Genomic DNA, 138321 nt, shown 5'->3' with positions numbered 1-138321 from the left:
GTCCACAAATCCATTAGATGTCCTTTTTGTCTTCCTTGTCGCCACAGGTGATAGTCCTGCCAAACTTGTCACCACTACATAATACAGGTCACCTCTTACAGCATCTACTAATAACTTCCTCATTGTCCTTCCTGCCTTCACTAATGGCCTCCTTGAGGACGTTTAGACTCTGCTTGATGCCTGGTCCCCAAATCAGTTGTAACCAAATCCAAGTTGTTTGCCCGACGTGCAGCAAAACTGATCATTTGAGACATCGAGTATGCAGCAAGGAAAAGGTTTATTCGAGAGGCAGCCAAATGAGGAGACAGGATGGTAAGTCTCCAATCCCCCCTTTCTAAGGGGAGAGAACAAGTTTGTTTACAATCACAGGAGTTGATATTATAAATATCTTCATGGAAAGGGCGGGGAAACTTACGAGCATTCAGGAAAACAGGTGACGTACGTGCACAGAGCAAACATATTCGTAACAAACATACTATGTTCACTTTGGGGCGGACACTTAATATCCAAAGAAGGCAAAATTCTGCCCCCCCATTAAGCGTTAAGCAGTTATCTTGGGACAAGGAGGAGGGTCTATGGGCTTGCCTTGCCAGCCGGCTCATACTGGATGGGCTCCTTGTCTTCTGCAAGGAAGGCAGGCCCCTGCTTTGTTTCTGGGCTGGAACCATATCTGTTGACCAGGTTTCTGTAAGGACAGCTAGTGGATTTGTCAGTAAGGTCTGTAAAGACACAGTAGCTGATTAGGGAGAGACTGTTCTCTGAAAAACAGGCTTTACATTTCTGGTGTGTTTCAATCTCGTGAACTCTGGGGGGCATGGTTTCACGATGTCACAGGTTTTAGGTTTGCTTACAGTAGCGGCTCTTTCTAGGTTCTGATTTCTACACTAGTTTGTTGCCATACAAACATTAGCCCAAAACTTAGCGGCTTCAAACAACACTATTTTTCTCGATCGTGTAGTTTGGAGGGATGGGTCTTCTGTTTCATGTTATTGGCTGTGACTCCCATAGGTCCACAAGGGCTTCGCTCTCCTGGGGGGCATTTGGTGTTGGCCGCTGGCTGAGAGCTCAGCTGGGGCTGAAGGCCAGGAGACTCTGTTCTCTCCAGGTGCTGCCAGTCCTCCTAAGCCCTGGCCCAGACCCAGGGGAAATGGGCTTCATCTCAGAGGTGAAGAGTGGCACGCACAGACAGGGATGGCTGGGGGCCGCATCTGAAGACAGCTACCACAGGAGCATCAAATGAGACCCTACAGATAAAAGTTTATAGTGTGGCACATAACTCATATTCAGAAGCTGCTATTATGATTGTTATTACTATGACTGTGGTGTCATAACCGCACAGCGTTCCAAGTGTCGAAATAGCTGGGAGTGGGTAGGGGGTGGTTAGAAGAAGGCTGGGTATTGAAAGTCTGGACTTTTGGGTTCTTGTCCTGGTTTGGTCACCAAAAGTGCGTGGTAAAGGCCCTGCAGCTCTGGGAACCCCAGTTTCTCCAAGTTTTGCGATGATAACTGAATCTGCTGTCAGGCAGTGCTGGGCAGACGGTGAGGGACTGTTACTCTGGAGATGGTCATGACCCATACCTACCTTGCCTCAGGCTTGTTGGCCCACGGGGATCTGACATCCAGATCACTCATGTTCCTCGCAATCAATGGGAACCTTCTAGAGAGGAGGCACATGGCTCTCCCTGGAGCCTGAAATTGGGCCAGACCGTCTACCTCTGTAGGATGCTGGGGAAAGTGCCTGGAAGGAAGCAGGAATGAGGACTGCCTGACCACGGGTGTGGAAAGCTTTTCTGGAGGTGGAGTTGGGGTTGGGGGTAGGAGAGTATAGTTAGGAAGGGCTCATCTTAAGCTTCTCGAGGGCACTGGAGAGCAGTCCCCCTCCTCCCCGCCAGCCTTAGGACTTAACAGAGTTCCTGGAGGTTTCCATGCTCCTGCTCCACCCCACCTCTTCATATGCTCTTCCCCTTGTCCAGAGTACATCTCTTCCTCCTTGTTAGCTCCTTAGTTATGTTATTTTTTTGCTATAAAATATAAACGTCCTGTAGGACAGGCATCTGTGATTATTTCCTTCACTTACATGAACTCAGGCTTATGTACCAGTACCTGGTACAGGTCAGAGGCTCAATAATTATTGTTGATTGAATAAATCAACTCCCGATCTTCCTTTAGGCCTCAGCTTCAGTATTAGTTCCTTCAGGAGGTAACCAGCTTGCCCTGGTTAAGAATTCTCCAACCACGCTTCTCCTTTACTCCTAGTACCGAGGCCCAGACCTCTTGGTGGCTGCACCTCTTGTTGATGGAGAGGCGGCTGTGGAGGCCGAGCAGGTGGGGCTCAGGGACTCAGAAACGAGGATCTAATAGTTGGAGAGTATGCAGCCTCAGTCCTGCCTGGTGCCTCAAGCTGGTAGGGTGGAAGGAAGGTGTACCATGTACAGAGGCATGGAATCTCCCTGGGGTTCCCTGGTGGCACCTGGATGACCTCCCAAGGCTGGCAGGGAGCATGGCGATTCCGGAGCCAAGCTCAGAGTCACTGCCCAAGAGGGTCAGGATGGAAAGGTGTGGAGCCCTTGGGCCAGCCCTCCTTGGACATGCATTCAGGGAGCCTTGAGACAGAGGTGGGAGGATGGTGGAGGGGGTGGGGAGTGGGGAGAGGCAGAGACCAACCAGAGCCAGATATATGGGACTGGGATGCTATATTCAAGAGTCCGGGCTTCATCCTGAGGGCAGTGGGGATCCGCTGAAAGGTCAGATTTGTGTCTTTTAAAGACCTCCACCTGCCATGTTGCATGGGTTGGAAAGGGAGAAGAATAGCTCTCCAGGCAAGATGGTGGTGGCCGGGATGTGGGTGTTGGTTGCAGAGAAAGAGGAAAGAGTCGGATTAGGGGGGTACTAAGGAGGTAGGAAAGGAAAGCATTAGTGTTGAGGGTGGGGGTGCAGGCATGGGGAGACCATGGACCTGGGTGATGATCTTGCCAGGGGACAAAGAGGAGGCTCCGGTAGAGAGAGCATGGGATGGTGAGTTCAACAGGACAGTCTGTTGGATTAGAAGCGTCTCCAGGACAGCCAAGTGGGGACGCTGTGTAGGAACTGGGGCAAGTGGGTCTGAAGCTGGGGGGTGAGGTCAAGCATCCCGACAGTCATCAGGACTCGAAAGTGTGGTTGGAGGGTTTTAACCAGGAAGGCCATTAACTGTGGTGGAAACCAAAGGCCAGAGACTGATGTTATTGCCTGGGCGGTGTGTGCAGAGAGGTGAGAGAAGGGTCCCAAGGCACTTGAACTTTCAAGGGCAAGGTTGCCTGGGTGAAGGAAATAAGCCAGGGAGCAGGATGGCCTGGGAGCAGCTGAGAACCCAGAACAAGGCCAAACAAAGCAGAACAAGGCTGTGGAAGGCCCAAGATTCAGGGCTCAGGAATGGGGAGGGACAGAGGGTCACAGGGAGCCGAGGGGGCTTGGGTGAGGGCAAGGAGCCGAGAGCTCCCTAGAGATTTTAGGAAGAAGTGAGGGAAGGTAGCAGATCCTCCTACGACGGCTTGGGGAGATGGGTGGGAAGGAGCAGGGCCTGGAGGATGGGGGGTCAGCATGGGGTTTGAGTAGGGCTGGGGCAGAGGGAGAGGAGAAGAGGGTCAGTGAGAAGGGAGTTAACTGCACGGGAGAGCTCAGGCCATGCAGGGGGCCAGGGAAGCCTTTTCAGCCCTGGGATTGAAGCTCTGCGGTGTCTGAGGATGAGGGCAGTGCGGTGGAAGACCTGAGAAAGTGAGTAGAGGGTATCCTTTTACCTGCTACGGGGCTTTCGAGTAGGCTATCCCAGGTGTGCCTTCCGGTGGGCGGAAGGATGGGCAAGAGGTGGGTGTCAGGGATCTCATCCCGCCTTGTTTGATGGGCAGCAGTGGGCAGGGGATGGGGTGGGGTCCAGACTGACACAGGATGCCCACCTGAGGGGGCTGTGGGCGCTTTTGGCAGTTGCTACTGTGGTCCATAAGTGGTGGTGGGGAGGGGACAGAGGGAAGGTGTGTCGAGAAAATGGGGTGTACGTGTGAGGGAAGGAGGCTAAAACCACACACACATGCACACATTGCCTTCCAGAAGACCCCGCGACCTCCTTTGGGTCCCTTCAGAACCAGTCAGAGGAGTAAGTCCCAGACGACCTCAGACTGGCAGGCATGACTCAGGTGCCAGGCACCATGAGCGTGGTCAGCACTGCTGGGCCAGGAGATGATGGCACTATGTGGGGATGGGCCCGGCAGGTGTCCGGGCTGAGACCAGCCAGAACCGTCCCAGTCCTCGGTTCATCTCGCTGGGCTGCTGGTGCTCAGCGGTCGGGGGACATGGGCTCATTCCGAGAAAGCAAGCATTACGGCACAGAAAGCGGGTCCCCCAGTTTATTGGGAAAACAGGAGACGAAAGACCAGAGAGGTGGGGGAGGCATCCAGCAGCGCCCCTTCCGGGGAAGGAGGGCCCTTCTCCGTGGGAGGGGCCAGAGGCCAACACAGAGGAAGGGGAGGGTCCAGTCCCAGGCAGCAGCCGCTTCCAGTAGGACAAGAGGAGCCGAGGAGGGGCTGATGGGAATGAGCCGGATATGGTGTATTCTCAGAACACGAGGGCAAGAGCTACCGAGGCACCGCTGTTCTCAGCTGGAGGTGGGGACGGTGGCGCGTCTGGCAGGCAGAAGGGGCTTCTCTGGCTCTCTCTCGGGGCTGCCTAACACCTCCCCAGGCCGCAGGAACCCCCTCCACAGGTGGTGTTGAGAGGGCCGCAAGGGGCGCACATGCCCGTGCTCACCGCCAGGTTCCCACTGCAGGGGGCGCTGCACACGCTGCCGGTCACAGGCCGGGAGCCCGACACGCAGAGGTCCCCGCAGACGACCCCGCCTCGGGAGCTGCTGACACCTGTAGAAACAAGGGCAGAGTCAGGAGGGCTGGCTGCTGGCCGCCGCATTCGAGCTCCTTCCTTTGGCCTCCCTGCTCCGCGTAAGCCTCCGGGAAAGGACACAAAGGGCCTTCAGCTGTAGTTCTGAAGGCATGAAGGAACCGTAGCCTGAGAGCCAGGAACCCTGGGTTCTGAGGCTAGACCTTGGGCAAGCCCCTTCCTCTCTCGTGGCCTCAGCTTGACAGCCCAGGGTCCTTCCTGGAGAGATCTGTTATTCTTTCTCCTCTTCTAACCCCCTTTATGCTGTCCAGTTGTTCCTGAGAGCTAAACTCAGTCTCTCCTGCTGCATGACCAACCTACTCCCATTTACTGGAGGAATTATTGCCCCCCCCCGCCCCCCGCTCCACACACACAGTGTTTCTATACACTCATAGCCAGAAAATTCTTGTTGCCCAACATAAAATTTTCCTTTTCAGGGCTCAAGATACTTACAGACATTCACAGCTCCAACACCTTCACACAGCCTGAGTGGGGAAAAAGGTAAGAAAGGGGAAGAGATAAGAAGTCAGAATGAGATTCTCAGATTTCCTCTATGCTGGAATGGATCATCTTAGGTGTATTTCTGGCCTATATTTATGCCTTTGCATAACTTTAAAAAGTACCTTTCTGGCAATTGCAGCAATGCCAGGCCACCCTATTTGGCAAGAAGAGTATGGGCTGTATTTCACCTCTTATTTGCTCCTCAGGTGGCTGCCTTTGTGCAGTGTCCAGCCTGAACAGCCATACGTGGCATACTTGGATAGGTTCAGCTTTAGGAAGGGGAAGGTTCTCTTGGGCAGTCACATGAGGCCAGGTCACAGTTTGGTCAGGAACTCTATCTTTGGGCAAGGTGACCTCCTAGAAACCAGGCAGGGAGTGTATCTTGCAAGACTTAGAGATGGAATGACTTGAGGATGTTCTAAACTGAGAGAATGGGTGTCCAGGTTCTATCCTAGCAAGGACCTGGGTTCTCTGCAACTCTAGACCTCACAGTGACACTGACCTTCATTTTTTTCCTCTGTATACTATGTCCAAGTTCCATTCTTTTGAGATCTGGGATTCCAAGACCCCAGAGTCTAGCTTGAGGTCAGTTCTGAGGACTGACTAAGATATGGAGGAATCAAAAGTGGGCAGATCTATGCAAGTATAATTCCTAGGGCAGCAGGGTTGGGCCCCCACCTCTGTTCTTCGCCTTCCAGCAGCCGCCTGTAGGTGGCGATCTCGATGTCCAGGCCCAGCTTGGAGTTCATCACCTCCTGGTACTCCTTGACCAGGCAGGCCATGTCCTGCTTGGCCTTCTGCAGGGCGGCCTCCAGCTCTGCCAGCTTGCAGCGGGCATCACTCAGAGCCGTCTCGCCTTGTTGCTCAGCCTGGGTCACTGCGGCCTCCAGCTTGGTGTTCTGGGGACCCAGAGGAGAACAAGGTGGGTTATGGCCCAGGTCTCTCTGTCCATTTCCTGTCTCAGCCCTCCCCCAGCTGGGAACACCCCAAGAGCAGGCCTCTCCCTTTCATCAGCTGAGTCTCCCCCAGGGACCACAACCAGGGACGTGGTCTCGCAGATGGGCTGGAGCATGAATAGTGAGATCCACTGGGGACACACATGGCCTGTATGACCTGGGGAGGCCCCAGGTGACTCTTACCTGGCACTTGGCATTCTCAACCTCAGCCGTCAGCCTCTGGATCATGCGGTTGAGCTCATTGATCTCCTCCTTGGTGCGGCGCAGGGTCTCCCCGTGCCGGATCACCGTGGCCTTCATCTCCTCACACTGGGGGGAAGCAGAGATGCTCCTGAGGCTCAGGACAAGTTACCCCACTGCTTCCCACAACTTGCACATCTGCCACCCTGTCCTGACAGCTGCCTGTCCTTCTCTTGTCCATCCCACTTAGACAAAGACCAGAGCCCTTTTAGCCTCCCTCCTGCTGGGATCCTGGGAAGAGGGAGCTGGGCCCCACACCTTGCTGCGGTACCAGGACTCTGCTTCAGCCCGACTGCGGCTGGCGATGTCGTCGTACTGAGCCTTGATCTCGGCCACAATGCAGTCCATGTTCAGGTCGCGGCTGTTGTCCATCTTGACGATGACTGAGGTGTCTGAGATGTGGGCATGGAGAACGCGGATCTCCTGTGAGAGTAGGGGAAGAAGAAACAGCACATTATCTGGGCTTTTCCTCACATTCCCATGCTGATGCCTATAATCTCTTTAGCCCATTTGGAGCCAAAGTCTCAGGTGTGGAGCAGATAATTCTCTGATGAAATTGTGTGACTTTATGTACAGATAAGAAATTCCTTCTAGAGGAAGACACAAATCACTTTTCAAATGTTTGCTTCTGGGATATTTAGGCCCAGGTGAGCCTAGGCTGTGCCCCTACCACCAGCTTGCTGTGGGTGCTTCCTGGGGACCCAGACCCTGCATCAGGTCTGTTTCACATTTTCCTGACCAGACCCCAGGAAGGAAGTCTGTTGGCTGCCAGAGAAAGCGGTTTGAGGCTATGTGATGCTTTGTGTGGGCTTCGCTCCCAAGCCACAGCTATCCTGGGGATTGCGCTCTCTTGGCTTTTTTCAGTTCTCCATTCCTCTGCCTCCCTTCTTCCCTCTCCTTGCTCTCCTGCAATCCTCCATCCTCGAGCCTGGGTCCCCATGTCAGCAGGCCTCTGGGGGCCTAGGCAGGGGGTTGGGGATGCCCACCAGAGTCGAGAGCCCCCTCACCTCCTCATACAGGCGCCGCAGGAAGTCAATTTCCTCAGTCAGGGCCTCCGCGTTGGCCTCCAGGTCTGACTTGCGGAGGTAGGCGCAGTCCACCTCCTGTGTGGGGTTCAAGGGGCTGTGAGGCTGGCTGTCCTCAGGACATTGTGAGAGCTTGGCTGGAGTGTGGGGGGCAGTGAGGACGGGGTGGCCAGGGACTCAGGGTGGGGCTGGGCCTCGGGCACTCACCTTCTTTAGAGCCACAAACTCGTTCTCTGCTGTGGCCCGAAGTGCGACCTCTTCTTCATACCTAAAGTAGGTGGGAAGGACAAGACCGTGCCTGAGCCTCTCTCAACTTGGCCGTGAAGCATTCATGCAAATGAGCTTGACCCTCTCCCTGCTTGTCCCCTTGCATCCAAAAGAAATGGGGCAGGACCAAATCAGGCTGCCTGTCCAGGCCTACTGAGATACTCCGGAGAGCTGAAGTACCCACTCTCACATCACCCCTGAGCTTCTCAGTGCCGATGGGAAGGCAGGATCTGGAAGTTCAGCGTGTGCATGTGTGTGTGTGTTTGCGCGTGTGCGTGTGTGTGCATAGGGTAGGGGAGTGGGAGGTGTTTGTTTTTGCACTCCGGTCTGCATTTTCCTTTCTTCTGCCCCTTGCCCCTTGCCCCCGGCTTTGCTATGTGTGGTGGGGTTCCCTCTCTGTCATTCCCTTCCTGGACTCAGCCAACAGGAGTTAAGTCTGCTACTTCCTCCTGCTTCGTGGGCAGACCAGCTCAGAGCCAGAGCCGGGAGTATGGCGGCCTGGGAAGTTCATGGCTGAGTGTTATTGAAGGAGGCTGGCTACCCCTTGACATCAGCTTCCTATAGGACCCTGGGGGCACCCTCCACAACGTGGGTCACACTTTAAAACTGATGGCCTGTGTCTGTGACTGGCCCATGCCTGCTTCGCAGTGGACTGGGAGCCCCCCAGGGACAAGCATGACATCTACACTTTGGTGCTGGATCACTAGCCCTTTTTGGTCCCTGGCTAGTGCCCAGTAGGGCACTTAGAAACTGTGAGTTGAGTAAAGAAGTAAACTTGAGAAGAATGTCCAGGACTTTGAAGGCTAGAGTCAAAGGGACCAGGAGTGGTAATTTTTCTGGGAGCCTAAGAGAAGGGTGTGGTGGATGGAGAGAACATCATTCCCTTCACCTGCTGATGGGAAGGCGAGGTGGACTCTATCCCCCAGGGGCCAGGACCCACCTACAGGTCCTTCCCCATCCCCAGGCAGAGTTCCAGACACAGACCCAGACACGCCCCTGTGCTGGGAGCTTCCTTCAAGCACTTTCCTGAGCCAGCACCTTCTGGCACTCACTTCTTCTTGTAGCCCTCCATCACCTCCTGCACGTGGTTGAGCTCCGATGCCAGCCTCCCGCTGTCGGCCTCCACGCACTCGGCCTCCCGCCTCAGCGTCTCGATGTAGCCCTCGAACAGGGGCTCCAGGTTGCTCTCGCAGCACTTGCGGTTCTGGTAGAACTGCCACTTGGTCTCCAGCAGCTTGTTCTGCTGCTCCAGGAAGCGCACCTACCGCATAGAGGCAGAGCCTTAGAATCTCTTCTTACAGGATCAGAGGCAAGAGGTGGGGGCCGGGGGTAGATAGGTGGTAGTGGTCCCAACACCAGGGCCTGCAGGTCTTCAACTCTCAGACCCAGAGTCCTCCCTGGTGGGTGTTATGTCAAAACCATACCAGGGCTTAATCGGGTCCCCTGGAAGTCCTTCCTGAGAGCTCACTATAGTCTTTTCTAGGCAATTACTTGGTGCCACAGAAAGGGCTAAACTATGCTGAATCCAGATTCTGCTGCTGCTTGTTAATAACATGTCCTTGGGCTCAGCGTGTCACTCCCTCGTGAAGTGGGAGGTTAATGCTCGCCTCACGAAGAGGGCTCAATGAGCCCTGGCACGAAAGGGCGCCCGCGTGCTAGATAGCTACTATACCAAGTCAGGTGTGATTGTCAGTGTGCAAATGAGCAAGCCGACCATTTTAGAAAGGCAGAGTGCAAAAGGTGAAAAATGAAGTCTGTGCCAATTATTAAAACCTTACAACAACAATGCAATTAGAATAATAGTCACCTGGGATATTAGCAGGCATGCTCTGTGCTCTAGCCCTTTCATTTTATAGATGTGGAATTGAAGGCCTAGGGTTGGTACCTGACTGCCTGAGAGCTCACAGTGGTAGAGCAAAGACTCAAACTCTGAGCCTCTGCCCCACGGGGGGCCTTGTCTCTCACTGTAATGATGAGAGACTATTGGGCCTCAGGAGAATTGCTCGTCCCTCTCCCTGCCACAAGGCTGGCCTGGCTGACCTGTGTCCTCATTCAGATCCCCTTGTCTAGAAACTTCACCACAACCCTGGTAAGTCTTTTCCTATGCTAGCCTTGGTGTTTCATGTTGTTAGGAGTTGCAGACTTTTTTTGGTCCTTCCTGGTGGGTATCTCTCTAGTGTGACTTCTTTCAAGGCTGGCTCTGGAGAGAGAGAGAGAGCCCTTGCCAGACCCAGAACCACTTCCTAGTTGAAGTCTTCTCACTTGTCCCCTCGTGCTCCTGCCACTGAATCCAATGGGGAAGAGGGCTGAAGACTTGAGCCAGAAACTGCCAAGTTCAGAGGGCTTATGCTGTGTCCAGACCTTGTCTCCTCACAAGGCCCAGAGAGTGGGGACTGTAGCTATTGTTCATCCCTGGATCCTGAAGCCCAGACTTGGACCAAGCACTCTGGCTGCTGCTCAGCAGCCAAGGAACCACCTGGCAGAGAAACAGCTCTGTGTGATCTGTGGCGTTGTTCCAATGTTACACTCATGGGCCTGCCCTTGACATAGGGAGCACCATCTTCCCATGTCAGTATCTATTTGACTTCAAAGGTATTGAATACCCACTTGGCAGCCCTGTGTTCATGAAGAGATGTTAGCTCTCAGCACTAAGGTTTCTGCCTCTACTTCCTGCTTCTAGGTTTTCCTTTTGTCTTCCCCATCAGATTGGCAGCTCCTTATGCTATCTTGTTTCTGTCTGTGTCCTAGAGGTATGGCTGCTTCTCCTTTTGGAATGGACTAGGGGCTTCTGTGGGCAAATCAATGCCGGCCTCCGACTTCCTCCTCAGTGCCCAGCCTGAGTCCTGAACATGGAAGGAATTCAGGAAAGGTGTGATCAAGGTCACCCACCTTGTCGATGAAGGCAGCGAACCTGCTGTTGAGGCACTTGATCTGCTCCTTCTCCTCATGCTTCACGCACTGAGCATTGGGGTCGATCTCCAGGTTGAGGGGCGTGAGGAGGCTCTCGTTGACAGACACTGTGGTGATGCAGGGTGGGCTGGGTCCACACACGCCTCCGGAACGGTAGCCGAAGCTGCGGCCACAGGAGCCAGCGCGGAAGCCCCCGCAGACACTGCGGCTGCCGAAGCCCCCGGTGAGGCCGCGGTAGCAGGAGACTCCGCGGTAGGGGGCGGCTGTGATGCAGCAGCGGCCGGGCCGGGGTCCGCAGGCTGAGGCGCAGCTGAAGTTCCTGGGGCCGAATCCGCAGCTCACGGTGCTGAAGCCACAGGTCATTTTGGAGATAGGAAGGTGTCTGGACAGTGGAGAAGCTGGCCGAGGACGGAGTCGGAAGCTTGTGCTCCCTGGGCTGTGGCAGGCCCTTTTATGCACCACGGGCAGCTGGCATTAAAAGGCGCAGCAGAGTGACAATAGCTGCATTTTATTGGCTTGGCATCATCCCGGCCTCTTAAGAGCCAACCCAGCTTGCCTCTTCAGGGTAGCTGTGTCAACAATCTGCAGCCACAGGCCTGTTTCATCTTCAAAGCTATTAACAAGCTTCCTCATTGCCTCTCCCCTTCCCATTGCTGCTGGAAGCGGAGAAAGGGAAGGGGTCCTGGAAGCATCAGTTGGGCTCTGCGCACTCACTACTGGGAATGGGGTGCAGCGACCTGGGGTGGAGCCTACTCTCGGAATCCTTTTCTGGAAGGGGCATCCCCGGGTTATGGGTCCCAGACCCATGACCTGGCCTCAGGTGGATGACTTGCTGGTTCCAACCAGTGAGCTGTGTTCCAAACAATCTGTTATTCTAGGAGGCTTCTTTGCCTTCCCCTGTCTCTCTAAAGCATATCCCTTTCTCATTGTCAGTGTCAGCCTTTCCTGGCCTGTTCCTACCCAGAGCCTAGTCAGGGATGGTAGTGGGGGTAAGGAATTGGGAGGGAGCATCGTCTCTGCACTTTGGGTATTCCTAGGAAGACAAGCTATGGGACACTAGATGGGATATGGGAGAAACTAAGTCAGAGAGTTCATGAGAGAACCGGGGCTATTCTCCAGAGTTCTGGGCCTCGTTGCTGGGAGACTTTGGGGGAAGGATCAGGAGTGTGGAATAACCTAGAGCTACAGAGATGAATCAGGGAAGACTGTTTGGAGGTGGGTTGAAGCTGGACTGGGGTAGGTTGCGGATAGGGTTGGGAGGAGATGAGAAAGGAGTCTGCTCTGATTTGGAGACTAGTTTATGTAATCATGCGTTTTCTCATTCATTCAGAAAATTCTTACCACTTCCCAACTGTGCATTGCTGGGTTCTGCGAATCCAGCAGAGACCTGAGGTGTTTAGAGGTTAGGAGAGGGTGGTGTGCACAAAGGGGTGCCAAAATTTGGCCAGTGGGCAAGGGGGAGAAGCCACAGGTGGAGAAAAGGTCCCAAGATGCCTAGGCTGAGTCAGGATCTGATATGGGGATGTGCCATCCTTTAGTGTCCCAGCGGGGAAGCTGAATGATGAATATTGGTGTGTGCCCACCCACCAGGAAGGATGAGAGGTGCTGGAGATGAGGGGAGGGAGGTCACCAGTTTTTGAAATGACATTGCTTCCTCCACTCTGAGGATCCACGCTGTGAGAGGAGATGGGGAGCTCATATGGTCATTCCCACAGTCAAGCTGTTGTGATTTTCCCCCTCCTCTTTTTGGGCTAGGACCAGGGATAACTGTGGGAGGTAGACAGTGGGACCTAGTTAGGAGGTGCCTCGAACCTGTGGAGCTGAGCCTGTAAACCCTTCCTTCCAAGAACAAGTCTCTTGACTGCCTTTGTACTTAAGGATGACTCCTTCGATGGCCCTGTTTACTAACCAGCCACAAGCAGATGCTGACCCAATCTGGGCTAAAAATAGCCCTCCATGCACCCTCCCTGGGCCTCACCTTTTGCCCTCTTTACTTCTCTCAGGGTGAGTGAGCCACTTACATCCCAGGGTGAGAGAGGGCCCGTCCTTTCTGGGAGGGCAGGGGACATTTCCGGCCCCTCCACTTGGGCCCTGTGAATAAATTTTCACAGACTCTTATGTGTGGAGTGGGAGCTCTGTGGGTATGGGCTGTGGGATAGGGACCTCTGGGGTGAGCAACACCCAAGAACGCAAAGTCGGCAGGCGAGGGAGGGGCTGATTCCTGCTGAGCGGCTGGTGGGATTTTGGAGTGTTTCTGTGGGAGGCATGGCTGAGTGTTTCCTGGGTCATATATCTGCCAGCCAGCTAAGAAAGAACCAACTCTTTCTCTCCTCTTGTCTCAGCTGGGACTGGTGAGCACCTGGAAGGTTCTCAGTGGGTTGTCCAAAGATCACATGGGATTTATTTCTTGGTAAAATGCTGAGGGATGAAAGGTGGTGAATCTTCAGGAAGCATTTCTTTGTTACCCTGCTGGTCATTGCCCTCTGCCCTCTGTCCTTGCTCACCTGTCACAACCCAATGGGCACAGTGTCAAATTGCATGCTTCACTGAGGGTCTCTGTGTAGATATGGCCACTTCCTTGGGTCAGGGATGCTGTGAGCATGCCCAGGGCCCTGTCCTGATGGGAGATGATGCTAGTGGAGACTCTGGAGATAAAAAGGTGTGGTTTGAAGCCCGGCTCTGCCACTGACCAGCTTTGTGACCTTGGGCAAGTCTTGTTTCCTCAGTTTCCCTACCTGTACTCTATGCATGGCAAATCATGCCTTGCTGAGCTGTTGGGAGGATTCAGTGGGTGGGTGCCTGGAGGGGGAGATGCCCCCCCTTCACCCCATACTAACCAGGTGACTGGTCTTGGATCCTCAGAGCCTTGCAGAGGGACAGTGTGCACAGGCTGGGCAGTACCATTCTTAGTAAGCAGAAAACAGCCCAACAGCTTTACAAGGCAATCACGGCCACATCAGAAAGCCTTAATTAGAGCACCTATTTGTAAGTGGCTGAGAACAAAGAGAATGGCAAACTGGGTGAGCCCTTGAAAACACACTTAGACAGGAAGCTGACAAAGGGTTTAGCAGCCCAATAGGCTGCTTCCTTCCACCTGGGCTCCAGGCTGGATTGGCTCCCACCCCAACCGTGGGCTATAAAGGCTCTGGTTGAGCCCCAAGTTGGGTCCGTTGCCAAGGCCTGCACCCTGAGCCTGCCCTTCATGCGGCTGGCCTAGGTCGGCCTGGGGGCTGCCTTATCCTTGCTGCCTGGAGGGACTGATTGCCCTGTTGTTCTGGTCCTTAGTTTCCTGCCTGCCTTGCTGGGACTGCGAGAGTCCCTTGGCCTTATTCATCATGGTGGTTTCCTGGTGGGCGCTGGCCGTATGCTTGGATGCTGACCCGCTGATTCTCTTGTCCTGACTTTTTGCCTTCATATGGAAGGGCCTTTTAATTTTGGTCCCTTCTTTTTTTTTTTTTAAAGATTTTATTTATTTATTTGACACAGAGAGATCACAAGTAGGCAGAGAGGCAGGCAGAGAGAGAGAGGGAAGCAGACTCCCTGCTGAGCAGAGAGCCCGATGCGGGGCTCGATCCCAGGACCCTGAGATCATGACCTGAGCCGAAGGCAGCGGCTTAACCCACTGAGCCACCCAGGTGCCCCCTAATTTTGGTCCCTTCTTAATGGATTTTTTTTCCTATTTATTTATTTAACAGACAGAGATCTATCACAGTAGGCAGAGAGAGAGAGGGGAAGAGAAGGAAGGAAGGAAGGGAGGAAGGAAGGAAGAGAGGAAGAGAAGCAGGCTTCCCGCTGAGCGGAGAGCCTGATGCGGGGCTCCATCCCAGTACTCTGGGATCATGACCTGAGCTGAAGGCAGAGGCTTTAACCCACTGAGCCACCCAGGTGCCACTTCTTAATGGATTTTTATTAAAAATATCTATCTATTTATTTATTTTATATATATATATATATATATATATATATATATATATATATATATAGAAAGAGAGAGAGAGAGAGGGAAAGAGCACGTGCAAGCACAAGTGGAAGGAGAGGGAGAGAGAGAAACCTCAGGCAGACTTCCTGCTGAGGCTGGAGTCCAACATGGGATTCGATCCTGGGACCCTGTGATCCTGACCTGAGCCAAAACTGAGTGTCAAGAGTCAGATGTTCAATGGACTGCTCAACGGACTGAGCCACTTGGGTGCCCCTGTCCTTTCTTAATGGAGTTTGGATATATGACTTCGTGATGAACGTTTATAAGATACATCTCAACGCCCATCTCCACTAATTTCTTTAACATAAATTCCTGGAGGTGAGATTCGTGGATCCAGGGAGACTGTCCTGGCCTGGGTTGTGCCTGGCTTGTTGCTTGTCTGGCTGTGGACGTAGTATTTCTGTGGGGAGGCTGCTTCTGGAAGTAGTAGGACTTGGAAGCCGGGAAATGTGGGTGCCAATGACATCCACTAGCTGTGTGACAAGTTAGCTCATCTCTGTGTCCTGTGTCTCGTCATCGGCAAAGCACGTTTGGAATATTGGCTACCTGGGCCCCATGAAGACGAAGTAAGGGGGCGCACCTGAAGGCACACAGGAGGCGGAGGCTGAGAGCGTACCCACCTCCTAGCCGGGGTGGGGCACCTCCCGTGCCTTTGCTTGCCCTTGTCCTCCAACCTTCCTGCCTCCAGCTGTGCCTTCTGGCCTTGAACTCACAGCACACAGGTCTGTGAGCAGGAGCCGATGAAATGTGGCTGCTTCATGGGCTCTAGAACCGTTTATTAGACAAGTGCTCTGTGCTTTTGGGTATAAAGAAGAATTTAATATACACCCCTGTCCTCGAGTAGCTGACTGCTTAGTCAGGTAGATCTGTAAATAGGCACAAGTTCAATAGGTAGTAGATACAGTTTCCAGGGCAGTTCATGAAGGACTGTCAACGGACATAGTGGGTCTTATCTCGTGCGCCCAGGGAGGAGCTCTCTGTGAGCTGGTGCAACCGGGAAGACCATGGAAAAGGTCAGCCTTGAGCCGGACTTTGAAAGATGGGAAGGGCTTAGGAAAGTCAGGAAGGTGGAGGCGGTGCCAGGCAGAGGATAGCAGAAGAGTCCAGGAATATTCAAGGGCCAGTGGGTGAGCACTGGGGGAATTTGTGGGCGGGGGGGTGGGGAGGTGTCGCACCTAGAGGATGAGTGTTGGACACACGCTCAGAAAGCCGGGAACAAGACAAGGATGCCTGCTGTCCATGCCATGCCTCACATACTGGAATTCCCGGCTCAGGACATAAATATGCGTAAGCATGAGACGAGAATTGGGATTGTTTGCACAGCTACATAGAAGACCAAACAAAATCAACTGATAAACTATCCCAATAATAAGATGGGATGAGCAGCCAATTAATTTCAAGGTCAACTTACAGTGATCCCAAGTGTTTTTCTGGATCGGTGCTAATCAGTTAGAAAAAACCAGAAAAAGTGGAGATATGCCATTTCCAAGAGTGCTAAAAACAGTGAAGGATTTACGATAGAACAACAAAATATTCACAAGATCATCGTGGAGAGCAGTGTAAGTAAGACTCTATTATGAGAAAAACATACGAGATCATCTGATTAAGTGGAATTATATCATACTCAGGAATAACTGGACCTGAGTCCAAAGATACAAATTCCCTCTAAGTTTATTTATAAGTACAAGACAAACCCAATAAAAACTCAAGCTGGATTTCGTTTGAAGGGCTTGATAAAACCAATCTCAAATTTATACGAAGGAATAAAATCCACTGATCGTAAAGTCTGTTGTGAGAGAGGAAAGCAAAGATGTCTGAGGATCAGAGAGCCACAGTAATAAAAACGTGTAATACTTACACAGGAATGGGTAAAGGAGCCCCTGGAACAGAACAGAGAGCGCAAAACAGCCCCTTTAATAAAAGGTAAACTTGGTATTTGTTTTTTATTTTTGTTTTTATTTTTCAAAAAAAAGATTATTTATTTATTTATTTATTTATTTATTTGACAGACAGAGATTACAAGTAGGCAGAGAGGCAGGCGGGTGGGGGGTGGGGAGCAGGCTCCCTGCTGAGCAGAGAGCCCCATGTGGGGCTCAATTCCAGGACCCCAGGATCATGACCTGAGCCGAAGGCAGAGGCTTAACCCACTGAGCCACCCAGGCGCCCCCAAACTTGGTATTTGCTAAAGGTCATGGCAACAAGCAAAGGGCCATTTCTTTAGTTGGTGAGACTCACTGCATGGAAAGTGGACAGCTGGAGTGGGACACCCCTAGCAATTGGAAGGCCTGGACAGGAACCACACAGAAGAACGTATGAGAGAACTTCCTTGTAACTAAGAGCCGGAGAAAGAATTCTCAAGCAAATGCTAAAAGCTGAAACCACAAGGTTAAAAAAAAAAAAAAAAAAGGATTGACATGAACACATCAAAATGAAGAATTCCAGTTCACTGCAGGAGGAAACAGGAACAGACGACCGACAGCCTGGGAAAAGCACATCATCTACCCTATGGGACAGCAGGGGACTTGCAGGAGGCCCAGCAGGGAGCCAGCTTGAGCCTGAGCAGCCTGCCAAGGGAAAGACCAAGCGGCCAATGAGCACGGGAGCCGGGGATGAGCCCTGCCCGTTCTTAGAAGGTTGCAGAAGAAAATGAAAACCTTGAGCCGTGAGGTGCCTCTCTATCATCGGGATGGTGAAGATCAGACCGTGGGTGTTACTGACTGTGGGTGGGCAGCTGGGGGGACAGGGACCTCTTCCACAGGGAGGTGGGAGAGTGGGGTCCCATGCACGTGGGGGTGGGAGGGTGGGGTCCTGTGCATAGGGGATGGGAAAGTGGGGTCCCATGCACCGGGTTTGAGGGGAGGGGGTGGGGTGGGAGGGTGGTGTCCCGTGCACAGAGGATGGAAAGATGTTCTGGAATGTAGCAAAGCATTACACAGTGAATTTAGGTGGGTGGAAACCCTGTGAGCCCCCAGTCCTCCTCCTGAAAGCCATTCTCCTGCAAGGACAAGACAGTTCATGGTGGCCTTGTGTGCTGCAGGAGGAAGCTGGGGCAAGCCAGGTGACAGACTGGACAGAGACAGGGAGAAGAGGATGAAAGCAGATTAAGGCACTTGGAAGCCACACAGTCGGTGTCATACTTATAGATGACATAGTGTTGAGTTAGAACCTGTCAAAACCATACCGTGTCAGTAGATAAAACAGACACACTCCCCAAACACTGCTGCTTCCAGGCGTGAGTGCCCGTGTGCGGATTTTCACATGTGTTGGCTGAGCTGAGAAGAGGGACAGGAGGAGTACAAAATGAAGGGAACAGAGGAGCAAAACAGAGAGTGGCTTCTGTGGGCTCATGGGGACACTGTGCCAAGAACTGGAGCATGTGACAGACTCACCTCTCTGCCCAAGAGGTTGGAAAGAAAAACAGAAGATACAATAAAGAGAGTAGGGAGGGCCTAGGAGATGGGCTAGATGGGCTTCGCGGGGCCTGCTGGAGGCTGGGCTGAGGAGCCTTCTGATGCCTTCCTCTCAGCTTTTGGTGACCTGGCAGATGTGTCTTGGAAGCAGATTTTTAGGGAGCAAAGACCATCAAGGCATACAATAAATTGCAGGAGGGAAGCCTGGTACATAGATCTGTGAGGAAGTGAGCACACGGTGGGGTGGTAGCTGCCGGCCACCCAGGGAGGGTACAGCGTGGTGTGCCTAGCGCTCGCAGGGAAGCTGCTGGGAGAGTGGAAAATCCAGGCAGGGAAGAGCCAAGGAAACCACACTTTTGTGTTGATCAACCTAGGAAGGCTTCCTGGAGGAATGAGGCTTTCCACGTGCCAGGCTGAGGTGCTTTCTGTGGCCAGGCTAGGGTGCCCTCCAGTGGAACAGCGTGGCAGTTCAAGCAGTCCGGGAGCATCTTTTCTGAGGTGCCTCTGAGGCAGAGGGGTGACTCACACAGCCTGACAGGCTCCTCTGAGCCTCAGCGCTCAGGGCTTTGGTTTGTGAAATGGGTTGCACGTTGTGCAGGTGTGATGCCGTTGGATGAGCTCCTGGAAGAACACAGGAAAGGGGTAATTATAGGTGTCTGTGGGCCAAGTTTTCTTCCTGTTTGTTTCCTGAAAGTCCTTCTCTGGCAAGGCTTCTGAGCTGTTGGAGTTCGTGGACTCTGGAGGGCACTGTGTCCCACCACGCCCTCCAGGCAGGTAGCTACCTCCCTGTTCCGTGGACGGTATTAGGAAGCTCTGGGAATGGCCCTTAAATAGAGCCCAAAGCTGAGTCCCCGTCACGGCAGCCCTCTGATGGTCCTCTCTGAGCATCCTGTGACGTTAGCCCTGCCTCCTGGCAGCCTTACTCGGTGTCTGTGGGTACAGCTGCCTCACACGTGCCCGCCACTCTTCCCGCCACCCCGACAGACACCTCCACTTCTTCAAGACTCACACAGGGCTGGGTCTCTGGGCCCTGGGTGCCTGAACACCCCCAGGTGTGTCTTGGTCAGCACTTCAAGGGGGCTCGGACTGCTTACTCTCCCGCTTACATGGTCTGCACTGCAGACGGCGGGAGCGCCCCCTGCCCGGGCTCCGTGTGTCCATAGGTGATGCCTGATAGGGCAGGAGCTCCTTGGGACAGAAGAATGAGCTGTCCCTCTGGATTGCAGATCCAATCTGTCCCTGCCCAGATTGCAGATTCTTGAGTAAAATGAATGTTGCTTTTCTTTTTTTTAATCTACTTGACAGATAGAGATCACAAGCAGGCAGAGAGGCAGGCAGAGAGAGGGGAAAGCAGGCTCCCTGCTGAGCAGAGAGCCCGACGTGGGGCTCGATCCCAGGACCCCGAGACCACAACCTGAGCCAAAGGCAGAGGCTCAACCCACTGAGCCACTCAGGCGCCCCTGAATGTTGCTTTTTAAAGCTGCTAAGTTGCAGGGTGGTTTATGACACAGCTGCAGTTACGGGGACAGACATCTTGGCTAGATGTCATAGTTTATGACCACTTGCTCATTAGAATCATCTTATTCCAGAATTGAAGATGTCCTGCATTCATGATACAAGTTCAGCTTTTTTTAACCTTTAAAAAAATCTTATCTATCTATTTGTCAAAGAGAGGGATTGCACAAGCAGGGAGAGCGGCAGGCAGAGGGAGAAGCAGGCTTCCCCCTAAGCAGGGAGCCCAATGTGGGGCTTGATCCCAGGACCCCAGGATCATGACCTGAGCCAAAGGTAGATGCTTAACCGACTGAGCCACCCAGGAGCCCCGATACAATTTTAGTCTTAAAGTCTGCTCAAGCCTCTTCTCTCTCTCTGCCCCTAAGCCTGGGTTTAGCTCGTGTGTTTATGTCTTGGTTCGTCTTTTCATTACCTCCTTCTTTTTGAAGATTTCCAACATATGTCAGAGGGGTCACCATCAAGCAGGGCTCTGTCTAGGTGACAGCTGATGGAGGCGGGGGGCACTCCATGGCCACCATAGGGGTGGTGGCTTCATGTGCCTATTTGTTCAAGGGTTGGTTCCTGTGAGGTCCCCACACACGGTGCTGCCTTGTGATGCTTGGCCACACGTTGGCTTGCCCGCTACCGGACACTGGCAAGGCCGAACCTTCCATCTCAGCTCTCCTCCCACCAAAGCTGGTCACCATGATAGGTGGTGGCCATTTACGGTGTATACGTTCTTAGAACTTGGGGGACTGATGCCCTTTTGTGCTCAGTTTTGGGACTTGGCTGTCATTCTGGGACCACAGGAAAAATCTGCCAGATTTCCATTCACCACAGTGAATATCTTAGTTTATTGTACATCAGTCTCATGGTTTTTAGTGGCTACTTCACCCCAGAAATCACAAGAGCCTGAGTTTCCCTCCCCTGTCAGATGCAGGAGACCCAAAGCTGTTCTCTCCAAATTCCCCTACATCTCCCTTGATGATGCATATGCTCTCCTGATGACCCCACGCCCCAGAAATCCTGCTTCTGCCTCCCCTGTGCCTAGCTACAACCGCATCCCTGCCCTTCTTGTCCTCTTGTCCTGCTCCAGGTTCTTATTCTGCGCTGGGCTGTCTGTCCTCTTCCCTCACTTAGCCTGAGAGCATCTTAGAAGCAGGGATCTAATCCTGGGGCCGGAACCTTCTACTACTCTGGAATCATGAGGGAAAGAAGTGTCAGTCTCAGTAAAATTTTTAATACTTGGAGTTTGACCCCAGACTTCCACACGTACAGAAATATTTCTAGAGTCTGTCCCTGACATTCCTGCTGCAGCAAAGTGCATCAGACATGATGTGAAGCTGACTTAGGGGCTCAGGGTTATAGGAACAGCCCCTCCTGTCCTCATGCCCCATGGCCAGCTCAAGGCTGAGATGGAAGGGGAAGCCCCCCTCCTGGCCGTGAGGCTGGCCCTCTGCCCTTGGCATGTCCTTGCCTCATGCTTGCAGCCGAATAGCAACTGTGCTCCTTGAGGCAGGGCTCCACGGGGCACGTTGTGGATTTACACTGTATTTAATGTGACCTGCACAACAACCCCAAGTTTGACACATGGACACCGTGTGAAGTGCACAGCCGTCTGTCCCCGCACTGACGGGCCCCACGGGCTGTGCTATTTTCTAGTACACACTGGCTCGGGATCCCAAGAGGGGATGAAAAGCCAGAGTGACCATGGCTGAGTGTCGAGAGTGAGCCACTGGCTGTGCTAAGTGCTCTTGGAGACTGTCTCTGTTAATTTTCTCCACACACTCAGGCAGGTCTGGGCTCATGTGCATCTTGATGCCCGGCTGAGGGGGGCGGTAGGGCTCCTTGCTCTTGGCCATCCTGACTTTTATTTTGCTTATACCACATCCAACCAGTTACCAAGACCTTCTGACTCTTCGTGGTCCTTCAGTTTCTTCTCCATCCCCTCCAATGCGGTTTGAGCTCAGGCTGTGTTATTTCTCGTTTTGTTTCACGCCATAGCTTGCTAGCTGGATTTGCTGCCTTTTATCATGTTCTCACAATCTGTTCTTCGCCCTGCTTCTCCATTGATCCCAATGTACATCCAGCCACCTTCCTCCCACCCACCCACTCACTCCATCCATCACCACGCAGCCCCACCCACCTGCCTCTCTAAGCCAGAGGAAACTCTGCTGCTGACAGGATGGGGGAAACTCCTGGACCCTCCTTCCTCCTCCTCCTGCTTCCTCATCACCCCGCAGGGGAGGCCCTGCCCTCTAGCCACACTCAGCCGGGTGGGTGTCCCTCCATACCTTCACACACACTGTCCCCTGGCTTTGAGCATCTCCACACTTGGTTCAGGGACCATTTCCTTTAAAAGGAGTGTGGCATCTTTGCACATGTCTGTTACCATTCTGTGCTGTAGAAGCCAGGCTTCCCACTGTGACTGGTAGGCTGTGAGCCTCTGGAGGGAACGGCCAGGCTTTTGCCCAGCTTGGTGTCACCAGCACCTAGCACAATGCATGACCCTCAGGTGCTTGATAAGCAATTGCTGAACAAGTGGATGAGTGGGTGTGCTGGGCCAGGGACCCACAGACTGGCGGGGGGGAATGGGTGTTCAATGGCCACCCTGCACCTCCACCCCCTGGTCCCCAGAGCATCAGCTAGCATGGTCATGATGCCTTCACCAGATGCATGTAGGTGCTCAGGAAAGTCTTGTGGCCAAAGACAGATGCAGGCAGGGCAGCCTGGGCTGGCTGTGAGCAGGGCTCCCTCCACAGCCCTATTCTCTGTTTTCAGGGGTCTCCCCCACACTCCCGGCCCTGGTGGTTTTCCAGCTGAAGATTCTGGCCAGGAATTGCCAATTCTCCTTCAGGAGCTGGGCATAGCAGAAGACTCAAGCTGAGATCCTCCTTTCTGGATTTTTTTTGGACAACTTCATAATGTTGGTGGTATCGGTAAGAAAAACAATCGTCCTTGAGCTGGAAGCAAAATAGAAAAACCATTTAGTACATCTCCTACTCTCCAGAGCTCAGAACAGGAGATCCCCAGTTTTCCTTTGGTGATTCATCTAGCATCCTAGAGGCTAGCTCTATGTATACCAAGCAGGATGGGGGATCACAGCAGTTATCAGAACCTTGGTCCCTGGGTAACTGCGCAGAGGAAAGCTGTCCTACGCACTGATTTACCCCTTCCGCAGTGTTCCATGAGCAGGAAATAACCTTTGGCTGTATTTGAGCCATTCAGTGATGTATGGGAAAGGGTCGGGGGGCAGTGGGACTGGTCTGCCCTGGGCAGGGGCCCTAGGGATGCATTTTTTGGTAGAGAATTTAAAAACAATAAAGCAGACTAGAAATCAGTTTGTTTTTATGGTCACCTAGCAGGAGCGATTCTTTTTTTTTTTTTTTTTAAGATTTTATTTATTTATTTGACAGAGAGAGATCACAAGTAGACGGAGAGGAAGGCAGAGAGAGAGAGAGAGAGAGGGAAGCAGGCTTCTTGCTGAGCAGAGAGCCCGACATGGGACTCGATCCCAGGACCCTGAGATCATGACCTGAGCCTAAGGCAGCGGCTTAACCCACTGAGCCACCCAGGCGCCCCCAGCAGGAGCGATTCTAAACAATGTCAGTGATAAAGTCCTCTTCCCCATCAGCTCCCCCAGCCTGCTCGGTGCCCCCACCTCACTAGAGCCATTACACTGTTTTCTTTTGAAACCTTTAGCATACTTTATGATACTGGAATACAAGAACACATTTAGTAAGCCTGGAAGTTCTGCCCATCCAGAACGTTGGCCCCTCTGGGGAAGGAGGTCCCTGGAGCTTGCCTTTGTGCCCTGTACCCTGGCCCCAAGATTAGCGAGATTAGGCCAGACATTCATATTTGGGCCAAAGGTACCCAAAGCCAGCCTGGATATTGGGGAGTGAGCCAGGCTTGTTGAGGGACTGCCCAACAGGTGTGCTCCAAATGGGGTGCTGATGAACGAGCCCACCCCAGTTCTCTATCTTGGGGAATATCTGTGGGAAGTCCCCTCAGAGAAGGCAGCAGGAACCACTCCTGAGGTGATACCACGCCTTGGTCACCAGAGAGGCTGCCGGTCCTGGGCAGTGGGAAGGCTTCTGCCGTGAGTTCCCGGACGTTCTGGAATGACCCCATGTGAAGGTGGGCTGCGTAACAATTCCGAAGGCACCAAAGTAGGTTTGCTTTTTATTTTCCCCACACAATGCTTGGGACCGGAAGTAGCTCAGGCGCACCCAGGTAAGCAATAGGACACAGTGAGGAATAGGCTTCATCCCACAGGGCCCAACGGTGCTCTCCCCTCCCTCTCTGTATCCCCCAAACTCACTGTACTCGAGACTCCCTCTCATTGTCTCTGCTCAAACCCCACAGGGCCTCCCTACTCAGACTGGGCCTGTTCTCACCTCAGGCCTTTGCACTGGCTCATCCTCTCACCTCATCAAAACCTTTGCTCAACATCCCCTTCTCGGGGCAGCTGACGGAGACCATCCTGTTAAAATTGGACCCCATCGCGCTCCCACTTCTCCTGAGTCCCCCTTCCTTGTTCAGTTTTTTCTTCTTCTGACATGTTTCACCATCAAATAGATAATTGACTCCCTCCCCAAGTTTATGGTCGATCTCTCCCACTGGAATGGGAGCTTAAGAAAACGTACACCTTTGTATGTTTTATTCCCTCATGTATGCCACGTTCGTGGAACAGGTACTCAGTTAGTACTTGCTGAATGAAGAAAAAGAAACAAATAGAGCCCAGAGTGAGGTAGGCCCTTCCAGAGCATTGGTTTTGAGGTCTGGTTTCTGTTTTGCTTCTCTTGTTCTGCCTGCCCACCATGGAGGGGCCCTCTCAGCTTTCGGCACACCCAGCTCCCCTTCCTGCCAGTTAGGGTTAGTGTGTGCATCTGTGGCCACGAGAGTAAAAGGCTGGGGCAAGTTGGTTCTGCAGAAAATCGGTTGATGGGGTCTCTCCCCAGCCCACCCTGTGACTTGGTTCAGCCTTGCAGCTCTGTCCTCCGGGTGCAGGAACAAGGGCCTCTTCTCAGACTGGTGCTCCTGGGGCAGGTCCTGCTCCCTCTATCCATCCTTATGCTCCCCACGTAGAGTGCGATTCTATCCTCCATGTCCTCCTGCTATGAGGTGTGTGTGTGTGTGTGTGCGTGGGTGCATGAGAGAGAGAATGAGTGAGCAAGCAGAAGGACCCTCCCCATTCTCTCTTGTTCTGTGTGGCTCTTTTCTTATGCCCCCTCCCCAAGCCTCTTCCCCCAAGAGGGTGTTCTGGAAAACCATTCCTTGTTCTTGTCTTTGTACGCAGAGGTTCTCTGTAATGAGAGATTCACTCCAAGGACTGGGTTGCTGGAGGCTTAGGCATCATGAGAGTCGGGACTGCAGGGAGGGGCTTTCCCCCTGGGTCCCTTTTCCATCCTGCCCTTCCAGGGTGTGACATCTGGGTGAGCTGCTCTGGTTGAAAGCTTGGTTTGGCAGAGGATCTCAGGAGCCAGGCAATCTCTCTCGGGCTCAGTAGCTCTCCTGGCACCCCCACTTCTATTCTCTCTGCCATGTCCTGTCATCTTCTAGGCCCCACCTCAGGTCCCACCTCCTTTCTGATGTTCCACCTGCCATGAGCGGCCTCCTTCAGAAAGCCAAGAACATTCCCTTCACCTGACTGGTTGTCTTTCCTTCTTTTGTCTGGATCTTTCCTGCCTCTATCTGGTGTCCCCAGGAGACCAGGTTCTTCAAGGGTAAGTTCTGTCCAGCTCCAGTGTGCTTGGCATCTAGATTAGGGCCTTGTTCTGGTGGGACCTAAGCACTTGTTTGTGAGTGAAGGCACCTCCTTGGGGACAGCTTCTGGGCATGGCACACAGTGGAGGGGTGAATCAGTATTTGTGGACTAGATGAAGACACTCTCCAGATATTGGCCCTTCTTTCCTGTGTCCAGTCTATTCAATTGCAACAACGCTTCCTGCGGACCTAGTATGTGTTGGTTGCCGTGAAGGCTATGGAAGTTGATAAGGCATGCTTTCTGCACCAAGGGGCTGTACCAGCCCCAGTAACTTGACTCTGAGAATGTAGGAAACGCAGTAACAGGAAAGGCTGGAAGGGTTCACTCCACACAGGCTCACCCTGGAAAGATCAGCCAGGCATCCTCGTGGCCTCTTGGAGGGAAATGTGTAATCTGCTGGGAGGATGGATCCGTCGACTTTATGGGACACGGGACCCTTGGCGTCTCAGGAATGTATATCTGCCCAAGCCCCCACTTGCCCATGTGGGATAATGACGGCAGTGGACTCACAGGGTAGGAGGGGAATTAGGGGCTGAAGAGCCGTGTCTAGGCCTGTGGGGTGGAAAAGGCAGCAAGGGGCAGGTTTCTGTGACACGGGGTCTCCTCCACATGCTTATTAAAGGAGACAAGTTTCAGCTTTCCTTCTCGGTCTGCCTAGCGGGAGATTCTCACGCTCATAAATGGGATTAATAACTTTCTCCCGCCTTTTATGTTGTTGGGAGGCCTGTCATCTACTCCATAAAAGGCAGGGGCATTGACAGGTCTCCAGCGTGAGACCTGAGCGCTTCCATCCTCTCCACCTTCCCCGCACTGCCTTGCACGGCGGAGGCATGGCGAGCTGTTCCTACCGTCTCGGCTCCGGCTCCGGGGTCAGGAACTTCAGCTCCTGCTCTGTGGTCGTGTCCAAGCCCTCGGCCCGTAGCTTCACGGGTGTCCTGGCCTCCCGCGGGGGCAGTCCTGGAGGTCCCAGCTACAGGCGCCTGGGGGGTTTCGGCAGCCGGAGCCTGTGTGCTATGGGGTCCCCGAGGACAGCAGTGAGCTGTGGATGGCCCCTGCGCAGCGGGAGCAGCTTCGGCTACCGGGTGGGGGGCCTCTTCGGACCCAGCCTGCCCTGCATCACCAGCGTGTCTGTCAACGAGAGCCTCCTCACACCCCTCAACCTGGAGATCGACCCCAATGCGCAGTGTGTGAAGCACGAGGAGAAGGAGCAGATCAAGAATCTTAACAACAAGTTCGCTGCCTTCATCGACAAGGTGGGTCTGCGGGCTGCGCCCTGGGGAAGTGCCATGGGAATGGGCAAAGGACTTGGAGCCCAGAGATGAGCTGGGTTCACTCTGCGTCCCAGGCCTGCTACCCATCAGCAGGTGGCCTTGAGAGCATGACTGAATCGGGCTCTTGGTTTCCATTGAAGCTGCTTTCCTGCCCAGCAAGACCTGAGAGTATGTCCGTGGCCCCATCTCTTGGATCTCAACCATCACACAGTGGTAGGCGTGGGGGGCATGTCTGCTAGGCTGGGGTCTGACACCTCTCCTAGAGGAGATGCCGCCACTTCCAGGGTGGACAGGGGAGCCAGGAAGAGGAGGAGCCAGAAGCTCATCTCCTGCTCCTTCCAGTGGGGACAGGGTAGGCAGGCTGTGAGTTCCACGACTTCTGCCCTGGGTGCCCTTCCCCACCTAAAACGGACACAGATTAAAGACAGTGACTTGAGAAACTTCAGGGGAAGCCCCAGCAGGGGCTGTGGAATTGTGCTTTCCTGATGGTGCACTCTTTGAGCCCACTTTCTGGTTGGATGCTGGGCTCTGGTTTCCTCTGACTCGGTGGTGCTCTGTCTAAGAACCTCTCTGTGGGAGGGCAGCCACTGAAGTCCGGGGGAGGAAAGGCTCATCTTCTGGGGCTGAATGGTGTGCCTGTCTACGCCAGGGACTTCGTAGGTGGACGCACACAGGGTGATGGTGCGTGGGAGCTTTGCTTTCAGACAAATGCCACCATCAGGAATGGGCATCTCTGTAAGCAAAGGGGCCCCAAATCTATTCTTTTTTTTTTTTTTTGAAGATTTTATTTATTTATTTGACAGACAGAGATCACAAGTAGGCAGAGAGGCAGGCAGAGAGAGAGGAGGAAGCAGGATCCCTGCTGAGCAGAGAGCCTGATGTGGGGCTCGATCCCAAGACCCTGAGATCATGATCTGAGCCGAAGGCAGAGGCTCAACCCTCTGAGCCACCCAGGCGCCCCCTACATCTATTCTTAACACACTGCCGGCTCTCCCCTGTTATCAGCACATCATGCAGGGTCTTCACTTCACAAGGACATGCACCAAGTGTGTGGGGTGGTGGGGGTACTTGAAATCCAGCCCATGCTCTGCTCACTGGGCTGTGTACCCTGGCAGGAGGCTGCATCTGCCTGGAGCGGCCTCCTTGCCTACTTTGCTCAAAAGCACAGTGAGGGCCCTGAGCATGCACAGACAGTTGCTCACGGCCTTCTGGGCAGCAGCACCCAGCTGTGCAGTCTCAGTTGTAAGCAGTCCATTCCAGTCACACTCCCTCCCCAGGCTGGCTTTCCCTCCCCTGTGGTGGCCGACAGCCCCCCCTCCTTTTCATAATGAGCTCTGGGTATGCAAAGTGTATTGCCCAGGGTGGTTTAAGCCTGCAGAGCGGGCAAGCCAGAGAGTGGGTCTGCATGGGGCCACTCAGGGCAGGTGCCTTTGGTTAATTAGGGTTTGGTTTCTTTTCCCACAATAATAGGCAGTTGAGGGGTGCTTTCTTCCAGGTTTGTGCCCCCAGAAGATTACGGCTTGGGAGGAGATCACCTAGTGTAGGGCTGGCAAGGGCATGGGGCCTGGTAGAACCCGAATGAAGCCAAGCTGAGATGCATGCCTGCTGGAGGGGGAGCCGCTGAGACCCACCTTCAGACCCACGCCCAGCACCACCTGAACCTCTGGTCTATTAAGGTCACGGAGATCCAGACTCTTGCCTGAAATTACTCAGTTATTAAATGTTGGCAATGAATTCAATTTCTATAAAACAGGTTGCTGGTCAGATAAAACACGTGGGCAGGGCAGAAAGGGCCTGGGGCCTCCCTGTGTGATCTTGCTGATGTACGGCTGCTGTCTCAGTTTACCCTGAAGCTCAGAGAGAAGGAGGCACAGGGACCTGGTTAGGGGCAGAGTCAGCCTGTGGGAGGTCTCCTAACTCCCGGTACGGGGTCCCCGCAGCTGGGCTCTCACACCCCAGGATCAGAGTGAGGAAGAGTATGGTGGATGCATATTTAAATGCCCTAAGAATGCCCACAAACTGAGTAGCTTAAAACAACACGAATTTCTTATCTCCTGAGGCCGACATCAAGCTGTTGGCCCTAGGGGAGACCTGTTTTCAGGGACGTGCAGGCTTTTGGCAGAATTGAGTTCCTCGTGATCATAAGACTGAGGTCCCCATTCCGTTGCTGCTTGCTGCCAGAGCTGCTTCTGTTTCTAAAGGCCACTGGCATTCGCTGGCTCAGGCCCTTTCTCCCTCCACCTCCAAAGCTGGTGACCGCGGTGGTGGCTGTCTCAGGTTCTGAATCTCTCGTCCACCTCCTCCTTCCGTGACCCTCTCCACTCTCTGGTTCCTTGTCCACTTTAAAAAAGGCCCATTTGCTCCCTCAAGGCCATCTGGATAATTCCAGATCTCCTGATCTTCAACGCCATACCTAAATTCCAAGTACACGGTCCCTTTGGTCATGTAGCGTAAGCTATTCCCAGGTTCCATGGATTAGGATGTGACCTTCTTTGATTTAGCGCCCTCGCCCCCATCCTGGCCTGGGGTATTTTTGCAGGATCAGATGTTACTTCATTCTGTGCAGAAAACCACATCACACTCCTCTACGGGGAGATGGGGATAGGGTGAGGGAACACGACTGGGGGAAGAGCTGTGACCTGCGCTTCCAGGCTTTGCCAAATGATTTGGACTTTGGGGGAAGGTCACAGGCTGCTGCAGGTCAGGGGCTCTCTCCCCAAGGGCAGTGAGGGCTCCGGGACCCTGGGCTCCCCCTGAGACTTTTTCCTGCCCCCACCCCCTTGGTTGCAGGTGCGCTTCCTGGAGCAGCAGAACAAGCTGCTGGAGACCAAGTGGCAGTTCTACCAGGACCGCAAGTGCTGCGAGAGCAACCTGGAGCCCCTGTTCGAGGGCTACATTGAGACACTGAGGCGGGAGGCTGAGTGCGTGGAGGCTGACAGCGGGAGGCTGGCCTCGGAGCTCAACCACGTGCAGGCGGTGATGGAGGGCTACAAGAAGAAGTGAGTGAAGCCTGGCCGGGCGTACTTATGGGTATGGAGCAGGTTTTGCCCCTCCCCCACCAACTATCCTGGATGGCTGAAGTTCAGGGTCATTTCAAGCGACCACTCAGATGGTTCTGTTTCCTCAGCTGACTCCACCTGGTCTCCACTCCCGGCCCTTGTGGGCCCTGTCCTGGGGAGATCCAGAGAAAGGAATGATGAAACGGGAGGGTAGAGATCACGGGGCTGGAGGGAAGAACTTGGGAGCAGTCAGCACTAGGATGGGAAGAAAGGAAATGTCCCTGGGGAGATAGATATATCTCAACGATGATCTGGCCAATGCCATTCAAGGTATCTGATGAGCTCAGATAATTCCTTTATTTACTCAGTAGATAAATCACTGGGCTCTTGTTCTGCAAGGCTCTGCAATTCAAAGGTCCATGTAAATCTTTCATTTTAACCTGACTTGTTTGTTTTGGCCATTACCTGGTTAAAATTCACTGGGTCACTGCTAATTTGCCCCTCTGTCCATATCTGGTAGATATGGACAGAGAGAAGGGCGATTCTGACATAATCAGTCCTGGTAATACTAACTGGAAGTAACTGCAGAGGCAGGTACAACTCTGCAGGTGGCAACGTCTGTCTCCCAGTCTCTGTGAGTGTGAGGGCCGGTAATTACACAGCTCAGAGTTTATAGAAGCCCAAATTACTCTGTTATTAAAAAGTTGTGGAAAGCGTGCCGTGAGAACTCTGGTTCTCCTGCTGGCTGGGCCAGGCTGCTGTAGGAATGACCTCATGGACAGGAGTAAGAAGATGTGCCAGCAGGTGGAGAGGGGGGTGGAAATGTCCCCCAGCAGTCTGGGCACAGTGGGGTGCTTCCAGAATGTCAAGTCCTTGGATGTTGGAGGAGGGGAAGAGAACGTTCCGGGGATGGCTTCAGGGAGCTTTATGTTTTGTACAATTTGGGGGCTGAAAGACCCTGCCCCAGGAGCATCCGTCTTCCATTCATTCCACAAATAAGTCCAGAGAAACTTCCTGCACACCAGTCAGTTTAACCCAAGATGCAGAGAGATTCAATGACTTGCCTGAGTTTTGCAGCCACTTCAGTCCAAGCTTGGACCAGAAACCAGGGACTTGAACTCCGTGTCCGGTATCTTCTTGGTGTGTTCCTTGTGACTGAAGAATAGAAGCCCAGAGAGGCCGCACCTCTTCTTACAAAGCATGCAGCAAGTGAAGGGTAGAACTAAGGAGTTTTGAAATCCTCAGGCTCTCTGGCCAGCCCAAAGCCCTCCTCCTCAAGGGCCTTTCCACCTGTGCTGTGTCTCCTCAGGTATGAAGAGGAGGTGGCTCTCAGGACCACAGCCGAGAATGAGTTTGTGGTGCTGAAGAAGGTGAGTGACTCTTCCCACACGGAGAGGAATGAAATCTTGGATGCTGGAGGCCAAGTTTATGTCAGTCTAGTGGTCATGGCCAGGCACTCGAGTCCCCTAACAGATGGAGGCCAATTAGTCGGCAATGTCCCTGTGAGAGTGAAATTGATTTACAAGTGACCATGGGAACTGATCAGAGCATCTGCAGAGAGCTGGACAGCAGCACCATGAGGTCTCAGGCATGAGAGCCAGCTGCTTAGGTGGCGCCTGACCTGGGTGCCAAGGATGACCTGCTGGGGCGTGTACTCAAGGCTCTGTGGCCACCACATGGTCATGCTCCATCAGCCAGTCTGGCTCAGTGGTAGCAGTCTGACATTTTGGGCTGTGATTCTAAGCTACCCACTTCAGGAAGATTTCCAATCCTGGAGGAATCAGAAAAAAGTCTGTAAGGGGTCAGATTTCTCTCCACTCCCTATTCCTAGTTGGTTCCATGGATGTTCCTGTGATGGGAGAAGAGTGGGCCACAACATGGCCTCGAGGCCCCCTATAGAGTGCTGATGTCCAGTGGCACTGAACGACCCCATGTTTCCTCCTTTCCCGTGTGTGTCCACCAGGACATAGACTGTGCCTACCTGCGTAAGGCTGACCTGGAGGCCAACGTGGAGGCGCTGAGAGAGGAAATGGGCTTCTTTCAGGCCCTCTATGAGGAGGTGAGTTTCTTCCCATCTCCAGAAGAGCAAGTGAGGGAGGAGAGGGTGGAGGGCTTTTTGGGTTGTGGCTTGTCTTGGCCCTTTGGCTCTAGAGAGGGTTGTCCATCCCTAACTCTTTTAGGGCCTAACCACCCTCTCCTTCTGTGACCAGAGGAGATTTCTCTTGCTCAGGCCTCCTTGAAAAATGGAAACGGATGATGTCCTTCCTTTAAAATGATTCGAAAGACTATGTTTCGTTGCCTGTCTACACAATACAACATGAAGTAGAGATTTGAGAATATAGGTATAGATATATAGAGATAATAATATCTTATTAATTCAGGTAGTATGAAAACTTAATTAGAAAACCCATTATCTGGTTGATTACATTTATACAGATAACTAGAGCTGATATGGATAGTTGGGGCCCCAGGTGGAGTAACCCCCTTTGTCTCTATCCCTAGAAATTAGCCTCGGATGATCCAGGCTTTAATGGAATTCCACCTTGCTCTTTGCCTTGAGGCCATGGTCCAGATTCCAGCCCTTTTCTCTTAAAATCCCCTCTGAAATTCTCCAGTTTACTTCCTGAAGCTTCAGATGGGGACTGTTTTTTACCTCCAGCGATGGGAATTGGAGGGGGATTTGGAGCTGAGGACACTGGTTGCTATCTCCCACAGGAAATCTACCTTCTTCAGTCACAAATCTCGGACACCTCAGTGGTGGTCAAGATGGACAACAGCCGGGAGCTCAACATGGACTCGGTTGTGGCCGAGATCAAGGCTCAGTATGACGATGTTGCCAGCCGCAGCCGGGCCGAGGCTGAGTCCTGGTACCAAACCAAGGTGATCTGGAGGGCCAGGCTGCGCATTGGGCAAGGATGATAGCTGGAACCCAGAGCTTCCTGGGACAGGTGCCCATGCACTGAGAGGGGCCACAGCACAAACCCAAGCAGAGCAGGGGTGGGAGGTGGGACCATGGAAGAACAGAGGGTTCTTCCCAGCATCCTCTCCCGCAATGTTGCAACCATTGGCTGTTTCTCAGTATTGGTCCCCCAACCCACAGTGTGAGGAGATGAAAGCCACCGTGAGCCAGCAGGGCGAGAACCTCCGCAGAACCAAGGATGAGCTCAACGAGCTGAATCGCCTGATGCAGAGGCTCACAGCGGAGGTGGAAAATGCCAAGCAGCAGGTCAGGGGGCGCTGAGACCTCACCCGGTGTACCTGCTGCTTCTGATCTGCTCTCTGCTTCCCTCCTACCTGGACGGACTGCTGCTCTTTTTGGAGAGGCTTACAGTTTAACCACCTGCCTCTGAAGTTTGTACAAAACATTTTAGGGGGAGGGTTGGTCTGTCTACCTTCTCTGAATTTTGCTCTTATTTCCCTTCTTCTCCCTTTATCATTTCTCTCCTTTAAACATAGACAACGTGGTCTAGGGCAGGTTGTGTCCTGCTGTCTCTTTCTCCGCCTCTCTGGATGGACTTGAGGTGCACAGACCTGAACAGACCCAACGCCACTCTGCTCAAAGTGCCATTCACTACCACCATCTGTGCATCTCTGCAACTGAGCATGGTTTTTCCTTCATCTTCATTCCATTCTCCTCCATCCCCAGATTCATTCTCATGCAGCTAATATACATCCCTCTTGCACACATATATTTACATACATAGATACATATGCATCCTTCAAAATAAATTCATATAGATTTCTTAGTGTTTTTTTTTTTTAAAGATTTTATTTATTTACTTGACAGAGATCACAAGTAGGCAGAGAGGCAGGCAGAGAGAGAGGAGGAAGCAGGCTCCCTGCGGAGCAGAGAGCCTGATGCGGGGCTCGATCCCAGGACCCTGGGATCGTGACCTGAGCTGAAGGCAGAGGCTTTAACCCACTGAGCCACCCAGGCACCCCTACTTAGTGTTTTAGATTTACATCGTGACATTATGCCATTAATCTCATCTGATTCTTCCTGTTGCCAGTTCAAAGTCATTGACATCCATGCATGTTGCTCTAAATGATCTGTTTTATCTTTTCTGTGCATTGAATGCATTAATATTCATAAACCAGAGTTTCCTGTTCATTCCCCTATGGATGTCCACTCTGTTGGCCTCCAAGTCTTTGCTATGCCACCAGTTGTATCATGAACATTTTTTATGTTTTTTATACATGTGTGTGTGCTTCCATATACATCTCCATGAGAGATGTCTTGAAGGTATAAAGCAAGAAATGGAATTGTTGAGTTGTAGGATATTCACTGAATTACTTCTCATAAGAACACTCAGAGCCCTGTGCTCGCACACAGTCCCACCATAGGCAGGTGGCAGCTTTGGCTCAAACTCGCTATGACCAGACCCCAATTCTTGTGGATCTAATAGGTGTAAACTAGTAACAAGTTGTTTTTTAAATTTTCATTTCTCTGGTTAACTAGTGATGTCGAACGTCTCCTCATAGGCTTACTTACTCATTTGCATTTCCCATTCTAAGAACTGCCTAGTCCGATTATCTGCTCATTTTTGTATGGTGATTCCTGTCTTTTTTCTTGACAGTTTGCCCCAGTTCCTTGTCCACTATGTCTAGATGGGAACCCTTTGTCAGTTCCGCCTGTTGAAGTTCAGCTCCTCTCAGGCTGTACCTTGTTTGTTTGCTTTCCTGAAAGGAAATCTTTAACCTGGATGTGGCCACACCCTTCAGCTCTTCCCTTAATGGTTTATACTTATGAAGGTTTGAGGTCACAGAGGTATCCTCTTGCATTCTTGTCTTCGACTAGTTTTATAGTTTTACCTCTCACATTTAGGTCTTTAACCTGTCAGAACTTTATTTTTTGTATATGCAAGGAGTAAGGTTTACGCTAATTTGTTTCTATGGGTAGGAAGAGAATGGATCATGTAATCTGTTCCTTACCCACTGGTTTGTGATACTACCTCTGTCCCAACCCTGAGTTTTCACATATCTGTGGCTCGATTTCTGTCCTCTCCCTTCTGTGTCGTGGTTCTTAAACACTGTGTAAGATGTATCACAATTAATTTATTGCTATTCATAGCTGAGGTAATAAAATATGAGAATGGTACTAGAAGTGAAATTAGAGAAGATTGGAAGTTATCCTCGCTTGCATGCTAATATGCTTTTAAAGAATATTTATTTCATTGTGGTAAGAACTCTTAATATGAGATCCACCCTCTTAGTGCATCTTTAGGTGTACAACACATGATTGTGGACAGTGTGGTACAGCGGATCTCTAGAACTCATTCATCCTGCTTAACTGAGACTTTGTGGCCATTGATTAGTAACTCCGCATTTTCCCTCCTTCCAGTCCTTGGCAGCCACCATCCCACTGCTTGAGTCTATAAATTTGACATTTTTATTTTAATTTAAATTTTAAAAAATTTTACTATTTTAGATACTTCATATAAGTGGAATCAGGCAGTTTGTCTTTCTGTCTCTGCCTTATTAGACTCAGCATAATGTATTCAAGGTTCATCCATGTTGTGGTATAATGCAGAATTTCCTTTTTTTAAATAAAAGGCTGAATAGCATTCCACTGTATGTTTATACCACGTTTTCTTTATCTGTTCATCTGTAGATGGACACTTAAGTTGTTCCCATGACTTGGCTTTGGTGAATTGTGCTGCAATGAACATGGGAATGTTAATATTTCTTCAAGATCCTGATTTTAATAATTTTGGATAAATACTCAGAAGTGGGATTGCTGGATCATAGGGCAGTTCTATTTCTAATTTGTTGAGGAAACTCCACACTGTTTTCCATAGTGGCTGCACCCTTTTGCATCCCCACCAACAGTTTGCAAGGGGTTCAGTTTCTCCACATCCTGATTAACACTGACCTTATTTTTTTGATAATAGCCCACCAGGCAGGTGTGAGATGATTCTCATGGTGGTGTTGATTTGCCGTTCCTTGAAAAGGATGTTGTTGAGCATTTTCTTCTGTACCTGCAAGACATTTAATTTATATGTCTTCTTCAGAGAAATGTCTCTTTAAGTTCTTAGCCCATTTTGAAAATCCAATTATTAGGGTTGTTTTTGTTTTTGCTTTTACTATTGAGTTGTGGGAGTTCCTTCTGTTTTAAGTGGGGTAGAAGGGAGGGGCTGCAGTTAGTATGGTGGGTGGTTAGGTGGGGACTTCTTCTAGCATGCTGATCTCAGTGGGTCAGAGAATGGCCTATGAAAACCTGGGCTTGACACTAATTACACTGGTAGCTTAGGGCAAGTCACAGCTTCTCTGAGTCTCAGTTTCTTCATCTGCATAATGGGAATAACCATGTCTGTTCTGACAAGCTCACAGAGTAACTGTAGGCGGGTAAGGTAGATCTGTGAAAGTACCTTGTAAACTAACAACGGTAAACAGACATCAGATAGTATCACCACTTATTACCAGCCCTGTTCCATTGCTCCCTAACGGCTCACCAGGGACTTGAATTTTATAATAAAGTGGTACAAAAATGGAGCAAGAAAGCCCCAAAGCGCCATTATTTCCCTGCCTCATTAATTTGCAAGTTGACCATTTTGAATGGGGTTGACTGAGGCCATGGGGGACTCACCAGGATTCCCACAGCCTGCAACCCCTTCTAAACCCTTCCCTCCTCTCCTCCCTGACAGCGCTGCAAGCTTGAGGGCTCTGTGGTGGAGGCGGAGCGGCAGGGAGAGGCGGCCCTCAGGGACGCCAAGTGCAAGCTGGTAGGGCTGGAGGAGGCCCTTCAGAAGGCCAAGCAGGACATGGCCTGCCTGCTCAAGGAGTACCAGGAAGTGATGAACTCCAAGCTGGGCCTGGACGTGGAGATCGCCACTTACCGCAAGCTGCTGGAGGGCGAGGAGAGCCGGTGAGGATGGGGTTCAGGGTCACTTCTCATCCCCACTGAGGGCTTGAAGACTGCCTTGCTCAACTATAATCCTCTAAGCAGAGAGCATTCAAACTGGGAAAGAGTCAAGAAAGACTCTAGAAATCATGGAGTCCAGCCAATTCTCCATTTTCAGATGGGGAAACTAAGGCCTAGAGAGGGGAAGGAACTTGTTCAAGGTCACAGCTAGGTAGTGTCTTTGCTTACACCGATCTCCTGCTGGTTAGTGTTCCAGTGATCTTTGCCCTCTTACACTTCCCTCTGGCGGCACATCAAGCTTGTACCAAGACAACTGCTTTATCCCATTGGCTGAAAGGATGTTTCTGCAATCACAGCTCAGTGGATTGCAAAAGCTGGAATCATTCCAGTGGTTTGTTAAAGGTCATTTGATTTGGGGTACACAGGCAAGAAGCCCTGTAGTCCCATGTTCAGGACCAATAAATGGAAATGAGCAGCTCAGTGTCCTTACTAAGCAGGGGAAGACAGGATTGGACATATATCCATCTTCCAGGTGACCAGGGTTAGTGTCCCAGGGAGGCTGTTGGAGGCTTCTCAGAAGAGGAGGTAGAAGAGCTGAGGGGGTGGGAAAGGGACAGGAGACATCAAGCTGTGCTGACAGTTTGAGCCAAGAATCAGGGCACTGAAGTAAATAAGGGAGGAACAATGTGGATTTACACACGGGGTAGTGATGGGGCCCCTAGCCTAGAGGTGGCCACATCATTATGGCCTCCTAGTTGGGTCCCATCAGTGGTAAGCAGGCTAGACTGGGGAAGTAGAATATAAAGGTTAAGATCACAGGCTGGGAGACAAACCACTTGGGCTCAAATACCAGCTCTACCCCTTACTAGCTCTGAACCCCTATGCTTCAGCCTCCTAATCTGTAAAACAGATAATCACAAAACCCATCACTTTAAGATGTTGGATTAAATGAGTTAATGTGCATAGTAAGCACAAGTAGGACCAGGTTACGATTAGAATAAGAATCTGTCTCCCTAGGTGGCCACGCAGGGCTGGACAATGGAGAGGTTCCTTATTAACCAGGTTAGTTTTAGAAATCTGACGTGTGTGACACCCAAGGCAGCTGGCACGCTGCTGGATTTGTGCCATGCTTGACCAAAGTGGGTCAACTTTTCTGTCCATGTCCTCAGCCCACCAGAGTCTGCCTCCTCCTTTGTACACTTACGCCCCCAACCCACTCATTTACACTCAGTGAAGTACTGGGCATTTGCGCAGTGAAACTTACTTTCATTATAATCATCATCATCGTTAGTGTATTAATAACCCCACCATATAACAAATGAGGCACTGTCTCCAACACATGAGATTTTAAAGGATGGTTTAGTGTGTGGCATCTTGCCTATCGTGGCCATTGACCTTTTAACGATCTTCTCTTCTTGGCATTTAACAAGTTTAATTGGACTACACCAGTAATTCTCATTGCAGAAAACAAGAAAATAAAAGCAACCATCATCACTCAACTCAGAGACAGCTGCTGCTAGCAATGTGGTCCCACAGGCAGTATAATGGGTAGAATCTTCTGGAAGGGCACAGTTCCAAGGCTGTGGTAGAGTCAGAGTCATGTGGCTGGAAAGTGAGCCCAAAGCATAGATGTCTACAAGTGCTCCATGTCGGGCAGAAGGGCTCAGACTAGAGCTTTACTGGAGGGTCAGGTTTGAGGCTGGGGATTAACAAAGAGGGCGACATAGAGCAGAAAGTGCAGGTGGCCCTGAGGGAGAAGGGGGCCCACTGCATTGATGTAAGTGTCCCACCATCAACGAGATGTTTCTAATGTTAATAGCAAACACAGTGAATTTACTGGGTACCAGGCTCTATTTGTAGGTGCTTGGCAATATAGAGCTTACCACAATCCTGGAAAGTCTGTATGATCATCTCTGTTTCAGAAATGAGGAGACGGAGGCACAGAAAACCTGGGTGACTTGTCCAAGGTCACCCAGCTAGTAAATGGCTCAGCCAGATTTGTGCCCAAGAGTCCAGGCTCTTAACCACCATACCTTCCTGCCTCCCTCTGCCTTTATCAAGTCAGGTGGATATTTGGGGTAGCATGTAAACTCATGGGATGAAAATGGATCTATTAGAAGGGAGGCAAGCTTTTTGGTACCTAGAGGTGGCCAGTTAGGTAGTGGTTGTTCCCATCTCTTACTTGGCCATGCTGGAATTTCCAGCCAGGGGACAAGGAGGATAACACCCACTGTAACCCATGTCCCCCTTTCAGTATACCAGCTTCCCATGGGCAAAAACCAAACAAGGCATAAAGTGGCCTTTTAGGTCTTGCAACATAACATTTCTCTGTCCTTTCGGGATCCCTGGGAGCAGGGACATTACTGATGCTCTCTGCAGTGGGTAGGAAGCATGCCTTCAGCCCTTCAGCTCTGGTCCCCTTGCTCAGGATGGAGCAGAATAGACCCAATTGAGAAGAAGCAGGGAACTCCCTTCTAAATGTTCACTCTCTCTCTCTTTCTCTCTCTCTCTCTCTCCCCACTGCAGTTTGTGTGAAGGCGTGGGCTCCGTCAATATCTGTAAGTTGGGTGTCTGTCATGGGCATTGTTCTTTTGGGTGTTAATATTGGGTTGCATCTAATGGGTGATTGAACCTCTGTCTGTGGGGCACTGGGTGGGGGAGAAGGGGGCTGAGGTCTCTGGGATCTGGACAAAGGGATGGTCAAGAATATTTGGCCCCTATGCGGATCCATCTGGAACATGCGTGAAACCTGAGCTAATGATGGTGACAAGTTCTGCCCCACTAATTGGTTCTGCAAAAATAGCCCAAGTTTTTCAGTTACGCACAGAATGCTCCTCAAATGGCACAAGGTTTTGATAAGAAACATGAGATGTTTATTCTGATCATTTGGGGCCACTGCAGGCAACTCTTAAGTCTTTACCTCTAATAATCCAATGTATATGTAGTTCCTGGCCTAGGTGTCCGTTCTTCTCATCTTTGCAGCAACCATATTTCTAGATGATTCCTCCACTGTGACCATCAGTTTTTGCTCAAAGACTCTATAAACACATCTCAACATTAGTCTGGTTTAAGTAGAGTTAGGTGTCCTGTTGGCTAAACACACTCCTTCCAGAAGCAGATTTGCCCAGAGGCAAATCCAGGGTTTGGATTTGCCTGGAGTTGTAAAGATTAATGTTGCTGGCCCCTCTCAATGTGAGGAAAGTAAACCATTGGGTCCAAGAAATTCTGGGTCATGTCATGTTGGGGATGGAAGAGAATTATGATTCAGTGTCTCCTTCCACAGGTGTGAGCCGTTCCCAGGGTGGCATGGTCTGTGGGGACCTCAGTGCCACTGTCCCTCGTGGTCCCACCAGCAGTGCCCTCCTCTGCTCCCCTTCCGTAGTGGGGACCTGTTCCAGTGTCAGATCGGTGCGGTTTGCGTAACAGGCGTGGGTCTGTTGGGCGTAGGGGTGGGGACAGGAGGGAAAATCTTTGCTCTCTCAGATCCTAGTGTCAGTGTAGGAGTTTTCCCTGGCTGCAAACCCAGACTAACTCTCCAGTTTCCTCCTTACTGCGGTTATGACTTACCCTTCAAGGGCAAACCCTGGGGATGGCAGGACTGCCACCTCCATTGAGTGTCTCTTGCCGGTGGTCCACCTTTTTGATAGAAGCTGCTCTGCCACTTTCTTCCCCAACTAGCTTCAGATTAGCAGACATTTACTAAACACTGATGCCAGGCCCTCTGGGAAAGGAGCTGGGTCAGGGAATGGGGATGGGTGGGCAACCTCTGCTTTGCCCTCAGATATGGGGTGGGGGGGTGTCACCTCAGCACTTGAGGGCGCAGTGGGGGAATGGACCAGGGATCCAGGAGGCCCCTCACTGATCTGAGAGACTGTGCATTCCCCGACTGTCCCCAGCTCTTCATATGTCCAGATGGAAAGGCTGACTGAAGCTAATGGCTGAGGTGCTTATGGTGGGTGGTTGGGTTTTGTTTTGTTTTGTTTTTGTTTTTGTTTTGTTTTGTTTTGTATTTGGATGATTCCTGTTATGGCTCCTTTTCTCTTTGGGTGTGTGTGATTAAATATTGATGACAAAAGTTTTCTCTAGTAAACAAATGAATGCCTGCCTCCTCTGTGGTTTTCCCCAGCCCCCACCCCCCACCCTTCCCCAAGCCCTGACCGTCACAACACTTCTGCAAGTGTGGTTCCATGGATCTCCACCAAATCAGGGTCCCCAGAGATGGGAGGTGGAGGGGACTTCTTAAATAGGTAGATCCTGGACTCCATCCAGAACTACTGAAGCAGAAGTTCCAGGGATGAGCCCAGGAATCTGAGTTTAAACAAGCTCCCGTGTGATTCCTAGAGGAACTAAAGCTGAGAACCATTGGCTTATGTGGGCAGGGGGAATAGGAGGGTCAGGTAATTCTGACCGTGGAACTGACTTCCTCTCTGACTCTCACAGGATCAGGTTCATCTCTTTGCATTTCTCTTTTGACTTTGCCAAAAGGTCAGAGCCAGTCTGGGCCCCCCACACCTGGATGGGGTGGAGGCGAAGGTGGAAGAGGGTAAGGGACAGGAATCTGTATACACAAGTACCTGCTAAGTGTCAGGGACACTGTGTGTGTGTTTTATTCTTTGTTCACAGCAGTGACATTATTATCTTCATTTTATAGATAAGGAAGTCCAGGCCCAAAGAAGTTAAGTACCTTTACTGAGGTCACACAGCTAATCCAGCATTCCAACTGAGGTTTAGGGAATGCCAAAGTTCACATACTTTCCACTGTCTTACCCCAATTGTTCCTTCAGACTAAACATCTTGGCTCATCAGACTGTCTCTGGAGGAGGGGTTCTAACTGACCCTGCTTGCTAGTCAGACACTTCAGAATAAGACACGGAAGATGACACAAAGGGACCTTCTCGAACTATTGTAGAAACAACTCCCATAGTCTCATCTCTCTAAGAATCTTGGACAGATCTTCTTATGGGACAGTTAATACAGGCCAATTATGCGTTACCCCAGAAGTAAAACCCAGACTTCTGGTTGGAGGACATTTTCCCTGACGGCCTGGACCGGGCAATTGATTGGGGAACTCTGCCTCTGCCCTATTCCTGAACTGATATTCCCCTAGAAGTCCCACCTGGGGAAATCTGTTTGGAGTCCCCTCTGAGGCAAGGGGTGTCTCCCTGCTGAGGTGGAGAGAGGGGTTTCTGATGGACAAGTTTCTTTCATTTGATTTATGGGAAGAACTCCACTTCTTCCACTTTATTTACTAATTTTTTTTGGATTAAAAAAAAGATTCAAAAACAACCTAAATGGATGGAAGCTATTTTGTCATGAGAATGCATATTTGATCTCAAGGCATAAGAAAAGCTATGAGCAGTTCTTCGGGCAATGCAGTCCTTCTGATGCTTTCAGAATGTGTCTGCAGTGGGGATATTATTCCCCTGTGACCCTGAGAGGACGAAGATCTTTCTTAGTATATTACTCCCCTAGTCTCTGCCTCCTGGCCTTGGAGGGTCCCACAGGAGTTGCATGCTGGGCACACCACAGTCAGGATCCCACCGAGTTTGAGTGGAGGTAAAACCAAGTCGAAGGGCCACTGGATCTGCTCTGAGGAGGGAAGGGAGACCCACTGGGCACCTGCTGCCTTACGGCAGAACAGGGGATGAAATGGGGGAGGGTCTGCCTTTCCTTTCTGATGGTGGTGTTGGAGGGTGTGGAGACACATTTTTGTGTCTCTGGTGTTTTCTTCATTTTTAATGCAAAAGCTCATCTTTGGGGCACCTAGTCCATTGAACATCCAATTCTTGATTTCAGTTCAGGTTATGATCTCAGGGTCATGAGATTGAGGCCCGCGTTGGGCTCCATGCTGAGCGTGGAGCCTGCTTGATATTCTTTCTCTCCCTCTGCCCCTCCCTGCCCCCTGCCATTTGCTATTTCTCTCTCTCTCTCAAAAAATCTCATCGTCTGTGCACTACCTTCACCTCACTCATTCCCTGGCTACCCACCTCCCACCACTCCTGTCCAATAGCACCAAGAGAATAAGAGTGGGCACTTTGGAGAACCTTTTGTTTTTGAACAAAGTGGAAGTGGGCAGGGATTTCCAGGGGGCACAAAGGGCATCTGGTAACAGTCAGGGGAGGGGCAGGTGAGTGGTGTGAGGCATTTGAGAACTCAGCCACTCCCCAGTGCAAGTCCCCCTCACCTAAGAGAGCACCACCTTGTTCATGTGTCCTCACTGCTCTACCTTTCAATGAACAAAACTCTCAATACAACCTGTTCTTAATAGTCATGTTCCCAGAGAGTGTCAGTGGCTTGCATATGCAGACGGGTTTATCCCAGATTGCCATTTCTAGTGTCTTTGTCTATTCCAAAGAGCAATATGCTTTGTGATTTCCTTGCTCATGTGGTTAGTTTACACTTCTCACTGTGCTTGGTTCAGGTGAGTAATGGTACCCATCTGCGTTTCCTGGGATCCCAAAGACTGAAGCAGGGATGTTGGAGACATTGGGTGGGTTGAAGTGGCTGGGCTGGGAGTGGGTGTTTATGAGGATGGTCCAGATGGAAGGTATTTGAGACTCGGTGAAGGGGAGCTTGTGGCCTCAGAGAAGAAAGAGAAGATGCCAACGCCTAGCCTGATCTGATTTTTTAAAAAAGGACTATAATCCATACTTCCCTCATCCTTTGGAGACCCTTGTATTTTGGGGGGAGTGAATATTTGAATAAGGGTAGAATACAAACAGAAGGTCTGATTTTTCTCTGATGGAGGTCTTATGTGGCATGTGGAGTTTCGAGGGAGAAGGAGCCCAGGAAAGAGCTCTGGAATCACACACATGGGCCAACTTTATTGTTTGGGTCACTTGCTCTAGAATTTACCTGATCTCTTGATTTCAGACCACGTGACTTCTCCTTAAAATTTTTGTTCTAATTAAACTTTAATCCTCCATTGTCCTTGGATTATATCTTTTGCTTTGTGTGGAGAGTAGTTCTTGCATCAGGAGAGGGCCCTGGAGCCCCAGGATCCTTTGAACTGGAGGAGATTGCGCTGCATTTCCCCTGTTGGCAGCAGGGAGGATGGAGGAGGGGAGGTCTCATCCTTATAACACCTCTGCTTGGCCCAGTCCGTTGACTGGTCTTTGTGCACAAAGCATGGAAACTCATTAAAAACTTATTATTATCTCCCAGCTTGTGGCTCTTTGACTTTTCAGTGCATCATGTCCTATTTTGGGGATACCAGATTTGGTGTCTTAGTTGTGCGTGGCCCAGACCCATGGCAACATCTAGGTGTTTCCCCCACAGACTCACTCCAGCAACCCAGAACCACGGGAGGTAGCAGAGCTGAGGAAGGCTCAGCTCACAGATCCCCAGGTTGATGTAAAAAGTGTGAAGGCCACTTCCTGCCCCATGACTTACTGAGACATGGCAGAGCTCATGCTCAGGTTTTGATTTTCAGTCCCTGACTTTTAACCTTTCCTGTGGACGAATGATGTGTCCTAAATTAAAGTTTGGGGGCACCTAGGTGGCTCAGTGGGGTTAAACCACTGCCTTTGGCTCAGGTCATGATCTCAGGGTCCTGGGATTGAGCCCTACATTGGGCTCTCTGCTCAGCAGGGAGCCTGTTTCCCCCCCCCCTCCATCCCCAGCCTGCCTCTCTGCCTACTTGTGATCTCTCTCTTTGTCAAATAAAAAATAAAAATAAAATAAAATAAATAAAAATGTATAAACTTTGTCCTATTGCAATTAAGACCATACTCTTGAGGTGCAGAGAGGTGAGTGAAAGGAGGGAGGTGGACGGGAAATTTAGAGCAGACCTGCCTACTGGGAGCCAGCAAAGCTCAAACAGCAGCAGCTGGAGTTCCCAGAAGAGGCCAGCGGCAGCCCAACCCCCACCCCCTCCATTGGAGCTGCAACCCTTTGGGCCTAAAGCAAGGATTCATCAGAACGCACAGAGCCTTCACTTCTCTTCTCAGGGAAAGGCTGGGGGATGGGGCAGCGGAGGGGGCTGGCAGGTGGATGTCCACCTAGAATGGTGACAGCGGGTCTGTTTTCCCAGTGGAGAAAAGGAGGGGAGTCCAACAGGGCTGATATCTACTCCTCCTGTTCTACAGCTGCCTGAGTTCATCCAACCATCCCAGGCTTGTCATGTCCTACAGCTCCATCCTGGGGGTGAGGTGTGTGTGTGTGGGGGGGGGGGTGTTCAGAGCCAGGAGGAGATACCTCTGCTCCCAAGGAATTTCTAGCTTGATCCAGGCTGCATACACACCCAGTCACATCCTGAGCCCTGAGCCACAAAGTTAGAACCTGAGATCCTCAGGGTTGGAGACAAGGTGGGGCAGGGGTTGGGGGACTGTGCATGTGGGAAGGAGTGTAGGTAGGAAGAACCGAGAGAGCACTGGGTAAGGGCAAATGGTGGAGAGATGTGGGATGGCTTATGTGTCCCTGTGGGATGGTCCTGGGGCTTAGAGGGTGGGCTTCTCTCCATGGGGTGGAGTCTGCATCTGGGAAGATCGGCACTGGATAGAGGGTGGTTGCACAGGGGTGAGGAGCTGGTGGGGAAAGAGGAGATGGAGGGAGGCTGGTGACTGGCATCAGGAGCACAGGCACATCCTGGAAACTGGTTTGAACTAGGTCGTAGGGGCTGAGAGTGATCTGGGGGTGGGATTTTAGGCTGCTTGGGGTGCATGGAGGTAGGGAATAAAAGGTCATTGGGGGAGCTGGAGCTGTGGTCCAGGCCAGACTGGACTGAGGAGAGCTGAGCTGGAATCAGGCGATGGAAGCGGACAAGAAGAGGTACAATCACTGGAGGATTAGGGAAACACCGCCTGGATCTGGTTAAGTGTTGCCAGCTGGGGATGGGGCTGAGGGTTGTACATAAGGCAATGGGAAGGGGCAGAGACATTGTCATTCACAAGACCACATATCCTTGCATCAAAGCAGCATTTATTGAAACACAGACTGAGACAACCCAGAAGGCAAGGCACCCACAGACAGTCGTAACAAGAGGGAGACTCAGGAAGTGGCCTAACCTTCTCCATCCCACTGGCTCACATTGGACACACCCCACCTGCACCCGCAGAGGGAGGTCTGGAGCAACCTTGGAGTTTTCTTTGAAATGTATAAAGGTGCAATGAATAGCAAGACCTGTGCCAAGTCAAAAGGATTCCCCTCTGTAATGAGCCCCTCAACTGGGAGGTCACATGAGGAGTTTGGCTGGGACAGGTTAACCCAAAGAAGGCAGTCAGTTAGAGAGACAAGCAAAACACAAACAAGAATAACCCTGGGCCAATGCTTCCTGCAGAACTCCCAGCCAGGAGAGAGGGAGGACTGCTGCTGGGAGGGAGGATTTCCTCTCAGACTCTCAGCCTGTAGGAGACCTGGCAGGGAGTTAGGCTCACTCCATGTCTCCCGGGAAGGCCAAGCTCCCATGATGTCCAGCCACCCTGGGTGACTGGTAGTGTCCCAGACAGCTTGGAGAATGATACAAACTGGCCACGGTCTTTTGGAGTCAAACTGGAGTTAGGTGAAGGACTGGGAATGCCTCTCTAACTGAAGCCCAGAGGAGAACCAGGAAACAACTCCCTAGAATGAGAAGGTGCCAGAGCGTGGCCGAGGGTCTTTCCCTCTGTAGGAACACATGGAAGATTCCGGAAGCAAGCACACGATTTCCATTCACACACCATTCCGTGCTCTGGGGATGGGGACATAGGTGGCCCGGGACTCTAGGCAAAGCGGACGGACCTGCTGCTCCCGCAGCTGAAACTGGACGAGCGGGGCTGGCAGGGAGCACAGGAGTCAGGCGCCATCACCGTGATGCTGCCACCGGTGGCCACAGGGCCAGAGGCAATCTGGCGCCCAGGAGTCGTGCTGCATGTGAGGCCCCCACAGGCGACTCCCCCGCGGGAGCTGCTGACACCTGTAGGGGGAGAGAGGGGACAAAGTGGGTAGGTGGCCTGCCCTGATTTCCCCAACCTTGTGATAATCTCCAAGGGGCTTTTGACTAGCAGAAGCTTCCTCCTCCTGAAAGGGGTTTAGTGATTAAGAATTCAGGCCCTGTTCCTCCCAGCATCTCAGTCCTTCCAGGGGACAAAGATAGGAAGGAAGTGAAGACCCTCCCCCAGAGGGGGCAGAGCAAAGTCTGCAGTTCCCATCACCACCAGTGGAGGGCGCTCAACACCACCATCCCTAAACACGATGGTGTTTCCCAGTGAGGAGCCAGGGGAGGAGGAAAGGCCTTCTGTTCAGAAGCATTCCAGGTTCAGCTTTACCCACCAACAAAGCCATTTTTTAGGGGGAGAGGCCGTTGTTTAAGCAGACACTTACAGACATTCACGGAGCCCACACCTTCACACAGCCTGTGGGAAAAGAAAGCTCTGTTAGCTCTGGACAACCCAGCCAGATTCCCGAAGCAGGTTGTTGCTTGGCGACAGAGAGGGCCCTTCTGTGTACAGCTCCTCCCCCCAAAAGGCGGGAGGGGTATGCCCCAAAGTCTGGGTTACATGGTCGCCTTTCTCTAACCATTCTCTGACCAGAGAAAGCCTTCTGACTTTAAGCAGAGGTGGCACGCATGGCTGAGCTCCTGCCCATCTGAGTGACCCCGTGGCCTAGGTCTCGCTAGTCGGGCTCAGGGAAACGAGAGTGTGGAGGGACTGGCATATATGGGGCACACCGTCCTCACAGGGCACAAGGGATCCGGTGTGGCAGGTCAAGCTGCAGCCTCCTGGGGTTAGGGAGTGGGGGGTGGGGAGGAGGTACCAGAAGAAAGTACTGGGGGACACGTTGGGCCTCTTGCACTTATTAACTGAGGCCACGAGAAAGTCAATGTACGCCGAGCCTTACTTCCTCATCTTTGGTTGTGAAAAATGAGACCCGACCTCATTGGATTGTGAGGATTAAAATGAGCACTCAGTGCAGGTCAAACCTGTAAATATTTGATAAATTATGACTATTATTGAAGCTTAACCTGCACTAGCTGTGCTTAGAGACGTAGCTCACACTGGGGCTCAGGGAAACACAGTCCCAGGGGACCAGGACCTCCTTCTACACAAAGGGAGATGCTCCTTAGCCCCACCTGTGCTCCTCGCCCTCCAGCAGCCGCCTGTAGGTGGCGATCTCGATGTCCAGGCCCAGCTTGGAGTTCATCACCTCCTGGTACTCCTTGAGCAGGCAGGCCATGTCCTGCTTGGCTTTCTGCAGGGCGGCCTCCAGCTCTGCCAGCTTGCAGCGGGCATCAGTCAGGGCTGCCTCGCCCTGCTGTTCTGCTTCAGCCACGGCAGCCTCCAGCTTGGCCCGCTATGAAGAAGGGGATGTGAGAGCAAGGATGAGAGAAAGAAGGTGCAGCTTGGCTCATCTGAGCTCATGGAGCTGGGCCAGGGAGAGAGGGCTCCAGGGAGAAGTTAGGTTAACTATGTAGGACCAGGTATTTAATGAGACCTTGAAGATGAGGGAGGAGATGGGGGCTTTCACTGTCTCTCCTTGGTGGTTGTCATAGTGTGGCCCAGGAGGGTGACATTGGTGCTATGGTACATCCTACTTCAAGGGCTGTGTGAGTTGTTTGGGTCCCTGCTTCCTCACAGGCACACTGTGAAGCCCGATGGGGGCCAGGCCTTTGCCCTCCTGGGGGCAAAGAGTCTGCTTGTGCTGGGCATTCAAACCCCTCCCCGTGCCCTACCTGGCACTTGGCATTCTCGATCTCAGCAGTCAGCCTCTGGATCATGCGGTTGAGCTCATTGATCTCCTCCTTGGTGCGGCGCAGGGTCTCCCCGTGCCGGATCACTGTGGCCTTCATCTCCTCACACTTTGTGGGGGCAGGGAGCAGAGATGTTTCTGAGGCTCAAGATGCAGTTTCCCACCCATTTGGACACCACAGAGGATTTGCAGGTTATACAGTGCTCAGCCTGTGCAACTATACATGGCAGCCCTGCTCTACCACCCAGACTGAGAGCTGTCTGTCCTCTTTCCATCCCTACTAATCAAAATCCCCAGACAAAAGAGGCCTTCTTTAATATACACCTGGCTTCACTCCGACTGCCATGTCTAGGAGGCAGGTGTCCTATACCCCTCACCTTGCTGCGGTACCAGGACTCAGCCTCAGCCCGGCTGCGGCTGGCGATGTCATCGTATTGAGCCTTGATCTCAGCCACAACGCAGTCCATGTTCAGGTCCCGGCTGTTGTCCATCTTGACGATGACCGAGGTGTCTGAGATGTGGGCGTGGAGCACCTGGAGCTCCTGGGGGCCAAGAGCCAATGCATTTGGGTCTGGTGCCTGGTCTGGGCCATGGGCTCCACCTTTAGAGGCAGTATCCCCTCTCTGGATGGGCGCTGGTCATCATGTCACATGACCCCTGCTCCACCTGCTCCATTTCCCCCTTCGCTCACACATAGGTACATCATAAAATAAGAAAGCCGGAAGGGGTCTCTGAATGAACAAATGGGAAGACTCAACCTCATGCTAGGTTTTCTCCAAGTCACCTAGCAGTGGAGCTGGGGTTTGAATGCCAGGACTAGTGATGTGTCCATTAATTAAGACCCCTCTCTAATCAGAGACTTACCTTGGCCCCCACCTTTGACTCAGGTATAGACTGACACATCCCCAGACCAGCCCACACACACACTGCAACACACACAGGCACTCACAGACATGGAGAACCACAGCCACGCTCCATGGTCCTCGAACAAGCACGCCAGGCTCTCCCTGGGCACCTACCTACGTTTGTCTATCACAGTTGTGCAACTGACCCTCTTGTGTCTAACACAGTCATGCAACATGAGAAAACATGCACACACTGCACACACGGGCAAACATGTACACACAACACAGTCCCTCCCCTCTTGCTCAGGTCCTCACGCCTCCCCTCTCCCTGCCCTGGTGGGCCAGGGGCAGCCCCTCACCTCGTCATAGAGACGCTTCAGGAAGCTAGACTCCTCCACCAGTGCCTCCACATTGGCCTCCAGGTCGGATTTCCGTAGGTAGGCACAGTCCACGTCCTGGCAGTGGAGGGAAGAGGAGAGCATGTGGGGTGGGAGGAGGCCTCTGTGGTCCACGTGGTGATGGCCCCCACTGGAGGCTGTCTGGGTGGGTGCCCTTCCCTTCCTGCCCCATGAGCAGCCCCCTCACCTTCTTTAGAACCACGAACTCGTTCTCTGCCGTGGCTCTCAGAGCCACTTCCTCTTCATACCTGGGTTGGGGGGAGAGAGGGGTTGCAGCTGAGAGGTGGGGGCTTGGACATCGTCCCAGCTTTTGAGCCAGCCTTCCCAGGGGTCCAAAGGAATGGAGTCCCTGCGATTCTTATCTTGTCCTCTCTGTGGTCTAGTCTGTGCATTATTCTTGGCCTAGCCCTTGCCTCAGCCTGGCTTAGGCCACCCTGGTCCCGCTGCCTCTGGAATGAGATCAGGGAATGCACGCTCTGTTCCCCAAATCAAAAGTCCTCTGTGCATCCCAGATCCAAAAAGAGCCAGTGCCCTCGGTGGCAAAAACACAGAGTGAGCATCATAAAGTGAGCTGAGTTGGACGGGTAGGACCACAGAGTGCTCTGGAACTCCACTGGGTTGCCTTTCCTCATTCCCCGCGAAAGCAACTCTAAGACCCACAGGGCCTCCAAGAGGGAGAGTGGGGCCAAAGAATCTAAGACATCTAGGCCCAGCCCCAGATAGCCGCTGGGTTCCAGGCAGCCCCTGCTCCTAGACAGGCAGGAAACTTCAGCTGCTTTAAGAAGGTTGAGGGCGGAGCTTTCCCATGCTCCCTGTGTGCCCCGCATCTGGCCACACTCACTTCTTCTTGTAGCCCTCCAGCACCTCCTGCACGTGGTTGAGCTCCGACGCCAGCCTCCCGCTGTCGGCCTCCACGCACTCAGCCTCCCGCCTCAGTGTCTCGATGTAGCCATTGAACAGGGGCTCCATGTTGCTCTCACAGCAACGCTGGTTCTGGTAGAACTGCCACTTGGTCTCCAGCAGCTTGTTCTGCTGCTCCAGGAAGCGCACCTGCGTTCAGGGTGGGAGGGTGAGACTGGGGGAGGGCAGGGAACCTGGGAGGAGCCTTGTCCTCCAGATCCCTCTCTGTCCTGGGCGCTCACCGAGGAGCTGGGCCCACCAAGGCAGGAGCATGGGGCTGAGAGTGTCTGTGCTGCAAGGGGCCTTGCTGCCAGCTCTCTAGGAGGCAGTGTGGCTGTGGGCGAAAGCGCCCTGGGCTTAAGTCCAGAGGTCTGGGTTCAAGTCCAGTTCTGCCACTTGGAGCAGGTAAGCTATCTAACCTTTGGGTGCTCATTTCTGAACCAGAGATGAAAATAGTGCCTCCCTTAGAGTTGTAAAGATTGCACAAGTTAATACATGGAAAATGCTTAGGACATCTCCGACACATGGTCAATGCTTGACAAATTTAACTATGACAATAATTAGCAGTTCTTCATTTTTTAATCCACGGGACACTTACTGAAACCTTACTGTGTGCTATGAGGGCCCGTGCTAAGATACACACACATCTATCTATTTCTACAGCTGACTCTTGAAAAATACGGGGGTGACGCCTCCCCGCTCCCCCACCTCTAACCCACGCATTTGAAAATCGTCATATAACTTTTGACTCCTCCAAAACTTAATTGCTAATAGCCTACCCTTGACTGGAAGCCTCATTGATAACCTAAACAGTCGAGTAGGATACATTTTGTATGTTCTAGGCATTGAGTATTGTATTTGTACAACAAAGTAAGTTAGAGCAAATATGTTATTAAGAAAATCATAAGGAAGAGAAAATACATTTATAGTACTGTATATATTGAAAAAAGTCCTTGTAGATGTGGATTTGCTCATCTCCAACCTGTGTTGTTCAAGGGTGAATTGTGTATCTCTATTTTTATCCCTTTGTCTCTGCCCATGTATCAGTCCCAGTCCATTCTCTTAACCCTCCGTTGGGGGACTGTATCATTTCCCTCATAGCACAGAGGGGGAAACTGAGATGACTTGTTCATTGTCACACAAATAGTTGGTGAGATTTGGGATCTGATGTCCCCTGAGTCCCCTTTGCCTGCCCACGGCGGTACGTCTAAGCAGCTCATCTAAACTCAGCTTCAATTTGATAGTAAAAAAATGGAAATACTAATGTCTCCCCCATTGGGTCATTTTGAGGATGAACCAAACTCACTAACAAGAAAATGGTAACAAAACTCCTGAACCCAAGCCCAGAGGCCAGATCTATCTATTCTGCCAGAGCGAGGCCTCGTGGACATGCAGGGAGGGCACTGGGGGCCTGGGAGGCAGACCCACAGTGTGTGTGGGGGTCTCCATCCCTGGGTTTCTACCCCCAGCCTGGCCTCCCCCTTCCCCATTCCCAGCCCTCCGTCCATGAAGGCTGCTGTGCTGGCCATGGGTGGTTTACTGTCACACCTCCTGTTACACTATTGCCCTGGGAGAATCATGCTGACAGTGAACATTCATTGAGCATTTACTGTGTGCCAGCATTTTTCAAGCATGAATCCATCCATGTTTGCGACGCACATATGAGGCGGGTTCTGTTATCCAGACAAGTGACATGCCCAAGGTCTCATGCTGCCCAGGGGCAGAACAATGATAGGGAGGCAGCGTGGCTCTGAGCCGTGCCCACCCACTTCCCCAAGCTGCCTGGCTGGGAGCCACGAGCCTTTTAGTCTTCCCATTATGGCCCACTCTTGTAGCTCCCAGTGCCCAATCCAGTTTTCCAAGGGCACCTCTGATATTCCTGTGTTGTCTTCAGAAGCACACACACCCTTTAGACCACAGACTCCATTTCTGGACCATACGGGGCCCTCTGTGCACTTTGCTGGAATTAAAAGATGGAAACGGATCCTCTGCCTATGTTAGCCTGTGTTTCTCTCCCTGTGCTGTCTCAGGCCTGGCTCCATGCTGTCTCCCCAACACACCGGGACCTTCCTGAGGGGAAGGCTGGCCAGGGCCTTCTCCAGACCATCCCAGGCCTCACTGACCTTGTCGATGAAGGCAGCGAACCTGTTGTTCAAACACTTGATCTGCTCCTTCTCCTCATGCTTCACGCACTGCGCATTGGGGTCGATCTCCAGGTTGAGGGGCGTGAGGAGGCTCTCGTTGACGGACACGGTGGTGATGCAGGGCGGGCTGGGCCCGCACATGCCGCCGGAGCGGTAGCCAAAGCTGCGGCCGCAGGAGCCGGCGCGGAAGCCGCCCATGGCCATTCGAGGTCCGCAGGAGCCCAGGTTGGAGAGGCTGCGGCTGCCGAAGCCCGTCAGCCCCCGGTAGCAGGACACCCCTCGGTAGGGAGCGGCACTGATGCAGCAGCGGTTGCCAGTTTTGGGGGCCACAGCTGAGCAGGAGCTGAAGGTCCTGGTGACTCCACAGCCTGAGCTGATCCTATAGGAGCGGCAGGACATCGTGCGGGTCTGAGCAGAGGCTGAGTGCGGCAGGAGTAAGTGAAGGCTTCAGGTGCGCTGCTTAGGATCCTCTGGCCTCTCTGATCCTCCCTGGTCCTTTTAAGGGTGAGGAGAGCTGGGGTTGGCCGCATAAAAGGAGTGAAAAGCCATTTTATGTTGTTTATTGGCTTGGGGAGTTTGCCAGCAACTCCCCAAAGACTCGTCTTAAAGGTGAGCTCAGCGGCGACTCGGGGCCTCCGTAAAGGTATTGAAGATATTATTAGGGACACTGTGTTTGCACTTTTCATCTTCAAAGCTCGTTTACATACATTAAGCAATTAATTTTCTCGCAGTCTCCCTGTAGGATGGCCCCAACCCACAGCCAGAGACGGATTTGAACTCCGCAACAGTCTGAGCTGGCTGGGGTCGCAGTAGAGGCTGGGCCACTGTCTCGAGGGGGAAGCTCTGGGGTCCCGGGTTGGGCAAGACCCCGAGAGTGCATTACCTCTGTCCTCCTGGCTTCGTGCAAGAGATATTCTCAAGTAAGTTATCATATTTCAGAGGCTGATGGATCAGGCAAATCCAGATCCAGCCAGGCACCGTGGCCTGGAAGGTGGTTCTGGTCCGTGGGACCATTCTGACCATGCTCCCGGCAGGACAGAGGGCTGGAGCACATGGGATTTTAGAACCTTCTGGATTCCAGCCCAGAGGCTCTGTTTTGGAGCTTTCATTTCTCACCCAGCAAAATTGCAAACCACTCCACTCTCAGTGGCCACAATAATGGCTACTTGAGGATAATGGGAAGCCTCCCCCTTTAACCACTTTCTCCCACTGGGCTGCAAGGATGGAAGAACTGAATCCTGGGATAACCTAGCTGCTGTGAACTTGCTCTGGGCACTTTCCCCTCTGCTCTTAAAGAAGAAATAGGTTCTGTTTGTCTCTCTTCCTTCCAAGACCACCAGCCAGAGGAGGGGCATATCTCCGGCCCCCAAACTGTCTCCACTAGAGGAACATTTAGAGACGGGGGAGGGAAAGTGGCTTTTTCTTGTCTGAGGATGCTGTGATTTCTGGCTCCCGGGGGTTCTGGGGGTCTGGCTCCTCAGAATGTCCCTGCTTCCCCGTGTGTCCTGGAGCTACTTATTAGGATAATGATTGCTATTCTTTTAATGTTCATTGAGCACAAAGCTGGGAGATGTGGTCTCTGCCTCCAGGGAGGCTAACCAGACACCCAAGGTGTTAGGAACTTCGAGAAGGGAAGAAGAGCAGAGGAGCATCCTCTGAGGGGGACAGACCCTCTGGGGAGCCTTCCAGAATGAAACACTGCCACTGTGGGGCCACAGCCTGAATCCTTCCTCCCGCGCCTGATGTTCTATCCTGCTTCTGCCCTCCTCTCTGTGGCTGGGCCCCCTGCAGCTCTTCACCCAGAAGCAGGCTGGTTGGTTTCTGTCTCCACACTCCACATGTGTTTTTCCAAGGCAGGGGAGCAGGGAGACTTTGGGTGGCTGGTGAGGAGAAGCAGGCAGTCTCACCAGCTGGCCTCGAAGGATCTTCAGATCACAGTCAAGCTGGGCAATGGAATCAAATCAGAAGACCTTGTCCGTGGGCCCGCTCCGATGCTTCCTGGCTGTGTGACTCTGGGGAACGCTCTTGCCTTTCTGAGCTTTTGTGTGCTTGCCTGTGGTGTGGAATTCATCCTTGCCTTCCCGGATTATTGAGAGGATTATGTGGGTAATACACAAGCTGTGCTTTGGGGACCAGAACACTCTGTATAAAGGAAAGGGATTCTTGTTTCTGATCAGAAACACCTCTACCACACCTTACACCGCTCTCCTAGCAGGGAGTGGGTGTACTCCCTGCCCCACCCGTGGTCTTCACATCCTCTGCACATTTATGACTTCTTTACCCTTTTAAGACTGCTTTTAATGTTTCCTTTAACCTGATTTCACTAGTATAAAAATTTGGGGTGGAGTCTGGGGGTGGAGAGAGTAGGCTTAGGAGTGCGGGGGCTGGGTTCCCAGCACCCACTCCTTAGTGGGGGTGCCGTTGGCCTGGGTCCAGGCATGTCTCCTGGCGCCTTGGACAGTGAGCTCCTGACTGCCTGTTGTGTGGGCCCGGTGCTGGTGTGCTGGGGACCAAAAGGGATTTGGGCCCTTTGAACATGGCAGGGGGAAGAGACAGGGTGAGCACGGGAAGAGATGATGGGTGTGCCCTTTGCCCACAGACCTCCTCTCCTCAGCTCCCATCAGCCTCTGTTCTCCTTCAGCTTGCTGAAGAGGCTGGAGCTGGATCTGATTCTGCTTCTCTTTGGGGGCAGGAGGGAGTGGAGGCTTCATCCCAGAGAGAGGCTTCTGAGTTACTTGTTCTCCTTGCCTCCAATACACACACACGTGCACACGCGTGCGCGCACACACACACACCCTCCTAAACCTCTACCTCGAATTGGGCTTGGGCATGGGCTTGGGCACTGAGGGTGGGGAAGATGATGCTAGGGGACTCAGGAAACCTGGGGGAACAAGGGCTTGAGTGGGCAAGAGTGAGGGCCCCAACCTGGCACAGGGTGGGCTCATGGGAGCTGGGTGATGTTTACATCGGTGGCAGATGGTGGTCACGCCCAGGGCTGGTGGCAGCTGCTCAGGAAGGCTGTCCGCATGGTGCTTTGGATGGGAGGGGCTGGGCTGGAGAGGGAGGCTAAGTCCTTCATGAGGCTGTTCCCAGGTTGTGCAGGGCAGGTTAGAAACTCACAGACCAGGCCAGTCTGACGCAGCTCCCCTGCAGGATCTGTGTAGATGCACAGGAACTGGGCCTTTGTTGCCTAGTCCTACCGAAGAAGGAGACAGGGAACCCATAGCCCCATGCCTGGCTCTACTCATTACCCACCCCTCTGCTCATGGGACCAACTCTTGGGTGGGAGCCTGACCTCTCTTTCCTGGCCTCCTCCTCATTTATTGCCACTAGGCCCTATAGGTTCCCCACACCCCTCTCCTTACGCCCAAGCCTCCTCTCTGGGCACACCTTTGCCAGGAATGTACCTGAATGGTTGGCCACCTCTTCCAGGAAGCCTTTGTGAACTAGTCAGAGGGAGGCTGTGATTTCTCCTCCTTTGTCTCAGCAGGCAGCTCATAAAATGTCCTTTCCGGGGCTTCCCAGGTAACTCCAATTATCTCTTTCCACACCCTCTTATCCCGGGTGCTGTCATCCATCACCCACTTTGGTGCCGTCCCCTCCTGCCCCCGTATCTTTTGAAGGCCACACCCTGTGTTGGGAATGTGCGCTGAAGAACCCACGTCCCTCCTGAGATGTACAATGTTTCCAAGAGGGCACTTTGTCCAGGAAGCCTTCAAGAGCTAATTGAGTGAGAGAGAATTTTTTTTTAAAGATTTATTATTTATTTGAAAGAGAGAGAGAGCAAGCAGGAAGAGGGACAGAGGGAGAGGAAGTAGAGAATCCCAAGCAGACTCTGATCAACATGGAGTCCTCTGTAGGGCTCAATCTCATGACCCTGAGACCATGACCTGAGATGAAATCAAGAGTTGGACTCCAAACCCACTGAGCCATCCGGGCACCCCAGACTGAGAGAGATTCTTCCCCCCACCCTGGAGACCCAGGCAGCTGCAACGGCTCCATCTGACTCTGCTTCCTTCCTGGTTGCCATCTCCTCAGGCTTCCCCAGAGATCTGTCACCCACATACTTCCCCACAGATGGGCCATCCTTCTCCTGCGTGCTACCTATGGGATGCCTGCTGGGCACACCTGCTCTTTCCCCAGCCCAGGGCTCTCTACCTCCCTTCCCTTCTGATCTCTCTACTCTGCTTAAAATTTCCCTATTTCTAGGAAGGTTTTTTGGATTTGTCCAGAGATAAAGGTGCGCTGACCCCCTCCCATCCTTCTGACTGCCGACTCTTGCGGGTTCGTCTTTGTATCTGTCTAAGCTCTCATGGACCATTTCTCCATCCTTCCTGGCTGACTGCTTCTCCAGAATCAGCCCTGATGGACTCTCCATGGACAAGACCTGTCCTGAGAGGGCCTCAGTGGCTTCCCGCACAGCTCATTCAAGTTGAGCAGCACCCATCATCTCAGCTGATCTTCTCCATGCTTCTTAGTTTTTGAATCTACACCATGTCCTGGGGCTGGGACACAGCTCTTTAAGGGTCTTACAGCCCTGTGACACTTTCTTTGGCTTTTATAAAACTTGGGCATGACTCATGACCCTATGAAAGAGGAGTGGGGTCTGAGCAACAGGCAGGAGCTGGATGAACACCTGGGCTGCCCCCAGTGCATGTGGGGCAGGGCCCCCTGCAGTCAGCCAAGTTGTTACCTGGCCCCACCACCTCTGCTCTCATGGGGTTCCCCACCAGGAACTGTTAGAAGGTCTCTGGTTTCTCCCTGAACGCTATTTGTCCACCTTTGCTGTTGTCTGTGGCCTCTCTGGGTCAGAGCAATGGATCAGTTAATATAGGGCATCCAATTTCAGAATTGTACCTTAGTAATGGCTTGGAAGCTTTTTCTTCCTGTCTTTTTTTAAGCACTAGGACCATTTCCCTGAATCTCAGGAGAAAAGCAGCTATCTAAACTGGCCTCCCATTGCACTTCGGACACACCTGCAACACTCCTGACTCAGGGCCTTTGCACTGGCTGTCCCTTCTATTCAGCATGCTCTTCCCTCGGCCACATGGCTGGCTCCATCACTGCCTCTGGGTCTTTTCTCACCTTCAAAGAGGCTCCCTGACCCTTCTTTTTAAAATGGCAATCTGGCCTCCCATTCCCAGGGCATTCTTCAACCGGTCTATCCTGCTCTGATCTTTTTTTTTCCCCCTTAGCACTTAACACCTTCTAACATACTCTATAATTGACTTATTTATTCTTTTTATTGATTATTGTCAGTCTTTCCTCTTTTCCCCATCCAATTAAACCAAAATGAAATAAAACCCCACAGGAGCAGTGATTCTGTCTGCCTTGTTCATTGATGGTTCCCAACAACTTAGGACAGTACTGGGAATGTAGGGAATGCTTAGTAAATATTTGTTTGTGACTACATGTGTAAGTGAGTGGAAATCTCCGACAGTTTAGATATTTAATGTTGGCAGAAAATGTCACCTTGTGGGAAGACTGGGCCCAGGCCCCTAGGAGCACACGCAGTTTCAAGCCCTCGGGACTCAGAGCCCACCGCAGCTTTTTCCTGTGTGAGGGTGGTGGTTTGGGGAGCCTCTGTGGGAACGAAGCCCGATGGAAACCCAGAACGGTGGAAACAGGGCTGTGTTGGGTCTGGTGAGACAGAGCGTTTTTCTTTCAAATTTGCTATTCGTTGTTACAATGTTTGTATCTTGAGCACAATTTTGGAGAAAAAATTGGTTTAAAAGTGTCTAAGCTGTTGGCAGTATCAGTCAGTGTACTTGGAAAATTCTGGGTAGAGCCTCCCAGGAAGCCGGCGGCCAGCAGGGGGCAGCAGACCCCCACCGCTGGCCGGGTGGCCCTAGATGCAGTGCTCAGGACTCGGGAGGAAGATACCAGAAACAGTGTCTGCAGACACTTCAGCGTCCGCCCCTGTTTGCTGCTGGACGGGTGGGGCTGCCGAACACAGCTCGTCTGCATCAGCCGAAACACTAGAACCACCGTTGCCATGACCAAAACAATAGCAGACATTTGCGTACCCAACTGAGCACTGCGCTGGGCCTTGAGCACTTGGGTTATGTCACTGTGTGTCATCTCCACAGCGACTCTTTGACGTAGGAGCGATTTTCCCACTTGACAGGTAAGAGGCTTAGTGAGATGAAGGGATGAAGTAAGACACTGGAGTCTGGATGCCGATGCTTCCACCACTCAGCCTCTCTGGGCCTTGGTTTCGTCATCTGTCAAGTTAATAATAAAGGACTCTTAAGAGGGAAGAATAAAAGTACCTCTTGTGTATGGTCATTGAAAGAAGCAAGTGAGTTATAGCATGAAACATGGCTGCTTAGGCTTTATGACCTCTGGTCTCAGGACTAGTAAGCTGAGGGCCAGGGATCTGATGGGGTTCTGCCCACACCGGAGCCCTTGGGTTTGAACCCCATGTTGTGACTGGGGGTGGGTTTCTGGTGGGGGGCAGTTGACCTCCTAACAATATTGAATCTTCCAGTTCCTGAAAAGAGTCTTCTCTATTTCTTCATCTTCTTTGACTTCTTTCATTGTTGCTTGTGGTTTTCAGCACCGGGGTCCTTCCTACACTTGGTGAAGTCTTACACCGAAGGGTGTCACTTTTGGGGTGCTATTGTAAGTAATACTTAAAGCATGTTATTTATTTAGCTTGAAGTTTTATTTACTTATTATTTGACAGAGAGAGAGAGCGAGAGAGAGAGAGCACACACATGCACAAGCAGGGGGAATGGCAGGCAGAGGGAGAAGCAGGCTCCCTGCTGAGCAGGGAGCACGATGCGGGGCTTGATCCCAGGACGCTGGGACCATGACCTGAGCTGAAGGCAGATGCTTAACTGGGCCTGACTTTTTTGTTGTGAGATTTGAAACTATACATTCAATTCCTTTAGTAGACCTACAGCCGTTCAGATAGGACTGGTTACACAATTTATGGGGCTCAGGGTGACCTGTTGTTGAAAATTAAGAATTTTCAGCATTTTCAAAAATTTCAGATTTCAAGATTTTAATGATAGTAGTCAGTAAACCATGTGTGGGGCATTCTGTGGTGTAGGACCCTGGGTGATTTTGCACAGGACACACACTAAGAGTTCTGATCACAATTCTGATGTGTGTATGCGCGGGGGGGTTCCCACACCAACAAGCAATTCTTGGACAGCAGCTGAATGTCCTGCAATTCAACTCAATGCTGACATTATCTACCCGGAGATAACATGGGATTCCATGAGTTAAGGCTTCAGTCCTTTAGAACCTGCTCCGTGCCACCCTCACCCCCTGGTTGTCACCTGGACTGCTGAGCTACCAGCTATAGATTGGAGCTTCCAAAGACCCCTTCTCTGGATCTTATCTGTTGGCTACAGCAGCTCACAGAACTCAGAGAAATGCTTCGCTTACTAGATTACTGGTTTATTATAAAAGGATGTAACCCAGGAAAAGGTGTGGGGAAGGGTGTGTGGCTTCCAGGCCCTCTCTAGACTTGCCAATCTCCCCACATCTCCATGTGTTCACCAACTCAGAAGCTCTCTGAACCCAGTCCCTTTGGGTTTTGACGGAGGCTTCGGTATGTAGTCATGATTGATCCGTTCAACCTCCAGCCCTTCTCCCCTCTCTGGGAAGTTCTAACTCTCTAATCACTGGTTAGGTGTGTCCTTCTCTCCCTACCCCCAACTAGCCTCTCTCCTTAGGTACAGTCTAAAAGTCAGCTTATTAATATAACGAAAGACAACTTTATCACTCTCCCCACTTAGGAAATTACAAGGGTTTTAGGACCCCTGTGCCAGGAAGAGGACGAAAACTGAATATCTATTTCTGATTACAAATCACAATATCGCACATGCCCATAAAGCCGGCCCTGTATTTGGGTTATTTTTTTCTTTTTTGGGAGGTGAGGGGTTATTTTTTTTTTTTTTCTTGAACAAGCTTTGGTAATTTTTGTTTTTCAAGGAATTAATCCATTTCCTCTAAGTTCCCAGATTTTTTTTGCATAAAGCTGTTTGTAGTATTCCTTTATTATCCTTTTAATATCTGCCGTGTCCGTAGAGATGTTCCTCTTTCGCTCTTGCTGGTGTTAATTTTTGCCTTCTCTTTCCCCACCCTTTGTTCAGTTTGGCTAGAGGTTTACCCATTTTATCAGTCTTCTGAAAGAAGCAGTTTTCAGTTGTGTTGCTTTGTCTGTCTGCTTTTAATGTCATTGTTTTCTGCTCTTTTCTTTATTATCTCCTTTCCTCTGCTAGCCTTGTGTTTACCTTGCTATTTGTTTCCTAGTTTCATTTTGTTTCCTTCCTTCCTTCCTTTCTTCCTTTTGAGAGAGGTGGGGGGAGGGTCAGAGGGAGAGAGAGAATCCCAACCAGAATGCCCAGCGTGGAGCCTGGCGTTGGGCTCAGTCTCACAACCCTGAGATCATTACCTGAGCTGAAATCAAGAGTCAGACACCTAATCAACTGAGGCACCCAGGGACCCCTCTTTTCCTGATTTCTTAAAAGGGAAGCTTAAATAATTGATCTGAGACCTTCCTTCCATTCTAACTTAAGTATCCAATGTGATAAATTTCCCTCTAATACCTGTTAGCTGCATCCTGAAATTTTGATATGCTGTGTTTTCACTTTGACTCAATTAAAATATTTTCTAACTTCCCTTGTGATTCCTCTTGATCTGTTTGTTATTTAGAAGTATGTTGCTTGATTTTTAAGTATTTAGGGATATTCTCCAGATAGTGTTCTGATATTGGTTCATAATTTAATACCATTATGGTCACAGAACATGTTTCATATGGGGTTGAGTTTTTTAAACTTGTTAAGATTTGTTTTATGGCCCAGAAATGACCTATTTTGGTGAATGTTCCCTGTTGTCACTTGAGAAAAATGTGAGTTTTTCTGTTTTTGGGTGGAATGTTCTGTAAATGTCAGTTGTCAGGTTCACTGACAGTGTTGTTCAGGTCTTCTGTTCAGGTATTCCTATTGTTTTTCTGTCTACTTGTTCTGTTGATTACTAAGAAAAAAGTGTTTAAATCAAGTATGATTGTGGATTTGTCCGTTTTGCCTTTCAGTTCTATCACTTTGTGCTTCATGTATTTTGAAGCTCTGTTGTTAGGTTCATACACATTTAGAATTGTTAGGTCTTCTTGTTGAATTGACCCCTTTAACCATATAATATCTTTTTACCGATGGCAGTATTCCTTGTTTTTTTTTTACTCTTTAAGAGTATATCTCTTCGTATTTTTTTTTTAGTGGTTATCTAGAGATTACCATGTAAATAATCTAATGTTTCACAGTCTACCTAGAGTGAATATTTTGTTACTTCATGAAAAATGTTATAGTTGTTGCAGATATTCATCTGTATACACTGAAACTCCACCAGACAATGTTATAATTTTTGTTTTTAAGAGTCAGATATATATTTTAAAGAATATAAGAGAAGGAAAATAGTCTTATATTTATCCAGTATTTACCACTTCTGTTGCTCTTCCTTTATTCCTGAAGTTCTATGTTTCTCTCTGGTATCATTTCCTTCTTTCCTTCCTTCCTCCTTCCTTCCTTCCCTCCCCGCTCCTTCCTTCCTTCTTTCCCTTCTTCTAGATTTTATTTATTTATTTGAGATAGAAAGAGCATGAGGGGAGGTGAGAGGGCAGAGGGAGAGGGAAAAGGAGAAACAGGCTCCCCACTGAACAGGGAGTCTGAGGCAGGGCTCAATCTTAGGGCCCTGAGATCATGACCTGAGCCAAAGGCAGACGCCTTACTGACTGAGTCACCCAGGTGCCCCATTCCATTTCATACTGAAGAGTTTTAGCCTTACTTTTAGAGCAGGTTTGCAGATGGCAAATTCCCTTAGTTTTCTTCCATCTGAGAATGTCTTTCTATTCCCCCCCTCCCCATACTTCTTAAGAATACTTTTGTTGGCTATAGAATTCTGGGTTGGCAATCCTCCTCTCCCCAAACCTCCCCCTCAGCACTTTAAAGAAGTTGCTCATTTTCTTTAGCTTTTTATAGTTTCTGTTTAAAAAACTTTTATTTATTTACTTGAGAGACAGAGTGTGCATGAGCATGAATGGGATGGCAGAGGGAGAGGGAGAAGCAGATTCCCCGCTGAGCAGGGAGCCTGACTTGGGTTTCAGTCCCAGGACCCTGAGACCATGACCTGAACCAAAGGCAGATGCTTAACTGACTGAGCCACCCAGGTGCTTCCAGCCTTTTATAGTTTCTGATGAAAAATCTGGTATACATATACATAATGTATCATTTTTCTCTATCTTCAAATATTCTTTTCAATTTTTTTCTCTTTATTCTTCAGGTTTTCTCTTTATTCTTCAATTTCTATTGCTCTGTCTTCAAGTTATTGACTTTCTTTTGTCCTTTCCTTTTTGCTATAGAGCACATTAATGACTTTTAAATTTTAAATGTATTTTTTTAGTTCTCAAATTCCCATTTGGTTTTGGTTTTATAGTTTTTATTTTCTGCTGAGAAGTGCTACCTTTTAATTCACTTCAAATGTTCTTACCTTTATCCTATGGAACATGATTGTAATAGTGACTTAATACTAATAGTGATTTAAAATCTTTGTGTCATAACTCCAACATCTGTAACATCTTGGGGCTGGCATCTGTTGATATTCTTTACCCTGGAAAATTGATCACATTTTCCTGATTCCTTGATGTCAAAATCAATTTAGATAGTATCTTGGACATTTAAAATGTTATGACATATAGACTCTTGGTCCTGCTAAAATCCTCTGAAGAATTTTTTGTTTTGTTTTGTTTGCCTAATAGGGAATCTGCTTAATTAGGTTCAGACTGAAAATTCTTTGTCTGTGGGAAACTTAGTTCAATTTCAATTTTCAAGCCTTTCTTTCCTTGTGATTTTTGTCTGTCCTGTGTCTATTCCACTTAGGGTTTTTCTGTAACGTGGGTAGTGACTTAAACGTTACTTCAGTGTTCAAAGCTTTGGCATGCTATTTGGGTCTCTCATGCATGTGTGGCTCAAGGGAGAGCCCAGGACTTGTACCTGTGTGGATTTACACACAGAGGAATCCGCCCCTCTACTTTTCTCTCTCACTCCTTCCCTCATGGGGTGGGGGTGTCTCTTTTTCTGGCTCCTCCTGAGAAAGATCATGTTTGTCTTGAAATTTCTGCTGCCATATCATGGCTGCTGCATAGCTTTGTGACTGCGATTTGCTCTCAGGGCAAAGCCATGAAAGAAAAGAGAAAAACATGAGGATTCCCTGCCTATATTTTCCAGCCCCCTGGGGCCCCCTCTCCTGCTGCCTCTGGTTAGAAAAATGGGATTTTTATTAGAGTTCTAGTTGATCATGTTGACGGCTCACAGCCTTATCATGGAGCCTGTCGTGTGAGCAGAGGGAACAGAAATACATGGTTGCTCCTTCAAGCTTTTTCTTCCCATCATGATCCACCAGCTGTTACTTACTTTTTAGAGTCCTCTAATATTAGGTTGTGCTGGATTTTATCCAGAGTTTTTCATTGCAATCAGTGGGAGGGACAGGCTATAATAAGCTTATTCCATCATGGATGTAACTGGAAGTCAACTTAATTTTAACAGGATCACTATGGCTGTTTTTTGAAAACATGCTCAGGGAGGGTAAGAGGAAAGTAGAGGGTCCAGATAGGAAGCTACTGCAGCAGTCCAGGCAGGGGTGGTGGTGGTTTGGACCCCGGCAGTAGTCATAGAGGTGGTGAGACGTGGTTGGATTCTAGATATTATTTGAAGGTTAACCCAATGAGATTTGCTGATGGATTAAATATGGGGCTGTGAGATGAGAGAAGGTTTAAAAATGATTCTGAAGTGGGGCGCCTGGTGGGTTGAAGCCTCTGCCTTCGGCTCGGGTCATGATCCCAGGGTCCTGGAATCAAGCCCCGTACTGGGCTCTCTGCTCAGCAGGGAGCCTGCTTCTTCCTCTCTCTCTCTCTCTCTCTGCCTGCCTCTGCCTACTTGTGATCTCTGTCAAATAAATAAATAAAATCTTTAAAAATGATTCTGAAGTGTTTTTTTTTGGGTTACACAATTGAATGGAGATGCCCTTAATATGGAAGGAGTAGCATAGAGGGGGAAGAAGGAATGTGAAGAATTTGCTTCTGGACATGTTTAGTTTGAGATGCCCATTAGCTTTACAAATGGAGATGTCAATGATTTGTGTCTGTATATACCAGTCTGCAGTTAATGGAAGGTCTGGGCTGGAGAAACAAACTCAGGAGTCATCGACATATGGATGACATGTAAAGCCATAACACTGATTGAGTGAGATCACCTATGGGGTAGGACAAAGAGAGAAAAGAAACTAATGACTGGAGCCTGAAGAGTTCCAGTGTTGGCCTGCTGTCTAACCCTAGAGGCTGGAAGCAATGCTGCCCAAGTGGCATGTGTCAGTCAGGGTCTGACAGGTGATAATAGAACACAGCAAATGAACAGGAAAAGTTTAATACAGTTAATATTGGGGTTGGAGTCATGAAAGGTTGGTGAGTAAGAAGTCCAGAGAACTCTAAAGAGTATAGAATGACAGATAATAAAGGACAGTCCCTACCTCTAAGGCCCCAAGGAAAAGACAGGACTAAGGTCCCAGTCTCACTGGACAGGGCACAGCACTGCTCACTGGATTCCAGAGAAATCACTGTGATGCTGCATCAGTGGACTTGCTGGAACCTCCCATCCAGAGCTTACCAGAAATCCACCTTCTAGAATGCTGGAGAAAGCATTTCATGAAGAGATATTTGCTGGAGGCACGCACTATGAAATTGCCCAAGAGGGGTGTTGGGGAAGCTGCTGGCTGCTGGGTGCTGCTGGGTGCTGCTGTGTGCATTGTGGGGGCCTGATATTATAGAAGTTGTCTGTGCTGCAGGAATCTGGCAGTAGAGACACTGCTGAGAGAGCTCAATGGAAGGAAAATCCTACTCCTGCAGTGTCTCTCCATCATCCTGGGAAATGCCTACCGACGAGGTTTAATTAGCATCTGCCAGCTAGCAAAGGAAAATATCTAGAAGGATGAGATCTGTTTTCACAGGGGAAGCAATAAGGGTGAATTTGGAACTAAGACAATAAATTGATAACCGGCACAGGATAGAGGTAAGTCTGGCTATGGAGAGGCACCGAGGCCAGACAGGGGCTGCCTTGACGTTGCTGCCACTTGAGGGGTGTGTGTGACTTCACATATGGCAGATAAGGTGGCTAGTGTGGAGCTCCCAGAAGCAGGAGTGAGTGAGTGAGTCCAGGGTCGGGCAGGCCTCAGGCTGTGAGCAGAGAAACCTGTAAATTCTCAGGCTGATGTGTGGGCAAGGCAGAATCCATAAAGATGAAAGGTGTGCTTCTTGCTCTCTGAGGAGGACTCTAGAGGTGAAGCAGAGCGGCAGACAGTCACTGTGTGAGACATGTGCCCTGACGGAGCAGTGCTCTGGGTGCTGGTCGAGAGCACCCCTTGGCTGATTCCTACCCCCATATGAACTATCACTTGGAAGCTATGTTATATTCAGCCCCAGCGAGATCCCGAAACTGGGCATGCTCTCTCCAGCCTCTTTGGTTTTGCACAAACTGTATCCTCTGATTGGAGCACTGCCTCCTTCTTAGTGTGGCTAATTCATCATCCTTCCCGTCTCTGCTGTGACATGACATCCTACAGGAAGCTCTTAATGATGCTTCAAGTCTAGGTTGGGCCTCTCCTCTGTGCATTGCTATATCAATTTTACTCTTAACACAGTACTTAGCATATCAGGATGTAAGTGCTTGTCTAACTATCCATCTGTCAAGTCTGGACTGTAAGCTCTTGGATGGCAAGGACCAAGTCTTGTTCACTGATGTTTTCCCAGCATCATACCTGGTATATAGTAAGCATTTCACAATGAAATGAGTGAATGAGTAAAGTATGAGAGGCCACAGTGGGGGATGTCATGGGGTAGAAGTATATGGGCAGATCACTCAGGGCTTGTATGCCATGTTAAGAAGTTTGGGTTCTTCTGGAAGTCAATGGGGAGCCACTGAGGGTTACAGGTAGGGGAGAGCCATGATCAGTTTTCTATGTAAGGCCTTTCTAACAGCAGCATGGTGAGTCTGCTGGATGGAGACAAGTCTGAGGGCAGAAGGATGAGTATCCTGCAATGGTCCCAGAGGAAGCTGGGTTAGGGAAGGACCTAGGGAACTGGTAGAAGGATGAGTGTTGGTCAACTGGTATGGGGTAACACTTGGAGAGGAGTGGGCTGCAGCGTCCTTGTTCTCAAGGCCTTTGCCACATTTCTCCTCTCCCCCACTGAGCTGAGAGCCCCTGCAGGGAAGGGCCTGAGCACTTCGTGCCTCCCCTTTGTCCAGTCTCTGCCCTTGGCAAGTCACTGGCAGGATGGGGTGGGGGGATGAGCTGGTTGGCTGGTGGAGTCTTGAAGGCAATCTCTCTTATGGGGAGTGTGAACCAGAAGGAGAAGCCGGAGTCCTAGTGATGTTAGCTTGACAAGTTTATTGAAAACCCAGCAATGCAAAGAACAGTACAAACAGGCACCCTGCCCACCCAGACCGCACTGGAGCTTGCAGACATAAACCCCCCTGCAGTGGACAGGGTCAGGCCTCCTTCATACCACCACAGGGACAGGGTCCATGCAGCAGAGCAGAGCTCATGCTCCATCTGCTCCCCAGCCCCACATATACTGTGCACCCACATGCACACTAAACCAAAAATGCAGGAAAAGAAGCAACAAGGGCATTTGCCACTCAGAGAAGAACCATCTCACAGGACTTAGGGATTCCTTGGGTCACCAAGGACTGTGGATCCTTTTGGGTGAGGAAGAAAAGGAAAGAATCTTCTCCCATCAGGGAAAGGAAGAAGGAAGCAAAAGGCAAGGGCTAAAGACACCTGCAGTGTAGGCAGTCAACTCTCCATTCTCCAAATTAATCCAAAGCCATGGATGGCAATGGAGCCCAAGCACATTCTTTTTGGCTTTGAACTGTTCTTTTTCTTCCTGGTGCACTGATTTGTGCAACTGTATGGAAAGTATCCTTTCTTCAGGCTGTTCAAGAACGGTGAAGAGTGACCCAAGGAGCAGAAATGTGGAGTCAGGGAGAAGCCAGTCTACTGGGGCTGCAGACAGAGCATCTAGGTGGCAAAAAAATCCCCCTAAGGACAGGGGCCAGGCAGATCCATCCCTGGGGAGAGCTGCATTGCCTTCCTGACAGGTGCGGTAGCTGGATACCCCTTTGGCCCAGAGTCTAGACGTCTTTGGGACAGAAGCAGGTGACACTGAGATGGCTCTTCCTTGGGCAGTGGCTCACTGATGCTGGCCTCTCAGTACTTGGTCCGATGGGAGGTGGTGGTGGACATGAAGCGGACGCTGGAGCTGCGGCTACTTCGGCCCCCACTGCAGCTGCTGAAATTCCCCTCGGTGGGCAGCGGGCAGGGGATGCTGGGGGCCTCGCCCATGAGCACCGAGCCACCCCGGGAGCCTGCACTCAGCAGGTCCCCACTGGCCTTGATGACCCGGGCTCCACCCAGGCTGGAGCTGCAGGTGCCGCTGGGCCGGATGCCACTGCTGCCCGAGAAGGTGACTCCACAGCGGGAGAGGGTGGAGCTGGTGACCAGGGGCTCAGGCCCGCACACTATACCACCCCGGGAGCTGCTCACGGCTGCAGGAGGGAGAGGAAACAGTCAGTGAGGCAGGCTGCCCACACCTGGGGGCCAATCTTCCGTGCTCACTGCTGGCAGCAGGGGTGGAAGGGACAGGACTGGTGTCACCAGGGGAAGTGGGTTCCTATTGCCTACACAGACAACACCCACTTTTCCCTTCTCTTGTCTGGGTCACTCAAAGGCCGTGACTCCACTAAAGTTAAACATTCAGATGAAAATGGAAGAATTTGGCCAATTCCCCAGGTCACATATAGTCATATTTGACTGTCATTTATATATGGCTGAAGTCAGGTTGGGCAGTGAGCTGGATTACCCAGGCAACTGGAGTGGTAGCCCCAATGAAGCCATGGGGCTTCTCTCTTCTGATCATATCATGCTCCTTGGGGGTCCCCATATTGTCCCTCCAAAAGGAGTCCCTTGCCCGTTCTCTCCTGACCCATTGATGTCTCTGTTCTGTAGCCCTCTGGTATCCACTGGGCATACCTCCATACCTCAGGAAGCCAATCCCACTAAAGCTTGCTTAGACCATCCCTGTCTGTGGAGGGTCCCCCTGTCCTTCCCTCTCCTCTTACCAGAATCCTTTCTACCATCTGTGACCTCCACTCAAGCTTGATCTCATGCAGAAAGCCACTCCCTGCAGCTTCCCCCTCTCTGAGGGCAGGTCATTGAGGATGAGTAGCTTTGACTGCCTGGCCCACTATGTACCACCATGGTACACAGCTGCACCATGCATCGTGTAGATTTGTACTTTTAGAATAGATGGCTGCATTTGAATTCTGACTGTGCCGCTGACTAGCTTTGGGACTTCTGGTAAACAAGCTATTTTCTCTACGTGAGCTTAAAAGGGGGTGCTAATGCTTATTCCTCTCTTCAGGGCTTTGAGGGATAGGTTGACAATAGATAGGGCTCACCTCAAGATGATTTTAATTCTAGAGAGCAGGGGCTGGTCTTGCCTTCCTTGTGCCTAGCTCCACCCCACCCCCACCCCCATGTCCCGCAGTGCTCAGCATAATCTCCTGCATGCTTTGGGCACAAACAATATTTTGTCTGGCAGCAAGGGAGCAGCAAGGGAGACTTCTACTCATCCTTGTTCCATCCCCTGCCATGGGTGTGGGGGTAACTCCTCGGCACAGGTCTTTTCATTCCTTCTTTGGCCTTTGTCCCTGAAGGACAAGACCACTTAAAGGAAAATATCTGACTTTCTTCTGGAACTCTCTCCCCTCTATTTTGCCCTATAAACCTTTGTGATTGTTTTCTCTAGGAAATGAAGGCTCTGGGGGAGATCTCAGACCTTAGCTAAGGGATGTTCCCAGACCAGGGGCTAGATGGTCCTTGCTCCCTTGACTGTCATGGCTAGCAAGCCCAGCATGGGCTCTTGATCCCAACACGAGCCTGAGTTTAAAGGAAATTTACAGAGCCCGAGGAGAGGAATGTGAAGAGGAAAAAGATTAAGTTTCTTACAAATGTTTACTGGTCCAACACCTTCACAGATTCTGGGGAGAGAAAGAAATAAGTAAGATCACAAGCAGTGTCATTCCCTGAAAAGCTGGTGCTATAAGAAGGGACTTCTTGGCAGAGTGGACTGCTGGTTCTTACCGCTAGCTTACAAGCATCCTGGGAGCTTTGAAAAAACACACATTCCTAGACTCTGCCCCCAAACTGTTGAATCAAAATATTGGAGGAAATGTGGTTTTATTATTGTTTTTAAACAGACAACCAATCATGCAAAATATCCTTTGATTCTGGTGAAGCCTGTCTATAAACTTGTATTTTGGAGGCAAAAACCTAGAACCGTCTTCTGATTCCCTGGGAAGGGCAACCTGAGTAATGTTTGCAGAGAAGGTACTACTACCTCTAGAGATGGCTCAAGCTGGCAGTTCTTCACCTGGCCCCCTCCCCAATTTAGTTATTCTTGATGCCCACATCTGACCTCATTCCCTCTGGCTGCACTGAGAGCTCTCACCGGATCTCCTCGCCCTCCAGCAGGCGCCTGTAGGTGGCGATCTCGATGTCCAGGGCCAGCTTGATGTTCATGAGCTCCTGGTACTCGCGCAGCTGCCGGGCCATGTCCTGCTTGGCCTGCTGCAAGGCACCCTCTAGATCCGCCAGCTTGCACTTGGCATCATTGAGGGCCGCCTCGCCCTGCTGCTCTGCCTCGGCCACTGCAGCCTCCAGTTTGGCTCGCTGCAGGAAGGGTGGCAGGCAGGTGGGCTTTGGCAGGGACTGGGGATCCCTGGTTGGGGCTAGAAACACAGCCACCTCTCCTCCCTCTGGGGCTTTCTCTCCTCTCCTTTGCCTACCTGAGCTTTGGCGTGCTCGATCTCTGCCTTCAGTCTCTGGATCAGGCGGGTCAGCTCATTGATTTCATCCCGTGTGTTGCGCAGGTTGTCACAGTGTTGGCCAGCTGTCACCCGCATCTCCTCATACTGTGGGTGGGGGAGGGAGATGTTAGGAGGGTCCAAAGTTTGAGTGAAGACCACAGCCCCAACTGACTTGGTGGCCTTCAACTTCCACTGGGTCTATTCTGTCATCCAAGAGTCTTACTCTAGAGCTGCCTATACCCCTTCCTTAGCCCCCCAAACCTCTTCCCACCTTGGTCTGATACCAGGCCTCAGCATCAGCCCGACTGCGCCTGGCAACCTCTTCATATTGGGCTTTGATTTCATCGATGATTCCATCAATGTTCAGGTCCCGGCTGTTGTCCATCTTCACAATGACTGATGTCTCTGAGATGTGTGACTGCAGCAACTGGATTTCCTGTATTGGAGGATGAGCAAGACAGTTGGGCTCAGAGTCCCATCAGTGGCCAGGACTGTGTCAGAGAGGCCCCAGGAGTGTCTTTAGGAGCAGCGAGCATTGCTCATTCGTTCAGAGCAAAGTGATGGAGCTGTCCATCCAAACCGAGGACAAAGAAAAAGACATGAACCGAGAACCATTTCAGTGTGAATTGAAACCCTTGTTATATACTCGAAGACAGGCCTTTAACTCCTTATTTGCTTAGGTGAATATGTGGGGCCTAGGAACTTGGCAGAGGAGAATGAGAACCATGCTAGGGTTGAAGTTTTCCTTGGCTTATCCACAAAGTGACTGTGCTGGTCATGGATCATTGAGAGTTGATAATATTCTAGAACATGATGGTCTAGGAATTCCTCTGTCTCAAGTCCTTAATAGAACCAGGGGCTCCAGAGGGAACTTTCTGATGCCTTTCTGCTCAAAGCCAGACATTAGCTCTGGCGGGCTCTGTACCAGACCAAACAGACAACTTACCAAAGATAACTAGTTCACTTAGCTAATTAGGTAAAACACAGTTTTTCTTACATCTACTAGCAAATCAGTTTTCCAGAGTCTTCTGATTGGTAGAGAGGAACTGATGCTCTTAGACCCCTCTTTGGATTGGTCAATGAGGAGTTGGATCATAGATCTAAGGAGTTTATTCATAGACCTGCTGAGAAGCCTACATGCTTACCTTCCTTTCTCTATTTGTAGATACATCATATACAGGGTAGTAGATTGGAATGGGAAGAAGATGTACAATACTAAATGTTAGAAATTATGCTAGTCCAGACGAAGCCCCCCAGAGTCCAGGCCAAGCATTGATCTCCTTGTTTGTCTCAGAGGGGATGAATGCTTACCGCCATGTATAGAGTTTTCAGAAAGTCAATTTCCTGAGTTAGGGTATCCACATTGGTTTCTAGATCAGACTTATTTAAGAAAGCTGTATCCACATCCTGTATAAAAGAGAGAAGTGAAAATGGTCATTACTTATGTTCTGTTTAAACTTGGCAGGGTCTGGAGGTGGGTGGAAATATCAGGCCAATCCCCACAGGGCCAGGCCAGGCTTTGGGATAAGTGGGATTGTCCTTGGAATGCACTTTAGTGATGATTGTTCTTCTTCCTACTATAACATGAAAACTCTTTTGGGGGCTCCTGGACATTTTTGAATGCCTATTTATAAGCAAGGAGAATATGGATAATGTAAGATCTCCACCCTTTTAAAATCTGAGACTCTTGAAAAAATGTTCATCATCACTAGCCATCAGGGAGACTCAAATTAAAACCACATTGAGATACCACCTTACACCAGTTAGAATGGCCAAAATTAGCAAGACAGGAAACAACGTGTGTTGGAGAGGAAGTGGAGAAAGGGTAACCCTCTTACACTGTTGGTGGGAATGCAAGTTAGTGCAGCCACTTTGGAGAACAGTGTGGAGATTCCTCAAGAAATTAAAAATAGAGCTTCCCTATGACCCTGCAATTGCACTACTGGGTATTTACCCCAAAGATACAGATATAGTGAAAAGAAGGGCCATCTGTATCCCAATGTTTATAGCAGCAATGGCCACAGTCGCCAAACTGTGGAAAGAACCAAGATGCCCTTCAACGGACAAATGGATAAGAAAGATGTGGTCCATATACACTATGGAATATTATGCCTCTATCAGAAAGGATAAATACCCAACTTTTGTATCAACATGGATGGGACTGGAAGAGATTATGCTGAGTGAAATAAGTCAAGCAGAGAGAGTCAATTATCATATGGTTTCACTTATTTGTGGAGCATAACAAATAATATGGAGAACATAGGGAGATGGAGAGGAGAAGGGAGTTGAGGGAAATTGGAAGGGGAGATGAACCATGAGAGACTATAGACTCTGAAAAACAATCTGAGCGTTTTGAAGGGGCGGGGGGTGGGAGGTTGGGGGATCCAGGTGGTAGGTATTATGGAGGCCACATATGGCATGGAGCACTGGGTGTGGTGCATAAACAATGAATTCTGTTACACTGAAAAGAAATTAATAAAAAAAATCTGAGACTCTTAAAAAGTCATCTCTTCAGAGCTCTGCTCTGGTGAAGACCCAATCCTAAATAATCAGAATTCCAGAGGGAACCTGTTATGACCTTAGAGGTTCCACTCTGCGTTGAGTGGCCCCAGATTCCATGGGGCTGCCTGGGCAGTTTCAGGTGGGGGGTTCGGGGGTGGGTTTTGTCTTGGGAACCTTTTTTTGTCTGGAGGAGAAGCTTGCTTGGACCTGTTGCTCTCCCTTACCTTCTTCAGAGCCACAAACTCATTCTCAGCATTGGCCCGGAATCCCACCTCCTCTTCATACCTGGATGAAAAGGATTGAGAGGGTGAGTTCTCACCTGAACTGGCAGGCAATTACTCCCAACTCTCCAGTAAGCTTCTTAAGATATCTCTGCTACATCCAGGAGCATGGGTCCCTATTACCACCTACATATTCTCATCTACTTTGTAACTCTACTTTAAGACGTTTTATGAGCCGGTGGCCCTAAGTTTTCCAAATCCCTTTTACTTTCTCAAATTAGATTTGGGGTCTGAAAACGTGGACCACTGCTATGCTCCTCTGCTAGAAAAGACTTGGAGTCATTTCACTTGAACATAGAGAAAATAGGAGCCAACTCACTGCTGAGCCTGAACACTATTCTCAGAACCGAGGGCTGTTTCTGCAGTTCACTGCCCATTCCCACAGACAAGAGTAGGGACAACACATGCTCAATTCCAAGACTTCTATTTACTCAGGACCCACAGAGGGATTCCACCACCTCCTCCTTCCTTACATATCATCGCTCCTCCTCCTATCTCTAAGCTAAGTATTGAAACCAGCATTCAATCCCGGTCCAACCAGCTGCTGTTATTTGAGCATAGCAGCAGCTTTGGGGACCAAACCCTGCCTGTCCTTGGTCTATGCAGTCCAGAGGCCACTTACTTCTTCTTGAAACCCTCAAGGACATCCTGCATGTGGTTCCTCTCAGCTTCAAACCGGGCCCGGTCACTGTTTGCTAGGTCCAGCTGCCTCCGCAGGTTGGTGATATAATTCTCGAAGAGGGGCTCCAGGTTGCTCCGGGCACATTTCTGCTCTTGGAGGAAGTTCCACTTGGTCTCTAGGAGCTTATTCTGCTGTTCCAAGAACCGCACCTAAATCCACAGGGGCAAAGAAATGACACCTGAAGAGCTTGACAGGTCACTTACATGTCAACAAGTTCTTCAGGTGGCCAGAGATGACTCTCAGCTTCAGGCTGACATTGTCCTCTTGTCTGTTGACTTTTATTTCTCCTCTAACTCAGTAGAAGCTGGAAGACTAGGTCTGTGACCCTCTCCTCATGTTCAGCCAGGCTCGACTGCAGAAGCTTTTAAACCAAAACATTCCGATACAATTTCCCCTCTACCCTCCAAGAAAGGTGTAAGCCAGTCCACTGGGAAGTTGGAAAATTTAATTCTACCTGAGCTGGGATTTGCCTATATCTAAAAACTAATTGGCCGTCCCTCACAGGGAATGAGGAGCAGAGTAAAGTATTTTGGGGTGGGAGATAAGGTATTAGGAGGTGGAAATTCTCAGGTCATAAGTCATATCCACCACCCGATACTCCATCAGCTGAGAATTGTGAGCTGGAGGAGAACTTGGATCATTAGCTCCGCCCCCCCCCCCCCCCATTTCAGAAATGAGGAGCCTAAAGCTCACAGAGGTGAGTTTCCATTCTCAGATATAGAGGATTCCTGCTCCATGGAGACATGGTTTGTGGGATGTCATTTCCATATCACTATTTCTCTCATCAGTCTGAAGATGACTTCCCATGGTGTTTTCCTACTATTTTCCTCAATCTAGGCAACTCAGCTCAATCTGGGTACTCCATGTGAGGAGTATACATTCTTTCTTTTGTGCAAAAATTACTCAGTTCCATTCTCTACATTCCTGAGCCTGAACAGATGTGGTTACCCAGTCTGAGAGACTATGACAATCTCAAAAAGAGCAGGAAGATCTCAAAGGATAAAACCCTTTAAACACATAGTCAACATCTGCCCAAAGTCCTAATGTTTCTAGCCTGTTTGGGAGACATTTCTAAGTGACTAGGTGCTAGGTTTTAGTTTGTCCAAATGCTCTTATATTTGGCTGGATGTTCTTCTTTCTTCCAGAAGACACAACCACTGTCTTTGTCTATCCCACCATGCAGCATTTCCTCAGGATTGTTCTTGTTTTGCAGCAGAGTGACCCAAAAATCCTACTGCAGTGCCTGAAGGATGTGGGTCAAGGCTAATGCCTCAGGCCTGGGATGTTTCTTCTTAAAGGAGAGGACACCCCAATGCATTTTAGCTCTCATCATCCCAGACCCAGAGATTGAGCTGTCATAGGTACCTTGTCAATGAAAGAGGCAAATTTGTTGTTGAGGGTCTTGATTTGCTCCTTCTCATCCTTCTTCACCCTCTGGGCATTGGGATCAATCTCCAGGTTGAGGGGGGTCAGCAGGCTCTGGTTAACAGTCACTGCTGTGATAGATGGGGCCGCTGGGACTCCAAATCCTCCAACTCTGTAGCCAAAGCCATAGCCAAGACCACTGCCAGCTCCAAATCCCAGACCAACACAACTGCTGGACCCAAAGCCCAGACCAGCACCACTCCCATCACTGAAGCCAAAGCCCATCCCACTGCCAGCACCAAAGCCAACTCCACAGCGGATGGGACGAGGGCCCACAGCTGCTATCCGGGGTGAGCACGATCCAAAAGCAATGACGCTCCGACTACCAAAGCTGCCAAGGCCCTGGAAGCTGGGCCCACTCCTGCAGGAGACAGAGCTGGTCCGGAAGCGGTTCAGGTTCTGGGGGCTCACTGCAGAGCAAGAGCTGAAGTTGCCCATGCGGCACCCAGAGCTGACTCGGTAGGAGCGGCAAGACATGATGGTTTCCTGGGTGAAGAGCAGGGATTGCAGAGTGGATCGAGCTGGAGCTGAGAGTCCCTCTGAGGCTAGTGGATCCCTTTCCCCCTTTTATGTGTCTGGGGATCTGAGGATTGGCCTCATAAAAACGCAGAAGATCCATTTGGATGCATTTATGAGCTTGGGTAGTTAGCAGAAACTCTTCATGCCTGTAACTTTGTTAATAATGAGCTAATCTCAGACACACCTATTCTCCTCAGGATCAGGGCTATAACATCAAACCTATAAATATTAAAAACACATAAACACATAAACATTATGGTCCTTTTTTTTCCCACAAGTCCACCACAATTGCCATTATGGGGACATAAATTTGCTTTGGTCATAAATCCAACAGACTTTTTCACTACAAGTGTGGCTAACCACCGGAAAGTTAGCAACATAGCCTCTAGCAAGAGGCTCAAAAGAGGTGATTCCATACAGCTATAACCCCCTAAACAGATGGTGGCATGAGGGGTATATACAGAAGGGTCAGATTCTGCACAGCTCTGATTAAGAAATGATACGGCAAGAATACGGTTTATTGCATCTCTGTAGATAGATTAAGTAGTCCAAAAACCTTCTGTACTGTCTTATCCGTCTTCCATGCTCTGGTTTGGCTGTTAACTAAAAGTCGAATCTTTGGTAAAGCTCATTTGGGTTAGTATAGACACATGTTTGATTTGAGACACTCAGAAGAGATTAACTCATGAATTCATTACTTCGTTCAACAATTATCAGTTGCCTGCTTTGTCCCAGGCAGTGTGGTTGGTGCTGAGGGTACAGAGATAAGAAGACAGTCTCTATGCTAGAGGAAGAGTTATCTTAAGGACTTCCTCTGGTCAATACTTCCGGGGTGTAATTTGAGGCCAAAGCATGCCAATGGTTTGATCATGTACCTGTGTGGAAAGTTAACCACATGGTTTTGAATCCCCAAAGCACACATCAAGGCTGATCTATAGGCTTTTGTGCAGGTTTCTTGCATTACTGATGAATCCTTGATTAGGATAGAGAGACGCAAAGCAATGAGCATCTGTTCTATGGCCATACCACCCTGAACGCATCTATCTTGGGAGCTAAGCAAGGTTGGGCCTGGTTAGTACTTGAATGAGAGACAAAGCAATAAACATCTGGATAGAAAAGGAAAAGTTCTAAGCAACTGGATATTATCATTGTTATCCATATGGCAGATACTTCAGGACCCGGAGACAGGTGTTTGCCTTTTCTATTCTAGTGCGTGACATGGTTCATCCTACTTGTCCTGTGCCTGGTGGAACTTGTACTTGACTAGATGCTTGGGATCCTTTGGGATGCTTGGATTCTACTTGGAAGGAAGGGGGTGTGTGCTTTTGACCTAAGCTATGGGGCTTGGGTATTAACTCTTTTTCCTTTCCAGTCTCTACAGCATTTATTTCCTTTTGTCTTACTGCATTAGCTAGGACTTCCAGGATGATGTTAAAAACAGTGGGGAGAGCAGAAGTCTTGGCCTTATTTTTAATTTTAGTGGGAAAGCTTCAAGTTTTTCACCATTAGGTAGGATGTTAGTTGTGGGTTCTTTGTTGATGTTCCTTATTAAATTGAGGATGTTTCCCTCTGTTCCTAGTTTACAGCTATTTTCCATAAACCCAGCTATCAGGTGTATGACTAAAGAGAGCAGGAAAGTAACAATGAGAGAATCCATCTTGTGAAGATCGCGGGTGATCTCCATGTTGATAACTGCAGTGGTTTGTCCTCAGCCCTCACTCAGCTTCTCAGCAGTGTTTGACATAGTCAATCATTCCCCTTTCCTTGAAACGCTTTCTTCTTTTGGTTTCCAGACTCCATGCTCTCCTGATTTTCGTGCCGTATTACTGGCAGGTTCTTTTGGGTTTTCTTAACCAGTTTCTCCTCGTATCCCCAACCTCTACACACTGCAGCATCCTTGGGCCCAATCTTTGTACCTGTTCACTTCTTTATCTTCACTCATTCATTTGGTGACATCACACAATCTCATGTCTTTAAATACTGTCTATCCCCAGTGATGACTGCCAAGGCATAGCACTCTGGTGAACATACCTTCTGTTATCCACACGTATATTTTAATCAACATCTTTATTTGGGTATCAAATAGCATCTCAAGCTTAACATATCTGAAACCGTTTTCCTAATTGTTCCTGCTAAATACATTCCTCTTGCCAGGCTCACTATCCCTATAGTAGCTCAGGCCAAAAATCTCAGAGTCATCCTTGGTTCCTTTGTTTTTTTTCAATTCACTGAATGGATTCATTCAATCCATTGGCAAGTACCCCCTTCAGAATGTATATGGGCTCCTACTCCCTCTCGCCACCCCACTGCTGCCATGTTGCCCAAGCCCATCACTTCTCACAGGGTCCATTGGTGTGTCCTCCAGCCAGTGTCCCTTTTCCCCTTCAGTCTTTTCTTAACAGTGCAGAGTGATCCATTAACAACATGTTCCATCATGTCATTTCTAGGCTCTTATGGTTTCCCATCCCACTCAGAGTAAGTGGCATCCAGGACCCTCCACAGCCTGCTCTCCCACGTTCACTAACCTTATTTCCCTCTATCCATCCTAACAGACTCCAGTCACCCTGACCTCCTGGTTGTCTGTCAAATAGGCAGGAAAACTCCCACCTCAGACACTTTCCCACTTGCTATTTTCTCTGCCAGAAACTTGTTTTCCTCAAATAGCTGCATGGCTAGGTCCCTCAGTTCTTCCAGGTCTTCGCTTATAGGTCACCCCCTATTTAAACCTCCCTGCCTCATGTCCTCCCTCTCCCTTCTCCCCAAGTAGTTGTCACCAGTAGTGGTCCTCTCCTGCATGGATTTGCTTGCTTGCCTTCTGTCTTCCCAGGCTGGGATATGAGCTCCAGGGTGCAGACACTTCGTGTCTTTTGTTCTCTGTGCCCCCAGTGCTTGGTAGAGCAGGACATATGGAGGGAATGCTAGCTTGTTCTGTAGAATGCATGGATACACATCATAGATGCAAAGCAGGAGAAAAGGGGGAAGAAAGGAGCAGGAAGTGAAAAGAGGAGGAATTCAAGCGTTTGCTTTTGGAGATAGGTCACGAAGAGGAGACTCCAGGCTCCAAAATGGACAGGCATGGCCTCGAAGATGCTAGTGGTGCAGAAGCTCAAGTGCTCACCAGGAAGTCAGCACAGTTTGCCCTTCAAGACTGGCCTCTTGTGCAGTGAGTCTGGCTGTTTGGAGGAAAGGGTCAGGCAAGGGGATCCAGGAGACTGGGAAGGCGACTGGCAGATCCTTGGGGAGATGAAAGGGGAAGGAGAGGCATCCAGAACACCGAGGGTGCCAGGCCAACGACAGAGACTTGACATTGCCCTTGAGTCAGATGGACCTGGGTTCAGTCCCAGTTTTGCCACCTGCTAGCAGAGTGACCTTGGACAGTGATGCACCAGGGCCCGGGTGGGGACAGGGCTCTGTTCCGGGTGCTTGTCTGCCGAGAACTTAAAATGATAATACAACTGACTGAAAGTCAGTCTGCTTTTTATTATCACTGTGCACCGGCCATTCTGAACAGTGGGAGGTAGCAAGCATGCCCCCTCCATGGGTACCGGTGACCTGGGGACATCTCTTAACCTGTCTAAGCCTCAGTTTTCATATCTGTAAGATGGACTGACACCGGCTTCTCCTTCACAGTATCGTAAGGATAAGTGTGAAAGTGTCTGGGGTGCAGCTGTGGCAGATGGTGCGGCTACGGCCATCCATTCCCCCCACCCTCCCGCCCCTCCCCTCTCTTTTGCACAAGGCTCCCTTCCCTTCTAGGCAGGCGGCTGGGTTCCTGTTCAGCACCCGCCTCCTCCCACGCCCCAGCAGTGCTTTCATCAGCAACCAGCGGCTCTGGGGCTGTCCCAAGTCCCTGCTTCCCTGGGGCCTGACTGACCAGGCGGGGCAGTCGGGACCAGTCAAGCATAACTCCTGTTCTGGGATGAACTCTCACCATCAGCAGTTTCTAGTTTTGAGGCATCATTTCGCCAGACGATGCATATCACAAGCCTCAGCCATTTTTTCCCCCCGGGGCTGGCCTATAGGGAGAGGGGAGGGGTTGCCTGGAAACTCTGGGCTGACTGGAGTTTTGGCTGCCCTGACAGTTTCTTCTTCCTGCTGTGGGTCAGGCTGGATGGAATCTGGACATCAGGGGGCTGGGTTCCCCGAGATGCTGTCTGTGCGGTGTGGGGTGAGGGGCGGAACTGCTGACGTGGAAGGGTAGGAAGAGGCCAGGTCCTGGGTGGCTAAGCAGGGTCTGGGAACCTTGGGCACACAGGACTGTGTGTGTATGTGTGCGTGTGTGTGCGTGGGAGGGGAGGAGGGAGATGGGGGAATCCCAGGTGCTGAGAGGTTTTGCTAAAAGCCGCCATCTTCAGAGTGTTTCCGTTTTGCCTGAAGACAAGTCTGTGCTGGAAGGAGACACTCACTGGGAGGTGTTCATGCTGAGACCTGCCGCTGTGAGACCCAGCAGAAGGAGGGGGATGGTGGGGAGAGTCTGAGTCCACTCCTGCCTAGGGCCTCCACCTCTCTGCCCTCTCAGACTAATGATGCTAAGATGGAAGCTAAACACCTCCCCAGGAGAAATAGGGCATCCCCTCTTGTTCAGGGATCCCCACTCTTCCAGGCAGGATGAGTGTTTTTTCAGGTGTAATTCAATTTTCTCACCTGGCCCACGCAGCTGTCACCTGTCCAGAGTGAAAATGATGGTCCTCCAAGGTGCACAGGTCAGGTTGCTTCTACACCTTTGCCGGGTGCTGCTGTGTGCCTGGCATTGCATTTAGTTGTTGGCGTGGCCGGGGCCCAGCTGTCCCCCTTCCATCAGACACAGTGATCCTGTTTCCCCTCTTCTGGTCACAGTGCCTCTTCTGAAGCCATTGCCCCCAGTGCAAGCCCTGGCTGGAGAGTGGCAGTGGTGGGTGCACCTGGGGCCACGGAGGGGGCTGGGATGAGGAAGGGGTTCTGGCAAGACAAGGGCCTTTGAGGGTTGGAGGCAGAGGGCCCCTGAGGGAGGGGGCAGTGGGGCCAAGAAGGGCCTTATGGGGAGAAGAGAGGCCCCAGGTGAGAAGAGGGACAAGGAAATGGAAGATATTCTGGAGAGACAGATGCAGAAACGAGGAGCTCCATTCTGGGTGCTTCCATCCTCCCCAGGCCTCTTGGGGCTGTGCCCCTCTTGTCCCAACAGGGGTGTCCAGGAGGGGGCCAGGATTTGGACTCCTGAGGCCCAGTGGAATGCAGGTGAAGCTCTGACTTCCTTCCTGAGGGCATGGGGCCAAGCCAGTCCTCTCTGGATCGTAGCTAGCGCCCTGCACCCCACATGGGGCTGGCCCCCATGGCAGCTCCAAGAGGTTTGCCTTGGTGGATGGAATGTGCCACCAGGCCACCACTAGGAGGCACTTTTGTTTCATCTGACTAGAGTCAGCTTCTAGTGAGGAGGAAGGGAGAATGGGGCGCTGTTGCACAGCACTGAAGGGGACCCCTCAATGTTGGATGTTGCCCAGGCCTCCAACCTCACGCCCAGGACCAAGCTTGGGTCCCTCTACTATTGGGGGCGAGTTTTGCTTAGTGAAATGTTCAAACAGCCTTCTCTGCTCACCAAGCCTGAGCCCACCTCCCAGTGAGGGTCGCGAATCTCCCCTCCCTTTCCTTATTTAATCCAGTGGCCTATTTCCTGGACCTCAGGTAGCCCTCTGTGGGCTAGAGGTGGGCGGTCTCTTAGAATCTCTGTTTCTGCTGACTCCAGGCCAGAGCATTCTTATCAGTTTCAGAGCTTTGCATATTCATCAGCAAGGAGCTTAGCTGGCTCTAGGACCAGGTCCAGAGTGACAGGGCTGCGGTGGGAACTGTGGCTGGGAGGCCCTCCTCTTCTGCCCCCTCCTTCCCTCTGTGTGGTTGTGCAGGCCTGGACTCCAGACTCTCACGGGCGGGTCCACAGTGCGGTCTTACTCACGGTTGCTGTTTCCTCAGCCTGGAACCCCCAGCAGGCTTTGTTCCCCTGAGTCCTGCTGCCCTTCGCCATCCAGTAGGCCTGCCCCTCCTCCTGGGGACCTTCCCAAAGCCCGGGACTAGGTGGGACCCTCAGTTACATTGGATTCACAGCAATCCTCCCGTCAGTCATTCCCCGTTGTAGGTCTGTAAGCCCTGCGAGGTATGGATTGGGGCCAGGGCCCCATTTAACAAACAAACAGCTTGGTTGAGATAGAGTTCACATGCTATGTAATTTGGTCATTATTTTTTATTTTTATTCTTAAAAAGTTTTATTTTTTTATTTTAGAAAGAGAGCAAGCGTGCCAGCATGGGGTGGGGTGGGGGAGAAATAGAGGGGAAAAAGATCTCAAGCAGATTCTCCGCTGAGGACAGAGCGGGCCTCCGGGCTCCACCCATGACCCTGAGATCAGGGCCTGAGCTGCAACCAAGAGTCAGATGCTTAGCTAACTGAGCCACTCAGGCACCCATATAATTTGCTCATTTAAAAGGTACAGTTTGGGGGCTCCTGGGTGGCTCAGTTGGTTAACCAACTGCCTTTAGCTCAGGTCATGATCCTGTAGTTCCAGGATCGAGTCCCACATTGGGCTTCCTGCTCAGCAGGGAGTCTGCTTCTCCCTCTGACCCCCCTCCATGCCCTCTCTCTCTCCTCCATTCTCTCTCAAATAAATAAATAAAATCTTTTTTAAAAAAGTAAAGTAAAATGTACAGTTTGGTGGTTCTTGTATATGCTTGGACATAGGCGACCATCACCATCGTCAAGTTCAGAATATTTTCACCACTTCAAATGGAAACTTTTACTGCCACCCCCCCATTCCGTCATCTCCCTCCAGCACTAACTTACCACTAATTTGCTTTCTGCCTCTAGGGATTTCCCTATTCCGGAATTTCATAGGAATGGAATCATAGAATATGTGACCTTTGTGTCTGGCTTCTCTTACTTATCACAGTGTTCTTAAGGATCACCCATGTGGTACCATGTGTGAGTCCTTCATTCCTTTTCATGACAGAGTAGTAGTCCATTTGGGGCTCTATGACATTTTGATTATCCACTCATCCATTGAGGGACATTGGGGTGGTTTCCACCTTCTGGCTGTTGTGTATGACGCTGCTCTGAGCATTCACATACAGGTTTTTGTGTGGATGCATGTTTTCATTTCTCCTGGCTGTATACCTAGCAGTGGAACGGCTGGGTCCTATGGCAGCTCTCTGTTTAACGTTTTGAGGAACCGGCAGAATGTTTTTCAAAGCGGCTGCAACGCTTCACACTCCTTACCGTGGGTTCTAGGTCCTGTGTCTGAGTAACTCTGCCTTGACTGGAGCTGTCTTGTCACTGTCCCTTGCCTCTGGGTGGCCGGACCCATGCCAGGTGCTTGATAAATACATAGTGAATGAATGAAAAGGTGAATGAATGGCACCCTTTCAGTTTATACTGCCCTCGACTTCCACCCAGATGCTATCCTTACAACCTTCTCAGTGAACCTCGCTCTGACCCCCTTTCCGGGCATAATCATTAGTTGCCTTTTCTGGTTGCTCCCATATTCTCTGCCTCTCATTATCTATGACTCCTCTGGGAGGCCAAAAGTCCCTCTGGGGTTAAGAGAGGGTATTAGTCACCTCTGTATCACCAGGTTCTAATGCAGGGGTTGGCACAGAATAAATGCTCTGCATGGGACTGTGGGGAGAGGGAAGTTGTACCCCAACACACAGAAGCCACAAGGGGGGTTTGTCATGAGGAAGTGTTCTAGGGGACCAGTGAGGCAACAGGAAGGATTTGGGGCAGAACTGCTACTACCAAGGTTCATCTCCTGGCCTCGGGGCTCCCTAAGAGGGATGGGGGACTAGAAAGTTCTCCTCCCTGTCTGCACAGCTTTCCCCTGCACCTGACCTGTCCTGAGACTGGTCCAGGATGGGGAGGCAGAACATGGGGCTTGGAGGCTGCTAAGTACTGACATGATCAGGGCCCCACGGGATTTCTCTGGGACACGTGCAAGGGACCATGTGGTGAGGAGACCCATGTGTATAAGGCCATGGTCTTTAACATGGTGAGTGACTTGCCATCTATCGGGGTGTGGTATGTGGTCTTAAATGCAATTTGTATGGATCCACATTTATTCCACAGGCTGTTTGCAAATCATTCATATGTAGCTTTTCCATGTGGATGATGACCTTCATTTCCACTCCCCAGCCCGCCCAGCTCCCAGCTCCCAAAGGCTGCTCATTGGTTCCCCTCCAGCCTTCTTGTACCCTACGGAGCCGAGTGAATAATCTTGACTCCTGCAGCGTGTGAACGGTCAGTTTATTGGGAACAGACAAGACCAGAGGCTTATGGCAGAGAGGGTGGCTCCCTGGGTGGGGTGGGGTGTTTCTTCAGGAGGTTGCATGAGGAGCCTCTGGGGAGATTGGGTCAGCACCACACATCTTTCCCTGCAACCCCTGAGCCAAAGCCTCCCAGTTTGGGGGTAGCCCCACATCACTGTAGCTGGGAAAACATGTTCACATCAGATCCAAAGCAAGAGGACCTAAAAGGAGGGGGAGCAGGACCAGAGCGAGGAGGGGGTGGGGAGGGCTATGTACAGAGGGTGGGGGAGGAGCTTGGTTCCATTGAGCAGATGATATCAGCTTGTGATTGTCTCTCCATCCAGGAAGTATTCCAAATCCCTTTGCCTTTGTTTTGGCGTTTCCCCGTCAATGGGGCTCAGGAAAAAATATGTATTTTCATAGTGTGAGCTCAGCACTCGAGCTGGTGAATTACTTCCCAAAGACCACCTCTGGATTCTGCGTGCCAATCAAGAGGACCTTTAACAGATCTCGAGTGATTCTGAAATGCTGGCCCTTGGCTTTGGAAATCAGAATAGTATTTTTGGGGTACCTCTTCTTGATCATTGCAATAGTGCATGTGTTAGCCGGATGTTAAAAGAAGTTCATTTTTCTTAGATGCTTTGAGAGCCAGACGTAAGGGAGGTGGGGAACTTCAGGGGTTAGGAGTGGGATCCTGGCTTTGTGGGAAAACTTTCAGGGGATAATCCACAGAGCGGAACTTTGATGTGTTCCCCACCGAGGGCCTAGCTTGGGGTCCGCACACGGCTAAGTGAAAGGTGACCCATGGAGAGGCCTGAGGGGCGCCTCTCAGCAAAAAACCTGAGGGAAAGCTTTGGTCAATACAGGAAGGTGGGGTTTGGGAATATCCTTGTCTTCAGCTCTGGTCGGGGGACAACATCTAGGCTGGGGGTGGAGGGGTGCTGGCACCCTGTCCCTGGGCTTCCCGCCTCGGGGACCGGACTGTGCTAACACTTGTGGGAGGAGCTGCTCCCGGCCCCTAGCTTCATGCAGGAATTCCGCGTGCTCACACAGCTCAGCAGCCCCTGGGGCTCGCAGGGGACATAGACCTCACCAGTGCCCACGACGCTGCAGGCCCCGTTGGTCTTGAGGACACTGGTGCCCCCCGGGCAGTACTCGGTCCTCAGCACGGGGGTGCTGACCACACAGGGCTCGTAGAGGACCGCGCCTTTGGAGCTGCTCACGGCTGTGGGAACAGGGAGTGAGGCTCAGGGTCCCTTACTGTGTGGCTAGAAGGGCATGGCCCTCAAACCTCTCAGCCAGACCGTGTCCCCACCTGCTGCCGCTCACTGACAAGCATACCCCCATTCCAGCCACCCGCTTCCCACACTAGCCACAAAATGTGCTTAGAAGCTCTCCTCTTTCCCCACAGCCTTGGTTTCTGCTTCATGCCCTCAGTTTCTACTTGTCTGAACCTGCTTTGAAACTGCTTTCTCCAGAAAGGCAGTCTCTTGTCATGAGAGTTCCCCGCAGCTTCCGGGGCCCCACAGCCCTGAGGCCCTGTTGCTTCTCTGCTCCTCACATAATTCTGACTTCCCCTCCATCTGACTGGGAGCTCCTGGCAGGCAAAGCTCCTTCTTGGGGTGGGGGAAACATGCGGAAGTCTGGGCCAGGGTGCTGTGGTCTTGTCCTTGTCGGGTGGACCAGCCCCCACGACCCCAGAGCCCCAGGGGATTACACAACTACTCACAGATATTCACGGGCCCGATGCCTTCGCACAACCTGGAGGAAGAGGAAAGAAGACACAGGCTAACTGCATCAGAGAGAACAAGCCCGATAAACACAGGGCACCCCTCCTCCTGCCCAGGCCGCTGCCCCCACCGCTGTGTTCAGGAGGAGGGCCTGAGGATTCTTGGCTGTTTGGGACTTTCCTTGACTGTGGGACGGGCCATCGCAGTGCAGCCTCAGCAGTGACCAGAGGCCACCAGAGGCAGGTGAACTTACCCTTGGAGCATGGATGGCCCTGACCCACCTGTGTTCCTCGCCCTCCAGCAGCCGCCTGTAGGTGGCGATCTCGATGTCCAGGCCCAGCTTGGAGTTCATCACCTCCTGGTACTCCTTGAGCAGGCAGGCCATGTCCTGCTTGGCCTTCTGCAGGGCCTCCTCCAGCCCTACCAGTTTGCACTTGGCGTCACTGAGGGCCGCCTCGCCCTGCTGCTCCGCCTGGGTCACCGCAGCCTCCAGCTTGCAGCGCTGGGGGAGAGGGCACAGCAAGGCGTTACTGGAGTCCCCAGGAGCGCCAGGCTGACTCTCAGAAGAGCAGGGAGAACATGGTCATTGTGAGATGATAAAAAATACATATATGGATCTCTGCCCCCAGTTCCTGGCACAGAGCTCCCAAATCCTTGTAATTTCACAAGTGATAAAGAGCATTAGGAGCATCCTTTGATTTCATATTTGGTCTTTGACCCTGGTTTCTGACACAGAGTTCTCCGATCCCTTGGGACTCCTGGATGGTAGCAGTGTCTTTTATTCTAATGAGGTGACTCTGGCTGAGTCTCCAATGGCTTCTGGATGAGGGCTGCTCGTCAGAAGGACCAAGTCATGACTAGAAGCTTGGGGTTTTCAGCCCCACCCCCTATTCCCGGAGAGAGGGGAGGGGCTGGAAATGGACTTAATCATTGATCATGCCCAGGATAGGAGGTCTCTATAAAATCCCAAAGCCTGGGGTTTGCACAGCTTTCAGGTTGGTGAGCACGCAGAGGTGGTGGGACACTCACATGCCCAGAGCGTGGCATAGAAGCTCCATGATCTTCCCGCCTACCCTGCCCTGTGCATCTCTTCCAACTGGGTGTTCATCTGTGTTCTTTATCATTGCCTTTTATAACAAACTGCTAAACAGTAAGTAAGCTGTTTCCTGAGTTCCATGAGCCATTCTAGTGAATTAATCGTACCTGAAGAGGGGATCACAGGAACCTCCGATGTATAGCTGAGGGGTCACAACCTGGACTTGAGGTCGGCATGTGAAGTAGGGGCAGTGAGGTGGAACCCTTACTCTGTGGGATCTGACCCTCTCTCCAGGTAGATAGTGTCTGAGTTGAGCTGAACCGTAGGACACCAGCTGGGGTGGTATAATTGCCTGGGTGGGCAGCTTTGTGAGTGTGGGAGGAAGGTGACACTCATGGGAACACATAGGAGGAGAGAGATTTCCTTCACAGTCATGGGACCATGCCAGATTCAAAGCTGCTGAACCTTTCAGCCTAGGGTTGTGACATCTGGCTCTTCCTGAGATGTCGGACCAACTTCTGTCTATAAGAGCTCAAGGAGGTTTGAGCGATTTCTTTGGGGGCTCATAGATTGGAAGCGTCTGGCTGGTCTTCATCAGCCTGGGAGAACAGAGTGGGTCTGCATTTATGGACTCCTGGGAATCGTCTGGAATTTCAGGATCACAGGACTGGAGTCTTTGGGTCCGAAGGAACCATGTCAACCATGTCAACCATCGTTTCTGTGCCCCCATTGAGGGGAGTACCCTTGCTATTTCATCTGTGACCAAAGGTGACCTAGTGTCTGTCGGGACCTTGCTGTTTCCTTAGGTTGCTCCCGCTGTTGGTCAGCTTTTTTAGAAAGGGTTTGTTTCCTCGTAAGCAAGGGGCACAAGTTCATTCCCACTTCCAAGTGCTCCCAGGGAGAATGGACCCACCCCCAGGACCAGTTGTTGAGGAGCCTGTGATGGGGCCTCAGGACCATGGCTTTCTGGCCTCACCTGGGCTTTCACGTTCTCAATTTCTTGCTGAAGCCGCTGAATCAGCTTGTTCATTTCCAGGATCTCGTTCTTGCGGTTGCGGAGGTTGTCACAGTGGTTCCCAGCTGTCAGCCGCAGCTCCTCATACTGCCGGGACCGGGACAGGGAGGTCAGAGCCCTGGGCGCAGGCACCTGCACCACGGTGCCTCGCCACCCCTGTTCTCACCGTCCAGAGTCTCTCCTCCAGTGGTTTCCTAGATCAGGGCTCTCTGGGTTCTTATGCTTGTTCTACTCTCCATCCCCTTTCCATTTCTTGTCAATTTTGGGGTCTTTTTCTGGGCTGCTTCTTATTTCCTTCCCCAACCCTAAAACTTCAGGCTTATTAAATGCTCCTCTAAGCTCTCCTTTTCTCTGTTTAGCTGTTCTGTGGCTCATCTTTTTCTCCCAAGCCCAGAGCCCCAGGGTCTCTGGAGGGCTCCTTCCCCTTTGGAGTTCCCTCCAGATCTTAGAAGGGGTTTCTGTGCTCAGTCTGGTATGCCGGACAGATCTGGGAGTGAGGACAGACCATGTCTACCTCACTAGGGTGAGTACCTTCGTACATTCTCCTTCAAAACAATAGAAAACAATATGCAATGCTGCTTCCTACTTCGACTTAACATTTTTAAAAAAACCTTTGCTACCTTTGCAGCTCCAAATTCAATTTCTGAATAACGTTTTATCAATTTACATCTATAGATTAAAACAAGTAGCCAACTTTAGATTTTCCACATAGAGAAGGCAAAACAAGTGATAAGAAAATCATTCTCTTTGGCTCTTTTGTTGTTTGGCTGTTGTGACAAAGCCTGCAGTTGCCTTAGCAATACACACTCTCCTAGTCTTCCAACAGAACTCTGCTTTTATTTGGGGTGGCAGTGAGCCCAGATAAGAGAATATTTATTGGCCTTTTCATTAATGAGATCTATGGGTAACACTCCAGGAAAGCTGTTTAAAGTGGGGGATGACCCAGTTGGCATGTTTCTTTTGCCCTGTGTTCTTCCTGCTTGGAATGAACATGTGAGATCAGTGATAAGGCAGCCTTCTTGGGACATGAGGCAACCGTGAGGATTACTGCAATTTTAAGGATAGCAGAACAGAAAGCGAGAAGAAGCCTGTGTCCCTGATGGGAACATAGAACCCCTGTATCATCTGTGGGCAGTCTGTTTCTGTAACCTCTTTGAGGACAGGGATGGTGTGACTCTTAGTACCCTCACGGTGCCACACATTTCAATAAGATCATCCTTCCCTGGCGACCCTATTCAAAATCTCATTCCCACAACACTCCCTGCACTTCATGCTGATCGATTTTATTCAAAGCACACATCACCATCTAGCGTACCCCAAGTTTACTGATTCAATACCTTGTGTATCGTCCGCCCCTCCCCCACCCTGCCTCTAGAATGAAAGTGACTGGAAGGCGGGGCTTGCTGTCTATTCTGTCTCCTGCTGGAATCCAGCAACTAGAACAGTGTTTGGAGTGTGATGGATGCTCAATAAACAGTCGTTGGATGAATAAATGACTGAGCAAATGAATGCATGGTGCCTTTCACAGACAGGACCGGTGAGACAGAGATGATAATATTTGCAAAATCAAATTGCCCTTGGGGGTATCCATCTCTGTCCCAGCAAGCCCCTAATTGCCTAAGTCTGGGGCCGCCTTAATGACCGCTCCTGCCCTGCCATTAGTGCCCACTGCACCATTAGCCTCCTTCACGCCTTGAAGCCCAGGGCCCTCTTTGCAGTCATTGGCAATTAATGCTTCTCAAGCACAACCTAAAGGAATACTTCCAGTGTCTGTGCGTGGGTAAAGGTGGGAAGTCCCAGCACCCTGATGACAGGCTTGGGCTGTCCGTGGGGTCCCCTCCCACATGCTCTGCAGGGACCTGGCAGAAACAACAGGACCCCGGGGTTTACAAGGTTCTCTGTGATTGTGGTGTGACACAGCCCTCGTTATCATCTCACTCAGTCCCTAGGGGAGGCGGGTCTGGGGTCCCAGCCGGGCCCTGCCCAGGTCCTCACCCGGCTCTGGTACCAGGCCTCGGCTTCAGCTTTGCTGCGGCTGGCAATGTCGTCATACTGGGCCTTGATCTCAGCAATGATGCCATCCACATCCAGCTCCCGGCTGTTGTCCATCTTCACAATGACGGAGGTCTCAGAGATCTGAGACTGGAGCAGGCAGATCTCCTGGGTGGGGGGGCACGTGGGAATGCGTGAGCATTTTGAGGACCAAAGTGGAGGAGCGGAGGACGGAAACAGCTCTTGACTTTCCCATAGCAGATTTGCATAGGAATTTGCATAGCTGTCCTGAGTCTTCCATCACCAACCTGTTCTTCATCCCCCGACTAGTTACACAGACTCAAGAGCCAACGTCTGGGCCCTCTGACTTCTGGGAGTCTCACTGAGACTGAGAATTTCTTCCCATGCTCACTTTTGAGTCAGCTTGCCCTGGACCATACCTGCCAGTGGAAGCCCTCCCACTCCATCGTGCCCACGGAACTGGCCCCTGACCGAGCATCTGTGGGCAGTGGGGCTGTAGGTACCTCCTCATACAGGCCTTTCAGGAAGTTGATCTCCTGGACCAGAGCCTCTGCGTTGGTCTCCAGGTCAGCCTTCATCAGGAAGGCTGTGTCCACATCCTGCGGCCAGAGCAGGGACAACCATAATCTGGGGCCCAGGGAACAGGTGGGGCCACCCTCTCCTCCCACTGGGTCCCCTCCCAGGCAAGCTGGTGGCAGCTGAGGGACCTAGGTGTAGGCACATGTGGAAGTGAAAAGGTGACAAAGCCAAGGATGGAGGGGAGGGGCCCCAACCCCAGGACCACATGCCTGGGCCTGGCACCTAATGGGGAAGGATCTGTTGGAGTGGGTTTTGAAGGATCCTTGAGTGCAGGTTCTCAGAGCCCGCTGTGTGGTGCACGGGCCATAGAACACCTTGGTGTTTATCTGAGAAACCATCGCTCTTGTTTTCCTCTTTTGTGTCAGAGTCAGAGTTTTTGTTTGGTTTTCAGTTTGGCATTAGCTCTACCTCCAACTTCTCGGGCAGGTGTAGACACAACCCTAACCAGGTCAGGCCCACATGCGTTGGGAGGTGGAGGCCAGGTCAATCACTGCCCTTCTGCAAGAAGTAGGGGAAGGCTGGCTTTCCTCTTTCCCAGGGTCGGTGAGGTTGGCCCTGGGATCCGACCGGAGAGAGGCCCTGTCGGGGGTGGGTGGGTTGCAGACACATTTGGACCTGGTCAGTGGCTGAGTGTGGTGAGGCCACCTGGGCCAACTCGGGGGGCCTTCTCTCTCCCTGTGTCCTCCCTCACCTTCTTCAAGGCAACAAACTCATTCTCAGCACAGGGCCGAAGGGAGAGCTCCTCTTCATACCTAGTGGATGGGCAGGAAGAAATATTTTAGTCTGGCCTGGGGGTTCAGAAGTGGCCCAAGGGAGGGAGGCTGGGGAGCAAACCTGCCTCTCAGTAACTTAATGCCCTAAGGAGTCGCCAGGCCCAGTCCTCATCATCATCGGACACCTGTAGCTCCTCTGACCACTCAGGACAAATGATTGTCATCCTAGCCTCTCATTAGCCACTGTATGTGTTGACCTCCCTCCCCACCCCGGGTAGCCCATTCCTGTGATTATCATCTTCTGGGAAGTCCTTCTCCAGGCCACCTCCTTTCCTTGTTGCTGCTAAGGAAGCCCACGTCATGCAGTTGCTTCCTCTGGGAAGGTGGTAGAGAGTTGGCTGCCTTCTCTGAGTTGTTCTCAGTTTTGGCTGCAAACACTGGAACCTCAGCCTGCCCCTTGCCCTCCCCGCCAGGAGAGGTCCGAGCCTGGCCTCTATTTGCCGAGGTAGCAATTACCCACTTAACCAGAGCTGTAGAGACAGCCTGGCCACCTCCAGGCTTCGAGGGAGCTCCCCGCCCACTCCCTGTCCCTCTGGGCAATGGAATCAGGGCCAGGGGGTCCAGTCTGGCGGGGATGACTCAGTCTGATGAGTGCTATTGATCCATTAATAGCCTCGCTGCGCTTCCTGACGCCCATCCTTCCTTATTCCAGCAGACCTCAGCCTCAGCATGGGCCCTGGGAGCTGGAGACTTCTGCCTGGGCGGGACTGTCTTGGGACTTTGGGGAAGGGTCCGGGGTGGGGGACTTTTCTGTGTCTCAGCTTCATTGTGTACAGAATGAGAATGACACCGGTCCAGCCTCATGTAGCTGCAGTGAGCTAACACATGCCACAGGTAGCGTCTGCCAAGCACTGGGCCCCTGGCATGGAGCAGAGGCTTCATAAGTATCGGCTGCTACTATCAAAACAGCATTTAGTCTCATCCTTCTACCCCCACTTGCCCAATCCAAAGTCCTCATCATGAGCTGCAAACCATGTGTCCTGCCCACCTTGTATGTTACCCGCCAAGAAAGGCACTGCTCTGGTCGAGAGGGCTGGCCTCACTACATCTTACCTGTTGTGGTCTGCTGGAGTGGTCCTCTCTGACCTGGCATACTCTGGCCCTTCCTGTCCCCTGCTCCCATCCCTTCCCTTTCCCTGGAATCTACTCTAGACTCCTCTTTTGTAAGGCCCAACTAGAATGAAACTTCATCATGGCCCTGAGCAAAATGACACCTCCTCCAGGAAGCTTTCCTGGGCCCTGTCTGTGCCCTCACTGTCCTGGCATTCCTTTCTGCTTCTGCCCCGTACCCCATCGTAGCTGTTGGCTGGTGTGCGTGGAGGTCTGTGCAGGACCGGGGCATTAGGAGGGCGGGAGCCAGCTTGGCACAGTGTCTGGTATCAGGAAGGCATAGGACTGACCCCTGCAGCATGAGTGACCACCATGTGGCTCTATTCCACTGATGCACATCCCTTAGGGACCGTGGCTCTGAGCCTACTTGTACTGCTGCTTGTCAGTGGAAATGTGTCTCTCTCAACCCTCACCCACCAACATGTGCTCCCATAGGGCCCTGGAGCAGAGACACCCACCTAGGACCTGTGAGGCAATGTATCCTGGCCTCAAGCCTCTTATAGGCGCTAGACCTAGTAGCCAGCAAGCTCCTAGTTAACATCTGTTTTGGCTCCCTTCTCCTGGGAGGCAGACTGGGAGCTTCCCTCGGAGAGGGCAAGTCTAGCAGGCTACCTGACCTTAACCACAAGCGCTGGGGACCTAGAGCCCTGCTCGTGGGGAGGGGGATGGCTTCCAGCTGTGGACTCTGAGGTTGAGGTCCGGGATCTGAGCATCAGGGAGTGAGAGAAAAACGTGGGCCAGGTTAGCTTGGATGCAGTCCCAGGAGGTGCCAAGAGGGGCGTATCAGGAGGAAGGGACAGTGGGAGGAAAAGCACGGAGGGAAGAAGGTTTGGACTCCCGTTTGGGGAATAAGATATGGTTCTGGATCTGAACGGGGATTGCTAGAAGCTACGGCAGACCAGGTGGCCAAGCAGAGCCCTGGAGGGCGGGGAATGGCAGGAGAAAGAGCTAGTATTGCAGGGACATGGACAGGGCCTTATTGAGGGAGGGCGGCAGGAAGGGAGGCGAAGATCAATACATGATTTCAGAGCTTCTGGCGTGTGCCTGACGGGCAGTGTCCTAGCTGCTCTCTTGTGTTACCCCACCACACTGTTGCTGCTACCTGATCGATGAAGCTGGAGCCCTCCCACTGTAGAGATGGGGAAACTGAGGCCCAGGTTGTTGATGGAGCTTGCTCCAGGCTCCCTGGTGGGCTGAAAGTAGGCCACACTCACTTTTTCTTGTAGCTTTCCAGCACGTCCTGGAGGCTGCAGAGCTCGGACTCCAGCCTGGCCCGGTCCCCTGCCACACAGTCCAGCTGCCGCCGAAGGGCAGAGATGTAGGCCTGGAAGATGGGCTCGATGTTGCTCTGACAGCACCTTTGCTGCTGCATGAAGTTCCACTTGGTCTCCAGCAGCTTGTTCTTCTGCTCCAGGAACCGCACCTGCCATCCAGATCAGGGAGTCACCAAGAGCAGGGAGCCCAGGGACCGTAACAGGTGATGGGCTGGGTGGCCAATGGAATCAGAGTGTACTCTTAATCCCAACACATTGCTGTCAATGTGGTAAAGTTTTCAGGTAAGTCTCCCTGCGTAGACTGGCCTGGGAGGATTTGTCTCCATGAATCCCCTGCCTGGGGGAGCTTTTATAAGACCCCCACTTACTCCCCTAGGGGTCTCACGTTGTCATGGGAGGAGTAGTGTCCCAAGAGGTCTGGGACAGGTCCCCCTCGCAGCCCTGCCCGTCGGCCTCCCACGAGCCTTGCAACCTCAGCCAACACATCCTGTCCCTTCAAGCCTCTTGGCTTCCTAAGGTTTGTATTGTGCATGGGAAGCTCTTCAGGATTCTTCATATTAATGCAAGTGGGTGACGTGATGCCTGGGAGTTCAGGTTTTCTCTGGTCCCAGCCCGGGGGCATTCAGGGGAGGTCAGATCAAATGCGTGGTCCTGAGACTCTAAGCTGTCTCCCCTGACTCTGATGCACCCTGCGAGGCTGTGTCCAAAAAACATCCCCATCATGGGAACATGGAGAGCTCCTGGCTGGCTTTTCCATTTTGGTGACTTAGGAACCGAGAAGAGGAGAAGCTCAGTGAGCTGATCACGGCCACCCCTCTTAGCCATCGGCAGAGGAAACCAGCATCCCATCCTTGAAAGAAATCTGCAGAGGAGAAACGTTGCCCTATTTCCAGGCAACGGCCGCATAACCAAGAGGCTCCCAGCCTCACGAAGGTGGTGTGATGTTGTGGAAAGTTAGAGCCCAGAACTTAACGAGCTTTAAAAATAAAACTGTAAGTGGAACAGTTCCCATTTACTGAAATGAGTTTCTTTTTGGAGCCCTTTTACGTATCTTACTTCTTTTGACTCCCCACCACCAAGGCCCCCTTCCCCACCAGGTAGCAAGAGCCCCGAGGCTGAGAAGTGAGACGTTTGCACAGGACCTCAGGGGAGCAGCCAGGACTGGAGCCAACACCAGGACCCAGGCCTCCTGACTTCTGACTCTGGATTCTTTGCCCTATAGCCAGGGGTCAGCAAAAACACTGGCTCAGCCCCTGATCCCAAGATCCTCCCTGGGGTGTGGAAACAGATGCAAAGGCAGCTGCTTGGGTTCCCAACTGGCCTTTCAAAGGCTGCACACCACCCTTCCCTATAGCCTTTCGGAGCTGGGGTTTTGGTGACAGCGACTGTGTGCTCCCTGTGCTGACTGCTCTACCTTCTCCTTACACCAGGCCTCCTCCAGGGGCAAATCTGGGGTTGCAGTGCTCATCCCTGCCTCCAGGCCTAATGCTCTCACCCCAGCTCAGGCCCTAAGAAGGCGACTCTGTTGTCAAAGCCTCCTCTGCCTCATTGGTTTTTCTTTTCAGTATCTATCATTGCTTAGGAAATTCCTCTTAGAGTCTGACCTCACACAGCCCTGGTGATTTTCTCAGCTAATATTCAAAGGGAGATGACAAGAGAGTGAAAATAGAATGAGCAGGAAGAAATGTCTAGCACTGAGCTGGATCTAAGCAGCTTTCTACGATTTGGGGGCGTCATCCACCGCGGCCTCTCAGCTGTTGGCCTCTCCTTGGCCCTGAGGCAAAGTGCTCTCTATGTCTCCCAGCCCCAAGCATGGCTCCTCCCTGTTACCTTGTTGATGAAGGATGCAAAGCGGTTGTTCAGGCACTTAATTTGCTCCTTCTCGTCCCTCTTCACCCTTTGCACAGCCGGGTCGATCTCCAGCTCGAGTGGGACCAGCAGGCTCTCATTGATGGTGACGGGGGCGATGCAGGGCGAGGACCCACAGGGGGCCCCCACTCGGTACCCAAAGCCGGGCAGGCCACACCTGGAGGCCACCCGGGGCCTCCCGAAGCCCACATTGCACAGGCTCCGGGAGCCCAGGCAGCCCATGGCGCGGAGGGCCCCCCCACCCCCGGACCGGCACGGCCCCTTGCTCACGGCATAGTGGGTGACCATCCGGGGGAGGACAGCTGAGCAGGAGCTGAAGCTCCGACCACCACATCGGGAGCCCAGCTGGAAGGAGCGACACGACATGGTGGGAGAGACGCAGAGAGGCGGCTGACGGGGACAGCGGGAGGACCGAGTTATCAAGCCAGCCAAGCTTCTCCACCTTTTATCTCGTTGGGGATGGAGGGCCAGGCAGAGTAAAACCCCAAATCACCATTAACAGGTTTATAAGCTTGGGCTATTGGCAGCTGCTAAGTACCAAGGTGGATAATTAGGGTAGCAAAGAGCAAAGGGTGGGAGCCAATGGGCAGTGCTGCTGTCCTCTTTCCTCGTTTATGGGGGCAATGAAAGCGGCCAACCAGACAGACATTTGGCATATTGGGTGGCTCAGCCTCAAGGAAAGGGAGATTTAGGACTTTATGCCATTTTGCGGTGAGGAGAGAGGCATGAATTACACACCCTGGTTGCCCAAGACTAGAGGCCAAATTAATTATGCTTGGGGATGCTCTTTTCCCCCAAAGCTGCTTTTCTGCAGATGTGCCAGATCCAAGGGCCCTCCGTGGGCTCCTAGGTGTTTCTAGAAGCTCCCTGGGAGGGAGGATTTTGAGGTGGGAGAGGCCCCCACAAGCAGGTTGGGACCTGCCCCTCCTCAGGCCAGGTGGGAGCCGGCTTTGGCTCAGTACCTCTGGGGCTCCCGACACGGACTCTTGTCTCTGGGGCCCGTTTAGCCCAAAAATGCCTGCAGAGGACTCAAGAGGAGGGGGAGGAAGAGATGTTCTCCCCAGGACCCCTTGGCCCCCCAAAGATGCGCTGATGATAGCCATTAGGTTGACATTATTTTGTCACTAGCCTTTTGCCTTTTGTCCCTACCCAATCCCCAGCATCCCCAAGGTAGACAGAGCCTGCTCTAACCTGAGGACATTTCCGGGGACCATTGTTGCCCTTAGGAATTGCTCAGATGGATGCGGGACACCAGCTTTCTCCCCAGCACCCAGGTCATAGCTCTTTGGAGATGCCTGAAGTGCCTCTGCCCCTAATTCTCTTCCCTCTCCCTTTCCATCAGTTCCCTCCATGAGACCTCTGCTGTCGCTGACTGTCTTTCCCTGCCATACTGCTTTTTTCCAGGTCACAATTAAGCCAAAATAATAATAATAATAATAATAATAATAATAATAATAATAATAATAATAGTATTTATTGGGCGTTTACTGAGTGCTGGGACCACCTCAAGCTCTACACCCACGATCTCATTTAATTGCCTGACGGCACCATGATGTAGTTTCTGTTTTATAGATGAGAGTGATTAAGTAAATAACCTGAACCACACAGCGCATCCGTGGTAGACTAGGGTTTGGTCCTAGTCTTTCTGTCGGCACCATGCTCTGCCGCTCTGGTGGAGAGAAGCCTGGTTGAGACTGTGAGTCTCCCGCCAATATGCATTATGTCTTCTCCATTCCACCTGAAGATTAGAAGCCTGGAGCTCCATAGCTTTGGTCTAACTGTGCTATTTCACTGTCCCCTTCTTCCTAGTCTTGACTTTGGGTCCTAAAATGCTGGGGAGGGAAATTGAGGTTTGGGGAGGTCAGGGGTGTTGCAGAAGGCCAAGGGCAATGGTGGTAGGCAGAGGTGAGGTGGGGTGGGTCTTGTTGCATGATGGCAGGAGAGGGTGATTCCCATTCTGCCCTGGGGTAAGCGTCACAGAAGTTGGCCCAGGAGACGGTGTGAGAGTGGATAGTGACACTAAGAAGCCAGACCGGAGAGCAGTCCCCCACCACTCCAAGGCCAGAGCGTGGTGCAGTGACATGTTGGGTCCCCGGGAGCCCAGGACCAGAGCTGGGGATCAGAGAGTAGGGGATTGTTGTCTGGATCTGTTGAAGGCAGAAGGCACCTACTCCCAGAAAACACTGGTTCCAACGCTGCTCTCTGAATGTGAGATAAGACACAGACTCTACCAAGACCTAAAGAGCTCAGTGACACTTTATTGAAGCAGTTTCAGGAATTAGGCAGGCATGGGAAGTAGGCAGTTTGGGAAGGTTTGAGATAATCAGAGCAGGGTGACTTTTTTTCTGACTTCATATCTCTCCTGGCTTCATGTCCACAGCTGACAGCCAGGCCCTGCTTGCCTTTGGAATTCATTTTGGTCTTGAGTGCATGGCGGGTGTTTTGAGAGCTCCCAGATCCTCAAGTAGGGAAACCACTCTGTGAAGGCAGGTCTTAGAAAGATCTCTGGGCCTATGCAGCTCCCCTCTTCCACCGCTCCTCTACCTCTGCTTCCTTCATGGGCCGAACAAGCATCCTCTGAGAGTGAGCAAAGATGTCAGAGAAAGGACTATCTCTCTCCCGAGTCTGCCCTCTTAGGCCTTCCCTATGGGGCATAGGGTTTGGTGGACTACCTTGAGAGTGCAGTTCTAGTCAGGCCTGGGGCACAGGCAAATCCACACCGTAGACATGTCAGAGACAGGGAGATGGAAAAAGAAAGGTCAGGGGAGAGGGAACAGGGGTTATATTGCCAAATGGATGAGTGGGAGGGGAAGAAAAGAGAGAAATAAAGGAGCAGAGGGGAGGGATGAAGAGAGGAGACACACAGGGTTGCGGAGGAGGAGCAGAACAAGGAGGGAGGTAGAAAGAGCAAGGTAAGAAGGAAAGAGAACTTTCCAGAGAAGAGATATGGCTACCACAGAGCAAGGAGAAAGGAGCAAGGAGAAAGTCTCCTGAATCCTTCTATGGGAGGATTCTCCCAGGGCCATTCTAACAAAGGCTGACTGGGTTCCTTTTCCCGGTCATCTGCTGCCCGGCTACCTTCCCACACCCGGGTTAGCCTGCCTCCCTCCCACTCAGCAGTAGGGCGGTTCTGCGTGGGATGCTAATTCTAATAGTGGCCTAAATGAGGCAGAATTGAAAGGAATTCGGCTATGAACTATCATGGAGTGTAGCCCCAGGCCATGGAGAACTTTTGCCTTCTTGATAAAAATCATTCTATTCTAGTATGAATAATCGAGTTGGTCATATTTCAAAGGGTGTTGATTCCTTATTCCAATATTCTGATGGTGGGAGAGTGGTCAGGGGAAGTGGCTGGGGGCCCAGCAAGGGACAAGATGGGAGGAAGTGAGGACACAACATCCTGCTTAGATTGGCAGACTTCCCTGGTTGGAGGGGCTTGCAGGAAAGGATCTTGTTTCCGGCGAGAGAGCACATGCGTGGGAACTCTAGTCTATACTACACGCAACCTCTTTGGGGGCACCAAGGTCAATTCTAAGCTCCTTCCTCCCCCATAAAGGACTTTGGACGGCATGGATCTGGCTCTGGTGGGGAGGATGACCCTACGGTGCTCCAGCTCTGGGAGCTGCAGATGGGCAAAGTCCTAGCCCAGGTCTTGGCACAGAGGAGTTGAGTGGGCATTAGTTGAAGTGGATGCCTGGGGCCCCTGGAGGGCCCTGGGATAAGGAGCAAGGTGGGGGGTATCCCTGTGGGGACGTGTCTGGAGGCAGAGGGATGAACAAGATGATCTTAGAACTCAAAGGCCACTTCCCACGCCTCCTGCTATTGATTCTGTGCATGTGGCATCAGCAAAGCGGCAGGCCTTAGGGTGGGGGATCAGGGGAGTCTGGAGGCGGGAGCCTGGAGGCGGGAGCCTGGAGGGTGGGGCCCTTTAGCTCCTGTAACTCTTTTTGGTGGACGACGTCTTGGAGATGATGCGCATGCTGGAGCTGTTGCCGCTCATGCTGCGGCTGCTGGTGGAACTGAAGCCGCCCCCGGAGCTGTAGCCCAGGCTGCTGCTGTAGCTGCCGCCTCCTGACATGCAGAGGCCGCCGCCTGAGCTGTAGCCAGTGCCCCCGCTGGAGGAGACCACGGCTGTGGAGACAAGGCACAGGGCATGTTGGTAGGCTCCTCTGGGTCCCCAGGAGCTCCCTCCCTGGGCGGGGGGGCTCCCCGCCCTGCCCCCAGAACAGTAATGTCCTGGACCCAGGGGCCGGGGTCTGAGAGGGTGGGCATGGACTCGCCATCCCCGTGACATGCTGCCCCCCTCCTGAGCGTCTGTAGAGGATGTTGCACTTTTCAAAGCACTTTCACAGCTGTGACCATGTTGATCTCATCAGGCCGAACGAACACCCATTACTACCATCACCTCTACTTTCCAGAGGGAGAATGGGGGTGCAGAGACATCAGGTGGCAAGTCCAGGGTCATACTTTCTGTGTCCATTTCTCGGCTGCACAGGGTTCTTGTACTGGATGGAGCACAAGGCCTCGTGTGCTGGGCAGGAGCATAGGCTCCCATAATGGAAGAGGCCGGAGGGCCACCTGGGTGGGGTGTCCCCCACTGCAATCGTTCTGACATATTACCGAGATGCAATGGTTTATAGTGTCCACTTAACTACATTCAGTGACAGGGAGCTCACTACCATGGGACACAGCTCCCCACAGCCTGTCAAACATTCGAAGATGCCTCGTTGACCTCCCCTCTCTGTCTTAATGACATCTCTGCCCACATCTATCCCCAACACCTTGTTGTTAGTGATGCTATTGCTTCTGTTTCAATGCCCACTTTTTTATTATCCCAAGACATTTACTCACAGATATTCACGGGTCCGACACCTTCCCCAGTGAGTCTGTTGTCGGGGGGAAGAGGGGAGAGAAAGAGACATTTCATTTGCTGAGAAGTTGAAGAGCCCTGGGCTCTTGTGTCTCCAGCTGTCACTTTCATCTAGCTAATATGAACCTGCGAGGGGAATCTAGAAGAGAGATCAAATCAAAATACATAGAAATGGGGAGAGGGATGCGTGTTTGCTAGGTGGAGAGGGACACTTTGATTGTAGGCATCTCCATCAAGCACAGAGCCCCAGTGGCCCATCCCCAGTATAGCCTGGGGGCTGGGTAGGAATGGCTCTGCCAGTGGCCTTCCAGGTAGTCTTGGGCCACCTCTGCCTGACATCATCACCCCGATCCTCTGCCCCGGGTCCAGTAGCATCGATGGGAGAGGCTGAGACTACAGGGTGCCTCCGGGGAAAGGCTGCATCTTAACTCTGTTTCTGCCTTTGGAATTTCTTCTGGGGCCTGACACTGGGGCTCTTGGTGTCTGTGACATCTGTTTGAGCCACGGTGGGAGCCAAGGTTCTTGAGCAGCCATGGTCGGGGAAAGCCCCCCACCTGCACTCCTCGCCCTCCAGCAGCTTGCGGTAGGTGGCGATCTCGATGTCCAGGGCCAGCTTGACGTTCATGAGCTCCTGGTACTCGCGCAGCTGCCGGGCCATGTCCTGCTTGGCCTTCTGCAGGGCGTCCTCCAGTTCAGCCAGCTTGTTCTTGGCGTCTTTGAGGGCCAGCTCCCCGCGCTGCTCAGCATCGGCAATGGCGTTCTGGAGAGTGGCACACTGCCAGGGGCACAGGGGAGTTTGTAAGGTCGCCTCCAGAGAATGGAGTAAGATGTGCATTTAAGGTTAAACATATGGGAAAATTTCCTGAAATGGATTTATGCAAAGGAACTTGGAGTTTCATCATCTTTTTTTTTTTAAAAGATTTTATTTATTTATTTGACAGAGAGAGATCACAGTAGACAGAGAGGCAGGCAGAGAGAGAGAGAGAGGGAGGGAAGCAGGCTCCCCGCTGAGCAGAGAGCCCGATGCGGGGCTCGATCCCAGGACCCTGAGATCATGACCTGAGCCGAAGGCAGCGGCTTAACCCACTGAGCCACCCAGGCGCCCGAGTTTCATCATCTTTAAAAATAAGATTAATCACGGGGCGCCTGGGTGGCTCAGTGGGTTAAGCCGCTGCCTTCGGCTCAGGTCATGATCCCAGGTCCTGGGTTCGAGCCCCGCATCGGGCTTTCTGCTCAGCGGGGAGCCTGCTTCCCTCCCTCTCTCTGCCTGCCTCTCTGCCTACTTGTGATTACTCTCTGTCAAATAAATAAATAAAATCTTAAAAAAAAATAAGATTAATCAGGGCACCTGGGTGGCTCATGGGTTAAGCCTCTGACTTCAGCTCAGGTCATGATCTCAGGGTCCTGGGATCGAGTCCCGTATCCGGCTCTCTGCTCAGCAGGGAGCCTGCTTCCCCCTCTCCCTCTGCCTGCCTCTCTGCCTACTTGTGATCTCTCTCTCTCTGTGAAATAAAGATAAATAAATAAATAAATAAATAAATAAAAGATTAATTTCTGTCCTCCTTGGATAATTTGAGACTTAACCATAAGGGAGAAAATGATTTTGGGGGGGATGGCCCTTTCTGATGCTGCACTTCTCTGCATAGTTTTGCCTTGTATGTCCCTTGTATGTCAACAGAGGGCAGACCCTTCTGTTGAGGAGCAACTGATGGGCAGATCTCAGAAAGAACGTCCTGACCTCCCTGGTAGGGCGGGAGACAGCACAGTCACAATCCTGGATGGTCCCTCATCTGGGGAGGTTTCTTTCTGCATGGGCTGCATTGGGACCAGGCCCAGGTCCGCCAGTGGGCAGGGGCACGGGTGGGATGTCTGCTGGGAGCTCAGCCCTACCTGCTTCTTCAGGTTATCAATCTCAGAGCGCAGCCTCTGCATCACGCGGTTCAGCTCGGAGATCTCCATCTTGGTGGTGCGGAGGTCATCCCCATGCCGGCCGGCAGACCGCTGCAGCTCCTCGTACTGGAGGGACGTGGTGGGGTGGGGAGTGCGTGGTCAGGCCAGAGGCAAGATGGCTGTGGCTTCCCAGGGCCCGACAGTCTTCTAGGGTGCTGCTTGGAAGTGCCTACCTTTGTCCCCACTGCTGCCTTCCATCAGATTCCATCTGCACTGTCTCTCGGCTCTGCCCCCTCCATGCCCACTGACCCTACCCCACAGCTGGACCAGCCCTGTGTCTGGTCTCTCATCCTTCCCCCTCTGTATCAGGTTATCTTTTCCTCATGAGCTCAGCAGCACACAGGGGTGCTTTTCACTCTCTGATTTTTAAGCTCTTTCATATTTGTGGCTCCCCTGCTCAGAGAGTTTTCTCTAATCTGAAAATCTCATTGTGTAGCCCATGTCGACCCTTTGCTCCCAGCCCCTCAGCCACTGCCCGCTGTACCTCCCTTCTCCGGATCCAGGAGGCTGAGCCTTGCTCTAGTTCCTACCTTCCCTCTCTGGGTCCTGCTGGCTGGTGCTGTCTAGCTGTCCCTTGCTGGACTCTATAGGGCATTTCAGGTGTGTCCATCCTCCCCCTTGCAGAGGACTGACCACCTCCTACCTCATCTGGTTGCTGCCCCGGGATCCTGATGGTGCTGCCCAAGAGGTGCTTCTGACAGAGGGTAAACTCAGGCTGAACTCATATCCCTTTGACCCCATCTGAACAGGACACCTGACAGGACAAGGCTCTTACCTAATTTGCCCTTGAAATCCCAGTTCTCTAAGACTTCCATGGACTTGACCTTGACACCTCACCTTGGTCTGGTACCAGGACTCGGCCTCAGCCCGGCTACGGTTGGCAATATCCTCGTACTGGGCCTTGACCTCAGAGATGATGCTGTCCAGGTCCAGCTTGCGGTTGTTGTCCATGGACAGGACCACGGAGGTTTCTGAGATCTGGGCCTGAAGCTGAGCCAGCTCCTGTGTTGGGGGCCAAACAAAACAGCTGAAGCAGGGTGTATGTTTGTGTGTTTGTGTGTGTGTGTGTGTGTGTGTGTGTGTGTGTGTGTGTGTGTGTATTGGGAGACAGTGGCCAGGCCCAGGAAACAGACATTGGTGTCAAGGACCTCACTTGCACTGTTGGGGTACAGTCCTCTGTATTGGCCCAAAGGGCTGGGAAGGACATTAGGGAGATCACTGAATTTACACCCGGACTTGATCATCAGCTCATCTGCATGTGGGGAGCAGCCACACAGGGAACTCTAGCCGGCATCCTCCAGCAGTCACTGCCGCTATCAAGGGAGCGCACCTTGCTGTGACCTGTCAGTGCTGGGCTGTCTCAGGTTCTGAGAAAACACAACCTTTCACACCAAATAAAGAAATCCTCTTGTGACAGAAAACTGAGCTACGAGGAACCAGAAAGCTCTGCTGTACCTCAATCCTGTTTCCCAACTTGGCTCCTCCCTGTTCCTCAGGGATGGGAAATGGAAATCAGCTCAAGACAGCAGAAAGGGCACCAGAGCAAAGCATTGGAGTCTGGGTTAGATCACTTCTCTGAGTCTCAGGGGGGCTGATCCTAGCACTGTTTCACATGCTTTCTGCAAGGATTAAACCAATTCATGTCTACATAACACTGCTTTTGAAAGATTAAACCACAAATTATTTGTTATTGATCACTTTCCAGAATCATCTAAGGTATCGGTTCCACCACTAAGGTTGCTGGATCCTGAGACCAGCAACAGCAATAGCATTACCTGGAACTCGTTAGAAGGGTGATATTTTGGCTCCTACCCTAGATTCACCGAATCAGAACTGGTATTTTAACACGTGGTCTAGAAGATTCTGACGCACTTTAAAACTTGAGAATCCCTGGTCCACAGCACAAATCTAAGTAAAAATATTCCTTTCCTTTGTTTATTAAGGATTGGTTCATGCATTCCCTGCTTCAAGCAATTATTATTTTGTTGTTGTTTTGCAATGTGTTTTTCCTACATAGTTTTCCTGGTAGCTGACCTAGCCTAAGTTGGGGGGTTGTCTCAGCCCACATGCTTACAGCTGTCAGCATTGTAGTGAACAAGCAGAGAAAAATGATGCCTTTTTTTTTTTTGTCCCTATGTGGGTGGCAGGGTGATTACTGCACCTATCCAAAGCCATGGAGCCCATGCTCCTGCTCCCGGAACATAACCCACTTCTGTTGGGCCCCAAACATACACCATGCATGGGCATATCACCTGTCCTTATCAGGCCTACTAGGGGGCACACAATGCACCTCTCACCCCATCTTGACCACTCTCCTCCAGCCACCTTGGCCTTCTCCTGGCATTCCTGAATCCTCATTTCTTCCTGTTTCTTGTCAGCTGTCACCCACCTCCTGGCTGTCACCGTTCCCTGTTTCTCTCCATCAGCCCAACTATGCCTGAAATGGCATAGTTATCCCATCCTCTCTGTGCTGCTCCACTGTAATAGAAGCTCTAAGAACTTAGGGACTTTGTTGTATCTGCTCAGCACTGCCCCTGCGGCCCCAAGGACAGTATCTGGCATATGGAGTTGCAAATGATACATGTCTTCAGGAGAGCTGGACATCTGCCCTTGGTGCTTTTAAAAGCACCCGAGGGTTCACTAATTGCCACTTGGTTTGTGAAATGGCATCATTCTGCAGCCGCTCTACGAAGAGTATCTGGTAAATTTGTGCTGGGTTTGGGTGAGCCAGGATGCCCAGCGATGTCTCTGGAAAGCACGTGCAATTCATCAACAGGAGTTTTTTGTTTTGTTTTGTTGTTTTTGTTGTTGTTGTTTTGTTTTGCTTTGTTTTTTGCCTAACCAATAGCACATGCATGGTCCAAGTGGTCAAGGTGAATATCTTGCCTGACCCCCCAGCTGCTCTAGGGAAACCCATTTTGTTCCTTGGTAGGGAAAACAGCATATGCTCCATGAATTCCAACCTGGGGACAGGGTGGGGAGCAGAGAGGAGACGAGGGAAGGAGCCGGCAGCCTGTGTGCCCAGCCTAGGCCCCCAGCCCCTGACACTGCTTACCGCATCATAGAAAGCTCTCAGGAAGTTGATTTCATCCATCAAGGCATCCACCTTGGCCTCCAGCTCCACCTTGTTCATGTAGGCAGCGTCCACATCCTGGGCACAGAACATGCTATCACTCTGAGGCCCAACCCAGGTGCGGCAGCCAGCCCATCTGGCTGAGAGCTAGGCTGGAGAACGTCAGCGCCCAGGGATGAGAGCATTTCTCTGTTCCAGGCTTTGGAGTGGAACTTGCAAGGAGGCGAAGACCACGTGGGGACCAGGGCTGTCAGGGAATGCTCACCTGCTCCCTAGCTCGTGTTACATGGACAGATCTTAGGTCACCTGCACTGGTGAGGTCAATACCATCCTGGGTCCCTGGGTTTCGGCTGCCCCTGGGTTCTCCCAGCCTCTCCCCGGGCCCTCCTCCTCACACTCTCAGCCCCTTCCTAGGCTGCACACAGGGCTGCTCCGTTCTCCCTCCCCAGCTGCTCTCCCCTCCCTCTGCCTGACCCTGCTCAGTAGGAAGGCCCACCACTCCATGGAGCCATTCCCTGTCCTGCCCCTGTCCTTCTGAGCCTGACTGAGCCTTAGCTCAGCACAGGGCCCATTTTGCTCATTTCTTCCTGCAGGGACTCCACGTGGGGAGAGGTTGGTGTCATGATTTATAGCCTGGACTCTGGAGTCCCAGATCGTGACTCACTTCTGATTTTCTGGGTAAACTTGGGCCACTTACTTAACCTCCCTGAGCCTGAGTTTTTGCACTTCTAGAGTAAAACCTGCTTCAAAGATCAACTACATGAATTAAAAGGTGCCAGGCCGCTGGCTTCAGTGGCGTCACTCCCAGAAGGGGCTCCTTGGGCCTGGGAGCCAGGAGGGAGCAACTCTGTCACCTCACCTTCTTGAGCACCACAAACTCATTCTCTGCCACTGTACGTCTGTTGATTTCTTCCTCATACCTGTGGGAAGGATCAAGAAGTGGATTGTCAATTGTATAATTGTATAATATATAAAAATATGGAATCAGTATGTTGGACACCTGAAATGAATCTCCTATTGTAGGCCAATCATAAATCAATACAAAAAAGCAGATGGGTGTTAGGAGTAGGTTTCTGGGAGTGAGGTCCAACAGTGGGGGCCATGGGGGGGGTAGGCGGTGTGGGTCTCCAGGAAAACCATGGAAAGTGAGCAACTGTACATGTGTTCCCCCATGCCCCATCAATCACACAACCACTTCTGTCCAAATACAACTCAAGCCTAAAACAACAGTAAAGCAGAACCACCCTCATTCCTTCTGAGGTTGTCTTTCTCAAGGCTTTGCTCCATAGAGTGCTGATGTCCCCATAAGGGGGCCAGCAGCCTTCCTTTTTCCCCTGGTGTTACCCCAAGCCAAACAGAAGGAAGGAACACAGGAGTGGTCTGGCCCGAGGCAGACAGTCCCAGGCCTTGGCTGGCTCCTGCACCCCGTGGTACCCTCACATTGTCTTGCGGCTCTGGTCTTAGCTAAACCGAACCATAGAGAGGGAACCATCCTCAGGCTAATAGGGGTCCTCCCTCCCCCTCTGCCCAGGCTTCTCATTCTTTAATTTGCCCCTAGACAGCAGCCCTTCTCCCCTCCTGCCCCCTAGGGGCATGAGGAGGTGCACTTTTGCTCACTGAGCTCTGGGAAGGAAGCTTCCCTTCTGCTCTAGGTGACCCATTTCCTCCCCAACCCTCCTAAGCATCAACGAGTCCTACCCTCTTAGCAGCTCTGGGTGGTTGGGATTTGGGCTTTGTCTCTTCTTCCTCCCAGCAGAGTAAACTGGGTCAGGTCGCTTAACCTTTCAGAGGCTCTTTTTCACCTCTGAATGGCTTGTTATTATTATTTTTTAAACCACCAAGTACTACCCCACACTAAGTATATGTGGTATATATACTAAGTATATGTGGTTTATATACATAGTGTATATTTAAGTATATGCACTAAGTATATTGTGTTGCCTCCACTGTCCAGTAGGATTGAGAAAAGCTGTTTCCTGCCACTGAATCTTCAGTACTGTTTTTTCTCCAGAGCAGATGTGGTTTTCCTTATTGTTTCCTTGTGCTGCCTTTTAATAAAATCTGAATCTTCTCCTCCCCCAACTCCATGTAACTGTCCTCACCTTCTGTGTTTTCTGTCTCACAGTCCCTCCCCCTGCATGGGTCTTTTAAGGTCTCTGCCCCAGGAATATCACTGTCCATTAACCAGGACATACTCTTCAACTGATCCCCCCATAGTCCTCCCTGGTGCCTCTGTCTTTCTCCACCTTGAGTGTTAAGTCTCTTCCTCCAGGAAGACTTCTTAGACTGAAACACTGTTACTCCATGTTGCATACATATTATAAATTATCCATCTCCACTTGTTTCTCTTGCCTGTGTCTGCATCATTAAATACACAGTCATCCCTATAATAAAAATAGCTAACACTTATTTAAAAAATTACTAGGCACTGGACACCCTACCAAGTATTTCACATGCAAATTTTGATATAATATTCTCAACCCCTACAGGGTGGACACTATTAATATGCTCTTTAACAGACAAGGGAACTAGGGTTCAGGGAGTCTGAGGTCATTCAATTAGTAAGTAGTGGAGCCAAGATTCCATAGTGCTGCCCAATAGAACTTCCTGCAGCAACGGAAATGTTCTATATCTATATCCAGTCTGGGCCCCATCAGACACATGTAGCAACTGAGCCCTTGAAATGGGGCTAGCGTGACTGAGGAACTAACGTTTAAGTTTTATTTAATTTTAATTAATTAAAATTTAAACAGCCACAGGTGTGTGGTGGCTACCATTTAAATTAATCTCAGACCTGAATTCTCATTACATTATACAAACTATAACCAAAACTCCTTATCAACTCCCTTATTTTGTTTCGACCAAGAGCATTAGACATAAATTAAAACAACAGAAGTAAGAAGCTGCTTGAATCTATAGGCAAAACATGCCATCATGTTTAGTGGGCTGGGTGTGTGTGTGGTTCCGCAGAGAAGGCAGCAAATCTGTCTCCTTTTGCTTTGTTCCTGGCCTTGGCCAAGGCTGGGATGAGTGTGTGCCCTCATGTGAGTTAGCAATGGGGCTGAGTTGAACAGATGTGAGAGTGAGAGTCTATGGGTTTGATTCTGAACTCATGAGTTGCCACCTGCACAACGTTGGCTAAGTCAGGGGCTGTCTCCAAGCCTCACTGCCCCCATCTGCAGAGTTCACACGGTGGTTGTGCAAAACCCACTCTTGGTGCCCGTGCAGGTCATCATCATCTCTAGCCTCACCTCTCCCCAAAGCCTCATTGTTCTTGACCACAGGGTCCCAGTTCTTTATCTGATTCTGCCTCGCTGCCCTGAATGTGCATCCCACTGCCCCACTAGACTGGACACTTTCAGAGAGCAGGACCTCCCCAGGACCCTCGGGGCAGGGCCCTTGCCGGAGCTGGCTGAGCGTCTACTCACTTGTTCTTAAAGTCTTCCACCACATCCTGCATGTTCTTCAACTCCGTCTCCAGCCGTGTCCGCTCGCCACCCAGGCAGTCCAGCTGCCGTCTCAGGTTGCTGATGTAGGCTTCAAACATGGGCTCGATGTTGGCCCTGGTGGTTTTATGCTCCTGCAGGAGGCTCCATTTGGTCTCCAGGACCTTGTTCTGCTGCTCCAGGAACCGCACCTGCCCAGACCGGAGGGGAGAGACCATGATGGCTGCCCTGCAGCAGCCTCCCAGAGGGCTCTGCGACACAGGGCCCCCCAACAATGCAAGGAGGCCCTCTAGGAGCTTGGAGCCCAGGTGGCAGTCTCCCCCTTGTCGTCATTCTGGAAGGAGCCTGGAACGTAGAGAACCACACAAATGTGGATGAAATGGGCCTGGGAGACAGGCAGTGGCTTAAGTAGGAGGTGGGAGAAGTAAGGAGGACCGGGACCAGAGGGGCTAGAAACCATCTGCATCCACCAAGCAATGCTGATGGAAAAAACACTCCACCGTCATCTGGCTGGGTGGGATTTTGATTCCCATTAAATGGGTAAGAGGTTCTTGGCAGAAAATTTAGTCTGTCCATTTCTTTTCCCACGTGATTTCTCTAGATCTAGAACCTGGACTCAGTTGTCCATACAGTCCAGGAATGCCGAAATGAGTCACTCTAAAGTTGCACTGGGGGACCTGGCCACAATGCCAGCCATGTCTTTGGCCTGCTGTGTGACCTAAGAAGCATCCTCTGCTCTCTTGGGTCCCTTGTGGTCTTGTGCTACTAGTCTGGTTTGCTTGAGTTGTACTCATCTATCTGCTCCTGCATCTGGGAGGCAGCCTTGGGAGTATGCAAAGCCTTTCTCCTTATGCAAAGTCTTTCTTTTGGGGTCCCTTGGAATGACACACAGCCTCCGAATGAAGCAATGAAGGAGCCTCCATAACTTTGGAGATGGCAGTGTGCCTCCAGAGGGCCTTTAACAAATGCCCCTCTTGCCCTGCCCACCTTTCTTCTCTGTTGTTAAAAGAAGAGGGGTAATCCCGGTCTCAAGTCCCTTGCTATCACTTCTCCTTTTCCCCACATCCCTTCCAGATGAACCAAGCAAAGGAGAGCCTGCCTTTTCCTCTCAGAGTCAGTCTCCTGGAAACCTCACATCTGTCGGTGCAAATACCAGGCCAAGTGGGGTGACATGGGTGATCAAATGGAAGAACCCGTTGCTCAATGGTCCCTTTGGTTAGACTGGCATATTCATAGATATGGATGAGACATTCCATAGCCTGTTAGAACTGCAGAGTCACCGTGGAGTCTATCTGTCCAACCCAACCAAGGCCCAAGAAGTTAGGGGATGTTCTCCTAGCACTAGAATCTAGGTTGGAAGAGTCTAGCACTCTTCTTTCCACGTCTCATATATGGAGCCAGAACAAGTGATATCATTGAATTTGTTCTTCCCAGACAAAGCAACAAGCTCACGGGGGAACCAGTGGCAGAACAGAAGAGAAAAGCTTCTCTTCCCAGACCTGGGGAAATCCCTAGGAGGACAAGGTCATTCCACAGGGCATCCTCAGGGCTGACGTCACAGGTCAGCTCTCACTAGAAGAAAAGTGGGAAAGCCGGCCCCTTGTCAACCACTCAGCTTCCCCGACATACCCAAGTCACCAGGGAAGTCACCACAGGAGGACTTGCCCCTATTAACTGCAGGAAAAAGTGACCCCAGCACGCTTCTCATAACCTTTCATTCCTTCATTCCTTTGCCTTCAAAATGATCCCTTTTTGCTGTCTGACTTGAGTACACATTCATTATCCATCAAAAGAGCAATGGCCTTGCAGTAGGTCAGACAGCTCTGGAGTGTGGAGATGAACATTTTTCTGCTCCCACCTCAACAAGGTGGGAAACCACTCCTTCTTTCACCAAGTCAGCAGTTTTCCAAGCCCCCAGGATTACAGGTCCTGGGCAAGTCCCAGGTGACCTCAGAAAAGCACAGAAAAATTAAAAAAAAAAAAAAAAAAAGAAAAGCACAGAAAGTAGAGATACCCCAATCACCTGCTGCTTTTCTGGTGGGGATCCCACTTGCCTCTCACCTTGTCAATGAAGGAGGCGAACTTGTTGTTGAGGGTCTTGATCTGCTCCCTTTCCTCCTTTCGCACCCGCTGGAGGGAGGGATCGATCTCCAGGTGGAGGGGGGTCAGGAGGCTTTGGTTGACAGTGACCTCCTGGATGCCCCCAGAGCCAGACATCATCCCGCCTCCAAATCCATACCCGCCGAAGGCTCCCCCGGCCCTGTAGCCCATGCCTCCGAGCCCCAGCCCATAGCCGGCACCTCCACCACTGGCCCGGCTACAGCGGTAGCCTCCACTGATGGAGATTCTTTTGCTACCCCCGAAGCTGTGGAGGCTCCTCGTCCCGAAGCCACCCACACAGCTGCCCCCGAAGCTCTTCCCACCCTGGGACACAGAGACAGAGCTGAAGCTTGGCCGGCAGCCTGGGAGGAGGCTGGCCGAGGAAGCACTGAAGTTCCGAGTGCCTCCTGACTTGATGGTGACAGAAGATCGTTGGGTCATGGTGGGAGCTGGTGTCAGAGAGTCAGAGGAGCACAAGTGTCAAAGGGATGAGGAACCTTCCAAGTCTAGCTGTCCCAGACTCTCCTTGACTTTTATCCCTTTCAAGAACTGGGCTTGGCCGGAGAAGATCAAAGACCACTCTGTTGAGTTCACCTCAATGGCATGTCTGGCCAGCACCCATTTTCCTGCCCCCTAATCATCACGGGGAACACCCTACCCAGGACAGGACCAGGCCTGGGGATTCGGGCCTGGGGCAGGCGTGGGTCCTGACCCTCTGCCCGCCCAGGTTCTCAGGCTCACACGGCAGGCACTCCCTTTCTAAGCTGTTCCTCTCTTTGGATTCCTAGGTCTTGGACTCTGAACCCAAGTACTGGATTATGCCCTTCCTGTTGCTGGGAAAAGAAGAGAAACCTCATTTACTGAGGACTCAGTCTTTGCCAGACCATGAGGCAGGTCAGCTGCAAGCATTATGTCATTCGATTCACATAATGACTTGGTGAGGGTAAGGAGGAGAGTAATAGTTGCCAACGTTTATTGAGCAGCTGTGATAGGTAGCTGCTTTTCACCTGTCTTCTCATTTAATCTTCATGCAGCACCATGGGGTAGCTATTATTACTCTTGTTTTGCTCATGAAGCTACTGAGGCATAGAGTTGTTGTGAGACTTGGCCGCGATCGCACGGCTAGTGGGTGCTGGGCTGATGTTAGGGTGCAGTGGTCTGACCACAGGATCTTTGCACCTGATGCTGGTGGAGGAGATGTGGTTTGTCGAGGGTGGCAGACTCAGGATTTTTCTCAAAATTCCTATCCCTTCTATTCCTCTTGTCCCGGGGGACCAGGGACATTTAATGATTACCCACTGTTTCAATTCTCTCCTTCTTGCCACCCCTCCCAGCCTTTAGCCCCTGGTTTTATACTCATCTTCTCTCTGTTCATGGCCTCTCCCCACCTGTCACTTAGCTTCCTGCATGGCATCTGGTTGGTTATGGTTCAGAGTCCTGGTCCTAGTTTCTGGTTCCTACCAGGTCCTGAGCGCTGAGCCCACTTCTTCTAAACCCACGTGAGCGGTCCCCAGTCCAGGTGATGCCAGGCTCTTGCCTTATGGGAGGGGTTCTGGAGACTGTAAACTCAGGAATGTGGGAGCTTCCTGGATGCCTCACTGCCCCCTGCAATTATGGGTCTCAGTGGCTCCTCTGCTTGCTGAAAGCATTGCCTCCAGGGCTGACTTTTAACTCCTCTCCTGGCCTGTTATTTCTTTGCTCAGTTCTGCAAGTTTGAAGCTGTCAGGGAACAATCAGCCCCTTTGCTGGAGAAGGGCTGGGCTGCCCACCCTACGTCAGTGTCCTTAGAAAACTGTCTGTGTTTGGGAGGGGATGGTATCGCCCTGAATGACATACAGAGTTGGGAGGACAGACAGAGCTGCCCAGGGGCTCGGGCTTCTCAAAGAAGGCATTCCAACAAGAGGCAGGAGGAAGTGGGCAGAAACACCAGCCTGGAGTCTGGCTGGCAGTCGGCCTCCCTCCATCCCTCCATCTCCCCAGCCCAGCATTCTTCATTCTGAGCGAAGTGAGGAAGATCTGATGTGCCCTGGGCTCTCTTTGTGGCCTGAGGAGGAGGAGAAGCGTTCTGTGCTGCATAACCACGCCAGACAGAGGGCTGGACACCAAACATATTACACATGCATTTAATAGACACATCCCCGGGAGGGAAGAGAGAGAGCTCTCACTCCCAGCAGGCAGCTTATAAGCATCGTGGGACAGGTGGGCTGCCAACCTGGCATTGAGATGGCCTGGGAAACACCCATTCCCCATCTTTGCATCTGGAAGGTGGGGAGGAAGAAGGAGAAGTTGAAGGGGGGTGGTCTCCGCAAGATAAGCCATATGTAAATGTTGAGAGAGGGAGGGCATTGGCACAGAGAGGCCGGTGGGGGGGCACTCTGGGGACTGTCAGGAGGGCAGAGGCTAGCTTAAGGTGGGGAATGGGGTTTAGCCAGGACGCCAGGCTTGCTTCCTGGCAGCACAGATGGGCCGGGGAGAAGAAGGAGAAGGACCCAGGTATCGTGTCTGTGAGTATAGACAGGCCAGGTCAGCAAGTGGGCAGGCTTCAGGGCAGGGGTGGGGGAGTGGGGTGGCTGCTTTTAATGCTTGTAGCTCTTCCGGCTGGAGGATGTGGTAGAGACAAACTTGACACTGGAGCCACTGTTCCCGAGGCCCCGGCTGCTACTGGCGCTGAAGCTGGAGCTGCCCAGGCCTGAGCCCAGGTTGTGCCCAGCGCTGGTGGTGAAGGAGTAGCCGCTGCCCCCACTGAGACCCAGACTTCCGCCTCCAAGGCTGCCGCCGCCGCCGCCGTAGCCGCTGGAAACAGTGGAGGTGACCACAGCTGCCAGAAGAGAAGAGAGAGAGTCAAGACCCAGGGCAGGAGAGAAGAGACCTGGAGTGTCAGGGCCCGTGCCCCTATGTCTGTGGGGGTGAGGATGTGGTTGTCTGGTCAGGCAGAGTTTTGCCTCCTTCCAGGCTTCCCGCCCACTTAGTGGGAGCTCTTGTCTGTGCTCAGCCTGGTCTTCCCTGGGCCACTCTTCTGTCTGGAATGGCTTCCTGCTTCCTCTCTGCTACTTGGCGCCTAGCTGTTCCTTTCAGAACTTAATGGAGACTTCTTACATTCAGGAAGCGATTCTATTCCACATGCCTTTCCCTTTGATCCCTTCACACTCCCCTGCCACTCTGTCCCCTTCTCCTTCTGTGGGCCTGGCTCTGGCTTCTCTCTTCTTTCCGGGGGGCACGTACACATTTCCCTCGGTGTCCCCAGCCTCTGCACCCTGAATCCCAGAATGGAGCTGGAGTAATCTTGCTAGACCAAGTGACAGATGACCCACTGGCCAGCCAACTCTGCTCCCATTCTCCCCGCTCCCCAACCTGCTCTTTTTCTAGCTCTTATAACCATGCATCACCTTCAACATGCAATCCCTACACTGGGCTCTTCAGAAGGGAAACTGAAATAAAAATGGATGGTTACAGAATGAACTGTGTCCTCCAAAAAAAAAAAAAAAAAGGTTGAATTCCTCACTTCCAGTACCTGCGAATGCAACCTTATTTGGCAATGGGATCTTGCAGATGGAATCCAGTTAAGATACAATCATTAGGGAGGGCCCTACCCAATAGAACTCGTGTCCTTATAAGAAGAGGAAGGACGTCCACGTGAAGACAGACACATAGGGAAAGGGCCATGCGATCACAGAGCCAGAGATCAGCATGATGCAGGGCAGGGAGCACCGAGAACTCTCCAGAAGCATGACACAGTACATTTCTCTTATCTGAAGCCCCCCAGTTTGTGGTACTGCAATTCGGCAGCCCTGGATAACAAACACAGACTTTCATGCGCTTTCAAGAGAAAAGGAATGTTAGAACTTACAGCAGCCATCCCCAAAATTAGCTCTGAAGGGTCTCGGGAGCCACTAGACAAGGATATCAGTGAAGGAGGACAGCTGGGTAGTTTAGAGAGCTCTGCCTTCTAGAGTCATCAGTTGACATAATCTTTGGTTTTGTGAATCCTGATTCAGGAATACCAAACTCACTTGTAGGATGCAAGCTGGAAAAGTCATCCCAGTCGGCCTCGTGATGCCAGCAGTGAGCTCTGTGAGTGACCTCCACCCTTAGTGGCATGGGCTTGCACCAGCTTACTACCACCTCTCCCTTCCCGAGCAGCTGCACCCACCAGCCCTGTCCTATGTGCTCTTGCTGCCTGGAAAAACCTGGTTTTACTGTTATACTCTGTAAACTAGAGCGGCAGGGCTTCTCCCCACACCATTCCCGGAAGGTGTGGCCTTCCTGGCCATGCCCTTCGGCCCAGCGTGGAGGCTCCCTCCACAGGCTGAGGGCACAGCAAGCTTTCCTAAATCCTCTCTGTAGTGAATGCTCTTGTCTGATCTAGACTTCCACCTCCAGTGAGAAAGGGGTGGGGTCCTGGGAAGTGGGGGGCGGAACCTGAGGGTCTAAACCCATGCAGAGGGGTCACAGAAAACCTCTGCTCACCCTCCCTTTGGTGCTCTGTCCCTTGCAAAGAGGTAAGAAGTGGGACATTAAAGACTCTCTCCTAAAAAAATTAAAAAGAAAGAATGAAAAAGACTCCTAATATGGCTCTCCTTTTAAAGAATTCAAGACCTCAAACCTCAAAATGAACCCTGTCTGAGGGGGGTCCCCTCCGATGTCTTGTGCATGCCCTCTGCCCTCCCCCGTGATGCCACCTCCCTGCCCCAACCACATGCATGTGAACTGACACAGAGGACGTCATACTCACAGATGTTAACAGGAGAAACGCCCTCTCCGCTCAGCCTGATCAGGGGGAAGAGGGAGAAGGAATGTTACTATTACGTCCAGCAGCTCATGGGCATTTAAAATCACATTTTTGTAATGAAGCACATTGAAAAACCCTCTATTATTTTTATTGCAGCTGTGAGTGGAGGTTGAAATAATTTAAATAGTAGTAGTATTAAAAATAACAATCTGGAGGAAAACCTATAATCTCAGAAACACATTTTTTTTTTTGAGGGGTTCAAACTAGGTAGACACCTGGAGGAAATGAAAGGGAATCATACACTAGAGTGGGCTGGAAAGGCAGGGCTCCTTAAGGAATAAGATTTCCCTCTCAACAATGGACCGTTGTCAGGCATGGGGCAGTGCCTGGGGTGATTAGAGGTGTGCAGAGGAGACTGAGTCATAAACATAACAATAACAATAATCAGCCCATTATTGTAGCAACCAGAGTAATTTTGCTTTCGCATGCTAAGGATAGAGCTGGCCTTCATGCATAAACACATACTTAGAACATTAAAAAGGACTACATACCTGTTACCCACATTATGCCACTTAATTCTCTTCATGACCCCATTCAGTAGGTGTCGCTACCTCCATTTGGTGGATGGGGAAACCGAAGCTCAGAGAGGTGAATTAATTGCCCGTGTTCACAAAGCTAGATTTGAAGCCAGACTCCCTTTGCTCCAAAGCCCATATCTTTGGCCACAAAACTGAATGATCACTAGCATTTTTTGACACTTGTTATGGATCGTGAAATGTTCTAAGGACTTCATGTGTATTCCCTTATTTTAACACTTTTTTTTAAAAGATTTTATCCATTTATTTGACAGAAAGAGATCACAAGTAGGCAGAGAGACAGACAGAGAGAGAGGAGGAAGCAGGCTTCCCACTGAGCAGAGAGCCCGACTCGGGGCTCCATCCCAGGACCCTGGGATCATGACCTGAGCCGAAGGCAGAGGCTTAACCCACTGAGCCACCCAGGTGCCCCTTATTTTAACACTCTTAATAACATATAGGATGGAAACCATGGTTAGCCCCATTTCATACGTGAGGAACAGAAAAGTAAAGTAATTTGCCCTCGGTCACACAGCTGTAATCGGCAGAACACTGAACTTTGGGGATCAGATGATTTGCCTCTTTATTCCATCACAAAGAATCTGAGGACCAGAGAAAGGACACTGGCTTTCCTGAGGTTACGTAGCAAGTTGGTGGTAGGCCTGTCTGCCCAAATCCTGGGACAGTTTATTCTCATACCAGACCTGCTGCATAACACAATTTCTCCTTTGATAGAATTTTATTACTTAGGACCTGATCAGATGCTAGATTTTTATGGGGTGTGAAAAGCAGTTGTGCTTCAAATAATGGCATTTGATAATGAGTTACTAACCTGGAAAGAAATTGCACCTGCTTATTTTAGTTCTTTTTTTTTTTTTTTCTTTCTCATAGCCCAGTTCTGTCTGCATTCCAGGAGAAGAGGGGGCCATAGCAACCTGAGCCCTTAGGCATGCTTGCGCAGCTGCAACAGAGGTGGTGCATCTGTCCTCACCTGCACTCCTCGCCCTCCAGCAGCTTGCGGTAGGTGGCGATCTCCACGTCCAGGGCCAACTTGACGTTCATGAGCTCCTGGTACTCGCGCAGCAGCCGGGCCATGTCCTGCTTGGCCTTCTGCAGGGCCTCCTCTAGGTCCACTAGCTTGGCTCGGGCATCCTTGAGGGCTAGCTCTCCACGCTGTTCTGCGTCAGCGATGGCCGTTTGCAGGCTGGAACACTATAAGAAAAGGAGGAAGCCACGAGCCTAACTGACAACCCCTGGAGGTGTGGTGCTTCTTGGGTAGGAGTCCTAGAAGCATGGCAGGATGACCCGGGAGAAATGAGTGTGCAAGGAGCTCTTGGCCCTGCCAAAACTCTACCTGTTTCTTGACGCTGTCGATCTCGGCTCTCAGCCTCTGGATCACCCGGTTCATCTCAGAGATCTCTTGTTTGGTGTTGCGAAGATCATCGCCATGCCGGCCGGCTGTGACCTGCAGCTCCTCGTACTGATGGAATCAGAGCAGAGTGAGTCCCCTTGTCAAACACCTGGGCTGGGTACTCTCCATGTGCACAGCCTGGCCCTCAGGGCCACCCGCAGGCCCAACCATTCGCTGATCATTCACGCACTCCCTTGCTCAGTCATTTTGGTGGTATTTCTTAGCCCCACCTACCTGCCAGGCACGTGCCAGGCTTTGGGAGTATCACGGACAGCATCATCAGACCCATGCTTACAGTTTATTGGGGGAAATAGATGTTAATGAAATATTATTGAATTTACAGTTCCAAACTAGGATGAATGTCCCTTAGGAAATGAATGGGTAGTGTAACAAAGGAATCTGACCCAAATATGGAGTTGTGGGGAGGAGCTCAGGGAAGTCCTTCCAGAGATAGAGGTGTTCGAGCTGTGTGCTGAAGGGTGGGAAGGAGTGATCTAAGTGATAGGCTGGGGAGAAAACATTCCAGATCGGGGAGATAGTCTGTGTGAAGACCCTGGGGCAGGAAGAAGCATGGTGAGCTCTGGGCAGGTGGGAGTGGGGGAGAAAAGGTGACTTGGTTAGTGTCCTTTAGGGATCCCCGTCACGGGACATACATCCAGACCCATGTGACCATGAATTTTGGTAGCTCTCTAGACGTCAGTGTTGGGGGTGTTGGATGGAGCCAGGCTGAAGGGGGCACAGTTCTGAAGACTTTGTAACAGGATCCCCCATCTGAGGGAGCTCTCTACCTAGTGGGGCATATCCAGGATGCACTCATTTAGGAGAAACAAACGCCCCTGTCTCCAGCCCACACATTTCCCAGGGAAGAAGAGCCTCTGCCCAAGTGAAGATCTGTCTGGCTTTGAAAGTGCTGGGTGGCCCAGCTGCTCCATTTCTAGATACACGTGGTTTAAGGGAACAACAGGCCCTACCAACAAAAGGAAATGTTCACTGTAAATCTCAACCACTATAAATTTCAACTTAGGCACATCTCTCCTCCATTCACCATCTGCCTCTGCCTCTAGGGGGGATGTCCCTCTGCATTGTGCACCCCAGGACCTGATACCCTCTTCCTTCCTACCATGTTGCAGTGGTAGGGACTAAGGCAGTGTGCACAGCAGGGCAAAAGATGGAAGCCACATGTAGGTGAACAGCTGGCCCTGAGAGGGGTCTGCATTGGGCAGAGAGGTGATCTCATGGATTGGACTATCCAGTCCCTACAACCTCCAATGCCAAACCTTCTTCTGGCCATCTGTGACTTTGGACAGTAGCTCTCAATGGTCATCCCAATGCCCCTTTTTTTGATAGAGTCTTTTCCTCAGCAAAGTCCTCATTTCTATCTTCTGGCCCCCGCAGGATTGCTTATTCTCCCTTAAATGCCTCCCCCGTCCTTGGCCATCTATTGTCCCTGGATGCTTCCAAATGCAAGGAAGACCCACCTCTTCTTGGAAGCTTTTTATTAATCAAAAATAAACTGTTTGCAGCTTATTTATTTACAACTCCGCAATGCTGCTTGACACAAGTGTATTGAATAAATAAGCCATTTAGAAATAGCTCTGTGACTCTTTCTTGGTTGTTTTGGAGTCTCACCCAGGCCCAACCAGATCATAAGTGATATGGGGACAAGGGCTGACCTGAGCACCCAACATTGCCTGACCATATGGTAGGGGGTATGGTTGGGTTTCCACACCCATTTCAAGTTGACTTTTCATAGCACTGGACACTTCTGCCATGTTGAAAGAAACAGAAATGCTCCTATATTCCCTGATGCTCATGGCTAATAGTTAAATGATTATTCGGGGCTTCAGATAACACTAGTCCCAGAACCTGTCACAGAGGTGCCTACACTCACCTTGGTCTGGTACCAGGACTCAGCCTCGGCCCGGCTACGGTTGGCGATGTCCTCGTATTGGGCCTTGACCTCGGCGATGATGCTGTCCAGGTCCAGGCTGCGGTTGTTGTCCATGGACAGGACCACAGACGTGTCACTGACCTGGGTCTGCATCTGGGATAGCTCCTGTAGAGCCAGAAAATTCAGCATCACCAAGGCATAAAAAGAAATGTTCTTGAAATCACACGACCAACTACCTGTCTAGGTCAGGAATCCCTTCTTGGCTTCCCTTGGAGGGATTCTTCCAGCCCTTCCCTGGGCACTTGAAGCCATTTAGGGACTCCAATGCCAATCCCAGAAAAGTTTCCGGGTCACAGATCAGTGCGATGAGGGTGTATGCCCCAGCATAGCTTCTCAAGACACCCACCTGTGTATTTTCCCTGAGTGTGAAGGGTGAGCCAGTGTTCTCTGGTTCAAATTATACTGAGTTGAATATGACATATGTTGATTCATATGCCAGCATAAAAGCCTTCTTTAGGATACAGTGAGTTTTAGGACCCTGCTTCCCCCTGTACAGTGTGACTTCATCGTTCCCTACTTCTTTCTCTCCTTCAAAGACCCAGGTCTCTGCCTTCAGAGTGGCAGTGCCCAGAAGGAGGCACCTTCAGAGGGCAAGAAGCACCCTGAACTGAGGGGTAACTTGCCTTTTCTGAACTTTTCTGGGAGAGGAGAGGGAGAGGTGTGTCTTGATTCCTTGGAAATGCTACCCAGGGATCTGGGATTCAAGAATCAGCACTCCGTCTTTGCTGCCGTGGGGTGGGGGAAGCAGCCTCAGAGCTGGAGTAGGGTTTAGTGTGGCAAGATTGCAAGCAGTTCTCCCAGGTGCCCATGACCACCCAAGCCCCAGTTTGGACCATCTTGGGCAAGATGCTAGATGGAGGCCCCATAAAGATGACATTCTCTGCAGCATCCTTTTCTTCCCAGGCTGCAGACCTAGGAGGGACAAAAACATTTGCAGGCTCTTACGGCCTCAAAGAGCATCCGGAAGAAGTTGATCTCATCAGTCAGAGAGTTGACCTTGGCCTCCAGTTCCACCTTGTTCATGTAGGCTGAGTCCACATCCTAGAACAACAGCACAGGACGCTCCTCTGAGACCCGGGCCCAAGCAGTGAGTCCTGAAGAAGTTGGGCAGACTCCTCCCTGGCCCCTCCAGGTTAGATTTTAGTAAACTCTGGATCTGGGGCTTGGAGTTGTGGTGGGTGATTGTAGAGAACTGGGGGTTTGAGTCTCCTGAGCTAACAGAAAGCCTAGCAGGGTCAGGGGAACATAAATACAGAGGGAACATTTTGGCAGATTTGAGCTCTCCAGATACTCTGAAGGGTTCTGTGCCATTTCAAGGGTCAAGTCACTGCATACTCCAAGATTCAGTTTCGAATCTTCACCTTTGAGAGACATTTCCACCCACCTTCTTCAGGGCCACAAACTCATTCTCAGCAGCGGTGCGCTTGTTAATTTCATCCTCGTACCTGTAAGCACAGAGGAGAGGGGGCGTGCTGTTGAGCAAGGGTTCAGTTGAACTCTTCCCCGACTGAGGAGCATTTCTGGTGTAGCAAGAGTTAAGAGACCTCAGATCCTTTCCACCTCTTCCACTGACCTGTGTATGACTTGGGGTGATTCACTTAACCTCTATTTCTCCCTCTATAAAAGGGGAATCATTTCTTCTGCCAGCAGTTTTTTCTTCTTATTATTCCTTTTGTAAGAGTAGAAGGTGAGCATGGAACTAATGGGAATAGAAATACATACTTATGCAACTCCCATCTTCTTCTAGATGCACAATTGCAGTCTTTAAAAAATGTTCCTGCCTCTAGTGGCTGCTAGAACTGCGGGGTAAATTTTGCTTGTTCAGGAAGGAAACCATTCCTGGTAGATTGTGAGGTCTTTTCACTGAGCCTCAGAGCAGCTGTGTGATCAGCATGCTTTCAGTAAATAAGAGTGGCTCTAATTCAGAAACCAAGGGTAAGTCAGCTAAGGAGTTAGGGGGGACAACCCTTTTTATTGGATACCTCACCTACTGCAGCATGGATGAGGGCCAATCAAATTTTGCCTCCCCCAGGAGGATTGCCTCATTTACACTGGGAATGCACCAGCTCAATAACAGGGCCCGTGCCAGCAGAGTTAAGGAATATTCTGGCTGTGAAATGGTATCATGCTTTCCAGAATAGCCATGTTATGTTAGATGATGCAGACATCCCTTTGTGGTCATGTGGACAGGTCAGAATAGGCTTCTTGTTAATAGCGACGGGTGAGATGCGAGTCTCTTTGTTACTCTATGCCATGCTATCTTCCAATCACGGGATAATGACTCCAAGTTCCAAACCTCCCTGTGGGCACTGGTATTTGCTGCTTTGCACCTTGCTGGTCCTATTAAAAAGGAGTCCTGAGATGACTGTGTGTGGCCAGCAGCCCGTCTTCCCCTTACCTGACTTTGAAATCTTCCACAACGTCTTGCATGTTCCTCAGCTCAGCATCCAGCCTGCCCCTCTCCGTGGTGATGCTGTCCAGCTGCCGGCGGAGGTCATTGATGTAGGTGTCAAAGAAAGGCTCCAGGTTCTGCCTCACCGTCTTGGAGCCCTGCTCCTGAAGAAGCTCCCACTTGGTCTCCAAGACCTTGTTCTGCTGCTCCAGAAACCTCACCTGGAGGGAGGGAGAATGAAATTTTTTTAAAGATTTTATTTATTTATTTGACAGACAGAGATCACAAGTAGGCAGAGAGGCAGGCAGAGAGAGGAGGGGAAGCAGGCTCCCCGCTGAGCAGAGAGCCCGACTTGGGGCTCGGATCCCAGGACCCTGGGATCATGACCTGAGCCGAAGGCAGAGGCTTTAACCCACTGAGTCAACCAGGTACCCTGGGAGAATGAAATCTTGAGAAATTGGGGAGGCAGTGCCAGACACTCCAACTGATAAGGGAGAGAAGAAAAGTCTGCCTTTCACCTGATATCCATCTGTCAACTATATAAGTGACCACTCCAAATCAGAATGGGAAAGCCCTTGACACTGCCCCACTGTTCTCTAGGCCTTCCATAGAACTGGTGTGGTGGGCTTAGAGGTCTCTAGGGGCAGACTCTATTCTTGGGTTGAGTGTCTTGACAACACCTGCTCTGAGTAAGGCTAGTTGGCTCAGTAGAAACTCCTCCCGTGGAGAACAATGTAGCTCTTCCCGCGGTGTTGACTAGACCAACTGTGTGGCTCCCAGGGAGGATGAAGGAACTTTCCATAAGGTCCCGTGGGGCCATGTGACCCCACTTGCAAGGTACTTGTTGAGTGGATGTGTTTTTCCACAGAGAGGCCATTGCCTTACTGCTCCCTGTCCATGCGGAGGGCCTCTCCAAGCGTTCCCGCCACCCCACTCCAATGGCACACATGCATCCCCCCAGCTCACCTTGTCTATGAACGAGGCAAACTTGTTGTTGAGCGTCTTGATCTGCTCCCGCTCCTCTTTCCGCACCCGCTGGATGGCGGGGTCGATTTGCAGGTTGAGGGGAGTCAGGAGGCTCTGGTTGACGGTGACCTCTTGGATGCCTCCAGGCGGGCAAACAGGGAAGCCGGAGGCTCCATAGCCTCCTCCGGCTGTGCCCCCATAGCCAAATCCACTGCTGACCCCAAACCCACTGCTGGCCCTGCCACCAAAGCCACCTCGAAAGCTGCTGCCGCACCCCCCAATGGAGACCCGCCTGGTGCCCCCCAGGTTGTAGAGGCTGCGGCTCCCGAAGCCAGCCCCAGCGCTGCTCATCCTGCCCAGCCCCGCACTGCTGCCTGCAGAGCGGACCACGGAGACAGAGCTGAAGCGGGAGCGGCCGGCGGCTGGGGTGGTGGCCGAAGCCGCGCTGAAGCTCCTGCGGCTGCCGGTCTGGAAAGTGATGCTGGACTGCCTGGACATGGTGGCTGAGCGAGGCTGGCGAGGAGGGCTCCTGACACGGGCACGTGTGACCGGGGTGGGGGTGGAGAAGATGGGGCACCTGGGGAGCCCAGGGCCGCCTTGGCTTTTATGGGCCTGCGGGAGGGGTGGGGCACTGCCGAGGGAGGCCTCTGATGGCATCCCCCAGGCATTCGCCAGCCCTGAGCTCACGCTCAGCGCCCCTCCGGGACGGTGTCAAGACCACTGGTTGGTTCCCTGGCATCCCTCCCCCACGTGGAAACTCCTTTCCAGTCGCAACTTGATCAGCAGACGAATGAGAAGCACGCTAATTGCTTTCAGTCATGTCCTAATCATGCATCTCTTAATGGGCTCTAAAAACACCGCCTCATTTCTAAACCGCTTCCTTAGGCCTGGGACCCACCCCCTCCTGGGCAAACATCGTGTGTCAAAACAAGTGCCGAGATTCCCTGTTTCCCAGGCCTTCCTCTTCCCACCTGTGCTTCCTGCCCCTGAGCCTTTTCTCACCAAGTGCTCGCTGTGTCCCCTGCCCCACGCTGTCCTTCCAGGTCCTAAAAATCCTGCTTCACATTCACCTTTCTTAGGAAACCATCCAGTTTTGATTGCTCCTTTGTTTTCCTCATAAGCTTCCTTCTCTACAGTGTAGTTCACACTTGATGTCCTGGAGCGGGCGGCCATGCACACACATATGTCCTGTCTGCTCCACAACAGGACTCTCGGGACCAGCCCCTCTGTCCGTCTGCTGCAGAGAGAAGCTGTGAGTGTGGGGTGATGGGTTTGAGTCCCAGCCCCACTTACTCATCGTGAGACCCTGCGCTGCGCACAAGCCTTCCCTGAGCCTCAATTCAGGTGTCTGTAAAGTGGGGTTTGTGACGAGGATTCGTGTGGAAAAACAACTGTTGCAATGCCTAGGACGTGTGAATGCCGAGGAAGCGTTTGTGGAGACTTCTCTCCTTCTGGTGCGTCAAGCACATATGAATGAAGAGCCAGCCGCATGTCCCTCCCTGTGGCAAGTCTGGTGGGGATTTGAAACGAACACCATACACGTTCTTTTTCTTTAGTAACGGGCTTGTGGTATGAGTAGGAAGACAGAACTGAAGTTCATTAATTTATACAAAAGTGATGTACCATAAACAGCCTCCTGGCTCTATCTGAGGCTGCCTTATTCCAGAAACTTCCCAGACTGATCACTCCGGCTGAAGGCAGGGGGTCCCTGGCTTTCAGTCTTGATCGTAAGAGCTCTGGGGGTTGCACTAAGTGGAGGGTGCCCAAGAAATTTGTCTTGTTTTTCCCTGTTCGTCTTGTGGACTGAGCCCACATCCCCGTCAGTGGAAACCAATAGGAAGCCTGCAAACTTCTGGTCTCCCCTTTCTTTTCCTCTCACCCCACTGCTTCTACCCCGGGGTGGGGGAGCCAAACAGAGAAATTGTTAGGTTTTCTTTTATCTTACTGACCGCTTGCTCCTTGCACTGGTTTCAAAAGCTAGCAAAGCGAGAGAGGAATGGCAGTATGTTCAGTTGCCGGAAACTGTGTCCCTGAATGGTAAATTCAACAGACCAGTGGTACCCAGCTATGGAGAAGTTGAGCCAGATTCCTTGGTCTTCCCACACAGGTGTCCTTTCAGAGATGCATGTAGAATGATGGGCTAGCTGACGCTCACCGACCTGGAATGACAGCTTGGCCCTGGTTCATGGAGCTCTTTCCTCCTTGCGGCTGAGGCGAGCAGGGGTGGGGGGAGCTCTCCTCCGTGGAGAGATTGAGAGTCTCAGTTTCCACAGGGAACCTATGAATCATAGCTTTTGTTGATACAGGGCAAGAGGAGCATGGGAGTTCTCTCACCGGGTTGTCGGGGTGCCCAGGTCTGAGCCGGGTGGTTCATGCGTCTGGGGTGGAAAGAATAATTCTTTGTTTTCCGTATTCATCTCATGATAATCTTTTTCCCAGAAAAGAGAAACTCATTTCCTGACCTGTGCTGAGGAAACCCTTCAGAGCTTTCCACCAACAGAGGCCGGTGGAGAGGTTTAGGGAGCGCTGTAGCCTATGGCAATGGGGGCCACCTCCACTTTCTCCCCTCACGCTTCCTGTGTGGGAGCGGACTCCAGTCCGCCTTCCTGCCTGGGTCCTTCCTTTCTTCCCTATGCCCTCTTGGGGAGCCCTATTCCCAGGCATTACCTCTCGTCCTGTTTCCATTTATCATGTATCTTGGACGGTCCCCTTCTTCCCCCCCTCCTCTCTCTAATTTTTCCACCCGGACTGTTTCCAGAGCTGGACTGTCTCCCTCACGGACTTTGGTGACATAGATGGAAATGGATAAGCCTCTGACTTTTGTTCTTCCTTTACTCCCTCTTCTATGGCCTTTGACCTTTCATGGTGGCTTTCTCTCCAGTGAACGATGTCTACATGAATGCCGAGGATACCCCAGCCTCCCTGATAGCCTGTGACACTGTCCCCTTCAAAACCTCAAAACTTGAGACTATTAATACCGTCTTCTTTCCTTTTTGCCATGGAAGGTTGTCTGTTTTGATATTAACCTCCTTTATAATTCTGCCTACAACTCACCCTCAAGAAGGCTTCTCAGATGAACTGCACTCAGGTATTGACCCCTTTCTGCATGTTTCCTGAGACTACCTGTTCAGGCCCGTCACTGTGTATTTCCACCGCTTTGGTTTTCTGGTGGTCCAGGAGCTAGCTTACCCCTGAGGGTTAAGGCTGTTTTTCTTCCACCACCACCCCTTGCCCCGGACTTGCCTCCTACCACCCCATATGGAAGGTGCAGTTCACCCAAGTTAGGTTGACTAGTTCAGAGAAGAGCTACATACTCTTTCTTCTCTGTTCTCCACATCTCCTGAGTTCCTACAACATGGTGTTCCTGGGTCTGTCTGGAGGAATTTTCTGGAGGTTTTGGGGAGTGGTGGGTCAAGGGCTATGGTGTGTGCTCTGCTGTCCCAGGCTGTTCCCCGTCCATCCAGCTCAGAGTGGGCTCTCCCATCCCCAGAGGGACACTGAGGTCCCTGGTGGTGGTCGATTTCAAGGAGACCAGGCTAGAGTGGCAATCAGGGCTGTGGAAGTCGGTGGAGGAGGCAAGGAAGGCACGGAGGCATGCCTCCCCAGGCTGAAGGAGTTGGGGGGGCACACCAAGGAGCTTTGGCTTCCAACCAGCCAAGGCCAGAGAAGGTAAGGCAGGCTTGGTGGGGACAGAAGGGATTAGGTAATTCCTTAGAGCAGACAGTTTTGAGGCACAGACCCAAGTCCCTGAGTACAATCTCAGAGGACGCAAGCCCCAAACCACCCACCCCCCAATCCTTCCATACACAGGGATGGACTGCCCCTCTAGTTAATAACTATTTCTCAACACCTACAGTGTGACAGACATTCACTGTTCCAGGCACGGGAGATACAGTGGTGAATTAAGGGTGCATAGCACCTTCCTCCTGGAGTATGTGCTGAAAGAGAAAGGGGAGCTGAGGCTGTCGGGGCAGGTGGGGGGGCATCCCATGTGGCTCTGCCAGTTTACAACTCCCAGGGGCTGAATGGAGAGAAGAGAGTTCTATTGTGGTGCTGCCGGAGACGTCGCAACCAGAAACCCTTTCCCACCTGGGTTGTTGGTGCATGCCAGGGCAGCCAACTCCCTTCATGTCTGGGACATCTGAGAGGCACCACCCGGTCTGCCCCTGAGGGGGTCAGACTCTCCATCCCACGGTCCCCTTCCCACTGCATTAAGGGGCAATCACTGCTGTCCAAAGGGCACTAGATGTGCCCGTCGCTCTCAAGAAGCCACCAAGATTCACCACTTGGGACCTCTCCTTGCTCATGGCCAGACCTCACTTGATCCACTCCCTTCTACTGTCCATATAATCAGGCCTTTCCGTGGGGCCCAGATTTGATGGGCAGGCGCGTGCCTTGGGCAAGTGGGAGGGCAGCCCTCAAGTCCCCTTCAGCCAATTTTAGTGACAAAACGGGATGCTCTTTTCATTCAAGTTTGTGTTTAAGTGATGGTGGAACAGCCCCTTCCCTCCAAAATCAAGTTCTCCAGACACACCCAGCAGACGTGCACGTGCAAAACATGAACACACGGACACGCATGTCTTAAGAACATTCATGGAACAACAGTCTTGATGCGACGTGGTAGCAACTGGGTGTGTCTAGAGACTGGGTGTGTCTAGGAAGAGAAGTGACATGAAGGAGTAGGGCCAGGCCTTTGAGCCCGAAGGAGCCTCAGTGATGAGGGCACCCAGGACAAGAGCCATCTGAAGGCAATGCAGCTGTCTGGTAGCCTAGCAGGAGTCCTGATTCCCTGGGCTGCCCACATTTGCCCGGAGCCTCCCTCACTTCACAGCCAGTGAGAAAAGCCCCCATTGCCCAGGAAGCACAGCTGGGTCCCCTCCTGGAGGGATGGGATGGTGAGGTGCCAGCATCTCCAGGCCCCCCTGTGGGTCCCACAGAAAGCAGGCACAGGGATTCAGACAAGACAGGCTTCAGGTGTGTCTTGGCTGCCACCTCTGACCACTTTAAGGGCTTCATTTGTTCCCTGGATCAGGGCGCTTCACCAGGTCCCTCCCGCTGGTGCCAAGGAGGAACAGCCAAACAGGGACACTGCTGGCAGAGGAAAGTGGGGGCGACTGGAATGCCCCCTATGGCTCTTCCTGGACCTCTGTGAATAGAGAGCACAATACCCAGAAACCCTGGACAGGTGGAATGGCACGCTGCCACGGTCCATGGGAACAGGCTGGGTGGGCTGGGTGACACTGCTGCACCATGGGAGGCTGTTGACACCATCCACTGGCTCCTTCCAGGGCTCGGGGGTGCTGTCAAGGTCTGGGGTATTTGTCACTAGCAGGGAAGTAACAGCCAGAAGCCGTGCAGGGCTGGGCACCACCTCAGGGTCTCGTAAACTTGGACAACACGGAAGCCCTTCCCTCCTTCTTGCCTCCCAGTGTCATCCCTCACTCCTGGTCACATCTGAGGGGCACTGCTAACCGGTGCCTTCAACCAAGGTGCATCTGTTCATTTGTTCATTTATTATTTCAATGAATACTGGTTGGGACCTACAGTGTACTAGGTACTGGGCTACCCCGGCAGAGGAGACGCTGTTATCCCCACTGCCTCAAGTAAAGGAGCCACCATGGTAGGGAGTCACTGTGTGAACACGAGCAGGCACGGCCTGTGCATGGGGAGCTCTGGGATGCGGGGCAGGGATCCCTCCTCCTTGGAGAGCAGGCCGTGATCTGGGATCTAGACCCCCTTGCCCTTGCTGTTCACTTCAGCTCTAGAAAAGTTCATGACATGCCTTCAAGAGGTTCCCCATTTCTGGATGAGGAGAGCGAGGTCCTGGAGTCCCACATGAAGTGGAGAGTAAGGCTGGAACCAGGACTGTCGTCTCCTATTCCCTTGTACAGGGTCTGGGCCCATGCCACAGCACTCCTCAGTGCGCTAGACATACAGGCATTGTTCCACGTGACTTTCCCCGTCGTGGGCCTGCTGGGCTGTGAGGAAGAGAAAATGGATGCCTGTGGTGCAGTGAGAGTAGTGTAAGAGGCCCTAGAACAGAACTGAAGATCTGCAGTTCAAACCGTGCACATCGTGATCCAATCACAGGACGGACCTTGAGGGCTTCACATGAGCCTGACTCCCCCTGTGGGCTCCAGAGGCCACGTTTCTGGTACATGTATGAGAACGCAGCCCGAGTGTAAAAGGAGAGACTGGGGCACTGGCTTGGTTTAGCATTTCTCACGGATAAATCACAGAGTGAATCCATCTGTGGATACTCAAGATGGGATTGCATTTATCTGCCGAACGCACACCCACTTGTCTGTAAAGTTGTGTCTTACTATGTGAGACATCTCTGTTGCATCATTCACCGGGGAGTTTCTATGGGCAGTTGCTTCTGGATGTGGGGCTGTGTTTTCCACTATCCCCTGGAGGGCCTGAGAGTCCCTGCCTCATGATGGCTGTCACGCTGGGCCACCTGACTCCCAGCTGCCCTGTGGGCACCACGTGAGCACACACTGATGCTGAGGACAGTGACAATGGATGATGATGTCAGGAAACTGAGAGCCATTAAGCTGGGAGTGATTGAGTCAAGGTACACTGGAAAGCAAGTAGCTCTCTGTGCTCTGTTTTAAGAGGGATAAACGCTCGAAAGCCCAGAGACAGAGGGTAAAAAAATGTAAAAAAAAAAAAAAAAAAAAAGAATGACTCATGATTACAAAAACAAAAACAAAAACACCCATTTCTTAGAGGAAGCCACACAACAGAGGACACTTCGAATTAGCTGGCTTTCTTTGTGTGCACTCAAAGGGCAATGGATGGATATGCAGCTTTGCAGGGGGAGCTTCAAGGGTGCAAACCCAAGCATGTTTCTGGAATCAGTTGGGATGAAGCAGTTCTGAAAAGCCCAGCACCACGTATTTGATGCAGGTTTCATCTGAGCAGCCCAGACACTGCTGTGACCTGCCTTCCCGGAAAACGGGTGAAAGGGGGCGTGACCCCACAGACAGGTGTCTTGACCCCACAGACAGGTGTCTCAGCAGCCTCTGCATGATTTCCTGTGGTGGGTATTCTGGGTATGCTCCCATTGGGCCAATGAGAGACACTAACTCCTTTTAAAGAAATGCATCAAAATGCTTTTCCTTCCCCCTCTCTCCCCCTGAGGGCTGGTTTATTAAGCAAGAGTTGGCCAACTTGGAGTGAGCCCAGAGACTAATGAATATGATGAGGGAATTGGGAAATAGGAGGTATAGGGAGCAGGGAAGAGCACTACAGTGGACCAGTCAGTTTCTTGGTTGTTGTTGGAGTTGCCAGCACATACCCTTGAACCTCAGCTAGAAGAATTCAAGTCAGAATCCGAGGGACTCTGGACTTTAATGGTCAACAGGGAAATCTTCTCTCCAGAGAAGTGGTGAGACTTCTGTAGATTCTTTCTGGAATGATATAGAAGATATGATTCTGCAATAAATGGAGTTCTTTCTTGTTTGTTTTTTCTCTGGAGCATTTAATGTCTCTTGAGATAAGCACCTATATTCTGCATCCCGATAAGGTTGTTTAGGCATTGTGGTATTTAAAAGGATTTGGTTTAAACTATGATTTTCCTACATCTTAGAAAATTTCCTCTTGATCAGGAGGGAGACAAACCATAAGAGACTCTTAATCTCACAAAACAAACTGAGGGGTGCCGGGGGGAGGGGGGTAGGAAGAGGGTGGTTGGGTTATGGACATCGGGGAAGGTATATGCTATGGTGAGTGCTGTGAAGTGTAAACCTGGTGACTCACAGACCTGTACCCCTGGGGATAATAATACCTTATACGTTAATAAAAAAATTTTTTAAAAAATTTCCCCTTGAAGGGACCGATATCCACCTAGCCTCTCCAAAGTGGATCTGACATAGCTCACATAACTTCATAATTTTGCACACACTGTCCTTGTCTTCTGGTGTGAGTGTGTGTGTGTGTGCGTGTGCGCATGCACGTGTGTATGTGTGTTCTGGCTCTGCCAGGTAAGAGGGATTTTATTTTCAAGGGTAGGCACAGGATTCAGCTGAATCTAAGATGAACTTAATAGTGTTCCCTCCTTTCTTTAAATTATTTGCAGTGTCTATGATCTGGCTATGCCACCGGCCATCTGAAACTGTATTGCTGGGTAGTTTTGTTGGGTTGCTGAGCTACACAGGGCATATATAAGGTTTGGGAGATATTTTGTGAAGGAAGGGTAACCTAGGCTAAAGACAATCACATTCCACTCATCACTCCCTCATCATTGAAGAATGAATGAGAAGTCAGAGTAGGGAACATAAGGCTTCATAGACAAGCAAGCGCTCTCAGGGAAAGGCAAGACAAAATAAAGCTTGGACAGAGTCCAGAGCTGGGGGAGGAGAGAGCCGTAAGCTCGCCAGCTTGGATAAAAGCAGTCATTCCTCTTCCTTCCAGTGTGGGCTGGGGTTCTCAAGCTGAAGGGCAGCGCAGCTTGGTGTTTGCCCTCAGTGTGTGAGTATGTCACCAGCTGAGGTCATCATCTGGCAGAGGCGGGCAGATCCCCCAGCTAGGTGAGGGGCCCACTGCGGTGTCTGCTGGTAGCACCCCATGGTATGGCACTTCCACCAGAGGGCAGGCAAAGCAAGGAAGGGCTGGAGTGGTAGGGGAAGGCAAGCTCAGTCCCTCCTCTCCTGCACCTCTCCCTGTGATGGAGCCAGAGTCCTGGGCAAGACCACACATACCTCTCTAACCCTGGGGGAGAGGGAGGGAGATCAGTCCTTGGATGCTGGTTCTGCCTCTAACTCATTTAACCTCATCATTGTAACTGGGATAAAGTATAATGATGTGAGTGGGTCCAGAAATCTGTAATTCTCAGGCACTGCCTTCCAGTGATAAGAAAATACGATGGAAGAGAAAGGGTTCTCATTCATCACAAAAACTCTTTGAGATGCCTAGGGACCCAACAGCAACAGTACCAATGGAACAAAATGCACAAGAATGACCAGAAAAGATTGAAAACAAACAGTAGGAATTGCTGTACCAGAAACCAACATGGAATAGGAAGCATTAGTAATTACAATGGTGTGATCACGCAATGAGATCAATGGAGCAGAAGAGAAAATATATGAATTCAGCACGTAATGAAAGTGGTATTTTTTAGTTTTAAATAAAGTATAACTTATTTTTTTCTTTATTTAAAATGTCTGTGTGTGTTTGGGGGGTGGGTGGAAATGAGGATGTTTATCTTTATGTAGCAGAAACGTACAAAAAGGAAAAGAGCCATTATCCAAATTCCCACTCTTTAGTATCAATTGCTATGGTTATTTTAACTTATTTACTTTCATCCTTCTTTCAAAGCTAATGTCTTTTAATAAGTCACATATAGAATAAATAAGCACAATGTCCTTTAAAAAAAAATCCATGGCTCAAAGTCCTGCTAAGATGGCTAACCAGCTGGACCTGGTTTGTCTCCCTCCCTCAGGATCAATCTTGAGAAATTTTAGAAACACGTGGAAGGCCTGGGAACTAAAAACTACCAGTGACAACCACAAATACTCTGATGAAGCCCAGGGGGCTCTGAGGTTGTTTGAGCTGATTATAGGGGCAGGTGGTAGCAGCAGCCTGGGACTGAAGCCTGAGGTAGCAGGGGGAGGGAGCTGTTTGGAGGGAAGGGTCTAAAGTTTGGTCCTTGCCTACTGTCTGCCTCTTTACAATAGAAATCCGGACCAGCAGCCCAACCACCAATGCCCTTGTCTGCAGGTCAATATGAGGACAGATTTACCTACTTCGTAGGTCGGGTTGCCAGATTTCAGCAAATAAAAATACAAGATATACAGTTCAATTTGAATTTCAGATAAATGATATATAATTTTTTGGTGTAAATATGTTCTGTGCAATACTTGGGACATACTGAATTTCTTATGTTGTTTCCGTGAAATTGAAATTTAACTGTATGTCCTCTGTTTTGGCTGGGTAGCCCAATTCATAGGTGACTGGGATAGTAATGCCTGCCCTGAGTATCAAACCTGCTGGTAAGTAGTTGGCCTCCGTACAACTAGGACTCATTTGGGCTTTACTCAAGGATGTGAGGGAGGCCTGTAGGGTAAACCAGCTGTTATGGAGCTTCTCAAACGGGGAAGGAGACCGGAGTCTGAGCCTGACTCATTAGAAGTTTCCCTGTCAGCTTTTGGGATTTTGTTCAGCATGGCAGTTCCTAAGCTCCTCTTCCACCATACCCTTGACCTCAAACTCTAGAGCTGCATAATAGAAGGGTAGGGAGGTCACTAATATTCCAAAGTCTCCCTCAGCTCCAAACTTTTGCCTAGCAACCTAACCTGTTCAGTAGCAAGACCATTTCCTGCCTGTAGACAACCATGGAATAAGGCTAGACTGCAGCTTGCTTTATGACCAGGGGGTGGTGGGGCTTTTCTGTGGCTTCAAATTAGCAAAATATTATTATAACAGAACTAGTTGTTATTTTTCTTGTGAAAGTTTCTCTTCCATTTTTTTCCTTTGCATACAGATAACTCGGTATGGAATGTCTGGTAGCCATATTCTAGAATAAACTTGTGTAAACATAGCCTAAAAGATAGGAAGCCCATTTCTGTGCAAAAGTCAAAATTATAACCCTGACACCAGTATCTGGGAAGATAAGAATGAGCCTCCACTATCTGCTTTTGCTTGCCAGAACTTGCATGAAGTTTATCCTGAAAATGGCTTTTGGGTGTCCTATCACAAAAGCAGAGTGTTCCCCAGCCAGAACCGCCCCCGCGCTAATCTGAGAGCCTTCTGTCAACATGGACCATCTTTCAGTCTCGTCTTTTGCCAACAGCACTTCAAAACAAAGTCTCCAACCAACACTGCTTGGAGGTTTTATTAGCTCATTCTATTAATTTCTTGACAGCTTCACTTTGTTTCAAGGAAATCATGACCTAATTTAAAAAGAGTCAGATTCCCTGTGTTTAAGTGTACGGTTCTATGGATTGTAACCAGCATGTGTCAAGTTCTTCAGTGTGACCCTAATGCCTTTGCATGCAAAGGAGCCTGTTTCAATTCATTTACTGCTCTGCTCCCAGGCTTTCAATGCTTCCACCCCACGGGGTTATTGGTTCAGCTGATGCATCTGAGAAGTTACTTAAAAGCAGAAACTTTGCAGCAAACCTTTTTTTATCACAGAGCCAAACCAAGCATTTTGCCTTCCTACCAATTGGCCTCTGTCCTGCTGGATCAGTGCAGTGTTTTCCTGGCGGTGGCTGGGGCTTGGGTGGAGGAGACCAGGCTGAGGACCAAGCTACGGAGTGACCCAGTTGGAAAAACAAAACCCCTCAGTTATCAGATTATGCTAATCTACTTTCCAGGATCCCGACTTCCCTTTCTCTTCTAAAGCTTTTTAGAAGATTCCATTTTGAGAAAGAGCCCTGAGTGGCAGAGGGATGAATAGCTGCTGGGAGTCATACCGCCCACAGGATAACTAGTATCACATAATGTTGACTGACAGAGTTCGGTATGAAGCAGGATAAGTTGTCAGTGGGGCTGAGAGAAGGTTCCGCAAAGACAAGGATCAGGTGGGGATGGGACAGTTTCAGAACCAATACGTAATCAGCTGCAAAATCTGACAGAATCTTTATTTGATGCTTTATTTAACGCAATGAAAGAAAGCAGAAAGCAAGCATTGCAGGACTATGCAGGACTATAAATGTGTGCCTGAGAGGGTTATGTCAATACTATTGAGGGACAGTTCAAGGGGGGATAACAACTTGTCATATGGGGAACTCTTGAGTGTCGCTCCAATGAGCAGGACAGTTAGAAATCAAAGGGAAGAATCCTTATTCTGTAGCAGATCCACATTGAGTTTCGGTTTTCAAGAGGGGCATAGGTCATTTTCACCCCAGAATCGTGGAAGACGGAGACAGCTGATCATAAGATGGGCACATCAAATGGACATGTGCTTGTCTGAGTGTCAGTGATTTTTAACCTTCTAATGGTGAATGATGGGAGCTCAGATACAGCTGGTGTAGACAGTGAAAATGAGAAGGAGGACACATCAGCTATAACTCAGGGGCCGAGGGAAGTTGGAGGCAAGAGAGAAGTGGCCTGAGAGAGGGCAATGCAGCTGTAGACAGGGACAACGTGGGACCAAGAGCTGATGGCAGGACTTAGTGCTTGTAGCTCTTCCTGCTGGAGGTTGAGGTGGTGGTGTACTTGATGGTGGAACTGCTGCCTCCAGAGGAGCTGAAGCCATGCCTCTGCCACTGCTGGAACTGAAGCCAGCTCCAAGGCTGTGGCCGCTGCCATAGGAGTAGCGGCTGCCTCTGCCCAGGCCTGAGCCACTGCCCATACTGCTGGCACTGCCATAGCCACCAGCGCTGCCATAGCCGCCAGACACGGTGGACTGCACCACAGCTGTGAAGGAGAGAAGGACAAAGACCTACAGGACACAGTGAGCTCATTCTGCCAGCAGAGTCCAGTCAGAGGAGCACAAGGGCAAGGGAAGGAGGTGAGCAAAGGTACTTACAGATGTTGACTTGTCCAACGCCTTCGCCACTCAGCCTAGGAAGGGAGAAGACACGGGGGGCGTGAGACCTCAGAGAGCTACCAAGGGACCAGAGTGGGAAGCCTCAATGTGAGGATAGCCCATGGGGAAGCTGCCTTGGAAATGGTTCTCTGAGAGTAGCCGCTATGGCCATAACTAGGGTGCCTTCAACTTGTGCTCATGGCCCAACATCCTAAACCTGGATCCAGGATGATTGAGGGGCTTGTGTGATGAGTTACCCACCTGCACTCCTCGCCCTCCAGCAGCTTCCTGTAGGTGGCGATCTCCACATCCAGGGCCAGTTTAACATTCATCAGCTCCTGGTACTCCTTCAGCAACCTGGCCATGTCCTGCTTGGCCTTCTGCAGGGCATCCTCCAGATCAGCCAGCTTGTTCTTGGCATCCTTGAGGGCCATCTCCCCATGCTGCTCAGCATTAGCGATGGTGGTCTGCAGGTTGGCACACTAGAGGAGGAACACAGGCAGGATGAACTTGAGATTCAGTCCTCTAGAGGAGACTAACCACACTTCTTTCTAGTGAGGAAGAATTCTGGAATGTAGAATTGGTAGAGAGGGAACCGTGCATCTTCCTGTCTAGCTGTTCGACTATCTGCTAACCTTTTCACATCTCTGAGCTTGTTTTTAACACCCTATGCCTTTTGTATTAACCACCTGTATGAGGACGTGGATAGTGACTGATTGGTCTACAGTCTACACATTAGAAGAACTGGACAACTGGATTTTTTTGAGTGTTGTCTCCAAAGTCAAATCTGGACCACAGACACAAATGTGTCTGGCACGTCCACAACTAAATTTGCACATTAAAAAATATGGTCCCTTGAGGAGGTGAATTTTCCATAAGACTATTGAAACCCTGCTCTCATTCCAGCTCAGAGTCACATGTTTGGAAAACCCTGCTCTCCCCGTTTACCCTTGCCTTTTTTTTTGAATCATGAGCAGATTTGCAACATCTTTTCTCAACTTGTACAGCCTGCCTTTCCTCCCCATTTGTTCCTTTGCTGCTCCCAGTACAATCATTCCTCTAAGATCAATCCTGTTGCTATGCTTCTAGCCCATAGTCTACTCCAGTGACCAGGAGAGATGTTTCTATGTGTTTGTATCATGCTCTTGGGATTGGGCCCATTTGTCCTGAGAGACCCAGTGGCACTTACTAAGGACAGCATGGTCTTTCCTCCCTTGTAGGTTCTAGTGCCCAGAATATGTCCAAATGATGGTTGATGACTGGCTGATGTCTAACAAGGAGATAGTACTTTTCTTCCTTTCCCCACTCCCACTATCTGCTCCATCCTACCTGCTTTTGGATGTCATCAAGGTCAGATATCCGTCTCAGGATCATTTGATTGAGCTCAGTAGTTTCCTTCTTGGTACTGTGTAACAAGGTGGTCTGTTCACCTTGACCTGCAGGAGTTCAGAAGGAAAGAAAGGAAAGTATGGGCTTTCACATATGAACAATGGCTTTTAATTCCCAATCATTTAATAAGTTTGTACCAAATAATATTACATCTCTAAGAAAAGTAGATGGCACAAGATTATCTGCTGTTTCACAAATGAATAGTTCTGGAGGATCATTGAGCACCTAATGTTGCAAAAAACAGCGATGTTCTTCATATTTATGGTATTCACAGTCAGGGAGAGGTTAAATGCAAAGCTCAGGAGTACAATGTCACTAAAATCTTTTTTTTCTTCTGTTTTTGGCTCTTGCTTTTTACTCTTCCAGCCTTCAACAAAGGGAGTGAGACACCTAATCTTGATAAACTCACCATCTTTGGGTGAATTCATTTTGTGCTGCTTCATGCTTATTGATTTCTCCTTTGTATCTAAAAAGAGGAAGAGGAGAGATGCTTGAGACAATGAGCAAAGAATTTTTAAAGAGCCTGTCTTGACCCAACCTTTCACATTTAATGGATGGTTCTTGAATTGAACTATCAGTTCATGGAGCCTAGAAAGTGACTACTCTCTCATTTCCTCCCTTAATGTGTACTTGGTGATGAAACCCACTGTCTATTTTGTTTATTCTGATTTTTCTTAGGCAATAATTTACCATTTTTATTTCAACTGGGTATTTTTTCCTAAGCAATCATGCCCACAACTAAACCTGGCCACTCATAGACTTGAAATATGGGCTTTAGAAACAAGCTCCTATCTCTGAAGTTCTCCACCAGGACTGCATGCATCTGAACCCCGAGTCCAGGCAATCATTAAAGGAGGGAAGACATTCCAGTTGCCTCCTGAAGTTGTTGAGGTACTGCTCACACATAGGCTTCAGGTTTTGCCTTATGGTCTTGGTGCTCTGATTCTGAAGGTGGGTTCACTTGGTGTCTAGTAACTTGTTCTACTCCTCCAGGAACCACACCCAGAAGAAGACAGGATGGTCATTTCCCAGACATAGAAAGAAAATAAGATGTTTGTACTGTTAGATTTCTAAATAGGTCAGGGTGGTCTCCATGGTGCTGGGCTACTAACCAATGTAGAGAGGTTCTGTTTGGGATGCATGTTCCCCAAATCCTTTTCCTTCTCAACCCACAGATCTCCCCAATGAAATTCCCCCAAAAGACCTTTGAGATGTTCCTTCCCTATAAGTTACTGTGGCCATCAATGATTTTTCATCACTTCCTCTCCTTCTCTTGACAAGCAGAATCACAAATGTAATTTAAAATAGTTTTTACCAGATAACTTTGTGCAAAGCTTTTATTTTCCAGAGGATGTCAGTAAAAGGGATGCTGAATGTTATCTAATGATTCAATTCTAATCTAAACTTCCATTTAGTGTAAGTATCTCTGAAAACATTCTTGATAGATGGTCATG

General features: G+C 50.9%; 6 protein-coding genes and 1 pseudogene across 7 annotated transcripts; 1 reads left to right on the top strand and 6 right to left on the bottom strand.

The window, feature by feature from the left end:
* Positions 1-4372: 4372 nt before the first annotated feature.
* Positions 4373-11211, bottom strand: LOC125106571 (keratin, type II microfibrillar, component 7C). The gene is made up of 9 exons (XM_047740811.1): positions 10784-11211; positions 8947-9155; positions 7835-7895; positions 7610-7705; positions 6861-7025; positions 6546-6671; positions 6085-6305; positions 5359-5390; positions 4373-4886 (listed from the first exon to the last, which is right to left on the bottom strand). The coding sequence occupies exons 1-9, from the start codon at positions 11165-11167 to the stop codon at positions 4699-4701; spliced, it is 1482 nt and encodes a 493-aa protein (XP_047596767.1). The 5' UTR covers positions 11168-11211; the 3' UTR covers positions 4373-4698.
* Positions 11212-26244: 15033 nt separating this feature from the next.
* On the top strand, positions 26245-41034 carry LOC125106572 (keratin, type II cuticular Hb5-like). The gene is made up of 9 exons (XM_047740812.1): positions 26245-26710; positions 29519-29727; positions 31037-31097; positions 31691-31786; positions 32443-32607; positions 32828-32953; positions 36372-36592; positions 39116-39147; positions 39873-41034. The coding sequence occupies exons 1-9, from the start codon at positions 26288-26290 to the stop codon at positions 40010-40012; spliced, it is 1473 nt and encodes a 490-aa protein (XP_047596768.1). The 5' UTR covers positions 26245-26287; the 3' UTR covers positions 40013-41034.
* Positions 41035-45501: 4467 nt separating this feature from the next.
* On the bottom strand, positions 45502-111417 carry LOC125106566 (keratin, type II cuticular Hb5). 2 transcript variants are annotated; one of them, XM_047740804.1, is made up of 9 exons: positions 52520-52990; positions 50338-50546; positions 49684-49744; positions 49458-49553; positions 48631-48795; positions 48237-48362; positions 47637-47857; positions 46889-46920; positions 45502-46481 (listed from the first exon to the last, which is right to left on the bottom strand). In XM_047740804.1, the coding sequence occupies exons 1-9, from the start codon at positions 52937-52939 to the stop codon at positions 46288-46290; spliced, it is 1524 nt and encodes a 507-aa protein (XP_047596760.1). In that variant the 5' UTR covers positions 52940-52990; the 3' UTR covers positions 45502-46287. The 2 variants fall into 2 exon arrangements, with proteins under 2 accessions (XP_047596760.1, XP_047596761.1); XM_047740805.1 differs by lacking the exons at positions 45502-46481; positions 46889-46920; positions 47637-47857; ... (4 more) ...; positions 50338-50546; positions 52520-52990 and adding exons at positions 99466-99668; positions 100389-100423; positions 100962-101182; ... (4 more) ...; positions 108859-109067; positions 110938-111417.
* KRT84 (keratin 84) lies at positions 67808-75834 on the bottom strand. The gene is made up of 9 exons (XM_047740798.1): positions 75298-75834; positions 73873-74081; positions 73194-73254; positions 71779-71874; positions 70739-70903; positions 70447-70572; positions 70110-70330; positions 69608-69639; positions 67808-68145 (listed from the first exon to the last, which is right to left on the bottom strand). The coding sequence occupies exons 1-9, from the start codon at positions 75832-75834 to the stop codon at positions 67808-67810; spliced, it is 1785 nt and encodes a 594-aa protein (XP_047596754.1).
* On the bottom strand, positions 84176-95903 carry KRT82 (keratin 82). Its single transcript, XM_047740808.1, has 9 exons — positions 95499-95903; positions 93609-93817; positions 91203-91263; positions 90436-90531; positions 89915-90079; positions 87881-88006; positions 86150-86370; positions 85868-85899; positions 84176-85363 (listed from the first exon to the last, which is right to left on the bottom strand). Exons 1-9 carry the CDS (start codon positions 95901-95903, stop codon positions 85125-85127), a joined length of 1554 nt encoding a protein of 517 aa, XP_047596764.1. The 3' UTR covers positions 84176-85124.
* A 1686-nt stretch (positions 111418-113103) lies between the features above and the next one.
* KRT75 (keratin 75) lies at positions 113104-123569 on the bottom strand. The gene is made up of 9 exons (XM_047740799.1): positions 123001-123569; positions 122041-122255; positions 121027-121087; positions 120588-120683; positions 119583-119747; positions 117635-117760; positions 117272-117492; positions 115709-115743; positions 113104-113794 (listed from the first exon to the last, which is right to left on the bottom strand). The coding sequence occupies exons 1-9, from the start codon at positions 123496-123498 to the stop codon at positions 113553-113555; spliced, it is 1659 nt and encodes a 552-aa protein (XP_047596755.1). The 5' UTR covers positions 123499-123569; the 3' UTR covers positions 113104-113552.
* Positions 123570-135053: 11484 nt separating this feature from the next.
* Positions 135054-138321, bottom strand: part of LOC125106904 (keratin, type II cytoskeletal 6A-like) — a 4332-nt pseudogene continuing 1064 nt past the window's right edge.

The sequence above is a fragment of the Lutra lutra genome, chromosome 8 (assembly GCF_902655055.1).
Source record: "Lutra lutra chromosome 8, mLutLut1.2, whole genome shotgun sequence".
NCBI lineage: Eukaryota > Metazoa > Chordata > Mammalia > Carnivora > Mustelidae > Lutra > Lutra lutra.
Note: the sequence above shows the minus strand (reverse complement) of the source record. Positions and strands in the feature narration are given on the sequence as shown.

What these genes read in the sequence shown, in the direction of transcription:
- LOC125106571 (XM_047740811.1), bottom strand. Translation starts at nt 11,167, where the DNA reads ATGACCTGTGGCTTCAGCACCGTGAGCTGCGGATTCGGCCCCAGGAAC. An exon ending in CTGGAAGGCGAAGAACAGAG is followed by an intron (nt 5,391 to 6,084) that starts GTGGGGGCCCAA and finishes TTCCCCACTCAG; the next exon opens with GCTGTGTGAAGGTGTTGGAG. An exon ending in TGTTGGAGCTGTGAATGTCT is followed by an intron (nt 4,887 to 5,358) that starts GTAAGTATCTTG and finishes TTGTTTCTACAG; the next exon opens with GTGTCAGCAGCTCCCGAGGC.
- LOC125106572 (XM_047740812.1), top strand. Translation starts at nt 26,288, where the DNA reads ATGGCGAGCTGTTCCTACCGTCTCGGCTCCGGCTCCGGGGTCAGGAAC. An exon ending in ATGGAGGGCTACAAGAAGAA is followed by an intron (nt 29,728 to 31,036) that starts GTGAGTGAAGCC and finishes GTGTCTCCTCAG; the next exon opens with GTATGAAGAGGAGGTGGCTC. An exon ending in AGTTTGTGGTGCTGAAGAAG is followed by an intron (nt 31,098 to 31,690) that starts GTGAGTGACTCT and finishes TGTGTCCACCAG; the next exon opens with GACATAGACTGTGCCTACCT.
- KRT84 (XM_047740798.1), bottom strand. Translation starts at nt 75,834, where the DNA reads ATGTCTTGCCGCTCCTACCGAGTCAGCTCTGGGTGCCGCATGGGCAAC. An exon ending in CTTGAGGGTTTCAAGAAGAA is followed by an intron (nt 73,255 to 73,872) that starts GTAAGTGGCCTC and finishes CTTTTCATCCAG; the next exon opens with GTATGAAGAGGAGGTGGGAT. An exon ending in AGGCCTGGTATCAGACCAAG is followed by an intron (nt 70,573 to 70,738) that starts GTGGGAAGAGGT and finishes CCCCACCCACAG; the next exon opens with TATGAGGAGATGCGGGTGAC.
- KRT82 (XM_047740808.1), bottom strand. Translation starts at nt 95,903, where the DNA reads ATGTCGTGTCGCTCCTTCCAGCTGGGCTCCCGATGTGGTGGTCGGAGC. An exon ending in AGTTTGTTGCCTTGAAGAAG is followed by an intron (nt 90,532 to 91,202) that starts GTGAGGGAGGAC and finishes CTCTGGCCGCAG; the next exon opens with GATGTGGACACAGCCTTCCT. An exon ending in AGGCCTGGTACCAGAGCCGG is followed by an intron (nt 88,007 to 89,914) that starts GTGAGGACCTGG and finishes CGGTCCCGGCAG; the next exon opens with TATGAGGAGCTGCGGCTGAC.
- LOC125106566 (XM_047740805.1), bottom strand. Translation starts at nt 111,417, where the DNA reads ATGACCCAACGATCTTCTGTCACCATCAAGTCAGGAGGCACTCGGAAC. An exon ending in GTGGAAGACTTTAAGAACAA is followed by an intron (nt 106,351 to 108,858) that starts GTGAGTAGACGC and finishes TCCTTCCCACAG; the next exon opens with GTATGAGGAAGAAATCAACA. An exon ending in TGTCGGACCCGTGAATATCT is followed by an intron (nt 99,669 to 100,388) that starts GTGAGTAAATGT and finishes TTGTCTCCACAG; the next exon opens with CCGTGGTCTCCTCCAGCGGG.
- KRT75 (XM_047740799.1), bottom strand. Translation starts at nt 123,498, where the DNA reads ATGTCCAGGCAGTCCAGCATCACTTTCCAGACCGGCAGCCGCAGGAGC. An exon ending in TCCGGATGCTCTTTGAGGCC is followed by an intron (nt 119,748 to 120,587) that starts GTAAGAGCCTGC and finishes CTGGCTCTACAG; the next exon opens with GAGCTATCCCAGATGCAGAC. An exon ending in AGTCCTGGTACCAGACCAAG is followed by an intron (nt 117,761 to 119,582) that starts GTGAGTGTAGGC and finishes TGATTCCATCAG; the next exon opens with TACGAGGAGCTGCAGGTCAC.